The following is a 144,179-nucleotide window of genomic DNA, read 5'->3' as shown; positions in this document are numbered from 1 at the left end:
GTTATTTTGAATTTCGAAAATCTGAATTTAAAACACAGCACATATCTTTAATTTATTATCTCCAGGAAGCCTTTGCATACTTGTAATATCTAGTATCTGCTGAAATCTGAACTAACGGTAATCTGTCATGTCAACTGTGCATTTGGCTGGGCTCGCTGTCCACACCAGGTCCCCACCAGCCAACAAAAGGAGGGAGTTTATGACGTCCCAAAGCGACATCCAGTGAGTGGACCTGTGTGTGTTTATGACTGTCCTTGGCCTCTTTATGGCAAACCTTTCAGCAAATACAAGCATGCCCCCCCTCTCTGTCTTGAAGTTCTGTGTGGGGTCTATTAGCACCCATTCCCTGGCTTTCAGACTGTGTTCTCTTTATTTTTGTTTTTTGTTGTTTGGCTGGTTGTGTATATGTGTGATGTGATTTGTGTTTGTGTCTTTATGGCTGATCATTTACTTTGTGAGAATCTAGTGGGTTGTTCATGGGGTTCCATGATTGGTTGGTTTTGCATGTTGTACGCTCGCCTTCACATCACGATACGGGCAGCTGGAACATTCATGATGACATTGCTTTGTGGATCTCAAGTTAATTCCAAACTATGAATGTGTCCGTTTGAATCATGCATGATCTACAAGAAAAGACAAAGTTATATTGGCAGTTTTTAAAGGCTGAGTCATTTAAATGAGAGATAGCAAACATTCAACATTCAAGGACCACACTACTACATTTTTGAGAACCTGTTGAAGCTGTTCTAGAGGTATTCACTTACATTTGTGTCGATACGATACTTTACCTCTTCGCACAAAATACACAGATATACAGCATATCACTTAAGGAGTAGAACTTACTTAAAATGAGACCAATTTTCCAACAATTTGTGTGACAAAGCTCACACGGTTGCAATTGGTAAATATGATTGTGAATTGTGCTGTCTCTCTTTAAATGGTGAACGCTAACCACTTGTCCTCAACCATTTATGTTCTGATATAAAAATGGCTGATATTTTCATATTAAGGCCGGTGTCTTTGCTGTCTGTACCTCTCTTGTGTTATAGCTGCTCTGTTCATTCAGTTTACCCCACACTCTTAACATCTTAGTGTTTATACTGTCCCTGACACACACAACCGCAATAATGCCCCTCATAGTCTAATACAGTCCTCACTATTTGGTTCTTTAGCCCTCGCCGAACCTGGAAAACAATGTTTCAGCTCGGATGTATTTTCCCGGTCCTCGCATCACCCTGTGCAGCTGTCTGGCATCACCTTCATTCATCATGTTTTCAAACACCTACTCACTCTTTTCTGTCCTCCTTTCTCACGCGCTTTCAGTCTCCCGTTCAATCAAAGTCGTGTGGCCTCTTGATCCAGCCTTTACTTGCTCTTTGATTCCTGTAAAATCTGCAGAGCTGCAACCCATAAAATAACTCCTTTAGCTCTTCTGAATTGGCTTTAGAAAGCACTGCTGTAAATCTGTTTTGTGTTGTGTCTTCTGAAATTCTCTACCAATGCACTACAATTGATCTACACCAGAGAGTAAAAGACAGTAAACAATGCTTACAGCAGACTCAATTGAATTATTGAAACCAGAAATGTGGATAAACAGCATTTGCTTATGCAACAATCTTAAAGGGGTCATATGGCTAGAAAACGTGTTTTTCTGTGTCTTTGGTGTGGTGTTATAAGTTGCCCATGCATGTATTAGACACATAAAATTGCAAAAATTGTAAAAGTGCCGGAACAAAAGATGTATTCTATCTAAAAGCGAACGCTCACCCAGACCTGCCTGAAACTCCTTGTGTAACCACACCCCCACAAATCTACATCAGTTGGTGGTATGATTTGACAAAGACCGCCCAAATGTACACGCTAGTAAGGTGGGCGTACCTGTCAGTACAATTACTTTGGAACCTGATGATCCAAATATGGTAAGATGCGTTACATTTCATTCACACGCTTGCAATATTTGACCAATCACTACGCACTGGTTAACTGGCCAATCATAGCACACCTCGCTTTTCAGAGCGATGAGTTTTGTAAAATATCCGCACGTTTCAGAGAGGCGGGGAAAAGAGATACAAACATGCATGGTATGTGGAAAATACAGCGTTTTTTAACCTTAAATCATGTATAAACATTGCATTACATCAAAAACAAACTGTAATATTCGTTTTAGCCGTGTCATATGACCCCTTTAAACATCTTGAGCGTTGTTCTTTTTCTATTTCATTCCACTGCTTTAAGAGGATAGTTTTAAATTCTGTCATCCTTAACGCGCTGTTTTGTCATTTCAAACCCGTGTGACTTTCTTTCTCCCGTAGAACACAAAATAAGATAAATTGAAGAATGCTGGTAACCGAACAACGGCCATAACTATTCACTTCTATATGGACACAATGCAAGTCAATGGGTACCGCCGTTGTTTGGTCACCAACATTCTTCAAAATACCTTCTTTTGTGTTCTGCATAAGAAAGTCTTACAGGTTTAAAATGACAAGAGGGTGAGTAAATGATGACAGAACTGACATTTTTGGGTGAACTATCCTTTTTAAGATTATCCCTATTTTCCAACATGCTCGTAGATGGGGTTCTCCGCTGGTCTGACGCCTGTGATTATATGATCAGTCAGACGATTAGCCATTCAAACTCAGGCCTTAATGAAATGGGCAGCACTTCAAAAGCTCAAGAAACATTGTGAAGAGACTCATTTTCTCCTAGGGGACTGTTAATTGATAGTCGGTTGCAGTGAAGGCTGATAGATTGTGTGAAAATAAGTGAAAAGCCTTTGAAATGAATACAGCTATACACAAAACCCTAATATTTACCCCCGGCACTGTACTTTATGTTGCCATGGAGACTGTTCGGTGTAAACAGTCAGCGTATGGAATTACATCATGTGAGTCGTAGTTTTTCAGTAAGAGAGGCAGCTTGTTATACAATAATAACAGATAAAGAGGGGGTTATCAGCACTCGTGATAGCGATCAGTAATAAGGTGTCAGTCGCATGCAGGGTGCTTTGACTGACACAGTTCATCACTATGGGACCCAACTGTCATCTTTCCCACTATCCTCAACGGTGATCCCTAAGGGTGTGGAAAGAGATTGATTTGATGGCATCTCTCGGACTGGTAATATTACTGCCATTTAATTCGGCTGCTGGGTCCAGTACGGAGTGGCAGGTTTAGCTCAGTGACCTTCAAAATCAAGCCGAGGTGATGAACACCGTCACCATGGCAACACATGAAAGAAACAAAAAACCTGCCTGTGTTTCATGAATGAGACTGAACAGTCGTCTATAGGCTCATTCATGGAACACAGGCAGTCACATATGCTATGATTCATGTCAAAATCAATTACATTTTTATTTAAAGGGATAGTTTACCCAAAATAAAAATGATGCCATTGTTTATTCACCCTTATGTTGTTTACACACAAACAACATTTACAATTACTTTTTTTGTGGAACACAAAAATAAAATATCTTGAGAAAATCAGTGCCCATACAATGGAACTCAATGTGGGGGCCAGCGCTGTTTGGTTACCAACATTTTCAAAATATCATCTTTTGTGTTCTGCAGAAGAAAGAAAGTCTGACAGGTTTGGAATGACATGACAGTGAGAAAATGTTGAATGTATTTTCATTTTTAAGTGAACTATCCCTTTACATTTCGCATAAAGCAGAAAAACAGAACATATTTCTGTGTGAATTGTTTTTTAAAACATTCTTACACAAAGCTCTTTTCTGATACATTAACAATTGTTTAACTAAACAAATTATACAGAAATCCATTCTGCATCCTGAAATGACACGGTTTGTTCCCTTAGCATCTGCAGCTTTATAAAGATCTATAATATCATAAAAATAAAAAATCATTTATATATATATATATATATACAGGTATATATATATATATACTGTATATATCTACGGATTAAAAATATGATCTAATCGTCTAGATTTGCAAGTGAAGAAAGCTACACAACCCAAACATTGTTGATATTTTTACCTTTCAATCACTTTGTCACCACATCCCTCTTTCTTTCTTACATTCTTTTACGTTTGCTCCTTCATTCATGCACACAGCATTAGCATACATAAAATGTCACTAGCAGCGGCTTGTTCCTGCTTATCTCTCTCAGACGACTTTGTTTAATTGCCTCCGTGTCTGAAACATTCTTTCGTTCTCAAGACTAAGCGCTAATACAGAATGGCAAGCACTAATTTAGAGAGGCGTTCAGACTTCCATCTCAGGTGTCACCTGCTTCTACAACCCAAACCACTGACCTAGAGTCAGTTTTCACTTTTATTATTGCATGTTTGTGTTTCTTCATATTGTTTCAGATGTTTGTGTATCTTGTCAGTGTTAAGTTTAGGTCATTTTCCTCAAACAGGTCTTACTTTGTTAGCTGGATTACTTTTAGAATTTGAGAAGATGGATAATGTACAGTGTTTTCCTAATTTGTTATGAAGAGTGTAATAGTCAATTGAACTTATCCGGCTAACCAAGTAAGGCATGTTTTTGTTTCCATTTTGAGGCCTGTTCTCTTCTCCTTCCCTGTGTTGCTTTTCAGCAGCACAAAAATCAGAGAGGAGCATCTGTTGTTCATGGTCTTTTGCTCTTCCCATGTTATCTCACAGGACTCCCATATGAGCGCATTATTTTCCCATTAAAGCCTGCTGGCAGATGGTTCAAAATCATTTTTGTTTGATTTCATCTTTCACCAATTACAGTCTTAGGGACTATGGGGTGGGATGTGGGTAACGGAAGACAAATACAGTTGGTTATTTTGCTGTGTTCGGCTCCAAATTGTTGCACTCTTGAGAGATGATGTGGTAACATGCAGAGGCCGTGAACGGATATGTGAGGTATTGAGGTAATGCAGGTGTAAACTCCATCCATCCCATATAATCCATCTTCATCTTCCCAAAACAAACCTGTTTGTACCTTCATTTGTCCAATCCCTGCTATGTGTGTGTGTTTAAACCCCATTATCATTTCTCATCTAACACCATATTATCATTGCAGAACAAACATACAGAACAGATTGATCTTATGGATCTAGACACTGACCTGTTGCTGGTCTCCCAGGTAAGGTGAACAATGATTGGCTGAAGATTCTCCAAACCTCCCCTTGGCTTTCCCATGATGCGCCAACATGTTTAAAACTAGGATTTTCAGTGTGTCTTTCTATTTTCATACATCGTTTTATGTAATGTAGTTACTGTAATGTAGTTTTTAGTAAAAGTTAATGAAAAAATCTAGTTTTGTTTTGTCTGTAAAGGTTTAAAACCCATGTCCTAGAATATGTGGGCTAGCTTTAATCTAACTATAAAGTTATGACTGATGCACTGTGGCCCACTCTAGACTTCACTGGAGTCCCCGTACAGGAAAGTAAATGTCACACTACCCGCAATGAACAGTTTATATCCCCCCTAAATCCCCAGTCGCTTGCTTTGTACCTATTCCAGTAGTCTCCACGTGACCTGGAAGTAGTCTACTTACTCACACATGACCTTTCTTTTACACAGTCAAATAGCTTAGCTCTTATATATGACCCCAGTCTGACCCATTGAGTAGGTCTTTGTGTTTCCATGCCAACCGTGCGACGCTTCCGCCTCTATAACCGCTTGCTCAAACTTCTACGTGGTCTCAAAGGTCACTCACATAGTCATGTTATTTTGTGTGCTCTTTATTTTGGTAAATTTGTGGAGACAGTAAATGCCAGCATAACATTAGCGAGGACTTTTGTTTGTTACTCTACATACGTCATTTTAACCCCTTTCAGATGTAGCCTAGGTGATAAATTTGCTGTTATGTTTTTAGGCAAACAGACTTTTCTGTCATTTTAAAAGGCTCAAGAATTGCTTAGCTGCTAGCATTACGCTGTCTGATTCATTTTAACATAAAAACACTCCAAAAAGTGTTAATAGAGTGCCCATAAATGTTACAAAAGTAACCCTGAATATGTAATATGTCAAATGGAAATGCATTGATTGTTTTCATACAGTAGAAAATAGTCTAATGTGATTTCATGCAAATCCATGGGCACATATTAAAAGGCCTGGAGTGTTTTGCGGTAAAAATTGAGCCCCCGAGGAGCTGTGTAAAGATTAGACTAATAGCGTAACAATAGCGAGATGTGGGAACTCGCAAAAGTATTTCATTACTGCAAAAACGTAATTGTTTACAAACACATTAAAGATGGCAATTCAAATGAAGCCACTCTCAAAACACTAATTTGTGTTTTGTTGTTTATTTATTTTTATCCATGTTCTAAAACTTTACCAACTCGTCATTCACAATTACCCATAAGGCTTTTCTAAGAGCCCTAACTACAGGCAAGTATTTTTTCCAAACATGTTATGGAAAAACTTAATACTGGAGTTCTCAATCACTATGCATTTATATATGCATGTTATACATGACTGGTAGGTCCTCAACCATCATCATCATTATCAATTCTCTTATAGCACCCCACTCTCATTCCCATAATTCATCTTGTGTATCGAAACCACTGTTTGCCCAAGGTAGGTGCCACATGTCTGTGGCAAAGATAAGACTTGCATTGCAGTGAATGTTAATGTGGAATTCTTCATCCTCTTCTTCTACAGAATATCAACCAGTTAGAGTTATTTGGAGACATGTCTACCCCTCCTGATATCACCTCCCCTTCGGTGAGTGAACCCACATTACCGTAAACCATTACAGTATGTACTAAGGGTGCATAGCAATGGAATAGTAATTTATATGTGTAGTAAAATTATACTTTTAGTAAAATATGTATAATTGTATAATATGTAGTTTTGGGCAAGTTACTCTGAAAAAGTAATTAATTACTAGTTACTAATTGCACATTCAATAGTGTAATTAGATTACTGTTCAAATTACTCTCTCCAAAAAGTATTTAATTACTTATTACTAATTACTTTCTATATCCTATATCAACCTTGATGAGTTAAATGATTTAAGGATAGACATGAAACGGCTCTTTAATTCATTCAAATAAATAATATAAACCTATATAAAGTAGTGTTATTAATTACAAATGTGAGAATTATACATTAAATCACAGGTTTTAAAGTTATACTTTGAATTTTGATGTCAATTCCACTATTGCACACACATACTGTATATTACACACAGTATTTAGTTTAATTACATCAGAAGTAACTGTAATTAAATGACAGAAAAAATAAGAGTAATCCCTTACTTTACTTTTTCAAAGGAAAAGTAATTAAATTACAGTAACTAATTACTTAGTAACTAGTTACACCCAACACTGATAATATAGAAATATATGACTGTATGCTTTTTGTCTTCTGCAGACCCCAGCATCTCCGGCTAATACACTGGACCCTACACTGGCCCACCAGCCTCCATCCGAACTGTTCACCCCCTTTAACCCTGCCTCTGTACCCTCAGGTAGGCTAAATGTATTTGGCTGTTGTTGTGGTGTGTACAGGAGAGAATAATACCTTGAAAATAGATTAAAGAGACAGAGAGAGGGAGAGAGTGGTGGGTAGCTGGAGGTGGGAGTGAACGGGGCAGAGGTAAATTAAATAATGTGTCTGTCTAGTTCTGGCTAAATAAGGTGTCCCGTCCTCCTGCTGTAGAATATGAATGCTCTCATTACTGGCCGCTGTACTGATCTGCATGATAAATGCCTTTCAGAGGACACAGTTTTTTGTTTGTGTGCGTGTGCGGTTATGTACACATGCAAGTCTATTTTAGGGGAAATATCATACAGTATTTAATTTTGGACATTACACCTTAAACAATTTTTAATGACCATTTTCATCTATGAATCTTTAATTAAAATCTTTTTTTGCTACTGTGCCTTTAAGACCTCTATGTAAATTTTAATGATACGACCCCTTTATTGCAAAGGTTCCACTGTTTCATGTTACATTGTTATTAAAGAATGAGTAATATCTATGTCCACATGTAATTACTTGTAATTGTGCGTTGGTATTGTTATATTGTTGTTAATTATATTTAAATATATTTTATATTATAAGTAACCTATACTATGTAGTGCCAATTTAAATCCTCCGGTAGCACTCATTATGGAATCTTATCCAGTGCGTAAAAACAAATAGCCTTTGTGTAGTGATTTTGTGCCTCTCTCTGGGACATCTGTTCTAGCCAGATTGACTTCCTCTGAAAGAGTAAACAGTACAACATTGATATGTGTGGAATCAAGTATTGTATCATCTGTCCCATCTGTCTTCAATTCTTTCCCTTCCAAACTCCCCTCTGTGTTGTAAATTCATTAACACCAGGCTTGACTTTACCACACCTGTCCTGGAGGGATTCTCACAGTTCAGTTGTGATAACATGAGCAACATTTCTCACCTCAACACAGCGTTCATACAGCGGTCCCAAAATCCCAGTAATATGATGTCATTAAGTGGACGTTTCCTTTTAAATAGCTGCGCTACAACCAGAGTTATGTTTGAAAATATTTTTAAAGGAATAGTTCGCCTTCAAAATGAAAATTCTGTTGTTATTTACCCACCCTCTTTTCATTTCAAACCCGTGTGACTTTCTTTCTTCAACACAAAAGATAGTATGAAGAATGTTGTTACAGAAATCCGCTGGTGCCCATTGACTTGCGTTGGTATTGTGTCCATAAAATGAAAGTCAATGAGGACCAATGGTCTTTGCTTACCAGCACCTTCAAAATATCTTGTTTTGTGTTTTGCAGAAGAAAATCACAAAGGTTTAAAATAATAGGGTGTGTAAATGGTTTAATTTGAAGGTGAACCACTCCTTTAAGATAGGTGTACATTTTAAGTTTAATTTACTTAGTTTGTTAGATTTTTATTAAATAATTTTAATCCGAGTCATGTGTTTCTGAAATAACTAACTGTTTAAGCACTGTTGTCCTTCTGAAACCTTGTATCTCCATATTTCGCGATTTTTATTTTTAGCCACAAATCATTATCAGTCACCCTTCATGTTTGTCACTGGGTTTTGAAAATATCTAACCAATAAAAAGTATTAAAAAGTGCTTGTCAACTTTGACAACGCAGTAGGTAATCGTTTAAAAAGTACAATGTTTATTCCATTTCCTGAAAATGTTATGTAAATGTAATGTTGTATTTTTCTCGGCTTCAGAAAAACCACGTTAGCCCAGATGGTGCCATTTATATAGCCATATATATATATATATATATATATATATATATATTACTTGAATCTTAAAATACAAAATAAGAGTTACTCGTTGCTGCTTATCAGCACAACAATTTCCACCGTCTAAATCTAGAAAATCTGTCCTGCTGTGATGTGTCTCGGTACAGACAGAAGCTGTGTCCCAAATGACATACTATACACGATGCACTTAAACTCTGCACTATAGAATGCACTCAACCATGTAGTGTATGAATTTCAGAAGAGTAGTATCATCCCAAATGGAATACTTAACCGTTTTATACTAACCGGAAGTATATCGGTTTCCCAGACGAGCACAAATGACGTCAATCACAATGCCAGTGGAATACTGCAGACACACATGTTGTAAAGATAAGATATGATTTTGGTATTTATTATTCAAATCAGTGTTTCCCCTTGGGAAAAAAAGAGCAAGATGCATAATGAAATAAGCCTCAATGGGACATCAGTGATACTGCTGTAAATGGCCTCTTTAAAGGGCGTTGCTATTCATTAAGCCCGAGCCTATTGTGAGCAGTAATTACATTAGTTCATCCGAGTCATAAAAGCCTTTTTTATTATGAAAATCTAGGTCATCTTACTCAGTCATCGAGAGATCTATCGTTGCAGCCTGAAAGTCCTTAACAGAGTGTTAAAGGTTACAGCAAAAACCCATAATGAGGTGTATGTTTTTGAGTCATCCTTCTGTGGGTCATTTTATTTGTTAGTTGCAAGAGCTCTCTCGTACCGATCGATTGCTAAAGAAAAGTGTCTGCTTAAGTACAGATGGATTTGTTGGCTGAAATACCACGGATGAGTTCATCTATCATTTGTTTCTCTCTGTTCTGCTATTCATCAGGTTACGTGACGATGGGAGCTGTGCCGCCCGCGTGGGCGCAGCAACAGTTTGCCGCTCAGGCTCCATTAGCATTTGGCGTCCAGTCCCCAGTGCAAGTTGCCCAGGTCTTACCGGGTGCTCAGCCTCTGATTTGGGGCCAGGCCAACCTCTTTCCTGCCACCCAGCAACAGTGGGCCGCAATGGCAGGAGCCCACTTTTCGCCTACCGCTTTCATGCCTGCCCAGACGGTAGGGCCCCTTCCTGCCGCCATGTTTCAGACACTGGCTCCCATGGTGGTGCCCGCGTCCTGCGAGACGCCGACGGCGGCAATGGGTGGAGCCGTGGCGGGAACCTCCGCCTCCACGGCCTCCAGTCCGCAGCACGGAGAGCGCACTTTGCAGAGACAGGCAAAGATGAGCAAGGAGATGTTTAAGGACTTTCAGATGGCAAAGCCGCCAGCCATGCCTGCGAGGAAAAGCGAGCAACCTAGTCTGACCTGCACCACGGACGCTTTTACCAGCTATTTCAGCAGAGTGGGAATGGCACAAGACACAGACGACTGTGATGACTTTGACATCTCGCAGATGAACCTCACACCTGTGACCTCCACCACGCCCTCCACAAACTCACGTGAGTATGAAGTTTCAAATGTAAGGATAAAAGGCACCAGGTTTAGAACAAATGCTTCAAATGCCAGATGTAAAAACACCCTTAGCTGTACATGTTCATATATAAACGGGTAGTAATAAATATATCTATTATAAATAATAATAATATCAAATAATATATTATTAACAGTTTGTTTGTTTGTTTTCTAAATGTTTGCTGTCACACACCATAGGACACATTAATGGTTTATTTGTCAATATATTTTATTTTTCGTGCCACTGCCACTAATCCCATTTTAGCCCTCAAAAAGGTAAAAAAAACTTAGTTGACATTTTCCTACATCTAAATCCTTATTGGTGTAAATCCAATATTCCAGTCAACCACGCAGGTTTTGGGATAGTTTGGGTTTAGTATTAGTGGTTGGGCAACATTCTTATTAACTTGTTCTTTTTCCTATGACTGCAGGGGTTTGTGATGGTTGAGGTCACTGGTAGATATTTGAGTGCATGATTCTGGGTCCAATAACGTGTGACCTCTCTTGTATCCCCCCTTAGTCCTGCAGACTTTAAATACATCAACAAACGAAAAGCATTTAAAGAACTTGGTATCAAACCATATTGCTTTCTTCCTCTCAGCCCTCTCATCTCAAACCCTTAAGAACGCTGACACAGCCGGACAATTTTTATTCGCCACCTTCTGCAGAAATTCAGACTCGCACCTCATCCAGCCTTTCATCAGCACCTCTTATTTCACTCAGAAGTTAGGTGGGCAATGATGCCGTTGCCCAGAAGGCATTGTCTTTAGTCAGCGTGAAAATGACAATTAGTACTGCGGTGGGGAATGACAGCGGTGAGAGAAAGAGTCCGTCACAGGCCCAGCTGTGCTGCTGGTGAGCAGTGTAATTATCACTGATCTCCGGGGAGCCGTGCGCCGTGTGTTGGGCCTGTTTGGATCCTCTTGCTCCTGTAGTGCTAATTATTGCTGCAATGGAACGCAGCGCATTTGCACACAAGTGGTCCCTCTGTGAAAGTGACACTATTTATTAGGTGACAATGAGGACTTTTGATACACAAAGGACACTTTTTGTCAGGATTTGGGTGCAGGTGCAATATCCATGACTTTTGACATCAACGTGACTTTTAATCATGACACAGAATAAAACAAGACAGCCTCTTGGGCGGTCCAAAAGAGCTGCTAGGGGGTCCAGACCTAACTATGCAAGACTACCTTAAATTTACTCCCACCTGCACGAAATATAATTTCAACCCAAAACTTTCTAAAAAAATGTAAGCATTGACTGTGCATTTGAAGGTGCATTTTCCCAGTTTGTTTATCACTGGTTAGGGAGCATCTGCCCTGAAAAAAACGTTATATTTTGAATCTACTGCAAATCTCTAGATTAAAGGGTCTGCCAAAAGCATTACATTTAAATGTTAAAAGTTGATTTTCCACGCAAAATTAAAATGACATGAGATTAAATGGTACATATTTTAATGCAAGGACATTTCTCTGGCTGAATGGAGTAATCTAGTGTACACTGCACCATATGTGTGTCAGCTGTTTTCCGAGGCAATTTAAGGTGGCATGAGCCGAAAAGGGAACATTGTTTTCATGTATTATTGATCACAAATGAGTCTCCTCTTTAATGTAAGTGAACAAATTTCAGCGCACTTACTGTCAGACTGAAACATTTTTACCCAGTGGATGAAAAACATTTGTGTACCTTCTTGTACCATCTTTCTCCGTTTAGCACCCACCCCAGCCCCACGGCAGAGTTCTCCATCAAAGTCCTCGTCCCATGCTAGTGACCCACCCACCGATGACTCTTTTGGTGAAGCAGAGGGCAGCCCTAGTCGGAGCGGGGAAGAGGACGCTGTAAGTAATCCTGAACGGCTTTGTGGGTTTTGTTCACAAGCTCTACATCCAAGATGAACTACATTTTTGCAAGCGCAACAGTAACACTATTATTCATTCCGGTATGGCATTCATGGTATGTGAATGTCTACATGAAATATCAATTTAAAATAGGATAGTCAATGCATAATGTGTCCTTTTTTGCTAAGATTTTACGTTACAATTAATATAAACATATCACTGCCTCCAATAGTTCATTTTAAATTTACCGCAGTGTGAATGATTTTTTAAAAGTATATTTAATATAACCATAAAAAAGTTCATCAAATCTACATGCTTTGTAATAAAAAAGTATTATGATGTATAAGTTATATTTGAAATAGTTTTAGATGGAATATTGCAATATGCTCTGATTTGATCGAGCATGTTGCCTCATTACAGAAAACACTTAAATATTAACACAAATATAAAAAATTGTCTTTGGATTTCAGTGAAGATTCAGCTACAGTCAGTATAAAGTTTTAGTGTGGTTTAACAGAATAGTCCTAGGTCTTTTGTTTACAGCTGTAAGCCTTCATTTTAAGAAGCATTAAATATGAGCTTTAACATTTTTTGAGGTTACAGGGGAAAAATTACGATCTTTTGCTTTATTGAGATATATTGATGTATTGCCTTAGAAAAGAGCTCATCATTGATTGGTTAGCCTCTTTATATATCTTCTTCCACGCCTGACCAACATTAGGGGCCAACAAGGGACCAATAAATTAGCTCAAGGACCATTCAAAATGATCATCAAGACCTTACTAATCGCACCGAGATACTTCTCAAAGATCAGGCACATTGCAGACCTCCATGAATAATTTTCATACATTTTTAATGTCTACTACATAATCTAACGAAAATTAAAGAATTGAAAGTGAGTCTGAATATCCCTTAGTGCTTTTAATATTTATATTTCATCATTTACATCACCACCACCTTATAAAGAATGTAAGGTTCCTCAAAAAAGACCTTAAGTTAACATGAATAAGATATAATTCTGTCACCATCTATTCACTATCTTGTCCAAACCTGCATGATTTTCTTTCTTACATAGAATATTGTAGAATAATATTTTTCAGTATAGTGAGGTTGAAGGCGGTCAGGGTCCAAACATGAAGCACCTAGAACATACAACTACTACACTAATACACTAATACTAAAGCCATAAGATAGCTTTGTGTAAGAAAATGTATATTACGACTCTTCACCAATAATCTTTGTCCCTATAGTGGTTCAGAACACAAGTATATTTATACTTGGCTTTCATATATTTTTTGTGATTTAAAAGCCATTCTCTTGTATATGTGTATGAGAAAGAAAAACATAGTGTTTGATGCAAAAAAGAAAACCTCACACAGGTTTAGATTGTCACAAGGGTGAGTAAATGACAGAATTTTTACTTTAGTGTGATCTGTCTCTTTCATTTTTGTCTGAGAGGCAATGTAACCACATCAATGATGACTTTCACTGTTTTTTATGCTAGCACACTCTCTCTGGATCCTTCTGTCAGATATGACTCATCAAAAACTGCCATGGAAACCCGACTAGTGCTCTTTCAACCCGCTTTTATATTTCAGCCGAACAAAAAGTTTAATTAGTTTGTAAGTGTGTGTGTCTTGCCGGTCTCGCTGAAATGGCATTGGGTTGCACGCTCACTCAGAGACTATACACCCACACGCTCTGATGAGGTGTTAAAAGTGCAGCTCGAGAGGGAATATTCATGAACATCCAAAATGCTTTCGTCCAAACCCTTTATTCACTGCTGTTAATGGGCATGTGTGCGGGAAATTTTGATGAATGTATGCTCGTGTGGGTGGATGAAGGTGGATTAAAATATGTATGAATGAATAGATGGACGTCTGGATACTCTTGCTCCCTCTCTTCCTCTTTACATTTACAGCACTGCCTAATGTGTCCTTACAGTCTCTGTAAAAATATGCAAACCCTTGGATTTACCATAGATTTCTGCATAAAGTGGTTATAAAATTTGACCTGATCTGAAATCTTAAAATCACAACAATACAAACGGGTGTATGTTTCTCGTGAACCCCGGTACAGTTTGCAGTTAAAATGAATGCAATCTGTCGTAAATCGCAGAAGTGAAGCTCTGTTGATGACGTATGATAAGTATTGTGCGCTCCTGCTCGCATTTATTATAGTATAATGCAATTCTCTTGCTACAGTTGCTGCTACAGGTCTGTGTATAGACCGTTTCATTGTACGCGTGCGTCTGGACTGCAGTTAACTTCCGGTCTGTGTTTGTTTATCGGTCTGGCAAGTGTTTAATAATATAACTAAGTATTTATATTTTACTTAATAAATGTTCATATTCATTTATATTATTAGTTTATTGTATAATAATTGTATTAAATAGACGATTTGTTGAATTTTGTTGTATGTTAATTTTATTAAATAAACAATGAGAGCTTGGTATCGCAGTCTAAATTCAAAATATTGGAGAGGCAAGTTTAGCCAAGTAACAGTTCTTCTTGGTTTCTTTTGCTTGTTATCTGAAATAATCCACAGGCACTTTAAGGGCAGTCCACGAGCGCGTGCATGCGCAGCCTAAGGTTTGTTTATGTTGTTGCTTTAAAACCGTCTATAAATTGCTTTCGGAGAGCAGCTCACAATTCTTATCTTGCAATACGAACTCAGGTGTGTTTCTGTGCGAGGAAGGTTTTGGTGGGAAAAATATGAATAAAACTGGCAACTCATCCTGAGTTGTTACTTCGTTACAGTGGGGTTCACATTGTATATAATGGTTTAACCCAAAATGTGTACAATGTGAGACTCAATTTAAATCAGGTGTAAAAAAATGCCTTAATTCTTCATTTAGGAGTCAAAGATTCCGCTTGACATGATTAAGCATTCTGCACTGTGTTTGTGTATTATTTTGTCTTAGGTCAGATCAAATTATGCAGAAATCCATGTAAAAACATTTGCGATCCTGCAAGCTGTCTAAAGTTTTTTTGTGATTTATCAATTTGTTTTCTATATAAAATCCTTTTGCATAATGTGTAGAACAGTCATTAAAATTGACTGCGTAATGCCTTTTTTTTCAAAAAAATAAAATGTATTGTTAATAAAATAGTGAACAATTTGGGCACTTCATCTCCAAATCCACCGTATATCTAAAATTGACAGCAATAAACACACATGTCTACTTTAGTCATTTTTGGGTTTGACTACTTTGATGCTAAAAATCATAATTTGACTGAATTTCACAAACAGGGTAACACTTTCTCTGCAACTATATTTCCTGATCTTGTCCTCTTTTTCTCTCTTTTCACTACCCTCCTGTTTCCTAATACATCACTCACATCTTCTTTTATTTGTTTCTTTTTATAAAACTGTCTGCCAACATTCTGATATTCGTTTATCTCTTCCATTGTTTTCCTTTCTTTCTTCCACCCTCTCCCTCCCTCTGTCTCTCTCTATTTTCAGGCTGGAGACTCTCAGCAGTCTCCGGGGGCGAGCGAGCCTCGAGCAGAGCCCGAGAGCTCAGAGTCGGACAGTCCTCAGGTCGGTAGCTAGATAGCGGCAGGTCAGGGTAGGTATCTGTCCTCTTTTCTTCCTCTCTTGCGCGTTGGCCTGCTCCAAACGACGTCAACACCCCTCACCGTCTTCACCACCATTACATAGACCCACACATCGTGGCCGTGTCTTGTGGTGCTCTTTCACTCTCTTTTTCTTGATCTGCTTCATTTATCTTATGCTACGTTCACACAGTGTTTGGGATTGACAACCATATTTATTAACAGGTGTGATATCGAATCGTAGTATTTATGCAACAGATTACACAAGCAGATATGATCACTATGAATAAAGTCAACCTTCTAACTCACAGTAGTTATCATAAAATACAGATTTTGAAATATTATTGTTTCAACCTTAAAACCGGATAATTAATTTCAATATAATTTTAATTATTACGATGTGTGTATTTTTAGCAGATATAGCTAGGTATTTAATAAATCCAGTAAAACATAAATCTGTTTTGGTTAAAAATAAACATAAATCATTGACATACATAAAAAACTGTTACATTTAAATTATTAAACAAATTTATAATTTAAGCTCTCGGGTGAGACTTTGTGGGAAATTTCAGTTTGACGTCATCTGACTTCAACCCGCATAAAGATAAGTGTAAAGTAACCTGCAATTTTATGTTTCAAACAGAGATGGCGATAGAGAGTCAAAAGTTACAGATTGCAGCTTTAAAGGTGCTGTGTGTAATATTTTGGAGGATCTATTGAGAGAAATGCAATATAATATACACAATAACTATGTCTTCAGAGGTGTATAAAGACATTTCATAATGAAGCGTTATGATTTTATTACCTTAGAATAAGCTATTTCTATACATACACCGCGGGTCCCCTTGCATGGAATTCGCCATGTTTTTTCTACAGTAGCCCTAAACAGACAAACTGCTCTACAGAGTGCATTTCGTAAGTACGTTATCTCCTACAGCAAAAAAAGCGAAAACGTCACAACATCTTTGTCCTGTGGGAGCCGCTGTAGTGCTTCGTAAGGATGGGGTGAGCGGTGGAGTGAGCCGTGGCTTGCAATTCACATAAAATCTCCACGTTTCTACTTTGCTCCAAAAGATTTGTTTTGCTTTACAAACACACAGCACAGCTATTTTTGACATCACTAACAGTGATTGACAGCATAGATTAATTTACGATACGCGCCTAATGCTATTTTTGTCAATGATGCAACAAACATCTAGTCCATGACTGTGGAATTTATTCTCAAAATTCAGCTGTGAGTCCCAGAGTCACAAACTTAGAATGTGTTTGTCACTCTAAAAACGAACCAAACTGTGTATAAAAAGCTCCAAACAGGCCTCGAAACTATGTTTTGCTGCTGTGTGATCGTAGCCTTATATCTCTCACTATCTCTCTTGCTGTTTTTCATCTCAGCCGCCCCTGCCTGCTGCTACGATCACTCTTATGATGGTACAGTATGCGCCTCATGGGAATATGGTTTATATGCGTTTGTAGTGTTGTTTTTGACAGATTGTGAGTGAATGTGTGTGTGTGTGTTTTCGTTTAATCCCAAAAATCTTCCTGAGACGTATGAGTATCTGTGCTTTCAAAGTTTTTATATATTTTTTAAAACAGCAGCGTTGCATGGCATACCATAAACATCATGAACACTCCACATCAAAGTAACCGTGTTGTGCTGTCACTTCATGATATTTAAAATTGGGTCATGAATGTTTTTATATTTTCACTTATCACAGCAATGCACATACTGACCTATAAACTGAAGTAAAACACAAGGTTTGTCAGGCAGATTGCTTAAGACAGATCTTTGTTTATGTTTGATGGCTGTCATTGTGACTAAATTCCTAAAATTGTGCTGGTGCGGATGCACATTTGGATAGAACGTCTGCTCTTTTGTTAGGTGACAAACCAGACACACCCATTGGTTTTGTTTTAACATGAAACTCCCTTTTCGTTCTATTCACATATGGCTGAAGTCATACCAGGGTCTGAAATTAATACTCGGCAAAGTATTGGCATTTGAAAAATGTAAAAGATTTGCTGCAGAGTAAAACAATAAGGCATGTATCAAACAAAATCGATAAAGATTTTATAGATTTATAAAGAATGACAAAATGATGGTTTGAGCCTCACTGATGTGAAAAAAAAACTTGTAACATTTAAACATTTTTTCCCTATAACAGCTGATTACCCAAAAATGAAAATTCTGTCATCATTTATTCACCCTTGAGTTGTTCCAAACCTGTATATTCTGCTAAACACAAAGGAAGATATTTGGAAGAATGTCAGTAACCAACAATATCTCATCCCCCATTGACTCCCATAGTATTTATTTTCCCTACTATATCAGTAAATCAGGGATGAGATCTGTTCGGTTACTGACATTCTTCCAAATATCTTCCTTTGTGTTCAGCAGAACAAAAAAATGTATACAGGTTTGGAACAATCTGAGAGTAAGTAAATGATGACAGGATTTTCATTTTTGGGTGAACTATCTCTTTAATTTTGGATCCTGTATAGAACCTAGTCCCTGCACCCACAGCATGACCCAAAGTCGCACCTCAATCTCTATTCAGGCTTTAGACTTGAATCACAATGGTTTTGGTGTGGTTGAGGGAAAGCGAGTGATCACTCTGTGGTATCTTTCTGGGGGAGACATGAGCTCATCAGGATGAATCATTAATGAAGGGCTCCTGGAGCCGGAGGCCTGTTTCTCCGACTTTAGGAAGACGAATGAATCGGTCTCATCTGTACCAGCCTAATGATAAATGAACCCCTGATCCCCTCTTAAATATTCACACACCTACGTTCACCCCCTGTAAACACAGACTGTACACCAGATGTGTCTCTTTATTATTAGATCAATTAGGTCAACACTATTTTTGGCTACACCACTATGTCATTTGGCCAGAATAATTTAGACAATAACTTGGCTAAGTGGGATTGTTTACGGGTAACCTGGTTTCATAGGGATCATACTGTACAAGAGGCAACCGGGCAATAAAATGACCCAAGATCTATGTGTTTATCTAAAATCATCTGAATTTTAAAGGAGTCATATGACACGGCCAAAACGAATATTATCGATTTAAGGTTAAAAAATGCTGTATTTTCCACATAGATACATGTTTGTATCTCCTCCTGCCTCTCTCAAACGTGTGAATTTTTTACCAAACTCATCACTCTGAAAAGCGAGGTGTGCTATGATTGGCCAGTTAACCAGTGCGTATAGTGATTGGTCGAATACTGCAAGCGTGTGACGGAAATGTAACGCCTCTTACCATATTTGGAACATCAGGTTCCAAAGCAATTGTACTGACAGGTACGCCCACCTTACTTGCGTATACATTTGGGCGGTCTTAGTCAACTCATACCACCAACTGATGTAGATTTGTAGGGGTGTGGTTACACGAGGCGTTTCAGGCAGGTCTGGGTGAGCGTTCGCTTTTAGATAGAATCCATCTTTTGTTCCGCCACTTTAATTTTTGCAGTTTTACGTGTCTAATACATGCATGGGCAACTTATAACACACCAAAGACAGAAAAACAAGATTTCGCGCCATATGACCCCTTTAAATGAAATTGAAATGTGAAATGTTGGTTTGTCCTCTGTATTGCATTGTAGGCAGTGTTCTTTGATGTGGTTTATTGTGCTTGAAGCATTGCGGCAGTGGGCACAGTCTTGCAGTTGTGGGATTATAATACAGAAGGATGTTGCTGTGGTTTCTGCTGTCCGCGTGGCATTGTTCAGGTTCGGTAAGATTGCTTACTGTCAGTGACCGTCTGTTGGCCAAAAGTACACTGCCTTATATTACAGCTGTAGAAAGAAATCACTATCTCTTTACCATTTGTCCATTTATTCTCTCTTTCACTCTCTCATTGAGAGAGACTAAACTGTTTTCGAGACAAAACTGAAACTTAAAGGGATGGTTCACCCAAAAAGGAAAATTCTGTCATCATTTACTCATTCTCATGTTGTTTCAAATCTGTTCGAATCTCTTTGTTCTGTCGAACACAAAAGAAGATATTTAGAATAATGTAGGAAACCAAACCGTTCTGGAGCACCATTGACTACCATAGTAGTTTTGTTTCCTACTATGGAGGTCAATGGTGCCCCAGAACTGTTCTGTTACATTCTTCCAAATATCTTCTCTTGTGGCCAGTGAAACAATAAAATGTATACCGGTTTGAAACAAGAATTGTCATTTTTGGGTGAACTGTCCGTTTAAGAGAAACCCTGAGAACTTTAAGGCTTAAGGCTAGTCCCAGACTAAAATGAATGTGTGACCTGTCTTAACTGAATATAACTTACCCAGAAATATCTTAAAAAATATCAGTGCCATTGTTTTGTCTCGAGATGTACACCAGTAATGTATTCTTCTAAGGCAGTTTTATAAAAGCGACATAAATATCTTAAGTTAACTAAGGCATAGTCCTGGCTTAAGCTAAGCTGTGTCTGTGAAACCGGGCCTAAATCTCTAAAGGATGAGTGAGCAAGCAAAATGTTGTTCATCGCACTGAAGTCATTTACATTTAGTCATTTAGCAGACGCTTTTATCCAAAGCGACTTACAGATGAGGGAAACAATGGAAGCAATTGGAACAACATAAGGACAACAAAAAGCATAAGTGCAAAAAGAAGATTGGTCTTATATAGCCTACCACAGTATACAGAGCTAAGTTTTTTTTTTGTGAAAGAGTAGGAAAGAGATAGAAGTCAGAGCTGATCAGTCAGGTGTTGACGGAAGAGATGTGTTTTCAGACAGTTTTTAAAGATGGCTACAGAATCTGCTGATCTTGTAGCAGTGGGCAGATCATACCATAAATGTGGAACCGATCCCGAGAAGGTACGTGAGAGAGATCTTTTACCTTTTTGGGATGGCACCACAAGACGTCGTTCGTTTGCAGAGCGTAGGGATCTGGGGGGTATATACGTCTATATATACGGTATATACGGGTATAAAGTCATCTTTCTTTATCTGTTACCTCTCTACACTCCAAAAATTTATTTGTTGATTTACTTAAAAAAGCTGCGTCTAGTGGTTCCACGCAACAATATTAAGTAATTTGAACAAATAACACTTTAGTTGTATGAACAAAATAAATTTAAGTAATGCTGACAAAACTTTTTTGAGTAAATCCAAACCATTCCGATTGTACCAGTAATTTTAAGTTAATTAAACTCAATATTTATCCTTCTCAATGGTACTTTTTGTTGTCATACATAAATTATATACAGACTGACTGCATGTAAGTCAAAACACAATGAGCAAATCAGATGAGAGGCATCTCAGTACTGGCATTAGCACACAGTTAAAGCTCATTGAATGATGCAATAGAAAACCCCTCACAGCCTAAGCATATGTACCACTCTTCTAAACAATGGCAACCCTAAAACTAAAAAATACAACAAACTCCTTTAAACCTCAAAGATAAATGAACATTCTTTAACAAATGAACATTTCTTTACTGAAAAACACTTAAAATGACACTGAATTTCGAAATTTACTGCCTAAATGCAGTCTTACGCAAAGCATGCTGGGAACTGAAAATCCCCCTCAACCAGTCATGTTGAATTAACTTGTTTATATTAAGTAAACTCAACAATTGTGCGTTCTACTCAACAATGTTAAGTTGACCAGTCAAACACTTGTTAAGTAAAGCTGACAGATCTAAATGTTTAGTATAAATAACATAGTTAACTTACGTTAATTCAGTTACTTGCATTCTTTATGTACTGTGAACAAGGATGGGTTAAGTAAAACTAACGGCAGCGACAGTTAATTTTTTTGAGTGTATGTGCCCTCTTTTGCCCTATTTTATCCCCTGACTCTTTCTCTCATTCGCCCCGCTGCTCTCTGAAACACTTATCCTGTCATCTGTCAACCATGTGTCCATATGAGCTCCTGCAGTGGGTGGAAAGGTCTGTAAGTGAGTGGTAATTGTTGTGTGCATTCGGAATCGGAGGTTCTGGTTTTAAACGGCAGGATCTGAACAGGCACTGACTGACATCCCTATTGTTTCTTATCTAAGCCTGTCTCTCTGTGTTCCTTATACTTAACCTTTATAAAGGACGTTTATGTAGGACATTCACAGGGCGTTAGCCTGATGAAAGAGGTCTGATGACTCACAGACTGTGAGTAAAACTGATATGAGGTTTGTGGTAGTTCAAAACACATCCATTGGTAGAGTAGGCAGAGAAAGGTGTTGGATTATTTTAGGTGTTTGGTCACTCTTTCCTGCAGTTTTTTATCCCCATTTGAGTTTCTAAACTGTGTTGTTCCTTTCTGGTTTGAGACAGCAGCGTTTCTCTAAAAGATCTCTGTTGCCACCTGGTGTTGTTTGTTGGGAACTATGTGTGTTTGACTGATGCCTATGTTTAAACATTTTTCAAATATTTAACCCGTATACTGTTTGTGTTGTATACGGTATGGATAATGCATTGTAAACCCAGATGACCTACTGTACTACACTTTGAAAAAATATATTTTGAACCCAGTATTGGGTCAAAAAGGGACAACCCAACCTCTATGCTAGATTGTTTAAGCCAAAATGTTGGGCCCATTGTTGGGTTTAACACAAAAATGTGTCCCTTTTTGACCCACCGCGTGGTTGAAATTTTGGATATATCTACATTGGGTATTGTAGCGCACATTTGCTCACCTTTACCTTCTTTTTCCTGTGTGGCAAATATAAACCATGATTTTACCAGCATCTATTCATTATTTTATTAGGCTGACAAACATGCTTGACATGAAAAAAAAGTAAAATGGGTGGTTCAGAAGGTTATATGTCGAACGACACATTACTAAACCGGAAAACGTCTTGGTTACGGATGTAACCTCAGGTCCCTGATGGAGGGAATGAGACGTTGTGTCGAGCCGACATATGGGGTTCGTCCCTGAGAACCAATCGCTTCCGACTTCTTAGAAAAGGCAGATGAAATTGGCGAATGAAATTTGCATGCCGGACTCCGCCCCCGGATATCCGAGTATAAAAGGGAGACGGCGTGCCTCATTCATTCACCTTTGTTCTGAGGAGTCTGAGACCTCTCACGACTGCTGCAGTGGGCAGCACGTGTTGTGGCAAGAAGGACACAACGTCTCGTTCCCTCCATCAGGGAACTGAGGTTACATCCGTAACCAAGACGTTCCCTTTCTGTCGGTCTCTCGACGTTGTGTCGAGCCGTCAGCTGGGGTTCCTATGGAAAACGCCACAACACTGTGCCCTGTCACAATCTACAATGTACTAATGTCATTTGCACTACTGGATTATTACACATACTGTATACCGCATCATCTGCACTCCAGTACTATGTACTGAATACTGCAATAACTCATCTACTGCACTGTTTACTTTAACTTAATAACTGCTGTCCATAATTTATGCACACTTATATTCATTGCACTACTGTTCTGCATAGTCTAATTTATATTGTACATATCCATCAGTAAATTTCTGTTTTCAGTAAATAGCCATCTGTATACTGTATAATGGTCATAGTACATTCCCACTTGTAAATTCTTCATAATTTTGCTTTATCCTGTATTTATGTATTTATGCACAACTGTATATCCTGCACTTGCTTATTGCACTTCTGGTTAGACCTAAACTACATTTCGTTGCCTTGTACTTGTACATGTGTGATGACAATAAAGTTGAATCTAATCTAATCTAATCTCTAGCGAAGCGACGGTGACTGGCCTGGGCGTGTCAGCCATGAGCACTACCGCGAAATTGTAACCTACCAGTAGGTAGGTAGGGGGTCCCAGAGCTGTGAGGTCCCTTCGGCCTCACAGGTGGCGGGCTTGTTTCTCTAACAGCGAGAAGCCGCCAGGTACCGTAAGGCCACTGGGTAAGCGCTACTTCCTCAAATGGGGGATGCGCTACAGAGACCACATCCTACCGCAGGGAGGAGTTTAGTGGAGATACCAACATGGTCTCACCGTTAGGGGAGAACTCATGGGAGGAATGTGCCGACTGAAGGAGTTAACTGCGAGGTGGAGGTCCACCTAGGGAAGGTCATGGGTTACCAAGGTGGGAACCAATCATGAGGATAGATCAGACGGAACCGCCCTGCTGGGGGGTTACAACGTCTGGTAGCACTAGGTCCGGTTAGAGCTATGTTGTGGATAACTCAGTTGGTACCCGGCCTAAGGGGCAGGTCTGCTCTGCCCAGCCCGCCCGCAGGAGGTGCTTGCTTAGTGATGGATGGAGTGCCTGTTCTTCACCCAGTGGGGAAAGAAGGGAGGCTAATTTAGTACGCTGACCCACCTAGAAGAAAGGGGGGGTACTGTCATAAGCGTACATCCTACCGGCCGCCGGTCTTGCCTGATGCCTGCAAGACTCGAGCTGATACCGGTTTACGCGGAGGCTGTAGGACCTCGCGAAGGTGATGGGTGTAGCCCAACCCGCAGCTCTGCAGATGTCTGCCAGAGAGGCGCCTCAAGCCAGTGCCCACGAGGAGGCTATACTCCGTATGGAGAGAGCTCTCAGCCAGTGGGCGTGGGCGATCTTAGGACAGGTACGCCGTAGTGACGGCGTCTATGATCCAGTGCGCCAATCTCTGTTTGAGACAGCCCTCCCTGCTGATCTCCAAACAGACAAAGAGCTGCTCAGAGCTCCTGCGGCTCTGCGTGCGGTCCAAGCAGAGACGCAATGCGCGTACTGGACACAACACGGATGGGGTTGGGTCTTCCCTCGGTGGGGAGAGGCTGTAAGTTCACCACCTGGTGTCTAGGGGGAGTGTTGGGAACTTTGGGCACGTAGCCGGGCCGGGGTCTCAGGATAGCGTGAGAATCACCGGGCCTGAGTTCTAGGCAATCTGTGGACACGGAGAATGCTTGTAGGTCCGCTATCCTCTTGAGCGCCACCCGGAGAGCCGTCTTCATCGTGATGTGAGAAAGAGCGGCATCTCCGAGGGGCTCCAGGACCGCATCAAGGTCGCAAGAGGGTACAAAGCACGAGTGAGGCGGTAGCCTTCCCGCGCCCCTTAGGAACCAAATGATCAGGTTGTGCTGTCCTAGAGACTTACCAGCAACTGGGTCGTGATGAGCGGCAATAGTGGCTACATACACGTTCAGTGTGGAAGGGGAGAGATTACTCTCGAGTCTCTGGAAGGACAGCACGTTCCCGATCGAGCAACTCCGCGGGTCTTCTCTTCGAGAAGAGCACCAGGATGAGAAGAGGCACCACTTACAGGCGTATAGCCTCCTAGTGGCCAGGGCCCTAGCCTGAGTAATGGTCTTAACCGCCGCAGGGGGTAGGCCACTCAGGATCTCCTCATCCCGTCCAGGGGCCAGACATGGGGGTTCCAGAGGTCTGGCCTGGGATGCCATAACGTGCCCTTCCCCTGGGAAAGCAGGTCCTTCGTCAGGGAAATCGGCCAGGGGGAAGCTGTCGTCAAGAGCCTTAGCTCTGAGAACCAAGTCCGGTTGGGCCAGTATGGCGCAACTAGTACACTTGATGCTCCTCTTCCTTGACCTTGCACAGAGTCTGTGCAATGAGGATCACTGGGGGGAAGGCGTACTTCCGCTTGTCCCACGGCCAGCTGTGCGCTAGAGCATACGTGCCGAGGGGGGCCTCGGACGGAAGTACCCTAGCGGGCAATGGGTGATGTCCAGGGAGGCGAACAGGTCTACCTGAGCCCGCCCAAACTGTACCCAATGAGCTGGACTGCGTGGGGGTGGAGTCGCCACTCTCCGCGAGGCGTCAACTGACAAGAGAGCGCATCGGCTGTCTGGTTCTGCTCGCCTGGGATATGTGTGGCTCGAAGGGATCTGCTCACCTGCGGACTCCACAGGAGGAGGCGTCGGGCGAGTCGTGTTAGCTGCCGTGAGCGAACGCCACCCTGGGGGTTGATATACGCTATGGCAGTTGTGCTGTCCGACCAGACCAGCACGTGCTTGTCCTGCATGAGAGGTTGTAGCCCCTTCAGTGCAAGTAGCACATCCAACAACTCTAGGCAGTTGATATGCCTGCGCAGGCGGGAGACGGTCCATCGCCCCAACACTGCGTGCTTGTTGCACACGGCACCCCAACCCTGCAGGGAGGTGTCTGTCGTCACCACGACGCACCTCGTGACCTGCCCGAGAGGGACCCCCGTCCGTAGAAAGGTCATTGAAGACCAGGGGTTAGGGTGCTTCGGCAGAGAGGCATAATCACCATCCGCCTGCTGTCGGTGTGCCACGCTCTCCAGGGAACTCGACTCTGTAGCCAGTGTTGGAGCGGTCTCATGTGCATCAACCCGAGGGGTATCACCACCGCCGAGGATGCCTTGTGCCCAGGAGCCTCTGAATTTGTTTCAGGGGGACCGCTGACTGCTTGAAATATTCCAGGCAGTTCAACACTGACTGAGCGCTTTATGTAGTCAGTCGCGCTGTAATGGAGACAGAGTTGAGTTCCATACCAAGAAAGAGGATGCTCTGCACAGGGGAGAGCTCCCAAACCTGAGGTACCATGTATCCAGCCGCGAGCGTTGGGAGAGGCAGTGCGGGGCACTGCAACCCACTGCCGCAGGCCCGGGAAAGCGTGGCTGACATTTCGACGTCCGCTTCTTCCTGGGCTCGACCCCCAGAGGGAGGGAGATCCGAGGAATCATCGGAGTCCGATGCCAGTAAGTTCTCTTTTAGAGAAAAAACTCGAACACTTCTGGAACCGCCGAGATGCCCAGGGGAAGTCGCCACAGGAAGGGACAGTCTGCTGCACCATGTCGTAGTACCGGCAGTCTTGTAGTTGCTATTTGTAGCGAAGTCTGTTGATCATGAGCGAAGGCTCAGAAGAACAAAAGGTGAATGAATGAGGCACGCCGTCTCCCTTTTATACCCGGATATCCGGGGGCGGAGTCCGGCATGCAAATTTCATTCGCCAATTTCATTGGCCTTTTCTAAGTCAGAAGCGATTGGTTCTCAGGGACGAACCCCATCTGTCGGCTCGACACAACGTCGAGAGACCGACAGAAAGGGAACTTGTCTCATTACATTCGCTTGACAGAGAAAGTGTTACCAGCGGTATAAAGTTACAGCGATATCTATTGATTTACAAAATAATCGGCTAACACATTTTTGGCATTTATAATATTTTTTAAAACTAGTTGAACTCTGGCGGACCTGTCGAAGGGTCCAAAATCCCATCATTAACATGTGGATCAAAAGTGTCCAGAGTGTACAGGGTTAATCTACAAAGTCACATGGAAAATGCAAAACTTCTTAATATCTCAAAACTGCTCGGAATGCAGATAAGACCTTAGACTTCCAAGGCGGAAATATGTTATGGACATCGATTATGCTCAGCTTTGGTATGTATTTCGAAGTCATTTTGAGTAAAAAAAAGTATGTGTATATATGCAAGGCCGGACTTACCATTGGCCTTGACTGGGCTCCAGCCCAGGGGCCCCGCCCTTCAGGGGGCCCGCCTGCTCTCGTTCATTTGATTTGTTTAGTTATATGCCAGTCATTTTATTTTTCATTTAAACTTTGTGCATTGGCCTACCAAGGTTCAATAACACTGCCTTATGTAAGGAATGATGTCGATTAATTGGCTAAACGTTCATTCAGTCATGTTGGTGTTTCCTTGATTGGTCATTTGTGGATTCTATCCGTCACGTTTACCGCAGTTGAAACCTGTCTGCTCATTAAGACGCTTGTTCTAATGGCTGACAAGCGCAATCGCAGTGCCGCGCTTAAAGAAAACCAAAACTGAGAGACAAGAACGCGAAAGAACAGCATTTAGGAAATAATGATTCTTTACACCCATGGCACCACTCCTTGATCTTTAGGCAGAGAATCCACAGCATACCTGGCACCATCTCCCGCCAGGCCGCCACCCTCTGGTTTTATTTCAGGTATTTCTCCTTTGAAACTCGCGGACCGACGTGAGCCGGAACGCGTTCACGGGGTGGCACTGTGGCTTGAGCCGCTGCCCATTTGCCCTCACAGGCTGGCGCCCGTCTTTGGTAGGCGAAGTAGAGTAGAGAGGATTCACATCCCCGCTAAAACATGCTCTTAATACACCGCTATATTATTCCACTCCGCGTTTTCCATTTGACGCTCGCTCCTCACAGTCTGTGTCCGCTCACTGAAGACGACAGATCGGTTCATCGACAGGTAGATGCAGTAGAGTCTACTAGCTGTTGTTGTTGTTGTTGTTGTTACACTTTCTTCACTTTTACAAAAAACGTGTAATGAAAAGTGTTGTGTTCTGCAGACAACTCTGAATAAAAACTGGTAATATAGAGTTTATTTCTAATATCTCCCGTTCTGTGGCCATAAGCGGTTCTTGTAAATAATATGCAAACACTGTTAATATGCAAACACTGTTAAATCCATCCATGTAAATAAAAAATGAAAACTTTCTGCTAACTAATAAACAAAGTTAAAACAACCGAACTACGGGACGCGTGAAGGGACAAACTGCTCGTGCTTTTTCAAACTGCGTTTAGATAGTTATTTCATGTCTGACGTTGAGATCTCTGGCAAAATGTAAATGCTAAATTAAGATGATACCTTGCAGATATACCATTCATGGATTCATGGCCTGTGAGCTGCATTAAACAGTCTCTTAGATTTACATTTAAGAATTTGACATGAAAATGATGTTATGTTAGATATAAAGTAATTAAAACGATTCATAACAGAGGGGTGCCCTATTTGCCCTGCACAACCTCAGTTAACTAGACCTTACAAAACTATGGACCCATCTCATTATTATGAAACTATTTAAGCCATAATAAGACGTTTCGTCTCATTATATGAATACAATTTTAATGTGCATTTCAAACTCATAGATCTGTCATATGCTTTACTGATGGAATTGCAATAGAATACTAATATATTTTTAACACTTTACACCGTTGCATTTGTTAACATTAGTTAAGCATTAGATTACATGTCTGCATTTGTTAATCTTTATTTTCAGTATTTACTAATATTTTTAAAAACATGCACCTGAACTAACATGAACAATTGTATTTGGCATTAACTAACAATAAACAAGATTAATAAATGCTGACAACTGTATTGCTCATTGTTGGTTTCATGTTAATGCAGGTGTTCTCAAATTTTAGATCCAAGACGTATAATCTCTCAACATCCTCGAGAAATACAGGGAGAACACACACATTTGTTCCTTTTTAGTAGTTTTCTTATTATGGATCAATAATTTTAATTTTAAAATACATAATGGTAGGGCTGTATGATTGTCAAAAACTATATTAGTCCCCTTGATATTGTAATGTTGATTGGATTTTACATTTAAGTATGTTTGAAACTTCCTACACGCTATAAATGCACCACTTGTGGCTCCCACTGTCAAAACGAGCATTATAAACGTGTAAACCAATGAACACGTGTCATTGTTAGTCATTGGAGAAAAAAAACATTTACTAATGCTAACAAACACATGATTTTAAATAGTACGGTGGGGCCCCGAAAGCAACTCAAGCCCAGGGGCCCCCATCCTCTTAAGTCCGGCCCTGTATAACAAAAGACCGGATGCAAAGAGAGCCGTTTTCCTGTTTCTGCATGTGACGTTTAGCATAAAGCCTATTTAAAACTTGTTGAATTAAATGCATACTTTAAAACATTTATCGATATATAGATACCAAATAACTCTGGCACGACGATCCTGTGGGCTTTAACTTGTTGGAATCGCTTCCCTTCTCTCCCAGTATTTTTCTCTCTCCAACATCACCAAGTCCTTCTTTTAGCCAGGAGTTGGTACACCCACTTCAGAGTCTGAGTGGGTTTCTCATCTGCAACTGACAGATGAAAACTGAAAGTGTTTTGTTGTTGATGTTAAAGTAACCCTGGCATGTTTATTTATAGGGGAAGGACCCTCTCTACGCCCAGATCAACAAGGGGAAGAAGTGAAGGATCATGGGAACTCTGCACAGAGAGGACCAGCGCTGGGGGAGCAGGAGACCAAAACACTGGAGTTTAACTCTCTGCCCTGTGTGTGCGTGTGTGAATAAATGCATCCGTCTGTGTGCACAAGTGTGAAAGCGTGTGTGTGCTTGTGCGTTTTTGTATGAGCGTGATCTTCAGGGCTCAGCTGTGACCGGTCACTCCAGCCTCACTGGTCATCTTCTCCAAGCAGCCCAATGCAGCGAGGCCTGACCCAGCCTTCACGAAGCCCTGTTCGCCTCTCTGGACGTTCCTCTCTCCAGAGCAACATGACTTCCTCCGTTTCTACCCTCCCGCAAGGAATGAGAAGGGCAGACTTTATCTCTCTATTCGTTTCTCACTGTGTTTCCTGCGCACGGACTGAAAGTGGGGCATCAGCCACAGCTGCATTGTGGGCGATTTTAACTTTTAACTCCTCATAGCCTTATGAATCCTGCTCTCCCGTCCAATCATTCCCTCTTTTGTCCAACTTCCTGTCTCTCTTAAATCCCCACTCCAAGACTCTGTATAGAGACCACACGGTAAAGAACTCATAAGAGGTGACACACACGTGCAAAAGAGAGTTCGAGAAATGTCACTGTCCAACACAGTCACCCCCACACGTAGATCAGACCACAGTAATTGATCACAGAGTAATCCATGCGGATTCCTCTCTGAAATGTACGATTCATCCATCTGGGTTTGTTTGGTTCCCCTTGCTCATGTATTCGAGATTCTGCTGCTAGAAAGCTATGCGGAAATAAACAACACAAACTGTGGACCCTTCCGATGGAGAACAGACACGAGGAACAACTTTTGCCAAATCCGATTCCAAGATTTCGGAACTGCCCGGTGGGGGGATCTGAGGGTCCGAACGTTGCAAAAACAAACTGAATCTGTGATTGAACTATTCCTTCTCAATAGCTTTTGTACAATACTAACAAGAAAACAACACGACATTGAAATGGAATTTTTATTTTATAAGTCAGTGAAGCCCTTGAAGTCAACTTTAGATGTGTTTTAGGGGTAAACGTGGCTTTAAAATCCAATTGTTGGTTTGCCAAACTCATTTTGTAAATAATAATTATTATTATTATTGATAATAATAATGATGATGACAATGACCATGACAAATAATATTGACGATGAAAAACAATGGTTCTGACTATAACAGTGTTCATTCCATCCTGTGGACTTTTGTGCCATAAAATAGGCTGGCCTTATAGTGATGCAAACCCCTCATTAAACCCAAGCAATATTAACGTGTGACCCATATTCCCAAGCTGTTTACATTGCTGTCCCACAGTCAATGCATGTTGTGAGTCTTGATTTTAGCAGGACAGGACACTGGATTTATTGAGAACAAGCCTGAGAGACTGTTATGTTTTTAATGATAGAAAGGGTCCAATCTTACATTGACAGTGTCATGTGTGCCGTCTGGTCCTCGGTCTCCCATCTGATCTGTTGTCAAGAGGAAGCTGATAACTGTGACAAAGTTTAACCGGACCTTCTCAAAACCTTTCTGTTAATCCAGCAATTGCACACATTCACTCAAAGAAACCTTAAAGTCAACATGAGGACAACATTACAACAGTAACCTGCTTTACGTTTTTTTAAACACATACCTGGTTCATGCATATGTTTATTTTTATTTTATATATATTACATAATAGCTGAATGTCACTTAACAATAATGTTATCAAGGTTATGGAAATTTGATGGATTTGAGATAGAAGTGTATTGCAAACATCTAGGGCTGCAACGACGTGCGTGAAATGCGTCGACGCTTCGTATTATTTACGTTTATCTGCTGTAATAGCAGTTTCTGTTTCCGGCCGTGTGCAAGTTAATCAGCAGAACAAGAGAAAGTATAATTCACCCGACAAAAAGCGATCGAGAGCCTTGGACGCAGTAATTTAGTGAATGGACGGAGGAATTCCCCCTAACGTTACCCCCGGAATGCGATCATCACAGCTTGGACACGCAATCACAAACGGACGGAGAGGGGCACGTAGATGTAGACTTTCATAATAAATTACTTTTTTGTAATTTACTTTTTTGTAATGTAAAACTACGCTTTACATTAACGCTATTGTAGTAGTGTAAGTTAGTGAATGTGAACCTTTGCAGATTGTGACCCTGCTTAAACTACTTTTAAGCTTCAAAAAGGATTGACTATCATGAAACCACCAATGCACTTTTTATGTCATTCGTTAGCTTTATGCGAGGAATAAACCAATATAGCATAATTAAGAAACTCTGACCTCCGCTGGTGCTGTCTGTCAATCTCCAGTCAGCATGCGTGTGTACGGTGACGGTCAGGACGCTACTCTTTCCAAGATGTTCCAATGTTTTCATTATTCTTCATAATGACAAGATGATAGTCTATGGTTTTGTTTAAAATGTATTTTGCTAGAGACTGTGAGTTAACGTTACTCACTGAGTAGAGCTTAGCTTATTAGAAGCACTTGAAGCGGTCTGAATATATTGCGTCTTCATACGAAATAACTCTTTTTAAACCTCTGATTTAACTGTATACTGTCGGATTGATGCAACGCTCTATGTGTTAAACATGTAACATATCATCTCTTCTCGTTGTGTTCTAACTTTTATTTACTTTGGGGAGCAAAATGATCCCCGGGACTTCAGAAGGAGTAGGTGCTTTAAGCGCATCATTGTGCGTCCGGGATGCGCATAACTGTAAATAACAAAGCGAATGCATTAAGCTCGTTATTCTGAGTTCCGGGTGCGCGGGCTCGTTTTAACGCCATTCTGCATTACAGTCTTTTATTCGGTGATAGTTTTGTACAATAAACAGAGACAGATAGTAGTATTTTACTTTTACTCAATTACATTATGAGACTGAAAATAGAGTCGGATATTACTTGGAGGAAAAAAATACAGAGCATATATCATGCTCTAGTATTTCATATACACATTTTTTTATGTTTTTACATTTAGTCATTTAGCAGACGCTTTTATCCAAAGCGACCTACAGATGAGGGAAACAATGGAAGCAATTGGAACAACATAAGCACAACAAAAAGCATAAGTGCAATAAAACATTTTTTACCTTTAATACAGTACTTAAGTACATAAAAAATCTGTATTTTTTACTTTTAAAATTAAAACTACTTAATTAAAAGAAGATGGTGATTTTAATGTAAACACGGATTAAAATGTTAAAACAACAATATTTATTTATAAAATGTAGTGGAGTAAAAAGTATGATTTGCTTTATAATGTAAGAAAATACTAGAACGTATTGTTTATTTGCAAAGTTTGCCAAAGGATTAATAAAGTAATCCAAAAAAATTTTTATTAGATTAATAAAAAACAATAATCGTTAGATTAGTCGACTAATCGAAAAAATAATAATCGTTAGATTAGTCGACAATTAAAATAATCGTTAGTTGCAGCCCTACAAACATCACACATTCGTGTCCAGCTCCCTTTTAAAGGAGTAGTTCACTTCAAAATTTGCCCCCATTCACTTCCAAAGTCATTTTTATTCCTACTATGGAAAGTCAATAGGGCAAATTTTGAAGTGAGCTACTACTTTACTATAAAACGCCTACTGGACAAAACCCATACATTTTTCTTTTTTTTAACTTTTCACTCAAAAAGTCACATAACATAAGCAAAATGTGATATAGTCCCAAATTATGTTTTATGCTCATTTTAAGGCCCTTTAATGACAAAGTTAAATGGTTTTACATCAGAACATGAGTCTGAAATGTAACCTTCAAATAGGTAATATCACCAATAATGACATTCATTACATCTGAATACATCAGAGTATTCCATTACTGTGATGACAACTTCTTCCTCCTATTTTATGGCCAAAGTCCTGTTTTAATTTGAAAGCCGTTTGAACCTTCAAAATCGACATTTTGGAAATTAAGAAGACAAAGGTAAAATACGGAATGGGAAACCTTACAATTTGAGTACATTTCTATTTTGACTTTACCTCAGATAATGGTTTGGTAATGTAAAAGGACACCTTATTTTTATCTTGATGATAACGACATTATACAGTGGAATTTTAGATATTTTTCTTTTCTCTTGATTTACGTAACCCACCATGTAATACTGTTACCAATAAACACATCCCAAAATGTGCTGTGCCTCTGTAATTTAGCAACAAAGTACCATTGTACAATGTATTTAAAGTGCACTGTTGAAGATGTTTCATATTATATGTGCCCTTACAGCATCTTTGTATGTGTTTGCATATTGCATATCGATTCTGTCCTTCTGACCTCGTATATCCATATTTCATGATTATTTGTGAATCATTATTATCAGTCACACTTTATATTTGTCACTGGGTTTTGCAAATATCGAACCAATATAAAGTATTAAAAGGTGCTTGTCAACTTTGACAACACAGTGTTTAATTGTTTATAAAGTACAGTGTTTTCCATTTCCTGAAAAACAGAACTTGGATATCCAAGGTTTCAAAAGGACAGCGACGATATCTGATCCTGACATTCAGTCCAAAGTCCCACAACCTATAGATATATGCAACTCAACTCCAAGAGTTACGATGGCACAAGCCATCTTAAAATGTTACAGGCCGTGTGCATGATTTCTTTGCTACAATTTTAAAGAAAATTTCAAAGAAACAAGCAAATGGACTATTCATCTTCTTTCTTTATCCTATGATGAATGTATTACATTTGGAAGAGAGAACATTGTGGAAGTGAGAAATTAGGTTAAATTATGTAGCGCACAATCTAAATATGATTCATAGAAAATGCAATCTCTGAACTGGAACAAGATTAAATAAGCATATTTAGACATAATTGTACATAACACCCTCAAATTCACCCTTGCTTGCTCATGGGGAAAATAAGGTCTGATATGTACGAAGCCCACTGGTCGTAGTTCATCGGGTCTTTTATGAAGTTGTTATGAACTTCAAGTTTATCTATTTTATTTAACTCATCTTAAACACTAAAAAAACACAAAAATGTTAACCCTTTTATGCTTGAATTATGACAACATCATTCAGGATGTTATGTGTTTTTTAAGATTTCAACTTTTCTCACACATATTTTTCACTTGAAAGACGTGACAATGTACAGGATGATGCACTAGTGTCCCCTGTAGCGGTTGATGTGCAACTATGCTGTCAAAAAACATGTACACGTACACTGTAAAAAATATTATTTTTTTAAAAAACTAACTTACTGTAGATTTAAATGTATGTAATTTATTGGCAACAGTTTGTTCAAAGATAAAGTCTTTATGTTTACAGAAACAAAACATTATTGTCACGAAACACAATGTAGGAAAGAACCCAATTGCAGGCAGCAGTGAAGGGGTTAACACAAAAAGACTTTATTCTAAAAACACAAAACAAAACACCCTCGATGGGGGAAAAACGAAACTAAGAATCCATATAAACAAAACAAAGACTTCCCACGTGGGGCAAAAGGTAAAACAAGAACAGCAAAACCCTAACTGAAAAACACTACACAACGTCTTAATAGAAACAAGGCAGGCTAAAACTAAAGCAAACACACAAAACTCACAGATCACGAACTAGGCATGGACAGGAACACAGGGCAACAACATGTGCATGAACACATACACATACGTATACGTAATACAAGAGCACAGGACAAAGAAACAAGAGGGTATATATAGGGAAACACAAACGAGGGATAACGACACAGGGCAGGTGAGGGTAATCAAACACTTAGGGAAAGATAACAAGGAAACGAGAGGAGCGGGTCCAATGACAAGACACTGGAGAGAACGTATATTATTGTCCAAAGGACTACAATAAGTTTCTCTCCACACATAACCAAATACTTTGTCATGGCTCTGCTACAGGACCAAGAAAAACATGACTAAGGAAGCAGAGCCATGACAGAAGCCCCCCCTTTAATGAGCACCTCCAGGTGCTCACCAAGGGGTAGACGGACAGGACAAGGAAGACTGAGACAAAGACAAGACCAGACAAAACATGGAGAACAGAATAAGTGGGAGACAAGACAAAATAACAAAGGGGCTTGGGTGGGACAACAAGAACAACAAACATGGGAGGGGGGGTGGGGCAAAACAAGAGTTCACGGGGGGAAAACCAAAAGGGTTGGGGGGAACAGTCCCAGTCCCCGGCTGCGCTCGAGGGCGCTGAGTCCTGGGGGACTTAGGAGGAGTCCTGGGGGGAACAGTCTTTGGCCCTGGGAGGTAAATTACTGGAAACTAGCTGCATAACTACAGCAAAAAAATTACAGTGTAGAAATGACTTTTTAAATAGCTGTCCACTGTAATGACCTCTATGCATGAATGGGTTCAAATGAAAAACAATAAACGAAAATAGCCTAACCCCTCTGTGCGGTATGTTACGGCTCCGGCGAGGTTTTGTTCCGTCCTCTATGCAGTGCCAATGTACACTAGGAGCGTCTCAAATGCGAAGCGGCTGAATTCACGAGACCATGTGATTTGCCTGTCCGATGTTGTTTTTCATGATTTTTTGCGGTAATACCATAAGAAAGTTGGCTGAATGGTTATGTTTGTCTGGTATATTATTTTGTTCAATGCTATGAGTCATGCTTTGTTCCCTTGCGAAAATTAATGATTTTACTACTCTTAAAACAAGAAAACATGATTATTATAGTTAAACAATATTTTACCACAAAATGTGGTTTTGATCGAGGATGAACCACTTGTCGTCCATTTATGGTCTTATATCAGGGATATGTGACCGTGAAATACGATCGGGAGTCTGCACAGGGTGTTTATTTTGAAAGTGACATCATTTTTTGCCGTTTATTTTGCTGTGCAGTTTGGACGCGGCGTCCGTCAAAAATAGATTAGGCGCCCTTTCTTTAGCGAAGCGGCGCGAAGAGCCATTGACTAGAATGACCACGATCAGTTCCGGTAGCCGCATCGGCGCCGTAATGCGTCGCACACGCGTGCAGTGTAAATTAGGGGTAAGGCCGATTCACATTTCGCATCTTTTCCGTGCGCATATTCGTTATTTTAAATGTAGACGCGCTGCAGGCGTGCGCAAATATTGGGCGACTCGGTCGCGACACGCATGCGGTGCGGCGCGCACATTTTTCTAGGCGCGTGGGTGCCGCATCGAGAAATAGTTACACTTTTCGGAGTGCCGGGCGGGCACTGCTGGTGATTTGAAGAGAGATAGCGGTGCGGCTCCCGTTTTCCGCGCGTTTTTAAACGCGAAATATGAATCAGGCCTAAGTTTACTCCTTAATAAGTTAATGTGGTAAATAAATATGAGTAGCCTATATATTTAAAGTCGTCACATGGAGACAAGGACCCCTTCGTTTCCACTCCTTTTATTCCATACAGATCTTTATCTTTATTTTAGCCTCGACCTAAAGTAACTTGATAAAATAAAAAGAGCTTACTGTAAAATTGTAAATTTAACTAACTTTGTTTGCAGTAAATTTAAAACTTCAAATAGCTGACTTGGCTTAGGTCAACAGTTAGATTCTTTAGGAGGGAGAGACATCTCCCCTTCTGAGTAAATCACATCCTCTCTGAACGTAATCAAAAGAGGTGTGGATTATTTCATTTTTCATCCTCCCTGGTCTGAGACGTAATGAGAGTTGGATTTAGGTTGACAATAGACACCGTGCCTTCATAGATTTATGTGGATCTCGCCTGACTGCATTCTTGGAGAATGAAAACAGTCCTTCGCTGTCGTTCAGTGAAGTGACTCGTTTGACGGGACATTCTTTAAGTTCGTCATTAGCGAGTGAACACGCTCATCCAACCTCATTCCAGTCTGAAGGCCAATGGGCGAGATTTCAGTCTGTGTGCTATTTATCCTCTAACAACTGCGACACAACATTCACACATGCTGGATCCCTTTGAATCGTGAAGGAAGAACTCAATGGATTATTAATTATGAGGAGTTGAGAAGTGGATCTTTTTGAAGAACTGCTGTAAGCCTTCGAGGCAGAATAATGGAACAGGTGAGAAACGTGTTTTTTTTTATCATTTGTTCATGACACAGCTTCCATTTTTTCCCATGGGCTTTTCACACTTCAGATGTGAGTTTTGCCAACAGTAAGTTTTTTATAACCTCATGATACATTAATATTTACATTTATATAGTATAATGGTAATTTTAGTAAATTATTGTGTAACATAATTTGTACCTTGATCTACCACTACCACCCCAGTACTTTGTTAAAAGGGTTACCCACTCCAAAAATCATTTAATTGACATTTTATTAGCTCAAGTTAATATAGATCTAAAATTGTTGATAACATACGCCTTAGCCTATGGATTTCTGCCAGCTTTAGCCAATGTTGTTATAGACTGTGAGATTGACTTTTGTGGTTTTGTCTATTGAACGCATGGTATTTGGTCAATGACTAGTCATCACATAGCTTCCAGCTCCACTCCCAAAACACCCAAGTGTCTAAATATACTGGAGCAAGTGAAACTGCCAATAAAGATATTCCATAGATATAAGCATTGAAAGGTTGTATATTTCTTCCTGTGTGATATGATCCAACACAGTTTATGAGTTAAGTTCTGGGATACTACAAATACAGTCCATCATGTGCATTCTAGAGATGCGACATACATTTACATATTACTTAAACACTGCTTTCCTATGTTTTATATTTCAGAATGAGTCAATAGACTTTAAGTCCCTGAAGGCCCGGTTTCAGGGTGAAAATAATTTGAAGATCCCCACCAAACCTGTCATACCAGAGAAACCCAAAAGTGTCCCTCCTCTGCCGGCGAAAGTCAGCAACCCCCTGATCAGCTCCATTCATAGTGCCGTGAAAAAGGGTACGCTACACGCTCCACGTGTGGTCTTCAGAGATGATAAAAATCTCAACCACCAGCTCTCTCCAACGTGGGGGTCAAAGGGCAATGAGCAACAACCTGCCAGTAATTCAGAACTGCTGGATAACAACCAGAAGAGGGAAGGCGACATTCCCAAGAGGCCTATCAAATATAGGAATCTTCCACTGGTTCTGCCAGTGCCTCCAATAAAAGCTAAAACCCCAGAGCCTGAAACCAGCCCGCTTACACCTGTGTCTGTTTCACCAGCCATAGTGTCCACTCCCAAGAAATTTGTATTTAACCCTACAAAAACTGGCAATGATGTTGTTAACCTGACATCATCTGCTGAACGCAGTCCACTTACACCACAGTCTGTTTCACCAGCCAGAGTGTCCACACCCAAGACATTCATATTTAACACTACAAATGCTGGAACAGATACTGTGGAAAACCCAAAACCAGCTCTTCGTACTTTTGACTATTCTCCTCAAAGTCGCCCGGCTCCTGCTAACCCATCTATAACAGCTACTGCCCCTTCTGAGAATGTACCCATAGTCCCCAAGGCTCTTATGCCTCCTCAGACTTCAGCTGGAGAGTGTCCCGTCCCCAGCATTTCTGTCTCAAGTATTCCAGCACCACACATTCCAACCTCTCCCAGCCTTCAGCCTAAGATTCCTGAGCAAGCCATTCCAAAACCAGCCATTCGTTCTCAAGCTGTTCGTAAGCCAGCGGATACTCTGACAGAAACACCTCCTAAACCGAATATAAATTTGCTCAGTTTATCTGAGGTATTTCCTCCACCACAAGAAAGCCCTCCTCCGGACTTCACTGATATTCCTCCTCCAATTTTCCCTGATGAGGATTTTCCAGATGAAGTCTTTTCTGATCAAGCCATTCCTAGATTCCCTGCATCTATTAGTCCGACTATCTCCAGGACATCCTCCCCTGCCCCACCCACTCGTTCAACCATATCTCCAGAGCTTTTGCTGAAGCCCTATACATCTCGTCAAGGCTCCGTTGCCACTCCAAGCCCCCCTCCAACAGTCCTACTGGATAGTGCAAAATCCCTTATGGATAAAACGGAAGTCAACAAGGAGAACCAGACCTCACCAAAGTCACCACTTTCATTCTTGGCGAGAGCCGAGGAGATGTCTCCAGTTAAACGTACCGCACCACTTGACAACCGTGTGTTTAACCTACTAGAAAGGGCCAAGAAGATGTCCACCATGAGCCAGCTGGCTAGCACACCTGAAAATACATCCCCATATAAGATGGATGCACCTACGGTAGCTCTGTCTGATGCTTTGACCCCTGACATGGCCCAACCTGATCTAAGGCCAACTGAAAAAGCCTTACCACAGATACCCACAGCCATGCCTGAGGAAGCCTCGACTATGCCAGATATTTTTGAATTCCCTCCTGTTGACTATGCGGATCATGCTCATGTGCCACCCGAATCCCATCTACCTGAAACTCCACAGGTTAATGGATTTGATCACAGTAAGTACTTGTTCAAGTATCTGTCTAGGCAACTATTAAGGACTGAAAGAAAACATTATGTTTCCTGATATATTAAAATGTAGTTTAATCTATAGTTGACATGACGTGTCAACATTTACGTTTACAAATATCCACAACCTTTTAGCTGTGGAAAGACAGCGTTTGTCGATTGAGAAAAGGTGGGTGGATTCCATACTTCAGGGAGGGTTGGCATGCAAGATATGTCTATTTTGTTAGTTATGTTTGGCAACATTTCTTACATAGTCAGAATGACAAAGAGGTGGGGAAGTATTTTGTCTTAAGGAAATACTTGTACAAGTTAAACAATTTTGATAATTTTCCTCGGTCTTTGAGAATGTCATTTTGGATTTATATACAGTATTCCTATCACAAGATTTACCTGATAGCTGTTGTAAACAGAGCAGTCATTGCTGCTTTCCTTTAGTTTTTAAAACATGGTTGGACATGAGGAAGATTTCATTTTGTTTTGAAGTGATAGTTCACCCAAAAATGAAAATTCGGTCATCATTTACTCTCCCTCTTGTATTTTTAAACGTGTGGGACTTTCTTTCTTCTGCGGAACACAAAATAATTTATTCTGAAGAATGTTTTTAACATTAAAAATGACATTGAATGTCAATTATGTTGCCGGAGTATATCGTTTAAAATTGAGAAACATTTCACATACTTTTTGCAATTGTTTAGTCACATGATCACACTGTACTTGTTGGAAACACAAAACTTCCTTCACTTTCATTCCATATTCCTGCTCTTCCTGCTAAGTCTGCTTGACCTTGCTATTGTATTTGGTTATGCAAGGCATGTTAATTGTAACTTTACTACATTTAAAATGATAGTTCACCCCAAAATAAATATTCTGTCATCAATGATTCATCAGTATCTTATTCAAAACCTCTTACAGATCCAAAGTCTCTTCCTCCTATGTTATATTTTGAGAAATGTCTCAGTGGTTTTGTGTCCATACAATGGAAGTCAATAGGGGCCAATGCTTTTTGTTGAATGAGAGTAAATAAATGATGAAATCATAACTTTGCGTGAACTTTCTTTTTAAAATGGCTTTATAAATTATAGTTTCAAGACCTTTTTGTTGAAACGTGTGGTCGACCATTCTAGAATAAATTTTCATGTTGCTGCAGGGCAACTTTCACCAGGGTTTGTGACAGTGGTAAAGCCAGTGAATCCACCAACCCCACCAATCCGGAAGCCTCTGCCGGCCACACCTGTCGGAGAGACCCCACCTGAGAAACCAAAGCCTCCTTCTGAACACCTTCAGATTCCTACCACTCCAACTCAACATCTTGAGGCATATGGTAAGAATCAATCCCCAAATATCAGAAACTATTTACTTCACTTGTATAGGAACTACAGAGAAACTATTTTTGGTTTCTCAAAGAACCAGTCAAAGACTCCCAAGAGACGTTTGTTTAACCTTTTAATAGTCTACAACCGTTGTCCAATACAAAAAAAAACCTTTGTGAAACAAACCAAAAATGGTTCATCTATAATATTGCATATATTTTGACGAGTATGTAAAATGAAATATTCATGAAGTTTTTCCAGAGAAGTTATTCTTGCTTCTGTTTTTTTTCAGACGAGCAGCCATATGACAACTCTTTTGATGAATCTTTTGAAGATACTGAAGAATTCAAAACTCCACCCCTTCCGAACTTTAGGCCAATACCTCCAGTAGTCTCAGGTTTTGGAAGACCAACATCTGTTCATGAAAAAGCCTTCCTGGAAAAGTGGGATCCAAACCATCAGGCTGCAGGGGAGATGCTTCCAAACACGGATTACAGAGACAATGGAGAAGTAGATTTCGGATCTGTGAACTCTAGCTCTCCACAGCCAGGCACACACGCCTCTTTACTTCAAGATCATGTGCGAAGCTCCCCTGTCAGTCAAGGATTCTTATCTCCATCAGGGTAAGCCATAAGGCCCATAATGATTTTGTAAGGACCACGTGGAAAAAATCGTTCCAGATGTTTGTGTCTGTTTTTGATATTAAGCATTATTGTCATTTTTTCTTGAATACAGTGACAATGTCTATGAAGACCTATCAGTTGATAAAAAGGCGAAGAATAAGAAACAGAAAGGACCTCCAAAAAGTAAGACGAAGAAGTACTTAAGTACTGCTGTTGAAAGTGTGTAGTTTCAGGAAATCAAACTGTAGTTTTTCACATTGTCATCTCATCTCTGATAAACTTTTGACCCACAGACATGATAAACACACGTCATGTGATTTAGTTGATTCTAGATTCTCGTTTATCTGCAAAAGAATTCTTGCCACTGACTGTTTTCATTTTGTTGTCCCTCAGATCCATATGCTGATGCAGCTACCGCCGTAAGTACCTTTTTACTTGTTTACAGATTCTTTTATTATGACTGTTTATGCTTTTAAAGTTAATAGAAAACGTCTTATTTTCTTGTATGATATGATCAATGTTGAAATTGCAGTCTTTGTACATTATCATCTTTTTGCATATATGATGATCTGTTCCAACATGTTGTCTTTCATTTACTGTCCACTAATCACCCAAACGTTTTCAGGTGGAGGAGACTCCCAAGAAAGGCTTGTTCTCCAGGTTTGTAGCGATTTTCTTTTTAAGTTTTTTAGGTTCTCGCTATTGATTTAAACTATAGTAGCTGGAGCAGTTCTTTTAAAAGTCTCTCTGTCTCCACAGAAAAGACTCGGCAAAGGTGGCTCATGAAAAAGAACTAAAGAAGGAGAAACAGCGGGAGAAGGAAAAGGAGAGAGAGAAGGAAAGAGAGAGAAAGGAGCAGAAGGAAAAGGAAAAGAAAGAAAATGAAATAAAGAAAAAATTTAAGGTAATTTAAAAAAGAATCATGTATTTTTTATGCTATCCCAGATTAAAATTGACGGAAAAGTGTAACAATGGCAAAACATCGCTCACGGGAATTCTACCTAACTATTCTACCTGTATAAAAATTGTGTAAACTTATTTGTATATTTTATTACGAATTACTTAAGCGCCACTGATGTTAAATTTAGGGGAGGGGCATCAGTATTCCTTTTTTTTTTTTTTAAATAATCATGCATTTTTATATAATTCACATCATACAAATTCAAACAAATTACCCACCTCGTAAAATAGGTGCGAATTCCAGTGAGATCAGGTTAGTTTGTTCGACCAGTCTGACCAAGTAACATTAAATAAACCTATCTGATCTGACAGAAAAACAACTTTTTAAAACATTTATTGAGATGGCAATATGTATGATGTGAATATTCGAGAAAAAAATCAAGATAGAAGCCCCACCCCTAAATCTAACATCATTCTTATGAGATTGCGTAGGCTCAACTAGTGGTTTGTCGATGGGTTTTATCTGACCAATAACACCGGGAAATGTTATAAAACCATTCTTTTCACAATTTTGTTAACAGCAAAGAAAGTACTCATTTTATCTATAAAGTGTTTAACCATTATTTAGTTTCATTTATCAATAAAGACATTCAATTCAGAAAAAGAACAAATATTTTTATATGTATTTATAATATGTGTATATATTTCATATGCATTTGGGCACTGCAGTAATGCTTTCAGCATTACTGAGAAAGCTAATCATCTGTAAGAGACACTGCAGGTTTTGCATCGATAATTTGGCAAGATTACTGCTTATAAAGCACTCACAATCCATTCTGTTACTTATTACAATCCACATCCCACTCCTTCAGCAAACCAAAAACTGCAATTACTATGACTAAAGCTGTGCTTTCCAATCAATCGGCAAATGAGCCGTACTTTTCTATTTCTCGCTAACAGTAAAAGTCCTGTTTTTAATGCACGTGGCAAGGTCAGCCAAGTGATGCGCACATTCATTTAACTGTCTGCGTGTGTTGCTTTCTGATGTAGATCACGGGACAGGAGGAGCCCATTTATAACGTTAAAGTGATGGAGGACTGTAAGGGCCGTAAAAATGACCTGCCGGTAAAAGTTGGAGAAACTGTGAGCATCATTCGTACCACCAGCTGCCCTAAAGGGAAATGGCTTGCCAAGGACAGCAGCAACAGATGTAAGCTAACCACAACAAATCACATCAATCTACACACATACATTAATTCTCCGCTACCGTAATTCACAAATGATTAGCATTACTGTTAAATTATAATTACAGATGAACAGGCAGAGAAAATAAACATTGTTATGCATTTTCCCTGATAAGGACGAAATGCCTGAATAGATCTACCGCTAACCAAGGACTTAAATTAGTCCTTGAGCTCTGGCTTATCTGTTGCACTGTGTATGTAAGAGCTTATCTCATTTTTCAGATGGTTGTACTGGAATGTGGAGTGGCAATGTGCTGTATGTTTTTTTCAGACGGTTATGTCCCAGTGGAGAGCATGGATTTGAACATCGCTGGAATTAAGGAACTGGGGAAGATGACAACAGTGACCAATAGACCCATTGGCAATGGTCTCAGGGATGCGGAACACACCAGTACAGGCAGCAGGTAGCCATGGAAACGTCTACAGGCGTAACACCATAGTAATACTGTAATATTATGTGCCAAGTGTTACACAGTTCATCCATCATTTTTCTGTCCATATGTGTGTTTAGAACCTCGGATCATAACGCCATGAACAATGAAAGCTGTAAGAATCTTTTTTACTTACTTGGAATAGCAGTGGGGTTCATTTGTATCATGAGGTGCAACAGATTTACATTAAACCCAGACCCGGTACTAGGCTGGCTCGACTGGGGGGCAATCATATATTCTGGTTGGGTAGATATATATAATCATAGTTCATTGCTAGCACAATTTTTTCTGTGATTAAATTTACAGATCATTATTTAATAAATTGCGTATTTGATTTTTTAATTATTTTTTTTTTTTTTTTTTTTTTTGTGGAGAGGTTCAAGAAAATTGTCCCCGCTCTCCCCCCTAGACCCGGCCCTGAGTAAGCCCCCTACAAAATATTATAGTGTTGTCAAGTTCTTTTGGACCTTGGAATACCATGTAAAAACAATCGCAGTAACTATTTTATCTATGCCTAATTCGTATGAATTCATACAAGCTCATTTATACATTTTAGTAACATCTGTTCCACTCCAGTGATGGTTAGGTGTAGGGGTGAGGTTTTGGGTGGAGCTTCATTTTTGCTTTTTTTAATCATACGTTTTACAATTCACATTGTACAAATTCCTATGAAACCACCATAGTTACGTTTTCCTGAGAGATCATAAAGCAACATGGTCAAAGTTGCCGTCTGACACCATCAATGTACCCTGGCATCTGTTATGCTCATTTTACACCGATATTGACAATAATCGTTATATTAATAATTGTGATTATTGATATAGTGTTAATGCTACACATAGTAATAACATAAATAATTCAGCACCAGTATCCGCTTGACACTTCAAAATAGTGGAGGGCAGTTTTGCACCTGTTTAACATTTTGCCTTAAGAGCCACAATGAGTACAAACTATCTCTCTGCCTCCCCATACTTTTTTTGGGTTTTTTTGTGTGATTCATTGGTCAAATCAGAGAAAACACAACATACTTAAAATTAAACGTAATTTTGATTCATAGCATTATATATTCCGTTTCAATAGATACTGCAGCAATGTCATTATCACAAATTCTTTTGGCCAGGATAATCGTGCATTGAAACTATGATACTCTAAGAGTCCTAATATGTGCTGTTTTAATAGATGCCGTGTAATGCAATTACACATCACATTATTTGCCATACAAAAATGAATTTTTAAATTGTATTGATGCAATCTTATCAGTTGTTGGATCGTGAAGCCTTCAACTTTAGGCTTTTTAGATCACATGCTGTATTTAAACTGTGATTTAATGTAGTAATTTCAGATTGCTGTTTATTTTCTCAGTCTCAGATGACAGCGAGGAATGGACATGCGATGATGATGACCCCACGTTCAGCTCACCCAGTGAAGCGGCACACATGTAAGTATCATACCTTTTGTAACTTGGCAAATGAGACGGTTCGGCTATTGTGTTCTTTACAAGTAATGTATGTTAATGTTTCAGAGGGCTGAATCAGACACCAGCCACACCAATGAGAGGTGAGTTATGATTCAGGATGAGACATGATCGAAACCTTTTCACAGGGAGAGCCATGACAGATATAAAAACACTGAACTAGTTTCATTCTAGCATTCACCTGCTCATAGCTGTATTATTTTTACGATATTACTTTTTATATGGACATCTATTATTGAATCGTTCATTTTCTCTATATTATGCTCTCTCTATTATGCACCCAAAATTCTGTTATGATTTACTCTCATATTATTCCAAACCCATATGACGTTTTTTTTTCCTGTGTGGAAGACAAAAGGTTATATGTAGTTAGCAAAATGACACGAATAAAGAATGTAATATAATGACTAAATTACACCATCATTTTGTGAACGGTCTCTTTAATCCTTAATAACTTGACTCATGTAGAAATGCATTGAATAATGTATGTATTTGCTTGTCTTAGTGAGTGAACAAGGTCCTGTCCAACAAACACAGACGGATGGAAATTACACAAATGCGCAGTAAGGGCCATTCTGTTGTACTTTATGTATTAAAATAACACATATCATACTTATGTATGAGAGCTCCACCTTTGAACTGTCTAAAACAAAATGTTTCATATCAAAAACAGAGGAATGAATAATTGTGTTTTGTGCATTGCAGCGCAAAACATGAAGCCCTTCAGAAACTATCCACATTCTTCACACAACCCAACACGCCCTCTCAGCCTCCGCCGATAAACAAGGCACCAATGTAGGACATTACTGTCAACGCTTTGCTATTCTGTGTTTTTATTGATTCACTGTAGGTTACTTTACATGTTAAAGTTGCACTATGAGATTTTAAGACTTCCATCATTCTTCGTGTCTGTAAACAAAGAGAAGATGCTGCAGATGTACATACTGCAGATGTACATACTCAGTCAGATGCCATATGTTTTAGTTTTGAGATCTACATCTTGTAAAGACTTTCATTATTTCTATTTACTGATTACATGCAAAACAATTTGCAATTCTGTATTTCAGTCACAAATGTTGATAGAGTCCACAGCTTTCGTAGTGCAGCTTTAAGGTTATTGGACTGCAAATAATCATGTTTTCTTTTTTCATAATGGGTTGTTTGTCCATCAAGACTGGAAATGCCTAAAGCAGGTATGTTTCGCATCTGTCGTCCCTTCATTTTACAAAGAATTACATTTACCCACACTCACTTTTGTTTTCTTTTTCTTTACCTCACTTCTGGTTTCGTCTGTTTGCACACAAAGACTATACTGGCCATTTGTAAGTATTCACAAAAAATGTATTATTTACATGCTTATGTGCAAGTTCTCACACGTAACACACAGTAATTCATGAGATGACTTTCCTCTGCTGTAGTATGTGGTCAGACTGGTTTTTCATGAATATCTGAGATGGTTCTCTAAAAGCCTGTCTCATTCCCTTTGGCCTGTAGTGCTCTCTACGTGAACTCTTGATAACTTAGTATCTGTTATTTTGTTTTTATCATTTCTTTCCAGAAATCAAGAGGAAGAAGATCTAGACATCCCTTACTTCAAGGTACTTCCTCCTCCAGATCTGTATGCTGACATCATCGCTGGCGATTCTGTACCAATTTACAGCAAGTACGTATGAGATGAGTTAACCCAGAGTAAACGCTTGTTTATAAAACAGATAGTTCCGGTCCTTGATGCTGATTGCTGTAATATGTTAAATAAGCATAGATATTGACCAATGATTTCCTCACTGAACTTGTATCACTGTGCTCCACCCACAGCTGATACGTTCTTTGTTGGACAGCAATGTTCTGTAACCGTTTACATATGAGGAACTATCTTACAGCAGAAGTATTGCATCTACTGGTTCACTTAACATATTTTTAACAACTTTTTTTCTTTTTTAAGGCTGCAACTAAAGATTATTTTTCTTGATTAAATTACTGATTGCCATTTCGATTAATCAATTAATCTAACAATTTTTTTCTATCTATCGATTATTTTCTGATTAGTCAATTCTTTTTTTAGTCAACTTACCAATAAATACCAATATGGTAACTTCTTCCGTTAATTAAACATATAGTTAATATTAAATAATTAAACATTTTCTCCTAAAAATATATGTGATGACACTTTGATGTCATCCATAGTAGATTTGTATTGCTGTTATTGTTGTTACTGTTTCATTTCATGTTTTGTCTTCAGCTTTTAGCCATCACTATGATCACAATCTGGGATTGTTAAAAAAACAAATAATAATAATAATAATAGAAGAGTTCATTTGCAAAAACAAATAACTCTGTTTTAAAAACATAATAATAATCATGTTTTTATTGTGCATTCCAATTAATATCAATCAAACTGCAGTTGGGTTGTTTTGAATAAGCAATACTACATTTAATAATACAATAATAATAATAATAAATACAGCTAAATAACACAAAAAATATGATCAAATAATAAAAACATGTTTTTTTTATTTTTAGAGAGAGTTTTTTCTTGCAGTGTAATGCAACAAAGTTTGCACTGGTCATACTAACATTTTACCATGTTTGTCTATTCTAGGCCCATCAAAACCTCCACAAAATAAAGCAACAGGTCCCTTGTGAGGTGTGTGGTTCGATAAAACCACAGGAAATGACCGTATCACATGCTAAGATGATGTGTCTGTCAAGTGTGAAAAATGATGTTTGTGACTGTGTGTAAATCTGTAAATGTATCTAAGTGAGCTAGCGGCTCCAGGGAAGATCTGTTTCCTCATGTTGTTCATTCTATTTAAAAAATGCTCGGTGTGGTAATACGATATCTTGTTTTTTTTATCTACAGTAAGTATTATTTCATTCGCTTTTTTTACATTCAACTACATATCCTGGATCTGTTCCTTGTGTGCTGTACATAATCGATTCTGTGACAGACATTAAGCAATTAATGTCTGGGCTGAAAGTCATAATGGAACACATGAATTAAGTTGGTAAACGAAAACAATTGAATGTTTAAGATCTTATGCCCGTTAAAGCAAATTACAGCTTGTTAAAGCAAAGTGCTTGGTAAGGTTTTAAAACTATATAGCCTCGTAGACTCATTGTACACACATACAGGTGCAATTCCTTACAGATTTAGGATTGCAACTTAAAGGTCTATAATACCATAGTCTATGTTTGCATGAGATTACTTAGTATTATATTTTTGCTAGGCTTTGCAGACAATACTTTGTGTTTAAGTATTCCCAGTCTTGGAATTAGGGAAATGCATTAGGGAAATACGTTCATGCTTGTTGTGTTTGTGTTTTGCATTTGTGTTTTGTATTTCTATTGTATGTAAAGTCATACTAAAATACCACAGCTGCTTATTGCATTTTTTGTTGTTTTTAAAAAACTTCTAGTCGCACCTTCTGTTGATTTGTCCCGTTGTTAATGCATATAACCAAAAATAATTGAGCAAACTACAAAATGCATATACCTCTTTATTTTCCCTTTATTTTTTAACAATACAAATGAAAGTGCAAATCAGAACAACAACACCATGCAGTGCATAACTTTGTAAAAACACCAACAGCACACTGACAGGAAGTGACACGTACACAGTATAACAGAGATATGTAGACAAACAGTGACAGACAGAGGTCATTTCTCCCAGTGGCGCTCAAAAAACAGGCAGAAAACAGATTATTCACTGCCGGGAAGCTGTTCACATTTATATAACACTACACTGGAGAGAGAGAGAGAGAGAGGGTATAATATCCAGCACAAATGCCTGTACATAGACAAAACACTAAACATGAGCTGAAGCAGGGACAATCACATTAATTCCCCCAATAAACTTGTAGGGGTCATAAACTCTCTTGACCAAAAATGAATGCTTACAACAAAACAAACTTCAACCATTAAGCTAACATAAACAAAAGTGACCTGTGGACCACCTGGCCTCTAAATGACACATTCAGACACATCAGTGATTGGGAGTGATTCTATGGGCCTACATGTGCAGAAAATATGGGCCCTGCAAGAGTGTCAAGCATGAGCACTTCCGCAACTCCAACCTTCTATGCAATGCAATGGCAAATGTCCAGCAGCAGGGGGCAGAAAATCGCCTAGACTGGGATTAAAAGGAAAATTCTAGGAGTGTGTATCAAAGGCTTTTAATCTTGAAGAAATTCTGACAAACAAACCGATTCTAACGAACTCAGTCTAACTTCTTCGGCAATAACAACAAATTTCAACTGAAAGCAATAGAATCTACAATCTGACTTTCTGGAGGCATCAAATCTGCACGAGAACCTTTTCGTCAAACATTCGATCGGTACATTGAAACTGCAGGTGCGTATCATAAAAATACACTGCTACATAATGCTAAGCACTATACTCCATGCACACAACAGCAGCCATTCAACCATTCTGTACAGTACAAGACAAGTGGAGTAGATTCAGGAAGACAGAAAACATCATTTACAACGTTTTGAGTTGGGAGCCAGCTAGATTGCTGTATGAAAATAAAGCGATCTGACTGTGTACATGTTCAAAATAAAGAAATAGATTCGGTTTGGGTTAAGGGATAGTTCAACCAAAAAAGAAAAATTTCTGTCGTGATTGACTTAATGAACTTAATTATGAAGTTGTTCCAAATCTGTATACATTTCTTAGTTCTGTTTTCATACAAAGAAAGATATTTGGAAAAATGTTAGCAACTGACAGTTCTGGGACATCATTGACTACCATAGTGTAACAAAATATAAACGGTAGTCAAAGATGCCTCAGAACTATTTGTTTTCCTAAATTGCTCACAATATCTTAAAAATGATATATTTTTTCTACTATGGTAGTCAATGGTGCCTCAGAACTGTCAGTTGCTAACATTCTTCCAAATGTCTTTATTTGTGTTCAACCAACCAAAGAAACGTATGCAGGTTTGGAACAACTTGAGGTTGAGTAAATGATGACAGAATTTTCATTTTTGGGTGGAGTATCACTTAGATGTGATTCGTCAAATCTGCTATACCTCATTTCATTAAATTATGTCTTTACCGTCTCCATTAAACATTAGTGTTATTTACTCTCTCTTTTGAATAATCTTCCATTGATTTTGTGTTCTATGTTAAAATTGTACAAAAATACACGTTGGCACAAATACAGCAGCAACAAATGTCTTTCCTGAAACCCCACTGAACCATTTGTCGTTTGTTCACAAAACACTAAAGAGGTTAGTTTAAATAAAGAATAAATACATGCAACTAATAAATAAATGGGATCTACTCCATAAACAACTGCACACAGAAAAAAAATCAAATTTTTGATTAAAACAAAGTATACAAATTTAAGGCATCCCACGGGAAGCTAACGTGGCTTTCTCTTCTAAAGGCTCTTGGCTTGAGTCACCGCTTGTTACACACCACCTCCTTTGTTTGATATATAAGTTTATATAAATTGAATATGAATACTATGACATATTTGACGTACGTGCCAATTTACCTGCAGATTCAACCATAACCTGGTAGAAGCTTGCCAAAATTGACAAACAGTAAACTAACCATGAACAAAACTATACGATGTAAAAAAAGATATATCAAAATATGGGTAATCTTGGGTTTATGCAGTTCTTGGTAAGAGTTTCGATGTTCATTTTTGAGGATATTTTTGTACGATAAACATTAGTAGTAGCTTTGTTTATTCATTTTCAGTTCAAATCTAGGTCCTGACGGGAAACCAGTTAAAAAGCGCTGACAGAAATAATGTGAACTTGCAACTTGAGGGCAACGTTCTAAAAATCTCTCTCTGGCTGTACTATGAAAAATTGAAGGTGCATTCATATCAACTGACTGTCGCACAACCAAGGATTTTTTCCGCATTCATCTCTTCTCTTGGATTTTAGCCATGTCAAGGCACAAAGTCTATGCTTTGGCTGATCTGTCTGCCCTTGACCAGCATATTTGTTTTTGTCTGGCAGCAGTAGAGTCCATGATGTAAGCAAGGCCTCTGAGGCGGAGACAAAACTTTAAAGTCACGGTCAGGTCTGCATACTTTACATCTGCGGATAGAAGCGATGGTGTGTATCCGTTTCGATTCACTGTGATACATTCACCAACAGTATTTACACTGCTACTTCGTAAATATTCTCAATGGACACTGGTTCTCAATATAAGTTCTTCGCTCTATAAATGAATGCCTACACAAAATAATGCACATAGGTACTATGTCTTTGAAAAATAAACAAGTATCTCTAAAATCATTAAATAAAGATCCTCTTTGCTCTTTATATATAAATCTTTTTTTTTGGTATGTCATTGCAGATCAATAGTTATTAACTCAACTATACAACTCAAGTGATCGATATGAGAATATAAATATATTGTATTATACATATGAATAACCAGCATTACCAAAAGAAATATGTATATAAAACCAGAAATGTTTTGGTTTCAACCCAATGAAGATGGGAATAACTTGTAGTGTGGCCCAAAAAAGTATTTGGACACCTACTCAAAAAATTAAAAAGGTTTCAAATAATAAAACAATATTTTCTTGTGTGCGTAATTGAAATATTATTATTAATGTGTGTAAAACAAAGTGTTTGAATTCTTTGTACTTTGTTCGAATGTTCTTAAAATAACCTTGAGACTACTTAGTGTGCAAAAATGGCTTATAAAGATCAAGTTAGTTTTAAAAACTCCTTTTTTGTTTGCAGGTGACACTTGGTTTGATGTGTTGTTATCCATCACAATGACAGTCATGCATTTCTAATTGGGTCTTAGGTGTTCAAACACTATTTAGGGCTTCTGTGTGAGATAGTGCCATTATTGAAAACTGTACGATTGTACATCCGGCTCTAGAAATCCTAACCCCTTAACCCTTCACCTTTGGACTGGTTTATAAGAGGTAAACACCACCAGGCAATGGTGTTTGCTTGATGTGTACATTGCGTATGGGTGTGAAGCGGCAAAAAACCTAGCGAGCCAATGTTGTGATGAGGCTGGCGCACATTTCGAAGAAGTCCATGGTTTGGCTGCCCTGTCGCGGTGCCAGCATGGGTGTGCTCCCAGTGAGTGATCCCGGCAAAGAGCTGCTGAGCAGGGGTATTTCAACCGCCACAGTTGCAGAATCGATGCTGAGACGTGGGCGATGGAGACCGGCAGTAGATCCACAGCGTTGCGGTGTGGATGAGCCCGACTTGTGCTCGATTACATCATCTAAAATGCCGATATACATGCCGATATTCAATAACACGTCACAACATGATAATGAACATGCAAACGGTTTTGTTATTGAGAACACTTTAAAACACTGTAAATAACTTGTAAGTAGCTTATTTTTAGAACTGCTTAGATGTTTGATAGATTAAAATTTACCATCGATGCTCTTGAAGTCGAGCAGGTAACTTCGATTGTCCACCTGGTATAGCTGCAGGCTCATCTTCACAAAATTTCCTGTGACCGGGTTCTTCCTACGTACCCTCAGGTGATAGGGGTTCACTACCTACAACAGCCAAGAGATTGAAAAATGTATATTCTTACTAAACGCCATTCAGTTTGAATATTTCTGTTTGGTTCTTTTGAGGATGTAAACAGCCTCTAACCTTCCACTCGTACTCCAGCTGTTTCATGGCACGATAAACCTCAGCCATGATGTCATACGGTTTGCTCTGGCTCCGTATGCCCAAGTGCCATTTCGCTTTCTTCACCGCCAGTGGTTTGGGTCGGGTGGTGTTAAGGGCATCCAGGGGGCACCGAGCCTTGGGGCTGTCGGCCATGAGCGGGGGCATCCTCTCGGGGTGAGGTTTGACCCCTGGTGGCAGGGGCATGCCCTCCTCCATAAAGGATCCGGTCGGGGGACTGGAGGCTAGGTAGAACTCACTGGCCTGGTTCATGATTCGCCGGTTGTCGATGATGAGGTGGTACGCCACGGCCAGCTGGTCTTGAGGGTCGCCACTGTAGAGGCTGCTTAGAACTTCAGCTTCAGTGCATTCAAACTTCTCACACACCTCCCGCACTGCTTCTTCGTCTATGACGGTGGCGTCATATGAGGGGTCCTCGGGGAAGAGGTAGCCTGTTAGGTCCTGTTTAAACCACTCATGCTCTCTGTGCAAATGAAAGTAGAGTCCATGACACGAGTTGAAATATATGCAGAAATTAGGTCATAATATCATCAAACGATTGTTTTATTGATCATTTGCTCACCCTCTTGTCATTTCAAACCCGTATGACTTTCTTCCGCAGGACAAAAAAAGAAGATATTTTGAAGTAACTTGGTAACCGAACAGTGCCAGCACCCATTCAGTTCTATTGTATGGACACAAAACCAATGCAAGTAAATGGGTGCCAGTTAACAACATTCTTCAAAATATCTTTGGTGTTCTGCGGAAGAAAGAACAGAGGTTGCGCTAGGCTTTTTTATAAAAATCTGTCATAATCTATTTTTACCCGTCATTATGGTGCAAGGTGATGTTACGTGCTAATTAGCATGTCTGTGATGTCATCGCGACGTACATGCGTTTACTCTCTGAACTTACTGTATTTTAATACAACTGAATACCCAATAGAGCCAAAGTCGTTTACATATTTAATGTTTCTGTTGTCAGACTTGTCAGACATATATGTCCAGTCAGTAACACTGACAGGTGCTTGTAAACGCTGTTTTGTAATCGTTCATTCATTTACTTACAAGTAACTTTAAGCTGCTGTTTGGTCATGAACGGAGAAGACGCAGAGAGACATTTTTCCACATTTATCCAAAATGATTGAGTGACAGATGCATGCTTTGCAGAATCAGATCCAAACAATGCCACAAACAACGTTAGAGATCGCTGTGTTGTTATAAAAAGTGTAAAAAGATTAGAAACTATGGCGAAACAAATTAGTCTCCGCTGATCCCGCGTGGGTTTTCCTGAATGGACGAGGTGTTTATGAGTAATGAACAGTGGTGTAAAGTATTGGAGTAAATGTTATTAGTTACTGTACTTAAGTATCTTTTTGGCTACTTTCTAGTTGTACTGAGTATTAAAGATATTAGCAACCTTTACTCTCTACTTAACTACATTTTTGAACAAGTATATGTACTCTTTACTCCACTACATTTGTAATGACTAATGCAATTACACATTACATTTTGCATGGAACCTATCTTTTTTTGCAGCAGTTTATTTTTGCTACAGAAGAATTAATATTGCCATTTAAAGGGCATTGAAGGTACTTCTTGTGAATTTTGCCCTTACTTCTTTATGTGAATACGAGTGCATTATCAGGTAGTTGACAATCGCTGGCTTTGACTTTTTAATTTTACTTAACATTATTTTATTTATCCGTCATATTGAAGAGACCTTTTTGAAGGAGTTTGGTTTACTTATGAGCAGTTGAGCTTAAATGAGACTTGGGTGTTTGTAATAGACGTACAGTAACTTATGGTGTCGGCCATGATTTGATGCAATTATGAGGTGTTCAGTCTTATTATGATTTAAGAAAATAAATGCGATTGCTCTCCTCACGAATCGACTGTTTCTTGTTTTTCACTGACGTGTCTCTTAAGTGTTGAGGACTAGTGCTTCTTTGAGCCTACATTCAGTATGAGTAAAATACTCAAGTACTGTTAAAATCAGATACTCGAAGACTTTTACTGAAGTCGTTTTGGAATTGGTGACTTGTAACTTGTAATGGAGTAATTTTCACTGCAAGGTATCTGTACTTTTACTTAATTATGGTTTTCAGGTACTCTTTACACCTCAGGTAATGAATGGGAAACATACACGTCCCTTTGCGATCGCGCTCAGGGCAGGGGTACTTCTGGTCGCTTGCGATCACGTTCTGGTGAAAGGAAATGATTTGGATGCTACTGACTCGACAAAAAGGGGAATTACAAACTGCCCTCATTGTAATCCGTCAAAATGACAGAGACGGCCTTCAGATTTTCCCGTCACTGGTATAAAGTCAATGACAGAGCTTTGGGTGAACTATCACTTTATCTACTACTGAGCACAGACAAATAAAACTTGATGTTGGAATTTTAATTTTAGTGGTTTTTAGTCTTAGCTTAAATGTTTGCTTGCAGGTCATCTATATGCTCCTCTCTTAAACTGACTCTTTCGCATTGAAAATGTGTGCGTAATGGCTGGAATACACTATAAGACTTTTAAACTTTTTTTCAAATCTGCAGACTGGTACAGACTTTCTGCAACAAGTCAAGACTGAAAATCTGGGCAAAATCTGTGCAAAAGTCTTGTAGTGTATTTCAGCCTTAAGTTGTAATGACTAATAACAACCTGATGTCTTTGATGGTAGCTCTCTTCAGTGGGTCCACCTGTAACATGAGCATAAGCAGATTGGCCACTGAACGGTTGAGGTATTCTGGCATGTAGAAGACCCCTCCACGGATCTTTTTGAAGAGGGTGGGCACGTGCTCATCGTCGAATGGCAGAGTTCCACACAGCAGTGCATAGAGAATGACGCCACAGCTCCATATGTCCACCTCTGGACCAGCATACAGTCTGAGACACAACATACATGTTATTGTGCATGTGCACTATTGTGTTTGGATGCCAGGCAGTCTCTCATGTAGCTAAAGTGTCCAGCAATATCGAGGATAAAGAAGATAATCTGTATAACATCAAAATTTAATGCAGGCCTGATATAATATTTATGTGTAGTGTATTCATGCAGTCCACAATGCAAAGGAATCAGCTAGCCAGGGTTTGTTGAACTGGTGTTTCTGCAAGCCACACTTGGGTTTATTGGCATGAAGTGTAGTACATGTTGTTTCCTTTAATGGACAAGAATTTAACATGATGTAACGTGTTCAATGGGTTGTTGGGTCGACCTCATGACTTCTCACCTTCCTGAGATGACCTCTGGTGCAGCATAGTTTGGTGATCCGCAGCTCGTTCTCAGGAATTCTCCATCTGACATCATGTTTGACAGACCTGACATCAGCACCAGACAACTACAATTAGTACGATCATTTGATTGGCCATAGGGATGGACATTTTTGATCATTTACATTTAGTCATTTAGCAGACGCTTTTATCCAAAGCGACTTACAGAGAGTTCAGGGAGCAATAATCAATATGTCATACAGGAGCAATACTACAATAGGTGCTAATACAAGTTACTAGTTTCAACAAAAGCTAGACCACTTCCTGTTGAGAGAAAGAGAGAGGGTTAGTGTTTTTTTTTCACTTCCAGTACTGGACAGGTTTGAAAAACGAGTACTCGATTAATTGGGGGCGGGGCATTAGAGGGGGTGGGGCGTGTCCCTCATGGTGACAATGAAAAGATTTTAATTACAACACTGATACGAAAATTTATGTTGATAAAAACTATGACAAGATTGAGAAAATAATTAAATCAACATTGTAAGATTATTAAAAATTCACTATCAATGTTTTTGAAAATACAGTAAAGAAATATATCAGCGTGAGGTGAAAGCGTCATCTCTGCCCTGTCGCATTTCTGTCTGTCAGTGTCCGACCATAAAGTCTCTTATGCTCGTCTCAGTGTTGTAGTCGAGACCAGCTCATTCGAGTCTGAGTCAAGACCGAGTCCAGAGTAGGTCGAGTTCTAGACAAGTCCGAGTCCAGAGTAGGTTGAGTTCTAGTCAAGTCCGAGTCCAGAGTAGGTCGAGTCCGAGTCCTAGGACAAGAGGTTGGAGACAAGACCTATAGAAATCTTCAAGAATATGTTAAATGTTTGGTGGAAACAATAAAACTGGCACCGAGCTCATAGAGTGTATTAAATATACCATGGCATGTACACTGTGTTTTATTTACTTAGACTGATATTAGTTTAAAAATATTAGTTGAGGGTAAAAAAGGCCACATAGTAAGTGTTGTAAAGATAATTTTATTACAATTATGACTTCCCCCTGACCAAAATATGTCCAAAAGACGTCTTTTCAGCATTTTTCGATGTTGAAAAGACGTTCCTATATTGGCCCTTTATGATGTTTTCTGAACGTCTGATATTGACGTACAGGGGACCTATGTACAATGTAAAAACTGGTTCAAATCTTGAGTTTATCAGACTACTTTCAGTTTTCACATGGAAATAAATGAAATGAGACTCTTTGAAATAAATTGAGTTGAATGATATGAAGGGAGTAAGATAGCAAAGCAACCATTAAAATAATGATAATTGCATTAAATCAATATCAGTTTTGTACCCACAATAATTACCATTATTGTGATCAGTGTTTGCTTTAGTTGGGCTCTTGATCCTTGACTTTTGTTCAATTAATTTGTTTGGGTCGCGTAATAGTGTTTTAAAAACACTTGTACACTGAGAAAGACAGAGATGCTTTTACAAAAGTTGGGGTTGTTCTCATGGAAATTGTCAGGCTGTAATAAAATGTATTAGTTTTAAACATTATTGATCAATTGATGACTGGACTGAGTGCTCTGGCTAGTCAATGCACAAGTATTGAGAGAAAATAAACAAACATGTTTCACTGACACACACACTGACATCAACACTCATCATACAACCCTCAACAATGGTGACAATCGTCAAAATAACTCAGATAAACAGATCAACTGCAATGCATGCTGGGAGTCATGAATGAGTTTTGTACTATGTTGATACCCAGCATGCATTGCAGCATGAATCATATGCAGATTCTTGATGTCTTTGTGTGTTAAAGTGGTTTAGCAGATTGTGAATATGTAAATTCCTAAAGAAATCACAGTATATCAAACTACAGATCCACAGAGCTGACACATTAATAAACCAAACCCAATTATTAACAGTGATCCAAACAACTTCAAAATGTAAACATTACCATTCAGAAGTAATCATCTCTTTGCCACAACTAATGTATTTTAACACACAGTTATGGCTGAAGGAAACCTAATTTAACATTAAAATAGAAGAGCCAAGAGCTCAACTAAAGCTAAAAAAGATCACAATAATGGTGATTTTTGCAGGTACAAAAGTGATACTGATTCACTGCGATGAACATTGACAAATCATCAATTTTTAACCTTGATTCAATGGTTGCTTGCTATCTTACTGCATTCAACTCAGTTTATTTCAAAGAGTCTCACTTAATTTATTTCCACGTGTAAATTGAAACTTTGATAAACTCAACATTTCAAACAGTTTTTTCTTGGTACAGACTGGACATCAATATTATACAATCAGGAGACGCCATGAAAAGCTATAGAAACAACTTTCATTTTTGGCCCATTCAGGGACGTCTTTTCAATGTACTGTATTTAATATTTTTGATGGGACTCGGGCATAAGTCCAATTCCGAACATGTTCGAGTACGAGTCGAGACTGAATCAAAATTCACACAAGTCCATGACAAGACCAAGACCAAGGTCTCTGGACCGAGTTCAAGACTGAGCCTCGAGACTTCAACACTGGCTCGTCTGAGTTGTCTGTCTGATAGTAGTGGTCTCACCTGACATTTTGTGTCCAAATATACTGGTGCGGAGCATTTTTAATCCATTTTTATGAATTTGAGCGCATGTTCACGTGGCGCTCGTGGAGAACAAGAATGCTCGCTTTGCTCCGCGAGCGCCACGCGAGTTCAGCTTCCACGGGAATGGATTGAAAACGATCGGCGTGCTCCGCGTGCGGTGTAGACAGAGTTTAAGATGATAACGAATCGAACTTGTAGTAGATTTGTATGTTTTGTATGAAGCTTGCTTGAAATAACCTAGATTTTGGAATTTCAAACATGTATAAAGATTATGACTGTGTGTACCAAAGTCAGCGATCTTGGTATTCATGTTGCCATCCAGCAGTACATTTTCAGGCTTTAGGTCTCTGTGCACCACCATGTGTCTGTGGCAGTAATCTACCGCTGAGATGATCTGCTGGAAAAGACGTCTGGCCTCTGTGTCCTCCACCTACACGTGATAGAAATACTGTAACATCAACAAGTCAAGTATGTACTTAAACAACACATACAGATAGTATTACATGCAATTCTAATGCCTTTATAAAAATAATTGTAACAAGAGTTCATTCATATTACACATACTGATATATATTTATGGTTTTAACTAAATACACAACATATTATTATTATTATTACTATTTATGCAGAGTATAAAGTTATGCAGAGAGTTAGTTATAATGCTTTAATACTATGGACCCAAAACATATTTTGGACAATTTTGCACACTTAAATCCAGATGAAAAATACACAAATTTCATTCGAGTAACATTTGATCTATAAATGACTTAATTATCAACATCTCATTTTGTGGACGTATGAACTTTCTAAAGTTTACACAGGTGTCCTAGCTAAGTAACCACAGATGTGCACATTAACTATGGCTATATTCCACTGGTCTGACAACCCAAAAGTGTTAAAATATGTTCTATTAGCTTTATGTTTAACAGTACTTGAATACTGTCATTCTATCATTTAAATTTTTAATTATTTTAAAATTTAAAACATTTTCTAAAATAAAAGCTTGTAATATTTAAATTATTACAACCTTTTCTTAGAAAAGGATTTTCAAATGTGCTGTATTTTTATAAAATAATAATAATAAATGCTACTTGGTTAAAAATGGAGTAAATTCAAACATATTTAAAAACATTAGTTCATATAAAATATGGCCCATTTCAAATACTTTTTGGGCAACTGCATTGTGATGTCTTATGATGCTTTATACTTTGTTCTTAACATTGTTATTCTATTGTAATGATATAAATAGATAAATAGGTAAATTCAGGTAAATTGGCTCATTCTCAGACATTAAGGTGACGATCAAAAAACTGGCCAAATGACCTAAATTCACTAAACATCTAACCTCTAACTAGAGGTTCGAGATAATACATCTCACCACAGTCCATCTGCGACCATTGCGACACTAGTTGTATTGTGTATTCAAAGTAACAACACCCGGCAACATGAACCATCACACAGTTCTGTTGTAGGCAATCCGGTACCACACAAACCTTCTGCATGAACTCCCTGACCCTGCCTATAAATGCTTCACTAGATCAGTCGCTGTTTGGATAAGCTGGATCCCCATAAGCCCAACAGGTTTGGAGAACTCAAAGGTTAGTCCATGCTCAAATCCTGACTAGTGTCACAAAACCATGTTAAACGTCCTGAGGCTCATAAAACAACTTTAAGGTAAATGACTAATATAAAACACTAAGCCATATTTTTATTAATAAGAAATACATATTGCTAAAATTTTATATGACTGTTTATTTTGCAGAACACTGCCTTTGGAATTAATCATTTGTTCATTATTCAATCAGAACCGAAATGTCTATCAACTGCTGTTCGATTTACAGACACAAAGAATTTGCGACATGCAACTTTAGACACAAACCGAGAAGGTCAATGGCCCTTCCCATTATTCTAAGAGCCTGTTGGCCTTCTGATGACATTTTTAGCGAGAGCTCGACAGATTATTCTTACCCTTCCATGCTTACAAATATAGTCAAAGAGTTCCCCGCCAGACACGTACTCCATCACCATGAAGAAATCTGTAGGAGTGCTGATAACCTGATACCTGAAACACCACAAAAACACAACAAGAGGCGTTAATACTGATCACAGGCATTTTGATGCTTTCAATAAATACAATAATGTAGGTCTCAATGATTCTATACAATGTGAAGCTATTATTGCAAAACCTTTAATACCTTTGATTGTGGTAAGACCAGTGAAAATAGTGGCAGGCGATTACAAATCTGACATACTGGCCTGACCAAGCCAGGGGGATAAATCATTACTGTTTTCTGCACAAGTTTTGTTCATATACAGTAAGTAAAACCATGAATCAAATTATTGTGCACTGACAGGAGCCTTAATGCAGCAGACATATTTATTGCATTGAAAAAGGCCTTAAAGACAATACAAAATAAATTCTTTATGCAGTTTCTTTGTAATGTATCTGGTCTTACTGTAAATAATTCATCGGTGTATGTTATTCCAAACAAAAAAGCCTTTGTTTTGGCAATCTTTCATCGACATTTAATGACTCTTTCTGTTCCTTTTTTGCTGATGCAATCTAGACCAGGGGTTTTCAAACTTTATGATGCCAAGCACCCCCAAATAAGAACCTTTTGTGAGGATCCCTTTCTAAACTTTATTTTTTTATATTTTTTATGTATAAAGAAACATTTATAGATAAATAGTAAATGTGGTATTATAAAGACATATGAACAGTTCATTTGCAAAACAGATAACTGCATTTAAAGAAATTCAACTTTTCTTGTGCATTCCAAGTAATGTTAATCAAACTGCAGCTGGGTTATTTTAATTAAGTAATACGCAAAATAAATAATAGCTAACTAACACGATAAAACACAATACAAACATGATAACATAATAATAAATAAATAAAATTGAACAAAGTTACGTGTTTTTGCAAATAAACTCTTCATATTGTTTCCAAAGTCAAATAGTTTGCTATACTTGTTAGATGTACTGTATATAACCTCGAAGAGACATTTTCAATTCAAATTTATTTGTACTGTAGCAACTTTCACTCTGAGTGCGAAAAAGAAACAACTAGTATAATGAGAAAAGATAAACTAGATAGGTACAAATAATAAACAATTCCGGAAACTATGCATATAGCAAAAAACACTTACAATATTAAAGTTCAAAGTGTAAACATTTTTTCAAAATTATAATTTTCCCATGAAATTTCTGGGGACCCCCTTCAACCTTCTGGAGGCCCCCTGGGGGTCTAGACATCAGGGGTGGAAAAAAGAACATTTAGCAAGATGACTCATAAAAGGATAAAATTTAAATCAAGCCTGACATATCAAGCTATGACATATTGCTAATGCAAATGCATTACAAGTTGTGGTTCATTTTTCCCTAATAATAATAAAAACAACTAAGAAAGGAGAAATTATTGTTGAAAAACTCATTTAAAACCGACTGAACATTTTCTTTGGATCTTTTCTTGGTAAAACAGAGCAGATAGACACTGAAACACACACACATGCTGGTCCAGAGGTGGAAATCTGGAGCTCTGGCGTCATTCTCTATGCACTGCTGTGTGGGACTCTTCCGTTCAACGATGAGCACGTGCCCACCCTCTTCAAAAAGATCCGTGGAGGGGTCTACATCTCAGAATACCTCAACCGTTCAGTGGCCAATCCGATAAGGCTCATGTTACAGGTGGACCCACTGAAGAGAGCTGCCATCAAAGACATCAGGTCTCTTTAACCTCTGCTCTGCATGATCCTTTAATGACACATATGTGGCCCTGGATCACAAAACCAGTCTTAAGTAGCATGAGAACATATGTACAAATAGCCAAAAATACATTCTATGGTGGGTCAAAATTATCGATTTTTCTTTTATGCTAAAAATCATTAGGATATTAAGTAAAGACCATGTTCCATGAAGATATTTTGTGAATTTCCCACTGTAAATATATAAAAACTTCAAAGGCAATTTTCTATTTTTTTTTGCACCCTCAGATTCCAGAGTTTCTCGGCCAAATATTGTCCTATCCTAACAAACAATACATCAATAGAAAGCTTATTTATTCAGCCTTACATTAATGTATAAATCTGAAAAAATGTCAGTATCGAAAAAATTGACAAAAATTGTGTTTGTTGTCCAAGGTCACATATTATCATCAAGACATACAGTATACTCAATAAAAACAGCATCAAAGCAAGCAGTGAGCTATTATATAAGAGCTCTGAGTCAAACAGGGATACATGTCTTCCTCGGGGTCGTAACATGGTGGGTATAACAGTATGGTGTCTGCTAACCCGCATGTCGCAACTTATTTTTGGACCTGTATGGTAATTGCAATACCACTGTCATTTCTTATTCATGTTTAGTCTTTTCTTATTCAGTCTTCTCCAAATGTTCTGTTAAAAAAAATGTTCCGGTAAAAAAAAATGTATGCTTTCATGACAAGCTTTACACAAATATTCTAGACTTTGAAGGGGTAATATTGTACATATATACAGTTTCAAATAAAACATTAGTACAGTATTTTCTGCAAGCCGCAGGTTTGCTGTCAGCTCCTATGCATCTCATTCAGGGTAAATGCCTTAAATAATTTCACACAAATTAAAATAAGGTTGAGCGATATACAGTATGTACGGTGTGTTTAACAGATTGTAAAAGTCCTAGGTCACATCCGATTTTCATAACCTGTTTTTTATCCACAGTAATAAGATTTTTTTTTGTTTGGCATTGGTTGGTGTTTGTTGGCTTGTTCTGTGTACTTTACTTTGCACAGAGGGAATATAGTATGTCTCTCAGCAAATTTATTAGAAGTTATTCATGTCATTCTGGTTTTACTGGAGAACAGAATAGTTGTCATTGTCCCACCAATCTTAACCAGTAGTAATCACCATGAACCTGGTCTCTGTTTGTCTTTGTAGTTGGGCTGCTCAAACCAATTACTTTTAAATGCCCAAGCACAGAAAACAAAATGAGTGTAATTAAACTGTCATCTTTAATCAAATCAACTATAGTTTAAGTATATATGTAGCCACAAGAGGTTTATTAAACAAGCTGGAATCTAAACTAAAAGCCTTACACACATCAAACACATAGTATTAGGTTGTTTAATGGTCCATGAAATGCTTTATGGTCTATAAACAGGCCTGTACAAAATCTGCCTCCACAGAATTCTACAGAAAAGCCATCAAAATTGAACACCCATCTATTAAATACTACACATATGCTTCTTTTGTTGAGTTTATTAATGCAATGTAAACCTTAAAGGATTAGTCCACCTAAACTAAAATGACTTTCTTCTTATGTAGAGCACAAAAGCAGATATTTTGAATAATGGTTTGTAACCAAACAATACAGGACAGCATTGACCCCACGGACACAAAAGCAATGAGACATTTCTCAAAATATCTTATTTTGTGTTCCACAAAAGAAAGAGTCAATGTACAGGTTTTAAATGATAAAGGGATGAATAAATGACGAAAGGAATCTTTATTTTTGGGTGAACTAAGAGTCTTGAGAAGTCAATTAACACTATATAAAGCTATATGATTTTGCTTCCAAATATGGCTTTTTCAATACATAATCCAAATGTATTCATATCAGCAGATTGTGTTGGTTTTTTTTTCCTTTTTGTATGTTTGTTAAGGACTCACAGCTTGATAATGTGTGGATGTCTGAAGAGTTTCAGGTTCTGAATTTCTCGTTTGATTTTCCCCACAACATCGAGACTGCGGATCTTCTGTCGATTTAGGATCTTCACAGCAACTTTATGTCCAGTTAACTGGTGCTCCCCAACTGTTGGCCAAACACACACACACATCAATAAAAACTCAGCTGAAATACCATCACCAGCAGATTGGTACCGTAAACACAGCTGATGAAAGATACGTTTTATTCCAAAGAAAGCAAGCATCAGCGCTGCGGGGCAGTGACCCTCTTCAAAACAAACCTTTTAAGAAAACAAAGACAAGAGAAGACTTTCATTTCCCCATTCAACCAAACAAAACCTGATATACTCTGAGTTTGGACTTTCACATACTAGCCTGACTATGACTATTGCTTATTTTGTATTAAATTTTTTATTTTGAGCAAAATGTGTAAATAAAGTGGTCAGATTGGTTTGGTTTGATGTATTATCAGTTCTGTGTTTCGTTGTAACAAGCAAAATACAGATTTCTACAATACCTCAATAGAGACGGGGAATGTGGGATAATCCTATAGATTTAGACTTTATTGTTGTTAAATGAATTATAATAACCAAAACACCATTAGGGTCGCTTGTAAGCACTATTAGATTAAGACATTATTTGGTCCATTTATTAACTGTTTTTCACTAAATCGATTTTTATGAGATTCAACTTTTTTGTGAGAATATTTTAATAGTATTTGTATGTTTTTTAAGAAAGAGCATATTCAAATATTTTACATATTGCTGCAGTTCTTATGAAACCTCGTATCTCCATATTTTGGGTTTTTTATTTTCTTTTGCCATAAATCTGTCATGATTCTGCCTCATCATGTCATGTCTTTCTTGGTCTTGTGGCAGAATCATGGCAGAGCCTCTTGTTCTGTGTGGAGAGATACATATTATTGTCGGCCACGACCTAATGTGCGTTCTCTCCGGTCTCGTCTTTGGCCCTGCCCCTCTCGTTTCCTCATTTAGCTTCCCGCCTGTGTCTCATTACCCACACCTGCCCATTGTTATCTTTGTTAGTCCCCTTATTTAATACCCTTGTGTCTTCTGTCCTGTGCTTCGTTTTGTACCATTGGCTCGTTTGCTCCACGTTTCTGATGACATTGCGTCTTGTTCCTGCCTGTGATATTATCCAAGTCTAGTCAAGTGTAAGTTTTGTCGAGTGTTGTTTTAGTTAGTTACGTTCCTGAGTTGTCTGTCCTTGTCATTGTTTTACCCCCTCGTGGGTCTTTGTTTTGTGTTTTGTTTAATAAATCCTTGTTTTTGTTAACCCTTTACCCGCTGCCTGCATCTGGGTTCTCTTCCTGTCCACCCATTGTGACAAATTCATTATTAGTCACCCTTTATGACGTTCTTTAGCTTAAATAATTAGTAATTTGTAAACAAAAAATGTTGACCTGAAAACTTTATTTACTGCCCGTCTACAAAAGAGCTGTACCCGTGTGAAGTAACATGCATCTATAAATGTCTCGCAACAGTTGGGTCACTTGCAAACAAATGTGCTTTCCCTGTGGATATTTAAGTCCAATGACACCCCAAGTATGTGAAATGGATGAAGTCAGTGGAACTATATTCATACAATGCATCTCTCAGCTACCTACAGCATGAACATTAAGAGATTAGATAAAACTATGCATTTATAAATAAACTATGCATCATAAAAAGAGTTTCTGTGAACGTTTGCGTCACTTGAGTGCGTTTAAATCCCAGTCAAGAGATCTCACGTGGAGCCTAATATGGCTGTTATATTTCCTGTCTTGATAAAATGATTTTCTTCAAGGTCATCTGCTCTGCTGGCCATTGTCGATGTCAAACAGCTGACCTCATCATAATGCTTTGCAGTTTGTCAGAATAATGTCAGCTAGCCTATTGGCTGTGTCGCAAAACCTAGTAAGCTCCCTACTTAGAAAGCATTTTGGGGAATCATAGGCGCGTTCAGAGTAATACAAATGTTTCACACTGCTGCACGCGCTTGTGATAAACAAATGCTGTCTACGTTATGCAGTTTTTACAATTTTTCTTAAGGCGAGAACAGCAAATACCTTTAAGGCCACACGGATGATGATAATAAGAGGAATCAACTCACGTGTTAAAGAGTTTATTACGGTGTTATAGCACACGAGCACAGACCGGGGCACAGTAATAACGACAGCATATTGCAAGTCTGTTTCGGTCAGATTCGAATTCAGCAAAGCTTAAACACGCACAAATTGTTACACGCCCGTGTGAAAGGTCGTTCCTAAAACGAACGGCATTTCCACTCACGCTTAGAATAGAAAATGACTGCAAGGTCAAAGCAACGCTGCAGGTTAAACATGCAAATACAAACATTGTCGCTACAGTTGCAGCAATTTTGCACACATAAGGTTGACATAACTTACACGGTGCAACTAATGGTGAAATAGTCTGAGGGAATACATTTAATGCGAATAACCGGCTGAGCGCGCATGCTATTTTGTGAATAACATCAGAACGACTGATCAAACGTGATGGATGACAATGCAATTATAAACAGTTGAGAGTCAAACATTCCCAAAATGTCACACAGTTCCCCAGATGTTCTGAAGGTAAACGTTTACAAATACGATTGCAAGTGCACTGTAGGCACAGTGGTGCTGAAAGAATACCCAGCTCTGCGTTGTATTCTCTAGCAACATACGCACTCTCTACGCCTAGGGGACGCGGACGGTGGCTCCTGCTGCGCAGTTCTTGCTACGTAGAATACGTACACCGTCCGCCGGCAAGTTCAGCGCTAACAATCCCGAAAACACATGACAATACTTTAATTCCACGCAACGTTCGCACACTCATAGAAAACGGATAGACTTAACTCTTCACTTTTCCAAATGTTCCGACTCCAAGTGTGTCTCCGAGGATGTAGTGTCCTATTTTTACCCTGCCTTCGTGTTTCTGCTTTTCAGCCATTTTACTATGTGAGATCCTTGGGCTGCCTTTACAGTTACAGGAGGCGGGTTTGAGCACATTTAGATAGCACTTTGCTAAACCCCCTGGGTTACTGCTGATCTGAATTCAGCTTCAGGAAAAAACATGTAAACCGTACACAAACAAGCAGCTCCTGGATCAGTGATAAGGCGGTGATGGAAAATGGGGGCGGGGTCGTTTGTGTTTTACGTTCTACGTATGAAGTATGAAATGCACTTTAAGTGCAGACTGAACATACTAGCGATTTATTGTTGCCTCTGGGAATGATTGCAACTTTTATGACATTGCAAAATATCCGAATAGCCACATTTCATTTTATTAGTTTTGTATATTGGGTATTACTTTGGCACCATTATTTCTTACATAAAATAATAACAGTGTATAAATAGCAAAAACACTTTGTTGCTTTCAGCATATACGACAATTACCAACTGCGTTACTTAACTTGTTTAACAATTAATTGCAGCAAAAATGTAAAAAAAAGAATGTTGCTGGATCATCATAATGCGAGTGTGTTACTCGTTTTTACCACTAGAGGGCAGTAATGTACTATATATTTTGTAGTTGGAATTTGTGAAAAGTAAAATGCGTTGCAGAAGATGCAGCCAAAACACACAGGGGCACCTGACAATACAATAAAACTGTTACTACGGCAAATAATACTAATCATGTGTCAAGGCACGGGTGATACAATCAATATCTTAATGCATTCAAAATATATGTTTTTTCTTACTTTCTTTATTTTTCTTTTTTTGTACTTTAATGTAGATTTACTGTTTTAACATTAGTACAGTACAGTTCTCGCTGCACTGTACAGTTCTCACTGCCTCAAGTAAGCAAGAAACATTTGACAAGACTCATATCACTGGTTCTCTGTTTGAACTACTGCCTTCTGGCAGGAGATAAGCTACAGAACAATTAAGACAAGGACAAATAGGTTAAAAACAGTTTTTATCCAAAAGCTGTCATCGCTTTAAATGCTGCTATATAAACTGACTTCAAGTGCACTATTCGTATATTTTTCTTCATGTGCAATCTTAAGGTGCCGTGCAATTGCGGATATGTAACAAATGTACGTGTGTTTTCTTAACTTAATTACTAGCCTACCTTTAGCTCTTTTTGGTAATTTCTTTCTTTTTCACCGAAGGATTTCCGATTCTTTGACAGAATAGATTCTATTCTATTATAGAATAACCATTTGCACACAGATGTCACAAAAAGCACATTTTCGCGCAGACACAGTACGGTATTATTCAACATAGAAAAATCATAGAAAAATCACATTCATCAATTCACACAAATACAATGCCAAGAATGTAGGCAACAGGTTCAACTGGTGGTCTTCACTGTAGTGAAATACAAGCTGACCTTTCAGTGGCGGCCGCTTGGGGCGCCACAGATCGCTGTGTTGTGGCCGCTCGAGAGTGTGATGATGCTGGAGCGTGGGCTTCAATCAGCGCGTGTCTGAAGAGGAGAAGGGGGCTGAGAGCTCAGGGAAGCGAAGGAGGTGGAGACCAAACTGAGCATTCATAAAGACAGGAGTTGATCTCCTAGTTTTAAAACGCCGCTCTCAGTTCAAGCCTTAAAGTAGCGTAGAACTAGCCCGCAAGCCACTAACTTACACACGACAACTCGTCAGACAGAGAAGGTACATTGTAACACTGCGGTTCCATTGTAGAAAGTTGAATGGACTTGATTATTGCACGGACATCTCATTGTTTTTATTGACTTTTGAGGACGTCTTTTCAATTTACTGGGAGCTTTAACTTCCACACACTTTAAACGACACGTTCTTATTGACAAGACCACTATAACGAACTGCCATCGTGAATATCTGATCTCCGTGTTTGTCCGGACTCGGATTTTAAAGACAAAGAAATAAGGAGGATCTTTCAAATGCAAAACTATATGTATGAGAAGGCGATGGCACCTGAAACAAGAAACGGGGGAACATCTACGTTAAATAACAACGGCGTAGACAACAACAAGAGGAAACTTTTAATAGTGCTAGATATCGTCTGCCTTATCCTGGGTAAGTCCTTCACAGAGAAAAATTGAAACAATGGGAAAACATCAATGCATTTAGTAGCCTATATCAACTGCACAGTTGCAGATTGCGGAGGAGATGGAGTTTGCAACTGAACAGTTACACACTCTATGCATTCCTATTGTTGTTTATTTGTTAAAGTCAAGTCAAAGTTTTATTTATTTTTAAGACAAACAAATTGAGCTACAACTTGGCTTAACATGACCGGTAATGCATCATTATAGTGACTGCAGTTACAAATTGCTTAGTTCTACACTCTGTAAATTATATTTGTTTGTTTTTCAAAGTAAAGTCAAAAGGATATGCACAAAATAAAATGCAGTTAAAATGATATACAGCATATAGTGCACACATGTCATGTTCAAGGTGCATCAGATGGAAAAATGTAGTCCAGATGATGTTATTCTGGTGATGTACTGTATTTTGAAAATAACATAATGGTGCAAAAACAGTGGGCTATTTTTTGTAATGGCATTGTTATCTTGGTAGACAGAACAATAGCTGTTAAAACAGTCTTATCTCAGACAATAGTATGAGCAAAGTTGGCATTTTCCCTGATGTAGACCAGTTTGAAGTTTTTCCTTGTTTATAATCCATCAACTTTGCAAGAAACAACATTTTAAGAAGTTTTAATGAATGCTTTCTCACTCTTCAGATGAACATTGGGTCCTTTGCGCCTATTTGACATCTTTTGAAGTGGCATATGAACATGCTTATTATGGTTAACCAATCACTTGCACGTAACAGAATAATCTGTAGTCAAAACAAGTTCTGTAAACATGACTTCGTGTTCACAGCTTTTTATAGTCGTGATGTTACTGATTTCAGGGCTGTTTTTTCTTTTTAACCCTTACAGCTATGAGGTTTATTCTGACTGGGATATATGTAAATTGCTCCCATGTGCATGTTCTTGGCACAAAAGCGAAGTCATTTTAATAGAATCAGACACATGCTGTAATCTTGTCAAGTGTTTATTGTGCTCCCCTTTAAGATTTAGGTTTATCATCTCAGCACTTCTCAGCATTGAGAATTTGGAAAATTAGGGGTACATTGGGGGCACAGTGTTATGTTATGATGTCTAGTGGTTACAGTTCTAGGCTGGAAACCAAAGGTTGTAGGTTCAAACCTGCAGAAGTTGATCCTCTGAGCTCTTGAGCAAGACACTTAACCCCAGATCGCTCCAGAGGGAATCTTTTTTTTAAATAAAGTTAAATTAACATTAATAATTTGTTTCTTGGTGAACTGCGGCAGGCGGCTTTTCGTTCAGATGCCTGGAAACAATCACAGCATCGGGTTCTCATCTGTGACCCTGGACATCAAAACCGGTCTCATGGGTCAATTTTTCGAAATTGAGATTTTTACATAATCTGAAAGCTGAATAAATAAACTTTCTATAGATATATGAGTTGTTAGAATAGGACAATATAAACTCTGAAATCTGAGAGCGCAAAAAAATCAAAATATTGAGAAAATTGCCTTTGAAGTTGATAATCAGGGGCACTGTGGCAGACCATCCACTCACAAAAATAAAGTTTTTATATATTTAAGGTAGGAAATTTACAAAATATCTTCATGGAACTTGATCTTTACTTAATATCCTAATGATTTTTGGCATAAAAGTAAAATCGATAATTTTGACCCACACAATGTATTTTTGTCTTTTACTAAAAATGTTCCCGTGCTACTTAAGACTGGTTTTGTGATCCAGGGTCACATCTTTCCTCAAAGCCTGTTAGTTCAAACCCTCCTTCAGAATGATGTGATTAACAAACTTCAGCCCTCAACTTTACACATTCTCTCAGAGAGACCCTCAAACCAAACCCCCCCGCCAGCTGGCATATGCCCCATTTAACTCTGGCCACGGCATCATATCAACTTTCTCTCTCGATTTTAGAGGCAGAACAAGTCCCGTTCCTTTTGTTCCCAGGAATGCGGGTTCGAATGGCTTAAACATGCCGCTTTAGGGAAACAGGCTAAAGCTTTTGTAAGCAATTAGAGTCTTCGGCTTAAAACGCCCGCGAACCTTTGACGGCAACTGAACAACGGTTGTCCTGCTTTTAGAAAAAGATGACGCGTTGCAGCAGGTGGGAATAGAAGCGGGGAAACATCGCTGAGCGATGTCAGACGATACGGTTGCAACCAAGGGTGTTTAAAAGCATTTCTTTGAACTCCCAAATTAGACGTTTATTGCAAGTTCTCTGCTAATAACTTCCTTTTTTGCTGTACAATAAAGCTGCTTCTTAATGAAAACGAACACCCAGGGCTTCCTGTGCGTGTTTTGCTGCCCTTTTTAAAGCGCAACCAAAATGAGACGTGCAGTCATATGTGGCTTACATGTAGACACATAAACATACACTCCATATGGAACGAATAACCTAAGAACAAAATATCTCCTGTTAGATCAAGTTATTTGCATGTCATGTTTAAGACAAGAGGGCTTGGTCTGTTTTGTGTTGTTTGGGGTGGGGTGGGGGGTGCATGTGAAAGAGTGGAGTCGCATTTGGAGTGATTTGAAAAGGATGGATGAAGAATGTCTATTACTGAATGGGCTTTGTTAGCGCTGTCGGCCCATCCAGAGATCAGCCACTTCAGGTTCCATCTGTTGAGGAGATCTGCGTGTTATCAAAGTCTGTCTCTCTGATGTGTGATAACCACCTCCGGGCAGGCTCTCAGTTACCGCTTTATTGCAGGAATTTACTACAAACGTTAGTGTTTACACATGCGATACATTCTCACCGAGACCGGCGATGCTTTGTTCCTTCTCATTAGTAGTTTATCACTATGGGCATTGTATCTGCAGTGTGTCTAATGCATTATGAATGTTAATGAACCCTAAGAGAGCAGCCAGACGGATCGTAGTATGTTTAGCGTTGCCTCCTGTTGAGATTAAGCAGAGAAGCTGCAGCCCAGCTCATTTGCATACAGTAGTTATAGTAACGTAAAGGAGGCGTGTCCCCTTATGTCACTCCCCCCTGAGGGTGTATGGGGTTGCGAGTCGCCCGCATTCCTGCCCATGCCACTGATAGCTGAAATACTTAACATACAGATACAAACACCCACCCAGGCTTTTCTCTCACCCTCTCCTTTATTCTTTGTGGGTGGCTGAGAAGCTGTTTTTACTTTAGTTTGCTTTCGGGATGTCAGTGGTTTGCTTGTGTAAATAGTTGTGATTCAAATTGACTTTTTATTCATGTGTGAAACTCAGGAAAACATTTTGAGGCATGTTTTACCAAATGTGGTAGAACAGATACTTTTATGATCTATTGATACTTTCCAATTGTATATATACTGTATATGTATATGAAGAGTTTGGTTCCAAAATGAGATAACTCAGTTTTTAAATATTTTGTATTATGTTATCATGTTTTTATTGTGTTAGTTAGCTGTATTTTTTTAGTTATTATGGCATAAATCAAAACAAACCAACTGCAGTTTGATTGATATTGGAATGCACAATAAAAAAAACTAGATTTTTTAAATTTGTAAAATTAAAGTCGTCTCATTTTGGAACTCTTCACATACACATAAACATACTGTGTTGTCAAAGTAATACAAAGTAATTTTAATACTTTTTATTGATTAGACATTTGCGAATTCCAATGACAGAGGAATAATAATAATGATTTTTGACAAAAAAATAAAAATGAAGAAAATGGAGATACAAGGTTTCGGAAGGATATATATTTTGGATTACAGTAATGCACATGAGATTTTGCGTCAATGAGAATAGTGGTTTAATTGGCATTCAAATAATGTAAAAATGGTAATGATCCTGAAACAGGCTTTTTTGTGTAAAATGTATGAAAAATACGTTTTTGTAATTAAATTATAACTGGACATGTTTCTGACATGAATTGTGAGAATCACCCTAATGCGCATCATATAAGTTTAGGATGTTTGTAATGGAATTAGATGCCTGTTCATTAGCTCATTGCTTAAACTCCACAGATGCAGAGCATACATCACGACTTGCTCATGACATTTAATACAGTTTCAGCTGGTCTGAAAGATTCGGCCAGGCTGCTTCCTGGAGCCTCTCCTGGGAGGCATCAGTTTCTAAAAGAGTTTTCTTGTTTACATGCTGGGATGGAAAAGAGAACTTCACGCTATAAGATATCGCCACTATCTAAACTCACCTCAGCGAGAACTACCTGGCCCTTAGTCTCTCAATATTAGTCATCTAACCTCGTGAGAAGATCAAAGCTGAGGAAAAGGTTCGGCTCGCGTGATTTCTGGCTGTTTTTAGCCGCTTTTAACTTCTCCTTCATCCGTGGCATTCCAAGAGGGCGATGGTAGAGTTATGGAGTGCCAGAAAACCCTTTGGGAATCTCTCTCGTTTGGGTCGGACTGCATTAACCTCCACCTCTGAAGCTGAGAAGGTCTGGTCCACCTCTATAAATATTTTCCAGAATTTCTCGAATTCTTCATCGCCAACCAAGGGCGGCCTCCACTGAAGTGACATCTGGCATAATTTGCAGTCGGTATGTATGCGGAGCAAGCTCAGGAAAGGGAGGGAAGAGGAAAAGGTAGTAGACCCCTCTCCCGTTTTCCTCGCTCCGACTCTTTCGTCTAGGTGTGGCCAGCTGTGCTGTGAAATGTGATCCCCCTCTTTTTCTAGGCCATTTCCCAGAGTCCCGAACCCTCCCTTTTTCTCTCATTCACAGGGTGTAATTGAAGTCGACCGTCTAAAGCTGCCACATGGTGTTCAGGAAAGACTTTGACTGGCTGTAGCTGTCAGTCAGACAGGCTGATAAAGTCTTTTTGAAGTAATAGTACATTATCTTCTTCTGTTGTGACGCCCTGATGTTTACACAGCTGTACTTTCTTGAAGCACCTATTTTGTACACTAGAAACTCAACTGGATGAACTTTTTCTCAAGATGCTTCAGTTGACAGACATTTTGTCAAAATATTTGAACTTGTGTTGTGTATCTTACATCCCGTATTTTCTAGAGAAGATCTTCAAAGTAGCGTAACCTGAGTTTTGACCATAACAGCCAATGTGTCGGAGCATGTTCGCTACCCACGGGTCCAATGGCAACTTGATGGTAAAGTGTCATTTCCTGTCCCATCAAATGGAAAGTTGTTTGTTAGTAAGGATAATTCCCCTTAAAAGTCTAAATGCTGGGCTTATGTGGCTTTGACCAAACATTGCTTGGTTCCTTTGAGCATATTGACCTTCCCAAAGTTTAGCGCAGGCCTTTAGGGCAGATGTAGCAAGTGTTTGAGAATCATTTCAACAGTAACATTTTTTGTAAATTTTCATGCCCATTACATAATGATTTGCCACATAAGATGATGCAAAAAACCTACATTGCCTCTAACGTAAAGTCAAGCTGTGTTCTTTGAAATCTGACACGTTTCCAAAGTTCCTCAGAAGCTGCTAATGGCTGCCGCGCCTCCGCAAATCTCTGGAAAGTGATGTAAAGAGTCGCTCAGACCCGGAGGGAGCTGTATTTTCTAATAGTCAGCATTAGGGCTGGAGGGGTTACAGTATGACGTAGGAATGAGTTCCATATGAGTGCTCTCAGTGTACAGTAGAGTCGTCTGGGGCTCAGACGCAGTTGTAGACTACACCGTCTCGACCTCACCACTAGTAATGACGACGCTGTCAAAACATAGTGCCCACGCTGTGTGTTTGTGTTGGTATAAGGGCACATGTGTGAGTGCAGCATGTGTCTGAATATTTGTACAAGAACCTGTCAGGGTGTTTGTGTATGTCTAAGTGTGTGTGTATGTAAGAGAGGCTGGTTTCTGAGGTTGCATGCCATATGGTTAAATTATATGCTTGAAGAGTTTATATGACAAAGTGGCCTGCTTTAGGTAGCAATTACACAGGCAGACATGAGCATGGGTGACCATCATTTGGCTGTTTAGACTGTGTGCGTGTGGGGGTGGGGGGGGGGTGGTTGGGGCTGGGGGTTGTAGGTTTGTCCATAATTTAACCTAATACTTTGAAAACGTCCACACAAATGTAGCAAAACATGATTTGTAAGGAGGTTTTTAGTTTGTAGTCAACCCTGTTTGAAAAACTCAAAAGTGAGCTAGATCATCCTTAATTGCCAATAATGGAAACATGTACTATGCAGGTTAGGGTTAGGGATAGTCCCCCCCCAAAAAAATTCTGTCATTGTTTAATCACCCTCATGCCATTCAAAACCTGTATACAACTTTTTTTCAGTGGAACACAAAAGAAGATATTTTGAGAAATGTCTGGTTTTGTCCATACAATGGAAGTCAATGGGCTTGTTTGGTTACCGACATTCTTCAAAATATCTTGGAATGACATGTGGTTAAACAAACCATGAAATATTTTGTTACTTTGGGTGAAATTTGCCTTTAAGTGCAGGGTGTAGTAAATGTCCTTATCTTCATGTGAAAACAATTGAGTTTGTGAGAGGTATTCGCTTCAATGTGTGCTATTTATCAGGAGAACATCACCATGATAACACTTTCCGGTCACTACAATTATGGTTTAACTCTAGTCACCATCGTTTTTGGTTTTGTTTGTAACCACAAACTTACTCATTTTTATTTACTTAATTGTAATCAAAACACCAAAAACCATGGTAACTAAACTTAATATTGTGATTGGTATAGTCTTATATGTGGTGGCAAGCTCTCCGTTTGCAAGCTCAAGATCTCCGCAAGCATGGAACGAAGTTTGAAGGCCCCCTACTGTTTTTGTATGCTTTTCTACGAGGTAAACGCACAAATGATGTGTTTGTTTATTCTCTGTGTAATTGTAGTCGATTTCCTCTCGCTGGTCTGTATTGTATCCTGTCAGCCATTGTTTCGGCAAATGAGGCATTGTGTGTGTACGAGTATCAGCTAGTCAACGGCAGAAGCTGTTAGCGCCGTAGCTCGTCTAATCCACACCACAGAACATTCATCCTCGGCACACACAACTTGATTGTAATTCCAGGGTGTTCACAGGAATGTGACTTTTTCTGGAATGTGTGTGTGTTCAAAAGCATGCATGTTTCTGAAATGGGATTTATTAAAATCCTGTGTGGGCATGTGTTAAACCTTATCTAGAACCAAAAGCCCAATTACCAAGGATGACCTTGCCACCCTCACACACCAACCTCTCTCTCTCTCTTTCTCTCTCTCTCCCTCTTTTAAATTTTTCTGGGTCATATGGATTAAGTCCAGGGTGCTCGGCATTCCTCATTGTAAGCCTAGCTGGCCCCTGAAGGGCAATCACCTACTGGTCATTCATATGCTAATAAGACCTGTGTCACTAAAGCTAATATTCTAATGTACTGGATAATACCCAGATGAAACACTATTCAATGGACCTTAAATATAGCCAAGTTAAAAAAATGTTGGTGATCCCCTTAGGAATTTGTCCCTTTAGGAATAGTTACCTAAAGTCTGTCACCCTCATGTCATTCAAAACCTGTATGACATTTTCTTCTGTGGAACAAAAAAATATATTTTGAGAAATGTCACAGTGGTTTTGTTATCTATACAATGACAGGCCAATGTTGTGTGGTTATTAACATTCTTCAAAATATTTTCTTTTGTGTTCAATTACATTTTTTACATTACATTACATTCATCGACAACTGCTTCTTCAAATTAATTTTATTTTTAAAATTGCATGGATATGCAGGGCTGTACAGTGCATATATGTCGCACATGCTATGAAAAAATCGGTCTGTGCTACGAGTAAATGTAGTAGTGTAGCACTCGTGCGATACAGTTTGGCAGGTGCATTCGACAGAGCCTCTCGTTTTTTGTGGAGTGTGTTTGTGTTTGTTCGTTGTTCTTGTCCGTGTGTGAGGTTAACTAATTGTGTGAGGTTAACCACTATTTATTTAAGTTTTTATTTAATTTTTGTAACAAGCGTGACACTCATGGATTTGTATCGAGGACATGAACACATGAACTTCATCCACAGAGTTGTTCTAAGTTTATTTTACGAGCATTTCACTGTTTGAGTGAAGCTACTGTCAAACAAACTGAAACTCAAGCATCTTCGCCAAAATAAAAGTCCGCTTAATTTGAACCATATGATAAAATAATTACGTTGTTGTAAATTTATAAACTGTAGTAAACACTAGTATACTTTAAAATGTACTATAGCAAGGTTCAAATATGCTATAATACACAAGAATTTGACTGCAGTTTACTGTAGTAAACACTATAGGATACAGTATTTTTATGGACATGTATTTACTACTGTATAGTAAAACATTGAAAATACAGAACTCAGAAAATTAAATAGGAAAAAACGAATTTGGTAAAAACTAAAAATGATATGGCCCTAATTTATCAATTTGTATAACGTTAATGTCCTTTTTCAGTTACCTGTCTATTTATGCGATGACCTGCACTTTTTCAAGATGATAACAGATGAATACTTGTGATACAACTTTTGGCCCGTGCAACAAAACTTTAAACCTCTGTAGCACCGGTGCTTTGTGCAAAAAAAAGTTAACGTACAGCCCTGAGGTAATGAAATGTACAGGTTTCTCTCTTTATCGATTGTGCTTTGGTTCTCATAGAAGCACTGTGAATTAGAATCCAACTCTTGCATCTCCTAATTCCATTCTCAGTTTTTTTTCCACTTAATTTTAAACAAACTTATATATAGATGTATAAAAATATACCTATATTATATATACGTCTAGTCGTCTATAAAGTAAATTTTTTTCTCACACCTGGTGATGTTACCTGGTGGGTGGAGTAGTGCAGGAGCACAATGCAGTGATCATTTACACATTGCTGTTATTGTTGCTCTTTTATGCAAAAGTACACACCCATAATAACAGCTACAGTCAACACAAACATATTTATATACTTTATATGTACACACTTGGAAAAAAATCACAAATTAGAATGCTGTAATGGACACACAGAATCTGGAACACATCCATTTCCATGAAATCCTGGTATATGCTCTCACACACACACACACACACACCACAGAAAAAGACTAATCTAAATGCAGCTCTCTGGTGAAGTGTTGATTGCTACGTGAAGAAAAGTTAGTTATAGTGTTAACTCCATGACCGTCTGCTTCTCATGAGCTTCAGGGCAGGGTAGGAGAAAGGAGCAGTCTTTACCCCACTGAAGATGCTCAAAGGCAGGTTGCTGTGGCCCTGGTTAACCCCTAAACTCATGCACCTCCAGGGTTTGACTGACTTTTAGGGTCTAGGAAGTGGGCGGAGGGACGAAAAGATTGATGGAGAGCAAAGGAACAATCTTCTGTCCAAAAAGGCATCTCCTCCTAGCTACAGGGCTTTATTGCGATTTATTGGCTTTGTTGACGAAATACTAAAAAGAGGCTGAGAGGAGAAGTTTTTCATTTGTTTAATTGCACTGTTCCGTGGGAAGAAAAAAGACTGAGTTTGACCTTTGAACCTGGAGAACTGGGTAGTAGTTGTACAGTACGACCAACATTTCCTCACCTAAAGGCAAAACAAGCAGACCCAGCAATGAACGTGACAGACTTGACGCATTACAACTCTTTGCTGCTTGATTTATTGAAGTCTCCAGACTTTTATTTTGACATGTTGAGCCCATTTACTGCATGATTTAAATAAATGCCGAAACCCTTGTTTTCTTAAAATTTTTCATTTATGTGCTCTCAGATCTTCTTTTAGTGTAATGTATAATTTACTAGGCTGTGTGGAGTGGGTGGGGATGCGATCTAAAAGGTAAAAAAATAACAGAACAGCTTTGACACGTTTCCATTATGCAATGATATGTGTATCTTTATAATACAAATTTTAGTGGGGAATGTTTGTTAAACTCTAAGAGGACCGTATGAACAGATGCTTTGTTAATAATTCTCCTTTAGTAAACACTTTTGACATGTTTGGGACATGTGAGGTTCACAGTTACTATCTATTCCAAATAATATTTTCATAGTAAGTCCATAAAGCTTTTTTTAATTTCATTGGTCAAAGAAAAGAGCAGACGAATGGCAGGAAGAACCTGCCGCAACAGGCGTTACATGCAGTACACTGAAAGTAAAGTAATAATGAATTTTAATAAGGTCATTTCTTTAGCAAGATGCTGACGTTTGTGGTATCAAGACCACAGGCTGCCCGCTCAGATGCCTGTGTAAAAGGGCACGGCTCTGGCGAGTAAAAATTGCTGTGCGTAAGCACATGTTTTGAGCTGGGGCCCGGTCCCAGAGCCTATCTGATGTATTGAGAGAGTGAGAAAGGTAGGATTGCCAATGTGCACAGCTATGCTGACTTCAGCAGCTTGCACAGACAATAATGGAACGATGCAGAGAGAGAAACAGATGTGCATGGTGACAGCAGGGGTCTTTCTGCCATACAGTACTAAAAAACAATCAAATCTCTAGGTCATGAACTAAACAAACATTTGTGTGTTTAGTTTTTCTTTTTCAATTTTACAGTTCCTCTCACACCGTGTCCAAACCAGGCCTGGTAAACCACAAATTGTTTGATATCTCGCACCTTTTTCTGAGTTTTAAAAGCTCACTTTTTGTTTGTTGTTTGCTTGATATTTCACATTGTGATTGGTGGCCCCGCCCATAGGGGAATGTCATTGGCTCACATTTCTGCATACATCAAACCTGTTCTGACTGACTGCAGTTGTGTCACTTTGCAGCGGCATCTGGCCATGGCTGACATCAAATAAATTACTTGATGCTCAAAAAGTTGCTGTGTTGTTGAACATGTGCCCTAGTTGGCAGTGCAGAAAGAGAGTATTGATTGGATCAAACTGAGTAGGTCAGACCAGAAAAGGGTTAGTAGGTTTGGGTTGACCCACATTGGTCTGTATTGGATTGTGCCATTGTGTTCATCAGTATTAGTCTATTTCTAATATGAATAGCTGTAAATGATCGATCATGAGTCAGGGTTTAGCATGTGGGTCAGTGCCTCTGTGCCCAATGTGGGCAGTAGATGTGCAGAGTGCCACAGAGACCACACATTCCAGAGGTCACAGTTCATAGGTCAGCGGTCACGGAGAACGTTAATCTTCTTTGTGTGTGTGTGTGTGTGNTGAGAGGAGAAGTTTTTCATTTGTTTAATTGCACTGTTCCGTGGGAAGAAAAAAGACTGAGTTTGACCTTTGAACCTGGAGAACTGGGTAGTAGTTGTACAGTACGACCAACATTTCCTCACCTAAAGGCAAAACAAGCAGACCCAGCAATGAACGTGACAGACTTGACGCATTACAACTCTTTGCTGCTTGATTTATTGAAGTCTCCAGACTTTTATTTTGACATGTTGAGCCCATTTACTGCATGATTTAAATAAATGCCGAAACCCTTGTTTTCTTAAAATTTTTCATTTATGTGCTCTCAGATCTTCTTTTAGTGTAATGTATAATTTACTAGGCTGTGTGGAGTGGGTGGGGATGCGATCTAAAAGGTAAAAAAATAACAGAACAGCTTTGACACGTTTCCATTATGCAATGATATGTGTATCTTTATAATACAAATTTTAGTGGGGAATGTTTGTTAAACTCTAAGAGGACCGTATGAACAGATGCTTTGTTAATAATTCTCCTTTAGTAAACACTTTTGACATGTTTGGGACATGTGAGGTTCACAGTTACTATCTATTCCAAATAATATTTTCATAGTAAGTCCATAAAGCTTTTTTTAATTTCATTGGTCAAAGAAAAGAGCAGACGAATGGCAGGAAGAACCTGCCGCAACAGGCGTTACATGCAGTACACTGAAAGTAAAGTAATAATGAATTTTAATAAGGTCATTTCTTTAGCAAGATGCTGACGTTTGTGGTATCAAGACCACAGGCTGCCCGCTCAGATGCCTGTGTAAAAGGGCACGGCTCTGGCGAGTAAAAATTGCTGTGCGTAAGCACATGTTTTGAGCTGGGGCCCGGTCCCAGAGCCTATCTGATGTATTGAGAGAGTGAGAAAGGTAGGATTGCCAATGTGCACAGCTATGCTGACTTCAGCAGCTTGCACAGACAATAATGGAACGATGCAGAGAGAGAAACAGATGTGCATGGTGACAGCAGGGGTCTTTCTGCCATACAGTACTAAAAAACAATCAAATCTCTAGGTCATGAACTAAACAAACATTTGTGTGTTTAGTTTTTCTTTTTCAATTTTACAGTTCCTCTCACACCGTGTCCAAACCAGGCCTGGTAAACCACAAATTGTTTGATATCTCGCACCTTTTTCTGAGTTTTAAAAGCTCACTTTTTGTTTGTTGTTTGCTTGATATTTCACATTGTGATTGGTGGCCCCACCCATAGGGGAATGGCTCACATTTCTGCATACATCAAACCTGTTCTGACTGACTGCAGTTGTGTCACTTTGCAGCGGCATCTGGCCATGGCTGACATCAAATAAATTACTTGATGCTCAAAAAGTTGCTGTGTTGTTGAACATGTGCCCTAGTTGGCAGTGCAGAAAGAGAGTATTGATTGGATCAAACTGAGTAGGTCAGACCAGAAAAGGGTTAGTAGGTTTGGGTTGACCCACATTGGTCTGTATTGGATTGTGCCTTTGTGTTCATCAGTATTAGTCTATTTCTAATATGAATAGCTGTAAATGATCGATCATGAGTCAGGGTTTAGCATGTGGGTCAGTGCCTCTGTGCCCAATGTGGGCAGTAGATGTGCAGAGTGCCACAGAGACCACACATTCCAGAGGTCACAGTTCATAGGTCAGCGGTCACGGAGAACGTTAATCTTCTTTGTGTGTGTGTGTGTGTGTGCGCGCGTGCGTGTGTGTGTGTGTGTGTGTGTGTGTGCATGTGCATGTGTGTGTTTTACTGTTTAGTCTGTGTGAGTTTTGTAGATTATGTGTCTGGCTGACAGAATGGATCTGTGTGCGTTTTGTAAATGTCAATCAAGTTTGAAATACACCTCTGACTTGGGAGGAATCCCAAACAGGGCGGTCTCATTCCAGTCAGCAAGTGCATAAACTTATAAATGGCACACACGCAAACACAAGAGGTGTGCCATAATACAGGTTTCCAACATTTATTAGGCAACAGTTGGTTGTAAATGTAACCAATTGACTTGAAGGGATAGTTCACCCCAAAACTATAATTATTTTATTATTTACTGACCCTCACGTCATTTGTATGTATGTGTTTCTCCTACAGAACACAAAAGAAAGAATATTGATAGCCAAACAACACTGACCCTCATTGACTTCCATTGTATAGACAAAAAACCACTGGGAAATTTCTCAAAATATCTTCCTTTGTGTTCCACAGAAGCAAGAGTCATATGCAGGTTTTGAACGATATGAGGGTGAATGAATAACAACAGAATTGATTGATTTGATGAATTGATTCAGAATTGGTGACACTGTTTACCAGTTTACTTACCAATGCCTCCTGTATCTTAAAAGCGTTTCAGTAGTTTAATTGCTAAAACATGGCGTTAGTGACACCAAAATCACAGGATCGATTCCCGGGTAAACACTTCACCGATTTACAACAAACACGCACACACCCATAAACACACACTGTTCTAAATATAAAGCTTCCTAATGTGACGCTCCATTGCATTTCAAGAGGCACACACTCTCTCCTCCAGTCCCCATCTCCCTTCCTCCATTTACCTTTCTCCCAGTGATTAATGAAGCCCTCTACTAACGGTTCCCTTGTTCACAGCAGGGGGGGGCTCTCTCTTTTGTTTTGGCCTTCAGTGTTTCAGCCAATGAGAGTCTCATGAGAGCTGGCCATGAGCCACTCATTCTCAACAGAGCGATTCCCACAGGGGCTGCATGCCCATTCTCTCTCACTCGGCATCCTCCACAGGCTCTCACATTGTGTGAAGGTCTTGGCCACAAGCCCTCGGCAGATCACCAGTGATAAAGCCATCAATGGAGCTGAGAGCTAAACAACTAACCCCCAATGGCCTCCGAGGACATAATTGTATCCCTGACCGCCAACATGCTACACTAAATTGATTCTATTCTTGGGTACTGTCATGCGTGCATTGTTACCTGACGGTGTTGTCCTGACTGCTGCCATTGTGGATTAAGAACAGCTGGAAAGGTCTTGCCTCGTATCAGGTGTTATGAACCGAGTTTACCCCAGACTCATTGTGTCCTGTCGGGACTCAGGTTGCACTTTGAGGTTGTTGAAGGGTGTGTGACCAACATGTTCTCTAGCCAAGAGTTACAAAACGTCCTGCAGTTAGAAACGAGAGAACAAAGGCATGATGTGGCACCTATACTGTACAAGTGAAATGAATCGGCAGGACTTGAGTCATTCACTGATCACTTCCTGTAAACCCTATCTGAAATCATTTCCTTCCATTTTATTATTAAATTCATTTAGGATGTTGTGTAAAAGGTGCCCGGTGAGGTGCAAGCCCCTCATATAGAGGGGCTTATCTTACACTATATGAATAGTTTCTATTTACATTCATGCATTTGGCAGATACTCTTATGCAAAGTGACATACAGTGCATTTAAAGTGACACTTTACCCACAAATGAAAATTCTGTCATCATTTACTCACCTCCGAGTTGTTCCAAATGTGTATACATTTCTTTGTTCTGATGGACACAGACAAAGATATTTGGAAGAATGCCTATAACCAAACAGATCTCAACCCCCATTGACTCCCATAGTAGGAAAAATTACTTTATAATTTTTTTATTAAAAGATGACATTTTGAAGAATATAGGACAGCAAACAGTTCTGGGGCACTTTTGACTACCATTGTTTTTTTCCTACTATGGGAGTCAGTGAGGGTTGAGATCTGTTTGGTTATAAGCATTCTTCCAAATATCTTTCTCTGTGTTCATCAGAACAAAGAAATGTATACACATTTGGAACAACTCGAAAGTGAGTAAATGAGTAAATTAAATTTTGGGTGAAGTATCCCTTTAAGGTATTAGCATTTGTGTTCTGTGGGAATAAAACGCATAACCTTTGCGCTGCTATAATAATGCTTTACCAGTCAAGCTACAAGAATAGTTTTCACTGTCATTTTATTATGTCTGTAAGAGCCATGATGCCTAAATTGTGGTACCCACTGCAAGACCCTCTGAGCAACTTGCTTCTGAGCAAGATGCTAGCTGTCACTTTATAATAGACACAACCACCATGCGTTTTATGTGGCATGTGGGTTATGTACAATTGTGGTTTCTAGTTCAGAGAATTTACCTTGGCATGCGTGTGTGCATTTGCTGATTGGGGGAAATGAAAGACATTCTGACACATTTCTGTGTTCGTACTCGGCTCTTGCTTACCTCAGACCTCCACTGCACTGACACAGTCACGCTATAACCTTTAGATGAGTTGTCATCTGTACCAGTGGTAGCTGCAGTGTCAGTACCTAATATTTAAAGGTCCAGTGTGTAATTTTTAGGAGGATCTATTGACAGAAATGCAATATAATATGCATAACTATGTCTTCAGAGCACATAATGAAGCATTATGCTTTTATTACCTTAGAATGAGCATTTAATGTCTACATACAGCGCGGGTCCCCTTGCATGGAATTCACCATGTTTTTTCTACAGTAGCCCAACACAGACAAACTGCTCTACAGAGCGCGTTTCGTGAATACGGTATCTGTACAAAGAAGCGAACACATGATGACGTCTTAGTCCTGTCTCAGCTGCCGTAGTGCTTCGAAAGGGAGGGGTGGAGTGAGCCATTCACCGCTAGAGTCTGCTAATTTTCATACACTGGACTTTTAAGTAAATCTATATTTTTATATGAAAAGCTTTGTGTCTTTAAGAGGTTCTCTAGTATGCTGTCTGTGTTTATTTTATTGTGCGTAAGCACTATTCATTCAGAAGGAGAGTTTGACCTGTATCATCCTCTCAGTGCATTCAATGTTCGCAGGGCCATGGCCCCTGACAGGAAGACCTTTCCTCCATACACATCTTTTAACAAGGCTTTGACTTCTTCGGTCGTGTCTTTGTCCAACATTGACAGATCAGTATTTAATTCTCAATGAGAGCTTCTGCTTTCAATGCAATTTACTTTCACTCCGTCAAACAGTCAATACCACAACTTCCTTAAGAGCTTTTACGTCTAGGAGCTTTGAAAGAAAGGTCAAATGTTTAGGTTATTGTGTTGTCGCTGAAGAGCAAATGATTAAATATCAACAACTTTTTTAGCTTAAATATAAGTATAAACAGATGTGTATTTCTTTGTGTTGTTATAGTCGATTACTCACTTTATCGTTTTGCCGAAGGTGATGACTTCTTTGATCTTGAAATGTGCTTTCATCAGACTGCACAAAAAGAGCATCATTGGCTTTAACTGGGTGCCATGACCCAGTTGAACGAAACTAACCCACAGAAACTACATTTTACACATATTCACAGAAGCACATGGAAGATCTATGACTGTGATAATGAAACCTTCAGGCTACATGCCTGCATAACCCAGTAGATTGTAGATTGGGCCCAATAACAACTGTCCCAATTTTTAGAACAGATTTCCGTTCGCCCCATCGGCATCTGGTTGCCCGTAGCAACTAACTGGCATCTGGCCGTTCGCCATGCGAGACCAAAAAGGCTGCATGCCCACATCTGATAAGGCAAATAGAAAGATTTTCCCCACAATGCAGCACACCGCTACCCAGTTTTGACAGTTTTTCTGTATGTGTGCGCTGCTCCATTTTGGCCCCTGGTTGTTTTTCATTATGCTTCTATTGAGCGTTAAGTCAGGGGCCAAATAGAGAGTTCATGCACATTGAACCCAGCTCCCCTCGACACTGACACCTTTCTGACTATGAAAGGCTTTTGTTCATTGTATTACAAACTTGTTTTTGCGAAAAATATTAATATTCATGCTGTTGTTTTACACACAGTGATAGGATTTTACACCTGGCTTCCTTGCCACAAGGATATTGAGCTGTTTAACTTGGACTACTCTCTCTTTGTGTTTGTAAGTCATTACTCTGTAGCTGAGTCTTTAGGTATGGCCATGGGTCCATCGTAAATAAGAATTTATTTCTATTTAATTAACTTTGCACAGACAACAGACTAGTGTTTTTCTCCAATTTCCTCTCTCTCTCTCTGTTTGTTTTTTTTCTGTCACAGTTACTGAAACAGTTAGTTACCTTGTAATAGTGTATGAATAAGATAGTTATCTATAGTTATTATGAATTTGGATCATGAGGGTCAGTAAATAATTATTGAACTTATATGTTTGGGTATAATTTATTTGTTCTAGAGGGAGAGAGAAATGCATGACATATGACTCAAACCTGAGTCTACCACACGAGCATCACATCTTAAAATGTCTGAAGCAAGAGCGCTAAGTTCTAGAATCCAGTGAATTCTCAGCAAAAACTGAGAAGTGTTCTAAGTAAAACTGTGCTTCAGATTCTTTGTAGTAGTTGACACAAAGATGCCCATTATGATGGATCGAAAAAGCTTAAGAATGCGAAAGAGAGGGTGACCGAAGAATGGGCAGAGGCCGGCATACCAGACCACTCTCATGGTGATGACATGGGCAGTAGAAACAACGGCGTACTGGCGTGATGAGGGCTCTCAGCCAACATCATTGGGCACAGACAGACGTCCTTTCACAAACAGATGGAAGCAATGTGTAGATCCACACATGCGCGTGAAAATTTCAGACTTGTTTAGGTTTCAGGAGTTTATATTATGGTGACCACCAAAACTGTGGCAATTTTGCTCCAGTACACACCCCATGATTAAGGCTTGTTTACAATTCGGCTTTATACATATGGCACATATACGCACACCTTAACAGAAATGAATCCGCACATCTGCTGTCTAATCACAAACATGCATGCACATGTGATGAAATTTGATCGCTAGGTTTTCGTTTTTTCCAGACCCGCTAAGTGTATTTGACCTTGTGGTCAAAGTGGGTCTTAAAAGATCACAAGCAGCGCCGTGGAGGAATGTGCGTCCACGTCTGTGTGCGTTTCCAGACGGTGTAACCTAGGTTCATGGGTTCCCTCCACCCATTCTCATAACGTGGGTTTGAATTGGCTAAGCCTCCTTAATGTTTCATCTAGCGTTTGATTATAACATCCGCCGCTCAAGCATCTGTGAGAAAACTCGTACAGCCCGAAGCCTTGTGTCTTTATTTGTGCAGGTGTAGAAAGTGTCTAATGTCTTTAATTCTGGAAATGCCATTTGCTATATTGCATTCAGGATACATTTATCAGTTCATGTGTTTCCCTGGGAATCGAACCCACGACCTTGCAGTTGTTTGCACTGTGCTTTGCCAGTTGGGGTACAGCTGTAGAGAACGTTTTGATCCTGTGAGGTGTAGCACTTGACATTGTACACCACTTTGTGTTTTAAAACCACAACATTTTCTTTTCAGCATGTTTGAATGTTATTTTGCACTCTACCTAGAGCATTGTCATGTAGTTTTTGAGGTTACAGGTTTAGATTTTTGTTGCTGAAGAAAAGCCAAGAGGCCCTGAGGGTAGCCCAAGGAATGTTGTTTTACACATTGTGCTGGCTCCCAAAGCTGGTCTGATCTCACATCTTAAAGGTTTGGTTTACTGCATGCATTTATGCGTTTTAAAAAGGCACCAGTTACCGAGACTGCTGTCGTCTCGCTCTCTCTAACCACAAAAACCAAATGCCCCCTCCTTCTTTTTTGCTCCAAACAACGTTCCAGAAATTTGGGTGGTCAGCGTAAAGCGAAGCTTTGTTTTTCTAGCGATTCGCACATTTTACAATCCTTCAAGGGGAACTTTTCAAAGTCCCACCACAAGTTTGAGTCTGATGTTTAGTTTGCTTTGATTTAGAAATATGTATTTATTTTTCCTGCTGTTGGCTGGACGTTGACAGTTGACGTGTGTTTTGCAGGAGGTGTGACATTTTAATGAGTCGGCCATTTTGGGCTGAGCTCCGAGCCTGGCATTTACCCATTTATTACACAAAAATACACTGGTTTCGATATATACCCAACTGGTGTATGGTTGTGGATAATTTCTACACAGGGATACCTTCACAGTATTCGTGTGTGGGGTTTTTGTCTTTGAACCATGGAGTGTCTCCATCGTGTTACTTAAAACAGAAAGGCACAAACTAAAGTATTGTGAAAATGTTTTGGTAAAAGCACAATTTTACCAAAAAGCACAAAAAAGCCACATTCTGTAGCTCCATTCCAACACACAGTAAGCTATCTACCAAGACAACATTTTAGGTGCACTTCCAATTGGGCAATTTGATGCTGTGTTGCCTGTGTCACTAAAAACTACACTGAACCTATTGATATGTTTGATGTTCAATACAAGGTCTCTTCTTTGTTAAATAAGTTATCTGAGATATACAGTGTTGTTTGCAAAAAAGCTTTGCTTAGTGGCATTAGGCTGCATTGTCTTTAGCTGTAAGCTACTTTGCACTGACAATAGCCCTAAACCAAGGCTGAAGGGAAAGGGAAGCTTCTCTTGCTACTTCGTTGCTTTGCACAAATTGCTTAAGTGGCAAACGCGCAAACTGTTATTTGAAGGCTATGTGTATTGGATACACAATACATTTTGTGCGCTGTGTGAGGGTTTTGTGTACACGGCTCTTGTAGTAGCAGCAGCACTTTGAGGTAGTGTTTTGTTTAAAACATTAGATAAAGAACAGATAACTTTATGTTTAGCCTGTTTGCGGGATAAGTGAACAATAAAATGTATTTTAACAATGTTTTCAATTGTCATTGCGCAATTCCTTCCATTTCCTTTAAAGACCCTATGAAATTAAAATTTGAGATAACACAACTGTTTGCTTTGATGTATATACTTGCATACTTCTGAACATTGAATAAGAACTACTTTTAACAGTTTTTAGCATTTCAATTTTAGCATTTATTTTTAGAGGGAAACAATTGATGACTCATCTTGCACTACACAGATTTTTGTCCAATCATTTGCTCTCTAGAACTAATTGATTTCACAGGGTCTTTAATGCTTTTTTTCTTTTTTGCAACCTCAAGTAATGTTAAACAGTCCTACCCTCTCAGGTGAGTGTGTATCCTGAGACCCATTGGCCGTATGTGTGTGTTTTTTGCGTAGTCATGCTGCCCTCGATGGTGTTGCATAAATCGACAGTGCAGCCATACCAGCGTGGGTTCTACTGCTCGGATGACACTATCCGCTACACCTATAAAAACAGCACTGTGCCGTCTTCTGTGCTGACAGCTGTGGGCCTCCTCCTGCCCATTGCCAGCGTAAGTGCCCCACAGTGGGGCCTCAGACAGGGGACATGGGGCCAGGCGAGCAGGGCCATTGCATGGGAAATTAAGTCTTCTGAGAGAGTTTTTATAGGGTTACGCAGAGACATTTCATACACGACACGTTTATAGCCGTGATATAACGGAGACTGCATTTAAATTATAGTGCCTTATGCCAGTCATTGGCAGACGTTAGCTAAGTGTGGTAGTACACTCTCTCCGAAACCAAAGTACCATGTCACACCCCCTCCCGTGCCTGGTATTTCCCATAATCCTCGGCTGCCGTGTGCTGTGCTGTGCTATGCTGCTACCTGCGTGTGTCTTTCTGTGACTGACCTAAACACTCTCTCTCTTTTTCTCTCTCGCCCCCCCCCCTCTCTCTCTCTCTCTCCGTACCCTCTCTCTCTCTTCTCTCTCTCTCTCTCTCCTCTCTCTCTCCTCTCTCTCTCTCTCTTTGTGACTGTGTCGCTGTAGCTGCCTCCTTTCCTATAATTGAAACTACACAATCAAGCCATACCATCGCGGTTTTACTGCACAGACCAGTCATCCATACCCGTATAAAAACGGACACCATAAGATGCCGTGCTCTGTGCTGCTGCATTCTAATTCCATCCTGTCTTATAAGTTACTCTCGTATATACTGGTATAAGTTTAGGCTATACTTATATAATATACCTCCAGTCCATACCCTTCATCCCCCATTAAAGCATAGAGATTAGTAAAATATGGAATAACTGTAGAAATAAATAATGACAAAATCATACTCATGATCCCTTAAATCCATTAACCAGCTCTCCCCATCTCATCTCTCCATTTAAAATATCTAAAGTAACTCAGTCAACTCACAATAAGGGGTTTATCGTGGTCAGGGCTAATTCTCTCTTTTTCTCTCTCTTTCTTCTGTATTTCTTTTTGCTGTGGTGTCTTATGTTTGCATGTGTTTTGATAAATTGCTGGTTTTGTGTGTCGTGTTGTTTTTCGCGCTTTAAGTAATTCTTATGAACAGCTTTTCCTCTTATACTGAAAATCAGTTTGATAATAGCATAATAATAATAAAAAAAATAGTTCGACAACAGTTTTCAAAAAGAAAAAATGCATTTTGCATAATGAAAACAAAAAGTAATAACAAAATGCTATTTTTATTGTTTAAGTATTGGGGAATATTTTATTTCTTATGTTTTAAGGGGATAGTTCACCCCGAAATAATTCTGTCATCATTGAATCACCCTATTGACATTTCAAACCTGTAACTTTCTTCTGAAGAACACAAATGGAAGATATTTTGAAGAATGTTGGTAACCGAACAACGTCCGTACCCGTTAGTTTTATGTTTTTATAATAGAAGAAAATGGCTACTGCTATTGTTCGGTTACCAACATTCTTCTAAATATCTTCTGTTATGTTCTGCAGAAATGACAAGAGGGTGAGTAAAAGACTATCACTTTTTAACATCCTTTACAGAAAAGCCACATGGATTTCACATGTGCAGAAACACGCATGGAATATGTTCATGTAAAACCCATGTGTTCACGTGAAATTAAAAAAAAAATCAATACGTTAAGGAATTATTTAAGGATAATTAGACATATTTCCCCCCACAAATTTTCATTGCAATAATGAAATAATAGGGCTGGGGTAATATGAGTGAATCAGTCAAATATAACTAAATATCACAGTTCTTTGAACTTCTGCGAATGCAAAACCTTTTTAAAAACCCTCAACAAAATTGAATCGAATTCTAAAAAGATCTGAATGGGAGGTCAAACATAACCCCACTGCCGAATGTTGAATAAGAGGTGTTGAATTCAGCCTCCGTGACAGCTGCCCTACGATTAGTCCTCGCCAGTCGTCAACAGGACAACCAAACAAGATCAAAACTTTTAGCTGTTGTGGAACACTGCCTCCAAGCAAAAATTTGACATGACAAACCAAACCCCTTGTGGAATAAAGTTGTGGAGATGAGGGAAGTGGTCTTAAAGCACAAGCCCCTAAACGCTGGCATAGAACCAAACCATGACTCCATGGAGATCCCGTATGGAGACATGCTTGCCTCACTGTCTGGGATAGACATGTTCCCATGCTCAGCAAATCTCCTGATTAAAACAAGGACTGTGTGCGCATATATATGTGTGTGTGTTGGCAATCACATTTAATTAGCAGTGTCTCCGGTCTCAGTTTGGTTAGGCCTCGGGGAACACGAACTGCCTCCACAACGGCCCTCATCAACAGTTTAAACAGAGACAAAAAACAGAGTGCAAGAGATAGCGAGTATCTCATTTGGCATGGTTTATGAACTCCATGACCCACGCCTCTCTGATCTAATTTACGTCCTGGTGGTTTCAAATGATGCAGACCTCCGTTTAAAGTCGAACTGCTCACATGAAAGCCATATAACCTTCAAGAACATCATATGTTCCATATCACTAAAATCTCATTCAACAATGGGCAGGCCATGCTCAGTCTTGTTCTTTCTCTTCATCTTGTTTACTCTTTCCATCGTTTCTGTCTTGCGTTGTGCTTTTTTAACTTAAATCATTGGCATGTGTAACTAATCTCACCCTGCATGTTTCTGACCTGACCACACCAAATATGTGATGATACTTAACACATTCATGTTTGAGATTTGATTTAGCATCACAATATGTTGTTATTGACTTTAAAACTCTGTTTCAGAATCTAGTTAGCTGCCTGTTGCTTACTTAGCTGTTTTTTAAAAAGCATCCTGTCATGAAATTGTAGAAGTCATTTTAGGCAGCAAATCTGTACATCTGACAATTGATTTCAATAGTATTATGTTAGCATGTCTCTAAGCTAGCAGTGTAATACTGCCATAAGCAAAAACGAACATAGCACACTCAAATATTGGGAGAAAGAATTCATTTTAAGCATCACTGGTTTTATAATATTGAATATTTATAATATTGAATTAACTTTTATTTTTTAAGCAATCCATAGGCAGCTCACTACTTTGAAACAGAGCACATGGCGTTTTATTTAAAACTATCAGTCATTATTTTACAAATTAACTGTTCTCTAGATCGTGATTGGCGAATGCTACAGGATCCATTACCTGAACCAGGGCTCCAAGTCATTTGTGGGAAACCCATATGTCTCCACCCTCTATAGACAAGTGGGCGTGTTCATCTTCGGATGTGCCGTCAGCCAATCGTTTACTGACATCGCCAAGGTTTCGGTTGGGCGCATGAGGCCACACTTCATAGATGTGTGCAATCCTGACTTCTCCACCATCAGCTGCTCTCTGGGATATATTACTAACTACACATGCCGTGGAGATGACAGCAAAGTTCAGGAGGCCAGGTGAGATGATCTTAAAAGCACATTTAATGCTTGCCTTTCCTTATGTGTTTTGGATTCAAATGTCTGGAAAACAAAACAAATGTGTGTGAATAAAATGTAAAATATAGTTGTGTTTAGCAATACTCTAATACTTGTAGCATTCGTATACACTGTAAAAAACGTACAACTTAAAGATGAGGTAACACACGCAGCTAACAAATGCTTAGTCTGAATCCACCGTTTATATAACATTCATCACCGAAATGCCTTGAGCAAACAAAAACATGTAAACTACTGTCAGCCGAGTGAAGCGGCATTGATGGGCGTGCTTTTTCCCACGCTGGCTGGTTGACGCATGGGTGTGCTCTTTCTCTCACGCTCGCGCTTGGGCCTGCTCTTTCGCTCGCTGGATGACGCGTGGGCTTTTTTTTCCGGGAGAATTGTCCAATAAGGGACTAAGAACCCTTGTTATGAAACTGGAATCCATTTTTGAAAATAACTTTCCGAACCCTGGCAGAGTGAATCGAGCACAGAAATACTACGTCATATGTTCAACTTGTCTTTTGAGAGACAAGCACGTTCAGTGTAAAGTCAGAATGCATGAAATTAAACAGCTTCCTTAAATTTTTAAGTTTAACCAAATTAGCTTTATGAGTCAATTAAACTTAAATTATATTGAGCTGACTTAAAAAATCTTGTTGCATTTTACAACTAATTTTTTTAAGTCAGTTCAATATAATTAAGCTCAATTGACTCATCAAGCTAATTTTATTTCACTTAAAAATTTAAGGCATCTGAAATTTGTGAATTTTTTACAGTGTAATAATGCTTTATTATTTGAGATGTCAGGTACGATTTTGCGGTAAATGTCAGTTATCAATGTAGTTATTTGATCTCATCCCGTCTAAAGATATCTAAGGTAGCCTGCAATTTTATGTTATAAACTGAGGTGGCGATAGAGAGGCAAAAGTTACGGAATACAGCTATAAAACTAATTTAATTGACATAAAATGTTGCCTTGAGGTAGAAATTATTATCTGATGTCATATGTAGGGAATCAGTTGTCTAGGTCAACAGTCAGTTATACAGTTTAGCATCATAGTCTACATACTTGACTGCAGAATGCAATAATTGACCAATCAGAATCAAGAATTCCAAAGAGCTGTGTGATAAATCTAATTAGAAGCAAGTTGTCATGCCAAGCAAACAGAAGTGACCTACATGGCTGGGAAAAACTAGTCACTTCGTGCTGACTGAACATTCTGAGTGAATAGACTTTTAGGTAGAAAACAGAATCATCTTAAATCTCACACCTATAATTCAGATTATTAAAAAAAAAAAAGAAATGTAATCAAATTTTCTGTTTCCCTCTGCAGAAAATCCTTCTTTTCTGGACATGCTTCGTTCTCAATGTACACCATGCTGTACCTGGCGGTAAGTACTTTGTCAGCTACACACATACGCTGGGGCTCTCAGGCTGTTGAAGTTTTATTAATGTTCGTCTTTTAACTTTTTGACTGTTGTTTTTGGTAATTTGGAGACAGGGACATTATCACCCCTCACCCTTCTCTATCCGAAAATATGTGGGTCACTGTTATTTTCCCTGTCCATCTCCCGGATGGACACACTCGACCTGTTTTTATTTGTGCAGCTGTATAGACTTCCCTTCTTTCTGAATTTTTCCCCCTCATTTCTCGCTCATGCTTTATTTTTCTTCTCTGTTTGAAAGGGCCTCACTCTTCTTGCACTAATTATGCAGAATCTCCATTATAGCCACACACACAAAGACAGGTTCTGCATAGCGTCCTGTAGCTTCACTGTATGTAAAGCCTCTTTGAAAGGCTTCAAACTTTCTCCTTTTCATGCGCAAGGCCCTCGACTCCTCCCTCCCGTCTCCTTTCTTTCTAATCCCTTCTTCCCGAATCTCAATCATCAACATCTCCAGGGGCCCCTCCACCTCAGACTTTCTCAGGGGGCCGGTGGTATGGCCGCTTTACTAATGGAGGGGGCCAGATGTTCTCGCTCGGTGTTTTGAGAGATTTTTTTGAGAGAGGATAAAGATAGAAGGATGATTTGAAAGTAAAAAGTAAAAAGATGCAAAGTGTGCGTGTGCACATATGTTCCCTTACTGACAGACAGGTTAGCCTCTTAAAGAAAGGGTGTTGAAATTTGTTTATTACATGCATTTTTTTATTTTATTTTATTATTTTTTTTTATTTTATTTTGTTTTTTAAATAATTAGATTTGGGTTTAGGTTTAGCATACTATAATAACACCAGTTTGTGCGTGACCAGAGAAACCCAATTCTAAATTCTCAAAACAGCAATAAAATTAATGTGTGACTTTGACGGCTGGGTCTAAAGCCCAAAAAACTGACCTAACACTTCCTTCACAAGAGGAAACGGTATGTTAAGAACCAGACCCCTGGCCAGTCTTGCTGAGTGTTTTGTGACCAAAGCGATTAGTTTTTACACTTAGAATAGACCCGCTGTATTTTAACCACTGTGATTAGCCACAAGGCAAAATAGATGTCATCCAGTGTTAGACGGTGTTACTCATGCTGAAACTACTGTCCAGAAAAACAGGTCCCTAATAGCTAAATTCCCCAAGTTGTTCCAAAGGTCCCTTATTCAATTTAAAAACAGACTTTTAAATATGTCTTGTAGTCACTTGGTGTTTGGGGATTTTTAGGTTTGAATAACCGTCCTAATTTTAGAGCCTGGCTTGGTCTCTGGCTGTCTCTCTCAAATGCTGACGGGCAAATTGTTCATCTTCTCCCTCAGATGTTATCAGAAACCCTGGCCAGACTGCTCTTAGACTGTGCTGCCTGCACTCTCCAACGCCATTGAAACCGCATTATAAAATTATGTCACGTTTTTAGACTGGTTTCTTCTGAAAAAACTGGCGAAAAGACTATTATGTTAAGAGACAGGGTGTTTGTCTGTGTGATTCTTTCTGTCTGCTTTGACCTTCAGAAAAAAACAAGAGACTAAGAGAACACACTGAGATATTGAAGCACAGAGAATATACAGAATTAACAAACTGAATGAATCTTTGCCAGAGAAAAGAGAAATGATTAAGAGAGTTGTCTGGGTAGACTCATAATCACACCAGCGTTGGTTTTTAGGTTCCGTTTTAAACGCATTTTATCATAGTTCATGTTAGGGTTGCCAGGTTTGTTTGGTTTCCAGAAGTAAATTTAAAGGTGGAAGGATTTTGTTCATTAGCTGTCATTGTTAACGTTAGACAAAGTTATTTATGAATATGAACGGTGTTTATGACTGCTACTATACAGATATTTTCAAGAAGAAATTGTATGTAATGCGTAACAGTGACTGCAAATATGTATTTTAGGTGGTCATTGGGCTAGTTTTAATTGGCCGGTGATATTGTTTACACAGACCTGGCTACCCTGGTTCATGAAGGGCGGTTTGTCCAAGATTTTCTGTTGCTAATTTAATAGCAACAGTTAATTAAATTTGATCTGTGCAAAGGCCAGTTAACTTATATACGTTAACTTTAGGTCAAGTTTTTTTTTTTACAGTTTATGCCAAATTAACAACCGACTAAGCACATTCAATCATTCAGTTGTGTTTAGAAATAACCTAGGTATTTGAATACGTGATTTTTGGGGGCGGGTCCATATGGCCTGCTTCCTGTCTATTTACAATTGGTAATTTTCTCTATGGCTGTATATGAGCACAATATTAAATCTCAGGCATTGGGGTCATATACATATAAGATCCAAGAAAAATAGTGGAGGATCAAGGTCAAAGCTGGGCCGCAACCCATTACACAGACTTTTCTTTCTCATAGAATTATTTCTGCCAGCTGCATCCTGCAGAGAAGCCAGCAAATGAGACTGTCAAGATGACGCAAGCACAGTTTACTTATTGCCCAGTGACCTTTTGCTAGTACCACACTTTATGTTACTGTAGTCAAATTGACTGGTACATTGAAGAACAATAGGGTATACATTCTGAACTGTCGCACTTGACACAAAAAGGCGCCTAGATGTGGTGTAAAAGTCCATCCATATACCAGCAGTTAGAGAACAGGGTCCATGCAAGAATATGTCTTGTTTAAGAGGCCTCTTAGTGACTCATCGTCCATGCAGCTCAACAGTATGTTGGTAGGACACACATTTCTCAATGAGTTGGAATGGTGTAAGTGTTTGTTTTGGAGGTCAAGTGAATGTGAGTTTTTGTGGGTAGCAATTTGGGTATTTCCTAGCCTCTTTCTGACCTCCACACTCGGATTTGGCCTTGAGACATTACCGCGCCTCTCAGACCGCACGCTAACACTAGAGGGTGCTCCTCCGAGTTTTCCATAGTGACCAGAGAACAGGCGCAGAAATTATACAAGGCCACAGACGTAGTGAAAGCCAGCGGAACTATTTAAAGAGCGCAAAAATTATTACGATGAGAGAGGTTTAGTGATGGTGGTTGATTTTTGACGGGATAAGCTTCTTCTTTCTTACTTATTTCACAGCATGTTGTGGCCATTAACATGTGGCGGCACTGCAATGACTTGGGTGTTTTTTTGGATCTGATGTCAGGGAATGAAAGGCTTTTGTGGTAAATCTGTTTGCTGCCAAATTTGGCAAGATTGTAGCGTAAATACACTTTAGAAATACGCACAAAACCACGAAGAGTGATATGAAAGGGAGGTACCTCTCTCATCAAAATGTTGGAGAGACGTAGCTTTATGCATTTCGGGCAGGTAGGGTTGCGTTTAAACTTTGTGGGGTTTGTGCAAATCATTCTTAAAGGAATAGTTCACCCAAAAACAAACATTTTGTCATGATTTATTCTCACTCATGTCATACAAAATCTGTATATTACTCTTTTCTCTGTGGAACACAAATGAAGATATTTTGAGATATGTCTCAGTGGTTTTATGACCATACAGCGGAAGTCAGTGGGGGCCAGTGTTTTATGGTTACCAACATTCTTTTAAATATCTTATTTTGTGTTCTGCAGAAGAAAGCCTTACATGTTGCATATGACAAGGGTAAGTAAATCATGAATTTCCGTTTTTTTATGTTTTGTTTCCCCTGATTTTAACAGATTTGAAATTTGGTTTTAGGACCAACAAAAAGTTTCTGATCCAGGTTCACATCCTGTTTGTCAAAACAGATAATACAGATGTGTTCCAGGTCATTATGTGGCCGACCATATGCCATTAAGATCCCAATGGCATAATACTCTGTCAAGACCTTTGCCATTTTCCAATCTGATACCTCTCTCTCACATTTGCTGGGACAACCCAGGTTGCCTGCAGGGAGGGAATGGATGGAGACACTCAGCAGGACAGAGCCTGTTATCTGCACAGGGGTGTATTGCTTCTCATGTGGGCATATAGAGGGTGTTTATGTGTTTTGGGTTCGGAAGACACTGGAATATCTAAGAACACAGCGTCTGCCACTCACACACCACCTCACAGAGCACAGAGATGAGAGAGACACATACACACCACTGTGATGGTAACGTCTGCGTCACGTTTGGCTTATCTAACCCCTGATAGCGAGATGCTGAGAGGCATCTATCTGAGCTCTGAGTGTCCTTGGGCTCTGCTGTTTTTATCAGCTCTTGGATGTCTACGTGTGGAGAGCCCATGAGGAATAAAGCCACTTTAAGAGTCTGGAGAATCTCCACATCTCCAGCCACAGACTTGCTGGCTTGCAGCTTAAGAGCTCTCAGCATCAGAAAGGCTTCTTATGTGTCAGACGTCACCCTTCAGTGACCCCTCGCAGTCCAACATACACCACAACTCCCTTTGTCTCCTTTTAGTCTTTAGCCCCTCTAGTCCAGTCGTAATTCACTTTGCATTTTTAGGTTTGAGGATTCCAGAGATTTCAGTGTTATGTGTATAAAATGTAAACATTAATTTTGACATTTTATTAGCAATTGCAGCATATTTTGGGTTTTTCGATATATTTAGTGTTGTTTGCCTATTTGATTAAATTACAGTTATTTTACCTCAATAAGCAGCTCAAAACTCCCAAGTTATTATTAGTATTTATTGATTTATTGTATGAGTTTTCATAACATGAGAAAAATGTAAACATCATGCTTTTGGAGCTGTTAAAAGAAGATGAGGATTAAACGTGACAGTTTAGTTCACAAAACACATCATTGCAGGTTGAGAGGGGGGTGCGTCAGTTGTTTTGTTTTGTTTTCTTTGAAAGTGTAAATGTCACCCAGAGGCCCTGGTCGTGCCGTCTGTGTTGTGGTCACTTGCTCAAAGTAAAACAACAATAGCATTCCTCGCATTGTGTGGCATCGTGTAGTGGTCATTGTTGAAAAAAGAGTGGGAATATTACTTCAGTTTAGACACTTAATTTTCTCGTTTCAGTTAAATTGGACTCTCTTTATTACATTAACGGAAATTAAAATTCTCTCTTCATTTAGTCAGCCCCAAGTTGTTCATAATCTGTATGCATTTCTTGGTTCTGATGAACGCAGAGAAAGATATTTGGAAGAATGCTTGTAACCAAACAGTTCTCGGCCAGCGTTGATTACCATAGTAGGAAAAATTGCTTTATAAATGTCTTTGTTCTGTTGAACACAAAAGAAGATCATTTGAAAAATGTACAGTAGGAAAGCAAACAGTTCTGGGGCACTTTTGACTACCATTGTCATTTTTCAACTATAAAAATGGTGGTTTGGTTACAAACATCAATAAATATCAATTGCAATTGCAATTTATTTTTATATCGCTTTTACAATGTTACATTGTTTCAAAGCAGCTTTACAGGAAGAAAACAAAACAAAAAAAAACTCCAATAAAGCAACGTTAATGGAATTTACAGAACCCTGAGCTAATATCAGCTCCCGCTGAGCAAGCCAACATGGGCCAGTGGTGAGGAACCACAACTCCAATTATGAATAAATGGAGAGAAAAAAACTCAGGAGAGCCAGGTCTCCTCTGACGTGTTACAGCTGCATTCAGTAACTTTGGTTGTTACTGAGTAAATGTATTAGATTAGTGAGGAGAGCTTATTAGTTGAGAGTAAATGATGACAGAATTTTCAATTTTGGATGAACTGTTCCTTTAATCAGTATCAAGAAACCTGCTGCATTGGTCATTCTGACAGAAACCTGCTGTGAGAAGATATATCGCAAGGCTTCGGAAACGATGAGAACTATAACAAATATTGTTCACCATTTGTCATGTGTGACAACATTGTGAATCAAAAGGCAATAAAAATGAGCAAGCACATTCAGAACAAGACTGAACAGAAAAAACATCCCTTGATGAAAATCTGATTTTGTTTACCGAGAATCTGTTAAATTACTGGTATGCTGTATGTCATTTCAATATAATCATAATTGAGATGCGCTTTTGCAGTTCTGTTTACAGTCAAGCGAGTGAGAGTCAGACAGATATACTCAGCCAGACCTCTGACTCCATAAGCTCATGCTGTGGGTAAAGAACATCTCATTCCATTTACTAGGCGTAATCCAAGACATTATTGACATGTTTGTTTGTAATTTGTCCGCAGGAACGTTTTATGCACAGGAATGCCACATTTATAGAATTCTGTGGTTGAAATTGCCACAGTTTTTTCAGGTTAGCAATTTTCTCGCTGCTGTCTTGTTGCCAAAACTAAGGCCAAGCTGAAGCATATCATATATTTGATATTTTTGACCTCAAATGACCTTAAGCAAAAGTCTTTATTTCAGCAGCTCATATGCAATAGCCTCACAGTGAGAAATCATTGCAGAATTATGCGAAAGTTTTGTTTTGGCAGATCTTCACAGGTTTCCTGCTTTCATGCAACAATGTAAATAGAAATAATGAGACAGCAGGTCGTGTATGTGATTCTGATCGGATTGAGGCACAAACACATGCAATGATACTTATCAGCTTTCCGTTCTGGGGGGGTTGCCAGGGAAAATCAGCTGAAATTGTGAAGAGGGCAGACAGACATAGTGTGAACATATCTAGCGATTGTTTTAGGGACGGGAAGCATCAATGTCATATAGAAAAATGGGAAAGAACTCCAAAATATAATGTAATAAAACATTGCTTATTGTATTTTATCCTCATGGAATATGAAGCAATATTTATATAAGGAATACGAAATTTATATAAGATATGATCTAATGAATATTTTGCTTGCAGACAAATGTAATGTGAATACAAATGAATTTAATTCCAGTTATTCGTCAAACGTGACACATGTACTTCCTTGTTAAGACTTGAAGAGAGCTGTCAATCCACTTAAGAAAGGCACGCCCAACCTCACATCATTTGAAAACTTTGTCCAGTAAGGAAACTCCAACTCCCAAACATCCTCAGGGAGGGATTCCTTCCTCTGTACGCACGCAATGCCCTCGGAGTGCTGAGAGAGCTGTTCAGGAAAGCAGTCAATGACCTTGTATGCACCTTCACTGGGAAGCTCAAAGCTCAAGATGGCTATTGCTTGTCGTTTCGGGCCTCGTCTGAGTGTGTGGACGTGTGTTTATCAGAATAAGTGCGTAAGGGTGTATTCAGAGTTCGCTGTTGTCTGCTGCGGTTTTGAGCAGGAAGTTTTCTTCCTCGTCTGGTGATGGATGATTGTGGGTGGGTGATGAACGGCCGGTCCTTGACTGACCCGCTTTGAGAGATTTCAGGACTTGATGTGTCGTCGGACTGTCGTCGACAGTCTGTCCTCGTGACCCCCATCCTCCGCTCATCTCTCTAACCGTCACTTCGCTTGTTTTCTTTCCCTAATGAGTCTTCCTGTTCCCAGAAAGCAACTACACAAGAGCCTCTGGTGTCTAAGAGGGGATTTTTTTTAATTTATTTATAGCGTGAATATCAATTAAAGAAAATGTCCCAGTCATATTTCACTCAAAAGTCAAGAGAAGATATTCATTTAATTATTTTGAGTTAAAGTAATGAATCATGTTTGAGGACGATTTTACAGTTTATCTGAAAAAGCGTAAACGTTTTTTCCTTTGTTCAAATTGCTTTTCTTCTCTCTTCCTGTAGTTCTACCTGCAGTCTCGGTTCACGTGGCGAGGAGCTCGTCTTCTGAGGCCTCTCCTCCAGTTCACCTTGCTGATGATGGCCTTCTACACTGGCCTATCACGCGTCTCCGATCACAAGCACCACCCCACTGATGTCTTGGCTGGTTTCGCCCAGGGAGCATTGGTGGCATACTGCATAGTAAGTACTCAGCCCTCTTAATTCATTCATCTGATCTATTCCAGGATGTTTTACATAAGATTTACCTGTCATTTCAAAGCATAGACATAAACAGAACCTGCACAACATATAACAGTATACTTTGGGGGCTGTTATTTAAAGGAATAGAACATCTTTAAAATGAAAATTCTGTCATTATTTACATGCCTGATATTTCAAACCGGTATGACTTTCTTTCTTTCAGAACACAAAAGAAGATATTTTGAAAAATGTTGGTAACAGAAAACCATTGGTCCCCATTGACTTGCATTGTTTTTGAATGGAGACCAACGTTTTTTTGTTACCAAAATTTTTTGTAATTTCTTCTTTTGCATTTTGCAGAAGAAAGAAAATCACACAGGTTTAAGATGACAATAATTTTCATTTTGAAGCTGAACTATCCCTTTAAGCCTCTTAAATACAGAACATTCTGATTATGCTATACTATAAATGATGTTGACCTTGTTGTCATGACAACATTGTATTTTTCTAATATTGGTGAACAAACTTTTAACACGTTGTTAAGACATTAGCAGAACTGAACGTTCCTCTCGTAAATGTGTTGGTAATTAAGTTTTTGTTTTCTCTGTAGAATTACAAAATGTTTAAAACATGAGATGTTCTTTTACTGTTTTCAGTATGGTTTAGCGGTAGTCCTGTATAATTGAGCTTGTTTGGAGCCAGATTTTGTTTAGATTACTTTCCCGTTGGAACCAGTAGAAACAGAGTTAAGGTCTTTGGAATGAAGTAAAGATAGAGGAATTCTCAGAACCCCACCCTCTCTCTCATTTTCACCCTCATCCCCAAAATTATCCACAATCGTTTTCTTGCTAATGAGGAGCATATTGCCTGAATTGCACCATTATCCACCCTCAAATGAAAATCGAAGGGGATGGTTGCGGAAAAAGGAATTTTACACTTCATAATTGTGACACATGTCACTCCAGTTGGTGCCAGATTTTCCCTGCAGTAAGCAAAGCTTTGGTATACTGGATCATGCCTGGGAAAACTTAGTCTTAGTGACCTAAAAATAGAGAGAGAGAGAGAGAGAGAGAGAGAGAGAGAGAGAGAGAGAGAGAGAAAACTATTTTGTATGGAAGAAGTAACTAATTTAATTATTTATTTGAGGTGTATCTGTTTTATCTGCATAAGCAGGGTTGGGTTTACGGACCATGAAATTGGAGAAAAGAGATTCCATTCCTCCATTCTTCCAATATGGGGGAACATTTTTTTGTTTGCTTTGGGATTATGATGTGTCCTATTTGTCGTACACCACAATTCCCAGAATGCCCTAGAAATGAGATCTGCTGATGTCTTTCTTCGGTCTAATTGGTTGTGACCGGGCCATACGTTTGATGGTACGCAGATGTTGGCCAAACATCTTTCTCCACTCATATCGTAATCCTCTTTAACATTTAATTTCAGTTCTAAAACATGTAGACCCAACAGTACTATTTTAAAAACGGACATGGATCAGTTTTCAGTGCTCTCTTGCTGTAATTTATTGGCTTTTCGTTTCTTTCAAGAGTAATTTAGGCATGCGCCAATCTTTTTATGACCTCATTAAGATCAACTTCTTTAGTCATTTTATCTTATTTCTGTTTATTATATATCCAATCTTAATCTCATCCTCTTGATCATCTTTGACCCCTTTGTATAGGTTACTGTCTCCAAAACACAGTTTCTCTCTACTAGTCTGTTGCAGATAAGTACAATAAGAGAGAACAGAAACGAGAGCGAATCAAAGCGCACATGTACTTGTCTTTAACAAGCCCACATTTGGAGTCTGCCCCCCCTGTGTCGTAACACGCACATCTGTGAACGCTTTAGAGGCCCAATTAGAGTATCTCTAATAACCAAAGCTCACATGAAGCCCACAGAGGTAATGTAAGGTACATAACTTCAACTCATGGTGAGATGCCAAAGTTATGTCCCCATACATCACACATTGGGCTGGCACCAAAGCCTTCAGAACTCACTTCACTCCTCTCAGCAAGCCGTCTCCGGAAATTCGCGATGTAGAGAAGTAGCGTTTCTTCTAAGCTTGGCTTAAGGTGCTGATTACTGCCTGAAGGGGTTGTGTTTAAAGACGTTTTAAGATTGTAAGCGCTCCGGGGTGGTGTCCAACTGGCTGGGTTTAAAGAGATGTGGAAAGTTATACAGGTCTCTGTGAGTTTTGGCCGTCTTTCAAAATCTGATTACTGACATAATGCATGTTCCATATTAAAGAACATCAGCGTGTATGCTGCTCTTGAACTATGATGTCTAGAAAGCGCCGATCTCTGCAATTCGTGTCCGCACGCCAATGAGAATCGAAAAACGGGAGCGCGAGCTTAACTAGGCCATCAGTTTGTTGGAACCTCGAAAATGAGACTTCTGAAGTCTGTGATGCTATACACGGTTTCTTACATGCGGGTCTGGTTTATATCCAAACCTTTGTAGAGATTCACTATCACTGATACGATTGCTGAAGCCAAGCAGCCTGGCATGTGTTGAAATGCCAGATACAGAACCAGAATAACCCCCGAGATTCAAGTTTCAACAAAACTCTCCTTCGGCTGCTGCCACGGCGTTTCCTCCAGTACTTCCTGCTGGAGAGTGGCATGGGATGTTTGTTCATGTAATCAAACACGGCCCACTCTCTAAGCCGCTGACTTGGATGGAGAGCGTGTGAGAGATCGGCTCCTGGTTGCTGCTTGGTTGCGGAGGTGTTTCCGGCAGAAAGCAGCGCTGTGGTGGGAACAGCTGGAAGCTGCTTAAACAGCTTTTCCAAAACAGTTCCTGGCTAGCAGTATCCCACCATTCCTTGGGAGCACTCGGGGTCATGTTCAGTGTTACAGTCTCCGGTTCCTTCTGAGATAACGGCCCAAAGTGCTTCTGGTCTGGATTGGGTGGCAAGATGGTGTCCTGATAGCCTATCACGTCTTCCCATATATCAGGCCTGGGCTAGGTTCTTTTTCTCCATTGGCTGCCGTGGTCCTCTGCGTGTCGCCGTGGTAATGGAGGCCGTCTCTAACCAGAAATAGTGTGCATTTAAGAAAAAAGAAAATTTTAACAGTGTTATTAAAACGTTACTAATGTTACGCAGGAGTGACAGCAGCCAAAACATAACCGGGTCTCCACGATTATTTTGCAGATGTGGCAGAATGCCTGGAGCTGCAGTTTAAGACACACGTATAACGTAAACAAAACACTCTGGCACATAATCATGTGCTGTGTTTGGCACTTTGAGGATTGGGCACACCCAGGCCAGTGGAAGACCACACACATGTGAATACACGCAGATGGATTTTGTATGAACCTGCTCACAGTTGAGCTGTATCTAATGCTGCCGTCAGTGAAAGAACTGAGGTTCAGTGAAGTTCGTATAGAATTGGTGTAGTCTATGTTGTAATCAGCGATTTTCACACAGGCACAATGAATGGATGGTGACAATTTATTGATGTCATTTCCTGTCTGATAAACTGTGTGGGAGGAGGGTTGCTGGGGTGGTGAAGTTAGCTTGCCATGTAGATGATGTCAACCCATTATAATAAAAAATAATGTTGAGATGGAGACTGCAAAAGCACATTTTCCCGTCCACACAGATCGTTTATTGAAACCAAATTACAATAATAATAAAAATGAAATACAATATCACACAGATTTCTTAAAGGTACCGCAGTAAAATCAGAAAGTTTTCTGTCTTGTTACGATTTTTAGGGGGCAAGGGGTGGGAAATGGTCACTTAAAATTAAATTAATGTTTTGGAGAAAACATTATAAAACATTACCACATTGTAAAAGAGAGGAATGTAAATAAAATATTTACATTATAAAAATATACTGTACCGTTCAAAAGTTTTAAAACATGTATTCTTTATTTATATTGTTTTCCACATTTTTAAATAAAACTACACTCATGACATATAAAGACTAACACAACTGTATCTATAAATAAAAAATAGGAGGAATAGGAATAGGAATTAAAATATAAAAGCACTAAAAGCATCCAAAAGAAACCCAAAAACAAAATAAGAATTTGCAAAAAAAGGTTCTTGAGGTCACACCTACCTTTAAACAGTATTTAAGGAATTTTCATCTTTATGGGCTCCTATTGGCTGCTTTTCCTCCACTGTTCGGTCCAAATCATCAGTTAAAAAACATATGTTGGCACACTTATATTTTTGTCTACAAAAGTAATTTCAATCATTTAAACATACACCTTCCCATTAAAAGATCATGAGAAAAAATTGAGTCAAGTGTTTCAAAACTTGAATGGTAATGCATCCCCTTTATGTCTCTGAATAAATCCATGTGACATAGGGGCAGCTACAGACCCTTAAGATGCATCTTAGCTGTTCCTTAATACACTGTTAACAGAACGGCAATAAGGTCAGAACGCACACATGCTTAGACGTAAAACAGCTTCCTGGTGCTGACTGAGCATTTAAACACAATGGACCGAGTTTGTTGTAGAAGAGCACTTTCAGACGTGGGGCGACGACACAGGAAGTGCTCACCCCATGACAGAGGACCATTAGCAGCCTGTGATTATAGGTCAAAGGTTATAGTGCATCAAGTAGCCTATTGTGAGAAAAGTTTCAATTCATCGGACTGAGTCACGTTTGACCATATAGCCGAATGCCGGCCTGATGCCACATTGCGATAGCAGATGTTAGCAGGCTCATGATCACATTCCCAAATATCCCCTTGACACGGATTCTCGCAAGCTATGCTGGAAGTTCCTGATCCTATATTCACTGACACACTTGGAATTACCGTAAATGTCTTTATAATTATCAACAAGCATGAGTTAGGGGGGTTCTTGGTCCTTGATGTCATTGCCGTGTAATGTAAAGGTCAGTCTGGAAATGTCATGATCTTCTCTGGCGCACTTCCACTCGTGGACAGAAGATACTCGCTAGGGGCCCTATGGAATGAACTCATCTGCTGTAACCTTCGGATAAAGCGCTCTTTGTATTTAAGCGTAACTTCTTTCACTAAGTAGATGTTGAAGAAACAGCTGCAGGACAGATATTTCCAGAAAGTTATGGATTACCAAAGGGCAGATCACCTTTCTCTCTCTATACACACACACATAGCACTTATAAACATGTTAATAGTAGTATTAAATAGTACTGTTAAAATATGTCAAATTAAATATTAGTATTGTATAAAGAATATTAACATTTTGGGAATCAAAAGACTGTCTTAGACTAATTTTGTGATCTGTTAGGACAGAAATGTTTTAATAGACTTCAACTTTTATTAGCACAAGCAGTTGGTAAGTTTCAGTGAATTAGTTTAAATTGTCCGTTCCGACGCAATTCATTAGTCAAATATTTCTGTTGCATTTTTTTTATATGTGACCCAGGACAACAAATGTCTTATGGTTTTTTCCAAATTTTTTGAAATCGAGATTTTTTCATCCCTTGAACGCTGAATAATTAAGCTTTCTATTGATGTACAGTATGTGTTGTTAGGATGTGATCATATCTGGCGGAGATATAACTGTATAAAACTCTGGAATCTGAGGGTGCAAAATATTGAGAAAATTGCTTTTGAAGTTGTTAATAAGAGGGACTGTTACTGGGCATCCACTCACAAAAATAAAGTTTTGATATATTTAGCATAGGAAATTTACAAAATATCTTCATGGAACATGATCTTTACTTAATATCCTAATGATTTTTGGCATAAAAGAAAAATCTATCATTTTGACCCATACAATGTATTTTTGGCTTTAACTAAAATGTTCCCCTGCTACGTAAGACTGGTTTTGTGATCCAGGGTCACATATTATAATGTATTTTATCAACTGTATGCAAGTAAATATAACTATTTACTATTATAACTATTAGTATAACTATTTATTTAAATGTCATTATTTGTTTTTAATCAACAGAACTATTGTACTTTCTTACATTTTGAATCTTTCCTAAAACAGACTGTATGTTCGAAATAACGGTTCCTGTGAATAAAAATATTTTCAATATCATTTTAAGCCTTTTCAAAGATTTTTTCCCATCATTTTTAGTCCAATTAGACCCATCTTACAGCTTGCTTACGTCACGCTTGTCACTCACGGAACCAAATAGGAAAGATACATATACAGTATGTTTTTTTGCTCTGTAGGTAAATCCGTGTGCGCCTACATGCAGGGCTATTTTCCCCTTGGCATCGCACAAGGGCAGCACCTCAGCTCCAGGGTGCCACGGCTGACAGCAGCGTCGGAAACGTGTCAGGACAATTTAGCGGTTAGCTACCCCGAACACTGACCTCTTTTCCTGTCACACACTGGCCTCATACTCGTCACACACGCATAAATAGAGAGTGTGTGAGTATGTGTTTACGCATTGGCAGGCTTTCTGGAATCTGTGATACCACACTGCAGTAATACAGCTGAGCTGTTCTGCATGCCTCAGATGTATTCATAGCATGTAGACGGCTCACCTGTGCCCGTATTACCGTAAAACCATGCAGACCTTCTTTCTGTGACTCAGACTTATTTTCGGCTTTTGCAAACCATTGGATAGAAGCCTAGCCTGATGCCATGGGCGCACTTCCTGTCTTCCCTCCCTGGTTTCCTGTTTTGCCGGTGATGTCATCAGGACGTAGAGAGAGGGTTGCCAGGCGTCTTTGCCTCCTACAGAGTTCTTCCCACGCCATGAGAGACCATTCAAACTGACCTCACGCCCTTAAGAAAGACAAAAGCTGATGAATTAAAGGGCTTTCTTCTTATCTTTTCTGCTGACTCACTGTTTTTAAAGGCGTGTGTTGGATGTTGACTTTTCTTATCAATATATGACACAAGTGTTAAGCCACATTACAAAGGCTGGTGAACGGTACCATTTCAAATGATTTTGAAATAGTCACATGCTTTTTTCTGTTTTGGTTTATTGTAATCGTATTTGCTTCTCAAATGAATCATCTAACGTCCACGTTCTTTTTCCTCTCCTAGGTCTTCTATTTATCGGACCTCTTCAAACCCAAAGCCAAGACTGCCACTCCACCACCCTCACCAATCAAGAAAGAGCTCCTCCCCTCTTCTGACATCATAGAGAGGAACAACCACCACAACATTGTGTAGATGAACCGGGTAGATCCGTTTGTAATCTCACCTCCCTCACCTCCCCATCCCCTGAAGAACCAGAACAGCCACCTGTGACAGAGAAGCTCCAGTTTAGCTGATACCTTCTCTCTCTCATCTGACAGTAGAATGTAGGAACAGAGACAATCCCGATGACTCTTTATTATGACCTCACAATCCTTGAGCCCAATGAAATGGACACACAAAACTAAACGAACAAACAAAAAAAAGTATTCGATTTTTTCCTTTTTTAAAGCAACGTGGATCATGTTTGTGAATTTCGGGGGATTTTCGAGCTCGGGTAAACCACCCCAACTGATAGAACTTGGGGGACAGAAAGTTATGAATTTATATACAACAGCGTAGATGAACGACAACGAATGGAAGGAGAGGGCGAATGCGAGGCTGGTCACGTGACCAGGACTGCTCTCTTTCTGGTCCTGTTATCCTCTGGTCCTTTGTCTCTGTGGCCTTTCAACAATATAGGACAACAAATTCCTTATAAATAGGAATGATTCTTTTTTTACCTGCGATGTAATTAGCACAGATATATTAACAATATAAAGAATAACTTATAGCACTATATCCAAGTTCATTGTTTAATGTCACCACTATATGAGAAGTGGAGCTAGGAGTAGCTTGATGAAGGGTTGCAGACGTGATGGGCATTTGCGTGCCACTAAGCTCCTACAATATGGTGTTGTGCATCCCCTTTAAGAATGGGAAGCAAAATGACATCCCTTAGTATATACCCCTGAAGTTAGTTTGATACACATGACCCGTCAAAGCTGATCCTGGCCAAACTATATGGGAAGAAGCATAGTTTCAGGGTTTAGGGGGTGATTAAGCTGATTTGAAAATGTATTTTGATTTTAAAGGACGATTTCACGATGGGCACCACCAGTCTCCACCTAAATTCTGGAGGCATGGCTGAGCCATGCATCCTCGCTGTCTTCTGATTGGTCAGCGCTAAAGCGGGGGCGGAGTTAGAGATTGGGGAGCGTAAGGTGACCACGGTCGTTAGGGTTGACTCCCATTGGCACATTTTTTTTCATTTTGAAATGGGGAATGAGCATCTTCTGCTGGCTGGTAAGATCTCTTTCTCTTGTTACTGCATGATTTACCCATAATGCCACCTGTGCCCTCTGCCTATCCTGGCATGAGTCAAGCTGCCCATACCCCAGCGTTTTTTGGTGGGGGACGGGATGTGGGGTCCCTCCACAGGTGTATTCTATCCCATGTGTTTGTCTGTGTCTGTGCGAGCCTGTGAGCGTGTTTGTGTCGCTGTTTCCGCACCTGGTCCAGGTGCAGCGGACAGTTTCCATGTGAAGAAATATTGAACTTAAGAAAACTGTGGACTTTTTCGAAATGCCTATTCTTAGCCTTTGTGTTCTTGTCTTGATAATGTCTACTGTTCCCACTAACAGCTGTACAGTACTGCCTGATTATTCCAGAAAACACATCCATACAACACAACTAAAGCTCCAAATGTATTGCACATCCCTCCCAATGTATAGTCCGTCCTATCATTTCAACAGACAGTTTTATTTCTCTCTCAGAAATATATAAATAATGTATAAATCACTAAAATTAACTATGTAAAATATTATTTCTCAACATTTTTAGATATATCCACTATGAATCTAAAAAGCAATGTGTCATGACCTGTGTTATTTACAAAGTGCTGCTTTTACGAGCATTGATTGACAGATTTTTTGTATTCAGGTAACTAAAATATTGTAGATTTGTGATAGTAAGTTTTTAATAACTGTTGAATAAACGCATACAATTGTATCAAAATTCATTTAGTATTTTTGTATTGTCTCATTTTGTACAAAGAAATAGTAGCAAAAATTTTTCCTGCTAAATGTACTTAGCTCTAATACATGTGCTTTTAAATAAAAGCTCATTATAAACAAAAATTGTTTGGTTTCTTATTTCAAGTTTGTTGTGGTTCTGTATTGCTATCTATGTGCCACTCTCCAAATGTTCTGTGAGGATAGCACATAAAAGTTTCAAAAGGAACGTTTATATGAGGCATTTTATGTTACTTTAATACAAAAGATAAAAGGGAGAGAAAGATGAGAAGAAAGTTTTGGAATGGAATAATTCATTTTTAGTACTGTCAGAATGTTTCAATCATGGGTGGGTGTCCATGTTGTTTTCCTAGGAGCAAAACTATGACTTCATACTCTGGCCGCGTGCAGTCGCCATGATCATTGTTTTTAGTTTTGGCCTATAACGGTGGTCACGTTCTCCACTGAAAATGTCTTTTAAGCCTTAAAGGGATAGTTCGCCCAAAAATGAACTTTTTGTCATTGTTTACTCGCCCTCAATGTCATTCCAAAGTTGAACGCTACAATAGAACACAAGGATATTTGAAGGATATTTGTAACGCCGTTTTTTTAATGACAATGACTGTTAAAGCTCCTTCACTTACCCTGATTAAGCTTATTGTGATGGTTTACAAATTGTACTGTCGGGTCATGAGGTTGAGTAAATATTCTTTTTAATTTTTTGCGTAAACTATTAGTAAAACATTACATTCCAGGTAAAACTCACACTGAGATTTCTTAGCCATCTCTACAAATCGTTCTTAAAGTGATAGTTCACCCAAAAATGAAAATTCTGTCATCGTTTGTTCACCCTCATGTCATTTCATACCTGTATAAATTACTTTGTTCTGATGAACACAGAGAAAGATATTTGGAGGAATGTTAGCAATTTTCAATTCTATGACATCATTGACTGCCATAGTAGGAACAATGAAATGGTAGTCAAAGGTGCCCTAAACTGTTTGTGTTCCTAAATTCTTCAAAATATCTTACTTTGTGTTCAACAGAACAACCAAATATACAATTTTTTTTCCTACTATGGTAGTGGATGATGGCACAGAACTGAAAATTGCTGACATTCTTACAAATATCTTTCTTTGTGTTTAACAGAACAAAGAAATGTATACAGGTTTGAAACAACCTGAGGGTGAGAAAATGTTTATTTCAAAAATATATATTTTTGGGTGAACTATCCCTTTAAATTTACAGAAAGAGGTAAAATGACTTCACAGGCTGGTTTGTTGAATTGTGGCTATAGGTTCAGGCCAGCGTTGTTGAGCTCTTTGTTGAAGGATTGCAGTGGTGCCACCGAGAGTAATTCTAGAAGAAGCTGATGTTTCTGTGGTCATGTTTGGCTCTGGGATGACAGTTGGGCAACCTCTAGCATGTCTTACACAACAACTTGAGTAAGGTTGGGTTTCTCTTGCCACAGGCACAAGGAGTTCTCTTACCACCCCATGTATGACTTTTACAGTATGTTGGCATCCACACTATGTTTCACTGCCATCCAAACCACCAAAATAAGTCCTGATTCTTAAATGGACCATCACTTTAGAACATCTCGGACAGAAATGTTGCCTACGTTACTTTTACTTGTATGTACATCTGTAAGTAGATTATATTGTAGTCAGCTGCTACAAACACATTTTTTATCATAAATGGAAATATTTACACTAGTGTGCAAAACTACAGCCACTCCAAAATGATTGATCTAAGATCAACATATTGTCAAAAGTTATACTTTGGAAAATCCTAAAACTGACGTCTTTGCTCTTCGTTGAAATATATTATTAAAGATCTATTATTTTTTCTGTGCATGTTGTGTAGTTGTGCTTGAAGCGTAAAGTATAGCTCAGCTTTGAGAAAAAAATCAGAAGACTTGGCAACCACACAAAATCTAAGCAAAGCTTTTTAAGGTAAGACCCAGTATGGCTATAAAAGAGATTACCAACAAATACTAATAACTGTACAATTGCAGTAAATATATGTTTTGTTTCCTGTGAGCTTTTTGTTTTTAATCTTTTTATCTTTGAATACAACCCATATTCCCTTTATGCAAAATAATTGTGTCCGTTAGACACCTTAAAAGGTCAGTGTTTTGTCCATTCTGAAACACGCACATTATATTTTAGGCTTGAGTCAAACCTGAGGGGCATTAAAAGTAAATATTGTACATAATATGCCCTCATTGGCATCACTTTTAACTCCTGCTGTTCATCCTGGTAAAGTCATTGGTGCGAATACATGGATTTATTTTTCTGCAGTGAATTCTATCTTGGATATTATCAACCATTCTTTAAGCACTTAACTCAGTCATACATGAGTACACCGCCCTGCAAAAATGAAGAAACCAGTCTAGTTTTGCCTTTAATCAGCATTTCTGCATGTATTGTTGCGATTCCAGTCCAGTGTCTGTTGAATTCCAACAGAAAAAAAGTCACCAAACTGCAATTTGAAAGACTGAAAAAATGCAAAGATGCATGGAAGTTAAGAAAAAAAAACTGGTTTATTCCATCATATATAAATCCTAAAATACATGCAAAAATATTGGTATTAATTTGTTTAAACATATGAACTTGAATATGTTCTTTTCACCAGTTTTTCCTGTTTCAATGTTCGGCAGGTAAATGCAAATAGTAAACAAGTTTTATTTTGTTTTGTTTTCATTTTGTAGAAGTTGGGAGAAATGCTTTCCTGTAGCTCAGTGGTTAGAGCATGGCGCTGGCAACACCAAGGTCATGGGTTCGATCCCAGGGATTGCACATACTTGGTAACAAATGTATAGTAAAATGCAATGTAAGTCGCTTTGGATAAAAGCGTGTGCCAAATTCATAATAATAAAAAATATTGTCACTAGTTCACAAAATGAAACAAAAACACAGCATTCTCCGTCACTGAAAATATATGAAACCTACAGTCATCAAAAAATGAGGACTGGACATTTAATAAGCTTGAAATATAATACCCAAATGGGTTTTCCCTTTAGGCTGTGTACTTATGCCAGCCATTAGAGTTCACTGCTGACTTTGAAAATCAGGTCTAGTGTTTTATTGTCAGGTTCTATAGAGAGACCAAGAGCAGAATAACGCAAAACAGCTTTATTTAACAGAGTCATTGACACAGCGGGTTGTCAAGCCTCGGGCCGAACCCTGACCAAATGAAGATAGAGAGTGGTGGCAAGGCAAAGTTAAAATTGGGAGGTCGGTCCACACAGCAAACAGAAACAGATTGCAGGCCGCCTAGAAGTTGTGCAGGCAAACCCGAGTCCTGACATTTATACTCACTTTTATTAATTGATTTAGTAGCAAGTGTGTTTCATTCAATTTCACTGCTGTCTAATATTACATTCAGCTTTCAATTAAATAATCTGTATTTTGGGTTTATGAGTATTCGGCAAATACTCGTGCAGACCTGATATTTGTATAAAATCAACCTCAGTGTTGAACAAATAGAATCTGGGATACTGAACAGAATTACATCCACTGTTTACTTGTATTTAATGGATTTATAGGTTTGTATGTGGAGGGCTTTATGAGACCCTTGGCACACGGTAAAACCACACTGTATACCAAAATATTACTTATAGGCACAAGAGGAGCACTGTACCTGTACTGTAAATTATGGAGCTGCTGTCCAATCACGAGCTGCTGTGGTGTGGATGGGAATCGAAGGGCGGACCCTTAAGGAAGGATGTCCAGGGGCTCAGAGGCTCTTTTCACTCCACGGCCCACCGTGAGGAGGGGCGGCAGGGCTGGGCTCCGCTTTCCGCTTCCTAGGGAAATGGAGCACATTCCTGAAACTAACCTTAGAAATGCACTGGAATAATCACAGGGAGAAAAAAGAGGTAGGGGTCATTTTTATCTGCACAACTAACAAAGACGTCTAAGTTGAATCCATAAGGGAACGATGATGGTATACATGCAATGTGTCAACTTTTAGTGTCTTCTTAAACCATTGCTTAATACAGGAGAGAATAGGGTTGTCACGGGGCCAAATACCGGTAACTGTCAGGATTAAGTTATACTTGTGTACATTACTGTACCGTGCATTCATTTATTCATTGTAATGTAATATGATTAGAGATAGTTAACTCAAAAATAAAATTCTGTCATCATTTATTGATGGTCAAAGAGCGTACGGGTCACATGACCATAAAACATGGCGGACGCAGTATGTCTGAAATGTATTCATACTACACCCACTCATACTATATAGAACGTACTGTTTTCACGACCGATAGGTAGGTTCTTATTTTAATTCAGTACTTACTGTCACAGTATGCGATTTCGGACGCAGCGATGGATGTAGACAGAAATAGCTCATTCTAAGGTTAAAACATAACGCTTCATTATGTACAGTCTTTATACACCTCTGAAGACATAGTTATGTATATTATATTGCATTTCTGTCAATAGATTCTCAAAAGAATTACACACGGCACCTTTGAAATTTTGTGCATTTTTTTTTTTACATTTTTGCTGTCACCTGAATTATTTAGTGTTTCATAATTGTTCAAATGGTGGAAAGGTCCTTTAGTCAAGAGATTCAGAAACAGAACAGGTTTATTTCAACATTCAGTGGATTAAAATCGTGACAACCAGCCTTGATCTTTCCATTTAAGATCTAAGGGTTGTGTGTGTGGATGGGAGGGTGTAAAGGCACAGCAAAATTTTTGTGGTAAATCCATTATGTACAGTGGCAATAATTTCAGACACTAATCCATGCACAGCAGCATTTATAACCACTGTTACCTTCTCACATAGGCACATCTGTAGGTGGGTCTTACAGGAATTAATCAAACTCTGATTTCTAAGAGATTATCCTACAGCTCAATTTGAATTTTCTCAGATTTACAGCATTAAAACAATATCCCAGAATTTCCGGTTGGCTTTAGATATAATACGGAAGCAATCCAAAGAACATCCTTTTAATTTCAAAAGACAGGACTGGCCCACTTTAGGCTGTTCTCATTTTTTGTCATATAGGGTTATGTTGGGATTTTGCTGGGAAATTATATTTTGTTATCAGATATAAAAAATAAATGTCTGCTGAATCTGATTTAATGTTGCTCATTTATTGTGAATGTTAAAGTAAACATCTTTATTTACTTTTTATTTTAACTTAATCTGATTTAATATTGTTTGCCCTAAGACAGCATTTAAGATGTTTTTGTCATTTTCTGTCTGCTTGACTTTTACAAACGTATCCTGTTTGAACCGGTGAGGATGGGCCTGGGGTAATAAGTCAAATGTAATGGTTCATATCCACAAAGATGTTCACTATAAACATACAGTAGACAAATGATCAGCTTTTGAGTGGTTTACGTACCCAGACTTTGAACACTTTGCCACACAAGCTGGTATTAAACAAGCATGACTACTTTTTACGGTTCATATTAATCATAAAATCATAAACAGTCAGTAAGAAATGGGTACAAGTTTGCGTTTGCTGTGAACAATGACCAATGTGTACACTGAGTTGTCATGTTATTTGTCTTGTTTTCATTTTGCCCCCTCGTGGGAAGTCTTTTGTTTTATATTTATTCCTTAGTTCTGTTTTCCCCCATTGTGGGTGTTTTTTGTTCTGTTTTGTTGTTAATAAATATATCTGTTAACCCCTTCACTGCCGTTGCCTGCATTTGGGTTCTTCCACCACGAAAGTCGTGACAGAATACAAGAGCCATCACTGAACCCAGCAGGCAGCATGAGCACCGGCGGTCCCACTAGCTCGCCTCCTCTGCGGACTTCGCCAGGGGAACGAGAGCGTGGATGAGTACGTGGACAGTTCCTGGACGTCGCTCGAGAATGGCGTCTTCGGGGAGGAGGAGCTCGCGGTGCTATTAACTCCGGTCTCAGGGACCCACTTTCGCGGGCGGAGATGAGGGCGTTGAGACCGTTGGACTTCGACGCCGTGTGGCTGCCGCCGCGGAACGATCGGAGTCCACGGCCTCAGCAATTACCAGCTACCCATCTCCGCTGGTCACGATTCCTGAGCATGGTTCCCTGCAGATCGGGGTTGTGGGCACCCCACTCCATCCTTCCCACTCTCGGCAGCCTCTCCACCATCCACCAGCCTCGTTGGCAAGCGGGGGAGGCGAGCATCCTGGGAGTCCACCTCCGAGGAGTCCCAGCCGGAACCAGCCATGCCTTCTACATCCTTCCTTCAGCCGACCTCCAGGCGGGTGGCTCGGCTGAAGAAGAAGAGGCAGCGGCGGGCAGCGCGGGCTCCTTCCAGTCACGGCCGTCCAGTCTCTGTGTCCAGTCCGGTGCAGCCGGTATCCAGTCCGGTGCAGCCGGGTCCAGTCCGTGCACCGGATGGTCAGTCTGTGTGTCCGTCCGGTGCAGCCGGCGTCCAGTCCGGTGTCAGCCGCGTCCAGTCCAGTGCAGCCGTGTGTCCAGTCCGGTGTCCAGTCCTGTGTCCAGTCTTGTGTCCAGTCTTTTGTCCAGTCATGTGTCCAGGCTGTGTCCAGTCTTGTGTCCAGCCCTGTTCCAGTCCGGTGCAGCCGGCATCCAGTCCGGTGATCCAGCCGGCGTCCAGTCCGGTGATCCAGCCGGCGTCCAGTCCGGTGATCCAGCCGGCGCCCAGTCCGGTGGTCCAGCCGGCGTCCAGTCCGGTGTCCAGCCGGCGTCCAGTCCGGTGTCCAGCGGCGTCCAGTCCGGTCCGGTCAGCCGGTGATCCAGCCGGCGTCCAGTCCGGTGTCCAGCCGGCGTCCAGCCGGTGATCCAGCCGGGCATCCGGTGTCCAGCCGGCTCCAGCCGGGTCCAGCCGGCTGTCCAGCCGGCCTTCCAGCCGGCGTCAGCCCTGTCCAGCCGGTCCCTGGGAGACTCCCAGGGCCAAGACTGTTCCCCCCGGGACTCCTCCTAAGTCCCCCAGGACTCAGCGCCCTCGAGCGCAGCCGGGGACTGGGACTGTTCCCCCCAACCCTTTGGCTGCCCCTGAACTCTTGTTTTGCCCCCCCCCCTCCCATGTTTGTTATTTTTGTTATGCCACCCCAGTCCTGTAGTCTTGTTGTCCTGTCTACCCCTTGTCATGTTCACCATGTTTGTCTGGTTTTTGTCTTTGTCTCGGTCTGCCTTGTCTTGTCCGTCTACCCCTTGGTGAGCAGCTGGAGGTGCTCATTAAAGGGGGGGCTTCTGTCATGGCTCTGCTTCCTTAGTCATGTTTTTCTTGGTCCTGTAGCAGAGCCATGACAAAGTCTTTGGTTATGTGTGGAGAGAAACATATTATTGTCCGTTTGACAATAATATACGTTCTCTCCAGTGTCTTGTCATTGACCCCATTCCTCTCGTTTCCTCGTTATCTTTCCCTGAGTGTTTAATGTCCCACACCTGCCCCATGTCGTTATCCCTCGTTTGTCTTCCCTATATATACCCTCTTGTTTCTTTGTCCTGTGCTCTTGTATTGCGTGAACTGCGTTGTGTTGGATGGTGTTGTATTCATGTTCGTGCGTTTACCCATGTTCCTGATCATGTTTTGAGTTTTGTGCCTGATATTATTTAAGACGTTTGGTCATGTCCTTGAGTTTAGTTATTTGTCTTGTTTTCATTTTGCCCCCTCGTGGGAAGTCTTTTGTTTTATATTTATTCCTTAGTTCTGTTTTCCCCCATTGTGGGTGTTTTTTGTTCTGTTTTGTTGTTAATAAATATATTTGTTAACCCCTTCACTGCCGTTGCCTGCATTTGGGTTCTTCCTGCCACACCCGTGACACTGAGTTATGTGTGTATGGTTTAGGACAGATGGTGGTGGGGGGATGATAAACTTAACATATGTACACTGTGTTCTTAGTAACACATTTACCTGTCATCAATTGCTAAATAGGCTCTGTGTCTATACTTCCTGCTGTATGCCTGGATTTAATTAGAATGTTGTGTTGTGTAAATCCTTTTAAAAGAAATGTATTTATTTTAATGTTGCATTTTAAAACATGTTCTGCACTATATGGCTCAGTGGAAGTGCATACTCATTGAGCTGTGGTGCTCATCTGGATAGCATTAGTTTGATACTGCCACCCTATTTTATCATATTCATCTTTTCTTTTTGGTCTTGTCAAGAAAGTAACACAAAATATGGTTTAGCACATACCTGTCACCTTAACACCTAAATACAACATTTCTTTGTAAAGAAACACACGGGATGTCAAGCGCTGATGGTGAGCATTTGAAATGTGTGTGTGTGAAATGCAACTTCGTGTTAAAGAATCTTCAGCTGGCTTCAGAAGATCAACACAGCAGGTTCATGACTGCACACACAAATATTTTACTGACAAAAGCCTGTTTTTTCATTTTTAATAAGTCTTACAAAGCCATTTCAGAACTTAAACCATTTGGCCCGGTTTCACAAAACAATGGCACTGACATATTTTAAGATAGTTATTACAAGTTCAGTTAAGATAGCTCAAACATTCATTTTAATTTGGGACCAGCCTTAAGCTTTATCTGTGAAGTTGGGCATTTATGTTTTTAAAAATGTGAATTCTTAGAGATGTGAAAGTTTCTGATGATTTCTAAGAAAAGTAAAAATGCTCTGACTTTGTTGGTTTAAATGTCTTGTCAGCATTTCTTAAACCAATGAATTTTGTCCGAATTGTCCGACCAATCAGAGATAGGGGAAACCTGTTTAAAAAACAATTATGCTAGCTGCTCAGAAATGAAAGATTTTAGCTAAAATCTCTAGAAATGAATAAATAAATACAAATGTCCTCATTTAAAAAAAACTGTATTGCAAAATAAAGTACCTAGTTTTCAAATGTCAGTAGTGAAATATTTAATTCACAATATTCTGATTATGTTTTTAGAAATTAATACTGTTCACTGGGACACTTTAACAGCAACGTTCAGGAAAACATGCATTTTCTTTTTAAAATGCATGTACTCTCATAATCTTCAGTTAAAATCTGAAAATGCACTTCCGCCCTGAAATGACTATCCATCTTAAATGACTTAACCTAGACAGCTTGGCCGGAGCATCCGTTAACTCCTCCCCTTCAACAGTCAGTCAGCTGCCAGTTTCATTTCAAAATGCAACGGCTGTTTTTACACATCCAATCAATTCGCGGTGAAAAACGTAAGCCACGCCCACTAATTTTACCCTTTGCAATTCCTTGGGTGCTTCTCAATATGCTTCCTCGTTTCCTCGCTCCTCCGTCCTCCATCCTATGACCCGGAAACCGATCGAGCACAGCCATCTTTAAGGACATCTCAATTCTCTAATTGCACTGGGAGGAGGAGAGGATCGAGGAGAGATGGGCTTTCTGAGGTGTCACGAGCGAGGATACACAGGTGTTTCCCTTGCGGAAGTGTTTTAGCCACTAAACCTGACGCGCGTATTATTCTCCTCCCCCTGCAAATCATCACATATTTAGATTATATTCAAACACGCATAAATGTGATAATTAAGCATTATATTATTGTAAATGTAGACCTATTTCAGACAGTATAGTTCATATTCATATAGTTAATTTATTAATATAGTTAACATTTATGTATAAGACGTATTTGACATACGTTACTGACCAATTTTAAGCATGTTTTTAACTTACTTTAGGCAGGGTTAGGGTATGTCATAATCTCCACTACAATAAAATATGTATTTAACTTTATCTTTTATATTTTCAATGTGTAAAGTCATCATTAATTGACGACGCTTTGAGATGACCAAGGATATGCCATTTCACTTGATTTAATTCCTCTGTCCTCGTTTCCTTTCCTTGCTCCCTTCCCTCGCATCCTGAAGGGGTGGAGCTAAGATGCGAGGAAAGGAAGCGAGGAAAGGAAATGAGGATGCACAAATAAGATGTGAGAAGCACCCCTTTTCACTCGGAAATGTGTCAGAATACGGAAGTAAAAACTATCACAACTTCCGGTTCACAGGGACTTTAAATAGCCTAGTTAAAAGTTTCTACCTGGCCCAACCCAAAAGCAGAGCCTGAAATCTGATTGGTTGAACATTGTTCCAGAACCAACAAGGATGTTCTACAACTTGAAAAATCAAGCTAAGCATTATAATATCTTATATTATACATTTATTCGTTTAGCACATGCTTTTATTTAAAGCATTCAATACGCTGCCTTCAGAAAGAGCTAACAATAGGCATAGTAGGCTACACAAAGCTACAATCTTGACACACGCTATCACAAACAACAACAATGCTAATGCTAACAATGATGCATGTTTTTAATTCAATCGTTTAATGTCTCATAACATTGTTAAACCTGTTTTTAAAAACGACCATGAGTTTAGAAAAACATTAGCATAAAAGAGGCAAAACTGAGGCAGGCTATATGAGCATATGGTTTGTTTTAGCTTTCATTTGATATCTTTTTGTTTATGTTGTACTAGAAATTTGGTGGTGCTCAGCTTTGCGATGTTTCCCTCAAGCTGGTTTGCTGTTGTTTGTTGCAAAATCTCAGTCAGGAGATATTGCTTCCTCGTGAGGAATGGAATGGCCTTCATCCATCTGGTCAGAGTTCTCATTCATGGTGCATTAGCGATAATTGTGAGGTGATCCAAATCCATCTCTGTACTGTGTCTCATACCCTTATAGACAGAACATTATTCAGTTTCAAGTAATGAGATGAAGCATGTTTGGAATCTGTGACTAATGTTGTTGTAAGCATGATTCTTTGCGTGATGTGTACGAATGAACACACACTCACATACACATACATACTGGTGGACACCTGCTTCCTATCTCACACAGTCAGAATGACGTACTGTAGAGTCAATCTGGAACACATCAATACCAGACAGTTAGGCAGATTCCTATAAATGAGACAAATGGGTTTTTCTGTATCTAGCTGTTTCTAGTGAATTACATCAATGTGAGGTCATACGAAGTCATGTTTTGTGCGCGTATGTGTACGAGAGTAAATGATAAACTCTTGTAGGTATGCGTAGTTGGAAAAACTTGCGAAAATACTTCTGTTTTGCAGTTTTCTTCAACTGCATTTAAGTTTATCTGCCTAATTTGAGTGTAAAGTTGACCTGAGTGTTCGGTTGAGTAGAAGAGTATTCAGCATGTCACCATTTAGATTTAATGCACATCACGCATTTGAGCTGACATGTCCTCAAGTTTTGTGTTACACCAGCGAGATTTCAGAATGTTGATGTTATCATGCGTTCTTCAGCTTTATTCTTTGTATTACACTTATTTTAAAACTTTATTTTACAGGTGACATATTAGATTTCAAATCCCAAATGTGTGGTCTCAGACTTTCAGATTGGTAACCGCTGTAAAAGACCTCAGCATTAGCATGATAAATAGAGTGCTGGATGTATTTGTGGATGGAACACATGTTGACTGCATCATAGGTCAGATGCCATCAGAGTAGCTCCACTCCTCCATGTTAACAATATACACACTCATCCATCCTTCTTCATCTGGTGATGTTCTCTGTCACTCCTCATTTGCTTTTCCTCTCACCCTGTGAGGCCTGCACCATTTCCCTCCTGCCCTCTGTCTTACACATGCTCACGTTCTTATTTTTTTTTTAAATCTTCTCCCCCAATTTATGTCAGTCACCCTTTCAATCATAGTGTTTACTGTAGAAAGAATTGTTGAGAAAAGTTGAAAAGTCATAGCAGTGTTATAATAAAAAAATTTGAGCTCTCTCAACCACTCTTAACAAATGTCCTCAGCAATTTTATTAGCCAGTCTGTGTTTTATTGTTCAATTCTGTCAATGTGAAATGTATCGTTGAGCCAATAGTTCCTGTCACAACTTAGTGATAACAATAATGGTCATAAAACAGCAAAATAACAGCATATTAAATTATTTCTATCACAGTCAACATCATTTAATGCATATGATGACTAGAATCCTGTGCATGTGAATTGGCAGTTGAGTGTAAACACAACAGAGGGAGATGATAAAGTTAAAGGGGTCATATGGCGCGAATACGTGTTTTTTGGTGTGCTATAAGTTGCCCATGCATGTATTAGGCACGTAAAATTGCAAAAAGTTAAGTGTTGGAACAAAAGATGCATTCTATCTAAAAGCGAATGCTCACCCAAACCTGCCTGAAACGCCTCGTGTAACCACACCCCCACAAATGTACGCCCAAATGTACACGCAAGTAAAGTGGGCGTTCCTGTCAATACAATTGCTTTGGAACCTGATGTTCCAAATATGGTAAGAGGCGTTACATTTCCGTCACACGCTTGCAGTATTCAACCAATCACCATACGCACTGGTTAACTGGCCAATCATAGCACACCTCGCTTTTCAGAGCTGAGAGTAAATGATAAACTCTTGTAGGTATGCGTAGTTGGAAAAACTTGCGAAAATACTTCTGTTTTGCAGTTTTCTTCAACTGCATTTAAGTTTATCTGCCTAATTTGAGTGTAAAGTTGACCTGAGTGTTCGGTTGAGTAGAAGAGTATTCAGCATGTCACCATTTAGATTTAATGCACATCACGCATTTGAGCTGACATGTCCTCAAGTTTTGTGTTACACCAGCGAGATTTCAGAATGTTGATGTTATCATGCGTTCTTCAGCTTTATTCTTTGTATTACACTTATTTTAAAACTTTATTTTACAGGTGACATATTAGATTTCAAATCCCAAATGTGTGGTCTCAGACTTTCAGATTGGTAACCGCTGTAAAAGACCTCAGCATTAGCATGATAAATAGAGTGCTGGATGTATTTGTGGATGGAACACATGTTGACTGCATCATAGGTCAGATGCCATCAGAGTAGCTCCACTCCTCCATGTTAACAATATACACACTCATCCATCCTTCTTCATCTGGTGATGTTCTCTGTCACTCCTCATTTGCTTTTCCTCTCACCCTGTGAGGCCTGCACCATTTCCCTCCTGCCCTCTGTCTTACACATGCTCACGTTCTTATTTTTTTTTTAAATCTTCTCCCCCAATTTATGTCAGTCACCCTTTCAATCATAGTGTTTACTGTAGAAAGAATTGTTGAGAAAAGTTGAAAAGTCATAGCAGTGTTATAATAAAAAAATTTGAGCTCTCTCAACCACTCTTAACAAATGTCCTCAGCAATTTTATTAGCCAGTCTGTGTTTTATTGTTCAATTCTGTCAATGTGAAATGTATCGTTGAGCCAATAGTTCCTGTCACAACTTAGTGATAACAATAATGGTCATAAAACAGCAAAATAACAGCATATTAAATTATTTCTATCACAGTCAACATCATTTAATGCATATGATGACTAGAATCCTGTGCATGTGAATTGGCAGTTGAGTGTAAACACAACAGAGGGAGATGATAAAGTTAAAGGGGTCATATGGCGCGAATACGTGTTTTTTGGTGTGCTATAAGTTGCCCATGCATGTATTAGGCACGTAAAATTGCAAAAAGTTAAGTGTTGGAACAAAAGATGCATTCTATCTAAAAGCGAATGCTCACCCAAACCTGCCTGAAACGCCTCGTGTAACCACACCCCCACAAATGTACGCCCAAATGTACACGCAAGTAAAGTGGGCGTTCCTGTCAATACAATTGCTTTGGAACCTGATGTTCCAAATATGGTAAGAGGCGTTACATTTCCGTCACACGCTTGCAGTATTCAACCAATCACCATACGCACTGGTTAACTGGCCAATCATAGCACACCTCGCTTTTCAGAGCTATGAGCTTTGTAAAAAATTTTCACGTTTCAGAGAGGCGGGGCAAAGAGGAGATACAAACATGCACGGTATGTGGAAAATACAGCGGTTTTGAACCTTAAATCATGTATAAACATTGCATTACATCTAAAACAAATGATAATATTCCTTTTAGCCGTGTCATATGACCCTGTTAAGTAGACATTGGTGTTTGGCGTCTTTCACACCACAGACCAAGCAACACATTTAGTTGGTACTCATGTTAATATTAAACTGCTTTGCTGCATAGTAGGTAATGCAAATAGAGTCAGTTTTAGGGGTGAGCTACACTATAAACCTGTGTCAACATGGTCTGTTGCAATATGGCCTTTTATAAAGCAACATAAAGTAAACTACTGAACCATTGTTTAAAAAATATGTCTGTCTGACCTTTTGCAAGTTATACACACAGAGACAGGCAAACAAACAACACTTTGACTGAATCCAGGGTTTATGACAGCACTTTGAGGTTTGGATTCCATTCAGTGTACATTCAAAATCATTCGGATGCAAATGTCATGTCCCTTCTTATCTTAATAATGTGAAAGATTTGGAACTGCTGGTGAACTTACTTTACGATGCTGTCCTAAATCACTGTTTCTTTAAAAATGATGAAGTACTGAATTATTAGCATTTTTGGTTCCACAAAGAACCATTCAGTTAAAGGTTCTTTAAAGAAGCATCTCTTTCTTGCCTTTTATTTAACCTTTTTTTTTCGCCACAAAGAACCTTTTGTGAAACAGAAAGGTTTTTCAGATGTTAAAGGTTCTTTATGGTACCCTTTAGACAAAAAAATACTATGACGTCATAAAGCACCTTTATTTTAAAGAGTGTACATGACACTTTTAAAAAATGTTCTACTCCATGATTGTCATGGGAACTTACTGTTAAAGTCAGAGCTCATTTATTGCTCGCGTATCTTTGTTGTGTTGTAAGGTGAGCTCTATGATGCCCTCCAACTAAGGTAATTATTTACAGAGGAGTCAACGATCTAAAAGTCACTGAGTCACTGGAGTTTACTGATGCCAGTTCTCTCTCTTCCCCTCTCTGGTTTGAGCCAGCCAAAGCTGATCTCATTGTTCTGGCTGGATTTAGACACAGATAAATCAAAACATGCGAGCTGTAGAATGGCTTAATGTTCTGTGAATATATATCTCCAGTAAGTAAGATTTCTTACGTGCGGTGGTCTGGATACAATAGTACTGATTCTGATGTTCATTTTGTTGAGTAAGACGATGGATGAAACAGATCAGTTACGGCAAATCCGTTTACAGGAACGCCAGTCCCGCTTGACCATAAGCATCCCACCATTTCTAAACGTTTGTGTGTGCGTGTGCTCACAGGCAGAGCTTATCCATGCAAATGCTACTTTCCAAGGCAGGCCACAAAGTGTTAAAAAAGACTAGTGATTACTAGTATTTCAACAAGTTAGTGGGTGCAGACAAAACACAACAAGTAGAAAATAGCATGTCAAATGTGTGTAGGTGGTACATTTCAGATGTACCAAAACTATCGTTGGAATTTGTTGGAGGTTCTCTTTCAACCTCTTTAATTCCACAGAAGTGCAAGTCAGAGCAATTTTTTAAGTTTTGCCCTAAAAGTATTAATCAGACCATTATGTGTGTTGAATTGTGACGGTCATGATTAACTGTGGTTCCATAAGAGATGACTGTGGAGGGTGGCTTATACTTTTCACACCAAATTTCACGCATGCTTTGGGGTGGCCTGGAACAAAACACACTTTCTGTCTGCAAATTTTCCCAGCAGTCCCCTGCCTCAGCCCACCGCCACAGAACAGGGCAAAATGTTAACCAAGCCCCATTTTCTCATCTTCCCACACACAATCTCACGCACAATGGCTGGCTGACACTTGGGCTTTATGCCTCTTTTTTTCATACAAATAAGATTTCCACTAAAAGAGCAAATGATATGAAATGGTGGTTGTTGTTTTTTGGGTTCATGTTTGGATAAGCATGATAAAGAACGTTCTCATGAACTTTGAAATTCCTAGTGACTGCTCAGTCTCATTTGTGCTTAAAGTACTGTATCACCTTGTTAAACCTCAGGATGCCAGATTTCGGGATATATTTAAATAAAGAGAAAAACGAAACACCACACAAGTGACACATTTGCTTCATTTGGAGAACACAATCATCTTCAGTAAACAAGGAACTTTTACTTGCATTCAACTCCCTGAATGGTTGTACTCATTGTTGGAAGTGGAAGCCACCACTCATGCACTGCTTTCTCTGCCGTCTTGGCTGTCTGAGACTAATTTTGTGATCAAACTTTCCCTTCAGTAAAATTCTGCCAGTTTCAGATGTTTTGACCCACAGTAATGAAATGTTGCTTCTCCAATGACGACAGTCAAATCAAGACCTGGGCAAGCCATGATCATAAATCACGCTAGAGATTGTTTTTGTTTGCTAGCTACCACTTCAAACTTGCATGTGACTGTGGCTCACCAAAATCAGGGATTTATCGAGACTTTATTGAAGTTTGAGTGTCTGTTATTCTGGCCTGGTATTTCAGTTTTGAAGGCATGATACTTGTCGATGATGTGAACCAGCACCAAACAAGCACTAACCTGCATCAACCAGTCTTTACCAGCATGTAAACTCATGCCAAGCTTTTGAGCAGGATGTTGCTGAGAAATAGCTTACAAATACCAATTGCAAGGTGATTTTAACCTTGGGTTTTTCCCAATTTCTGCATCACACAACTGAAGAAGTGATGCACGTCTAACTTTACGATGTTGTCTGCAGGGCATTCCCGCACGTCATTGTGCGATTGGGAAGTCTTGTCTAATGGACGTCATGTTTCTCCAGCTCACGTTCGCTAACATCTGCTTCTCATCTCACTCACGCAAACAACAAGAGTCATGTCCTTCTCATACCCTCGCTGCTCCCATATCCAGCAAAACATTTGTTTTATTCTCTTCATTCATCTTTTACTGTGAGTCATAAGAATGTCATGCCACGTTTTTCTCCTTTTGCTTTTTCTCTTCAATTTACTTTTAACTGACTCTTCATCCAGAAAAGTAGAAAATAGGTAAGTAAATAAATGTTAATAATTCATATTAACACTGAATTTGAATCTACACATGGTTTGCCTTAAAGGATATACAGTAAAGGGATAGTTCACCCAAAATTATAAATTGTCATAAATCACCCATCCTCTTGCCATTTCAAACCCGTATGACTTTCTTTCTTCTGCAGAACATAAAATGTCATGGCTCTGCTTCATTTAGTCATGTTTTTCTTGGTCCTGTAGCAGAGCCATGGCAAAGCCTTTGGTTATGTGTGGAGGGAAACATATTATTGTCCTTTTGACAATAATGTGCGTTCTCTCCAGTGTCTCGTCATTGGCCCCGCCCCTCTCGTTTCCTGTATTGTCTCCCTCTAGTGTCTTATGTTCCACACCTGCCCTCGCTCGTTATCCCTCGTTTGTCTTTACTATATATACCCTCTTGTTTCTTTGTCCTGTTCTCGTGGATTGTTCTATGGATGTACTATGTTTGATGTGTTTCGTTTGACCCCGGGTCTCAGCCTTGCCTTGTCCTGTCCGTGAACCTGTTTAGTTTAGTGAGTTGTTTTAGTGTTCTTTGGTTTTTGTTTTGCCCCATTGTGGGAAGTTGTTTCTTTGTCTTTTTTCAAGCATTTTTGGTAATTGTGTTTGTCCCCCTCGTGGGTGTTTTGTTTCTGTTTTTGTTATTAATTAAAGTCTTGCTTGTTAACCCCTTCATTGCCTGCCTGCAATTGGGTTCTTTACTCGCCAGACATGGCAGAATCCACGAGCCCAACTAAGAATCCAGTAGGCAGCATGGACACTGGATGGTTCCACCTAGCTCTCCTCCTCTGCGGACTTCGCCAGGGAAGTGAGAGTGTGGACGAGTATGTGGAGAGGTTCCTGGATGTCTCTGAGAATGGCATTTTTGGGGAGGAGGAGCTGGCGGTGCTGTTCAACTTCGGTCTCAGGAATCCACTCTCAAGGGCGGAGATGAGGGCTTTGAGGCCGTTGGACTTCGACGCCGTGTGGCTGTCCACCACGGAGCAGTCGGAGTCCACGGTCTCAACAAGTGCCCGTTACCCATCTCCGTTGGTCACGATCCCTGAGGGTGGTTCCCTGCAGATCGGGGTTGTGGGCATCGCCACGCCATCCCCCTCACTCTCGGCAGCCTCTCCACCGTCCACCAGCCTCGTTGGCAAGCGGGGGAGACGAGCGTCCTGGGGATCCACCTCCGAGGAGTCCCAGCCGGAGCCAGCCATGCCTTATACCTCCTTCCATCACCCGACCACCAGCCGGGTGGCTCGGCGGAAGAAGAAGAGGCAGCGGCGGGCAGCGTGCACTCCAAACCAGCCGGTGCAGCCGACGTCCAGTCCGGTGCAGCCGGCGTCCAGTCTTCTGTCCAGTCTTGTGTCCAGTCTTGTGTCCAGTCATGTGTCCAGTCCGGTGATCCAGCCGGCGTCCAGTCCGGTGATCCAGCCGGCGTCCAGTCCGGTGATCCAGCCGGCGTCCTGTCCGGTGATCCAGCCGGCGTCCTGTCCGGTGACCCAGCCGGCATCCGGTCTGGTGATCCAGCCGGCGTCCGGTCCGGTGATCCAGCCGGCGTCCGGTCCGGTCCAGTGGTCCAGCCGGCGTCAAGCCCTGTCCAGCCGGCGATCCAGCCGGCGTCAAGCCCTGTCCAGCCGGCCTTCCAGCCGGCTTCAAGCCCTGTCCAGCCGGCCTTCCAGCCGGCGTCAAGCCCTGTGCAGCCGGCCTTCCAGCCGGCGTCAAGACCTGTGCAGCTGGCCTTCCAGCCGGCGTCAAGCCCTGTCCAGCCGGCCTTCCAGCCGGCATCAAGCCCTGTCCAGCCGGCGTCAAGCCCTGTCCAGCCGGCCTTCCAGCCGGCGTCAAGCCCTGTCCAGCCGGTCTTCCAGCCGGCCTTCCATCCAGTCCCCAGTCCGGCAGCCAAGCCGGTCCCTGGGAAACTCCCAGGGTCAAAGACTGTTCCCCCCAGGAATTGTCCTAAGTCCCCCAGGACTCCGCACCCTCGAGCGCAGCCGGGGACCTGGACTATTCCCCCCATCCATTTTGGACTGCCCCCTATGGGCCCTTGTTTGGCCCCACCCCCCTCCCATGTTTGTTATTTTTATTGTCTTACCCCAATCCTATTGTTATTTTGTCTTGTCTGCCACTGATTTTGTTCTCCATGTTTTGTCTGTTCTTGTCTCTGTCTCAGTCTTCCTTGTCTCGTCTGTCTACCCCTTGGTGAGCACCTGGAGGTGCTCATTAAAGGGGGGGCTTCTGTCATGGCTCTGCTTCATTTAGTCATGTTTTTCTTGGTCCTGTAGCAGAGCCATGGCAAAGCCTTTGGTTATGTGTGGAGGGAAACATATTATTGTCCTTTTGACAATAATGTGCGTTCTCTCCAGTGTCTCGTCATTGGCCCCGCCCCTCTCATTTCCTGTATTGTCTCCCTCTCGTGTCTTATGTTCCACACCTGCCCTCGCTAGTTATCCCTCATTTGTCTTTACTATATATACCCTCTTGTTTCTTTGTCCTGTGCTCGTGGATTGTTCTATGGATGTACTATGTTTGATGTGTTTCGTTTGACCCCTTGTCTCAGCCTTGCCTTGTCCTGTCCGTGAACCTGTTTAGTTTAGTGAGTTGTTTTAGTGTTCTTTGGTTTTTGTTTTGCCCCATTGTGGGAAGTTGTTTCTTTGTCTTTTTTCAAGCGTTTTTGGTTATTGTATTTGTCCCCCTCATGGGTGTTTTGTTTCTGTTTTTGTTATTAATTAAAGCCTTGCTTGTTAACCCCTTCATTGCCTGCCTGCAATTGGGTTCTTTACACGCCAGACGTGACAATAAAAGATATTTTGAATAACCAAACAACAGCGGTACCCATTCACTTAAAGGCAGTACTCGAGTTGTAAAAAAAAATCAGGGGGGATGGTGTGGATTGTATTTAACATTTAGGGACAGATCATTTGTGCTGATGACAGCGCATATGGTGGGAGACCAACGCTGTACCCTTTTGATTATTGTTTAAGCACAAAGATAATTATTATATTATATTACTCTAAAACAACATGCATGCTATTGATATATTATGTATCAGATACTCCTGTCATTGATCTTGACCAAGGCACCTCAGAATTGGAGTTGGTCCCCAGGCTGGCATGGCTACCACTGCTCCTACATAGTTAGGGTAAATACAGAGGACCAATTTTCCCACTGGGTGCAGGTGCAACTTCATACTCATGATACCTATAAATCTATTGGGAATTCATCTATTAAATGTTGAAACAAAACCTCACAAAACATTGTAAATGAACATGAATGCTCTCAAGTCAAGTCCATTTGAATTGAAGTGCAAGAACAAATGGATTAAACAAATGTGCCATTTACAAAATCTTTAAAATAATACATATAATACAAATACATAGCATCACCTGACATTTCTTAAACTTGAGGTGGCCAAACAAAAGACAAAAAAGGGGAAGCAAAATTAATAACTGATCAGTTCAATGCTGCAATGCTGCCTACCCCATTCTCTCCTAAAGTATCTCATAGAAGCTTCCAAATAGTTTCATAATCATGTAAGGAAAAGTAATGGCTCGTAATGGTTTTCCTTGCACTTGCCATTTATATGTTGTAGAATGTTTTGCGATCGATGATAGATAGAGCGATGACATTCCACCAGATGCCTCTGATCGGACAGGACATAGTAACTGCGGATAACGCTCATAAAAAATAATGAGGCAGGTGTGCGTTGGTTAGTTAATGAGGCAGGCGTGCGTTGCTTAGACGACCACTGTAAAGTGCTGTGGGAAACCCTGCAGTAAGATATTCCAGGTGAAACAGAAACCAAATCTAACATTAACTTTGTGAATGTAAAGTCTAACCTGACAGTCTAACCTGCCTTTGGTGACATATCAAAAGTATTCCTGACTCTTGACTTACCTTCAGTGCTACTTCTTGCCCTCTTAAAGCCGAAGTCCCTCAGGTCAAGCTGTCCATGTTGCTTGGGCTTGGCCATGATGCTGAAATCACCAGTACCTGTGCTGCTATGTCGCTGACTGATGTGACGTCAATTTAAAATAAATCGTCGTGTCATTAGGCTTGTTCGACTTGATGCGGCGCCGCAAGATCCGACAGGCGGATGACATCAAAGTACCGCGAGAGCCATTCGAAAAACCATAAAATGTTTGGTTTCGAATCGCTCTCGCGGTACTTTGATGTCATCTTCCTGTCGGATCTTGCGTTGCCGCATGAAGTCGAACAAGCCTATTATGTGCACGTTCCCTTTGTCCGCAGTATTTTAGTCTATTCAATATTCGCATAAATAATAGTAGTAAATTACCACTGGTAATATTTACACATTCATTGATAAAATATCAGGGGATGGGAAGGGGGGATGGCCGTTTTAGAAGGGGGATGATTTTGATCATCTTTAATTCAAAGGGGGATGCCATCCCCCCTCAACTCGAGTACTGCTTAAAGGAACAATACAGGGTTTTTAGGAGGATCTATTGACAGAAATGCAATATAATATACAAAACTATTTCTTCCGAGGTGTATAAAGACCTTACTTAATGAACCGTTATGTTTCTAATACCTTAGAATAAGCTGTTTATATCTACATACATACATGGCATTGGGCCTACATACATTGAATTCGCCAGCATGTTTTGTACAGCAGCCCTAAACGGACAAACAACTCTACAACGCGCATTTCCCCTCCCTCTCCCCTGCGGTATAGTGGTGAAACGGTTCGTGGATGATCCGTGATCTGTACGGATCGTACTCTACGGTTCGGAAGGCATGTGACCCGCGGATTAAATGTAAATTGAGTAAGAGAGTAAAATACGCTCTCTCTACAGTTTTAGCCCCAATGTGCTCTCGTTCTCTCTCTCCAGTATCTGGACGAGTACAATATTAAAGTGGTTCCAGATAAACAATGATGCTCAAAACTGCTCTGTCAGCTAATATTAAAACAAAAACTACAACATATCTTGGTTCTAACAAACAGAAAAAACAATGTTACTCACATACTGATCTAAATCAAAGCAACCTCCTCGGGGGTGATTTTAAGACGATCTTTCTCTCCAACGACTCTCTGCTGGAAAGTATCTCCATAGATATCTATGAGTATCTCTGCTAAAAGCCTTAATACCGTGGGTCCTAACGCTTCTCTGCTGGAAGGTCTTTATAATATTAACGCAGGTCATAGCTCCTGCCTGACTTTTATCCTTCTTTTTATACTTAAAACCCACAAACCTTTTATTTTATGTAATACATAAGTCATAGCTCTTTCTACAGTCTTTCTAATGCCCGCAAAATCTCTTCCCTGCGTCAACATGAGAACGACATCTTTTTGTACTGTGGTGTCCACCGTCGTGTTTGGACTGAGCGATTCATTGCAAATCTATAATACAACACTAGTGGCTGCTGTAAATCTGCCTTTAAATTGTAGACACAAAACCAATAAAGTCAATGAGGGCCGCTTATGTTTTGATACCAACATTCTTAAAAATATCTTATTTTATGTTCTGCAGAAGAAAGTCAACACCACATAGACATGCAAACAACATTAAAAACTTGATTTTCACCACAAGTGGACATTAAGACAGTCCCAGCTGGCATTGAGATGGTGTAGCTGGTCTTCAAAACGTCTTGAAAACAGTTATCCACACCAACCTGACCAGCAATCCAGCCTAAACTGGTTTAGGTTCTTTTTTTGAAGGAGGACTGAGAGCACACTGCCAGATGCTCCATACGGTTACCTTCAAAGTTTAGACATGGTTGTGCAACACCAGAAGTCAAGGGTCGGAGTGGAGGTTAAAAGTTTCCAGGTTACAGAGGGATACAGAGGATGAAAGACAGACAATGGTTTACAGTCGTCTCCACGGCTGTCATATATCTATGTAGAAATGAACTCACTCTTATGCTTCATCTCTGTCTTTGTAGAAGCAAGTGGTTGCCATATGTTCATCGGTAGCTCTGTGTTTGGGAAACTTAATTGAGATCGTAAGAGTTGTGTTAACATTATAGTTTATTAAATGATCTGAATCATGTCAGTACGTCTCAAGCGTACCAGTGATATTATCCATTTCTGCCAGTCTCAACGGTGTGATGTCAGTTTTATTTTAGGCGTTATGCAATATTGCATGTTTTCAGTGACTGAGGGAACGTGAGCTTTATGTGCTGGCATTGCAGCCATAGCAACATCTGCAGTCTCACATGTTTGGGGACGCAGGGCTTATGGACACAAGCAGCTTCCAGATGTGAAAACGTCACCCTGCATATTTCCTTAAGAACAATTTTACTGTGCTGTTTACTACAAAGTGTGAGCTATCTTCCCATGTATCTACAGTACATAGACGAAATGTTGGTTTCTCAGTGGCTCCTCTTCTATTGCTCTAAAATGAGACATTTCATTCCGGATATGCTGGCAAATCTGAGCACGGTTAGAGACGTTGAGTTTTCTTTCTACATGAGATTATTAGGTTCTCGGTTGCAGTAGCAAACTATGACAAGCAGGAGGTCTAAGCAAACATTTCCACTTAGCATCATTGTTGGCTAGAAGAAACAATTGATATATTAAAGAGAACTCTTATTTGACTTTCCTTTCCTATGGGTAAACTCTTCAGTAATTTCCAGCTTTGGGACTTTGAACGAATGTAGTCACTGCTTCCAAGCCTGCTTTGTGTTCAACCATCAAACAGTGATCAAACCTCTGGCCATATGTGCTGTTTCCCTTATTTTCACGCCCTGGCTGAGCTCCATTGGATCCAAACAGTAAGCAGAGCCTGAGCTTAGCCAACACTGCATTGCTGAGATCTCTGTTTTCTTTCCATGATGTTCATGCAGTGATGAGGCCCTTCCATGGTTCATATGCTGTAAATACGGGTTAGAAGCTTTCTCTTGTCATGCTTGTCTGTTTAAATGTTGAGGCTCTAAGTACCATCATATCTTGGTTCACATCTTGGACTTGGCCCCACAGTAACATCACGTGCCTGGGGCTCATTCAACCTTACTATGTACATTGAGCCAGTGGGTCAGGTCCTGAAGCATCCTACAGATCTGTCCTGAGAGGAGTGATTTAGTATGAAGGTTAAGCAGATGGGTCACAGAAAGAAATGGCATGAAGGAGCTGGAAGAGGGAAGTTTAAAGGGTAGATGACAAAGGTGGAGGGTAAGTTTGAATGCTTTACATGAATTGTTGAGACTTCTAAGAATTATTCAGTTATGGTATCCCATAGTAGGGCCTCCCTTAACAGGGGTTGAATTGGGATTTGTTGTGTGGCGGGGCTCTGTGGGGGATTTTGAGGGGTGCGTATGCAAAGCTTCTGATCTTATTAATTGACAAACTGTAAAATATAAGTTGAGAGAGCCCTCTGCTATGAACAATACAATTCTGATCAAAATCACATATGCCAGCAGTGTAGCTACAGCTACATGTGATAAGAATAAAATCTTTCTGTATAGGCCTGTTGTTAACATTTCGCTATTATTTATTAACGTCCACAGACTTTTATGTATGACCTGTGTATTTCCAGTACTTCTTGTAAAACTTCATACAACACTCACAATGATTGTGATGACCCATTAATGTGTGCATCGTCGCTGCCGCATACACCATGAACAAAACCGCCTTGCGGTTTTACTTAATGCTGGAATTTGATTAACATGACATCATTTGGAAGTCGAGCCTTTCTTCAGGAACTCAATTCAGAGAACTCGGTAATCTAATGTACAGATACAATATATAAATCAACAAGTTATCTTTTGTCCTATAATATATTATTGAAAATATTAGGTAGGTGTGATGAACCATTTAAATTTGAGTAGTTTATCATTTATTAAACGTTTGTTGTGTTGATATAAGCCCACACATTAAATCCTTTCTTAAAAAATTGCATTTAACAGGAAGGTAAAGGACAATGTCCATTTACTGGCAAATTACATAAAAAATGTAATACATTTGAGTTTCGCAGGAAGATGATCATTATGCATGACCCAATACTTCTTCATTAAATCTAAGTTAATAAATTTGTCTAAACTACAGTATTTGGCTGTCGCATACTATGGCTGAAGTTGACTTTTTAGTAACACTGTACCTTCATTATATAGTGAGTGAATGAGAGTATCTTGTGTTGTTTTGTGTGTTCACCTGTTTACCATTAAGCTATAGCCAAAATACAGTTTAATATTTCTCATTACTACTCTCTTAAATTACTACCAATTTTTCTAAAGCTTTGTCAGCTATGTTGTATATAAACATTTCCTCATACTGTACTGTATTCATGTTATATGTGACCCTGGACCACAAAACCATTCATAAGAAGCACGGGTATACAGCATTTTTTAGCAATGGCGAACAATACATTTTATGGGTCAAAATTTTATTTTTTTATTTTATTCCAAAAACGATTAGGATATTAAGTAAAGATCATGTTCCATGAAGATATTTTGTCAATTTCCTACCATAAATTTACAATTAAATAAAATAAATTTAAAATTGCCTACAAACTTTGCTCGCTGCAACGACCTGCTACAGCTCATCTGATGGACAACTTTAAAGGCGATTTTCACAATAATTAGATTTTTTGCACCCTCAGATTCCATATTTTCAAATAGTTGTATCTTGGCCAAATATTGTCCTATCCAACTAAACATACATCAATGAAACCTGTACTTATTCAGAAAAAATGTACCCATATGACCAATTTTAGACAATAGTTTGGCAGAAGTACACAAACACACATTGTACTTCAGGGTATGTAATGTGTGTCTGTGTGTATTACTGAAAGATCTTTGGTGCCTGTTGAAAAGTTATGGAATAACAGTCTGTTCTGAGTGAAACATTCCTATCTCAGTTTTTCTACATCGTCATTTTGTTAGAGGTTAACATTGACATTTACTCACTGCCAAAATGAATTGCTGTTTGTGATCTAGGTTGATTGTGTGTATGTGTGTGCACTGGGTTAAAAACGCACATACAAAGAATCCATAACAACGACTGCAATAATTTTGCCGGATATTCCAAATAAATATTGGGTGGGCTTGTGTACGGATGTTTTTTTTCTGTAGTTTCAACATCTACATATTTCCGGTTAACTGCCTTAATTGTGGTAGAACCACTCTGATTTTTTTCTTAGCTGGAGCAATTGTTTATAATCAAAATACTTTGGCCTCCATAAACTATGGTGGTGAAAGCTTTGGACTTTCTTTGGTTTTAGTAATTCTTGTGAGATGTTTGAAGTGTGGCTTGCATTTATGTGAAAATAAATTCTACTCTTAATTGAGTTGTGCAAGTGTGTGCGCATGTGTGATTGTTGGGGTCACAATGTGGGGTTGAATATTCTTAGGGCCAAGTGGTTTTACAGCACACACAGTTTCTTCTAAATGGGCCCATTTCCTCTCAACTCTTACTCAGACACTAACCTCCAACTGCATACATCTCCACCACATTAGTTCTATTGGCTCTTAGGCTCTTAAACCACATCAACACTGGAGCCAAAGAATGCTAATTGCCTCTGTCTGGAGCCAAGAGCTACTCTAACCTAGGTGATTTGCCTTGTATGTTAAAGGAGTCATTATAACTTTATGATTTAAATAGATTTTATAGTACTATTCTATTTTATTCTTGAAATTAAAAGCATTGCATTTTGTTTTAGTTTCATTTAATCAGTTGGTTGTATTTGTATTAGTATTATTATACAGTATTTTAATGGTCCAGTGTGTCATTTTTTGAAAGATCTATTGACTGAAATGCAATATAATATTCCTGTTCATAACTATGTCTTCAGAGGTGTATAAACACCTTTCAGAAATGAGCAGAAATTATTTCTATCTGGAATTGTTGTTTCTATGGTAGCCGTAAACGGACAAACTCTACAGAGCGCTTTTTGTAAATATGTTACCTTCTGCAAAAAAGTGAAAACGTGACAACATCTTAGTCCTGTGTCAGACACTGTAGTGCTTCGAAAGGGAGGGGGTTGATGTGGAGTGAGCCATTGGTTGCAATTCGCAACCTTACCACTAGATACCACTAAATTTCTTACACTGGACCTTTATGTCATATGGACCATTTATGTTTGTGGCATTATAAATATTTTGTTTTTGCATGTTCATTTTAAGAAGAATTTATCCATACCTAGATTGCTATGTTATGTCAGATGTTATTAATGTACAGTACAGTATTAATTGTAGAGAAAGTGACAGGTCAGCTGTGTGTTTTACCAATGTGTAGTCTTGGGTCAATGAGCCTCTTTACTTTTTTGGAGTTTGGAGTGAACTTAAAGCGACTACCTCATTTCCTAAGCACATCAGTCAGTAATATCCCTGTTCATAATCATAACAGCTCTTCAGAGTTCAACAAAGATCAATATCATTCAGAAGCTTTAAAGGAAAATTGCAGTCAAGTAGGAGAGCAGATACTAAATGGAAAGGGATGGGTGGAGTGAGTGATGGAGAGATATTAAAAATGTCAGTGGATGAGAAAGAGACAAATGGGGATCAGAGAGAGATGGTAGGCATGGGAGTATGAACAGGTCCTGGGTTCAACCTCCTATCTGTTTCAATTTGCTTCTGCTTAGTGCCAAGCATGATCTACAGGCTGGATGTACCACAGCTCTGGTACTCCAGAAACATTCTTTTGTGATAGAGTTTGGATCCATCAGGAGATTCACTATGAAATTCTTTATGCCCTCTGAGTATCTTCATCCACACATTTGTTGACCTAATGTGGATTCTTTTTAAATGTAATAAAGATGCATTATTCTGTGATTTACCACAAACAACAGTTTATTTTGGAAAAAAAGTGATGTGATGCCAAAGAATAATGAACTCGAAATGCCAAAGATTCTCAGTTTCCATGTTTGTGAGCTGTTTTCTTTCTATAATTAGACAGTTAAACAATTGAGCTGATTCAGAATTTTAAAGGCACCATATTACAGTTTAACAAGTGGGAGAAAGGTAGATCCTTAAAATGTTTCCTGCTGAGGTACATTTCAATTAAATGTCAGAATTGTTGCGCTAAATAAAAACGTTTAGTAAAGTTAGAATTAAATAAACCTTTGTGTTAATGGTGTGATTAGCCAAACTAGAAATAGGAAACAAACCACCTTGTCTGCATGTATGTGGTGGCAAATCCTCTATTCTTTTTATTTGCCAGACAGAAACAGTTGTAGGACTTAAATATAATTTTCAATTGTAGTCCTATAAATAATGCTTTTCTAGACATCATTTGTCTTGTGTCCCGGTGTTTTGCTTGTATTTGCTTAATATTTTGCCACAGTTTGTCATTCAGTGAATTGACTTCAGCCATGATGTTGACAGTTGACTAACGAAAAATGTGTGACCTCAACTCAGCAGCTTTATTTTTGTAGATAGAAACGTTGTCTCCCACATCTAAATCCCCCCGTGTCTTCACACGCAAGTCATTTTAGTTTGCCTCTCTCCTGTCTTGTGGCCCCTCGGTTCTCCAGGTGTCTGTGCAATTTTGCTTGTCTTGAGCCACGTACCACGGGTTTGTAGTTGAGGTCACGTCAGAGAATTTACCGTGCGTGAGAACAGTGGGGGCTCATGCTAATCGTGGCTTACAGTAAATTCCAACCTGAACATTTAAAAGCAGTGGTCATGTTTATATCTAACCAAAAGAACACAGGGTATCATTTGTCATCCTTAGTCCGTGTATCACTATATTGTGTGAGTAATTGCCTGAAAACATGCAGCCTAATCAAAACTTATTTTTTCATGTAGTTTGAATGGCATTAGGCCATTCTGCACCCAAACAACCTATATAGAAAGTTCAGACTTAATGGTCTTATCTAATATAGTATGTACTAATACAGTTTATATTTTCCAGTGCATTTCCATTTGTGTACCCCCACAAACTCAAGAAATGTGTTTCTTAATAATCCATGTATCATATATTCAGTATCATTTATCATTAGTACTAGCATCATTGTTTTTTTTTTGTTATTTCCTTCTAAAAAAGTATTACCACAGAAATATGTAGTGAAGAATTTATTTACTAATGAAGCTCAAATACGATAAGGTAATTAGTTCTGTTAGTTAATTTGAACTTTTATTCACGCTGAAATAAATATATTGACAATACAGTCAAAACAGCAAAAAAGGTTAACTAAAGAAAAGCTTCGCAAGAATCATCAAAACCTTGGTTACATCAAAGATATGAATGTTAACAAGATGCGCCACTGCCATTACAATGAATGGGGAGGAATGCAATATGGCCGCTCTAGCGAAGGAAATCCCGCCTTCCAGTTATACGAGCCAATCGTCAGTCAACATTGCGCCTGTGCACATGCGCAGTAGATGAAGCGACCTTGAAAAAGGTGATTTTTAAATTTAAGCGTAGCAAACCAAAGTTATGGTACAGTTCATGTCAGGTTTAAAATATGCTGTTTAATTGTGCTGTCAAAATATCTGCCTTCCCCATTCAAATAAATAGGACTGTGGACTTGCTATGATGTAAATACCTGCCCAGAGGCGTAGCAAACATGGCGGCCGAGTGGCACGACTTCCGTTAACAGACTTTGCATTTGAGACACAGAGGAAAACTGTGCTGGCCTGAAACCCAGCTGAAATACCACGTCTACTTTCACAATCACTCAATTGCTTATCACTCACTTTCGTTCTCTCTTATCCCCCCTTCATTCATTTCCATTCTTTTTTTTCATTCACTGTCACTCGTCTGTTATTTCTTGCTGTACTTTTCCCCTCTGTACTCTGTCACTCCCCTCACTGTGTGACCCATGAGAATGGTCAGTAATTATAGTGCGCAGTGAAAGAAGTGGTTAAATGCTGCTTACACCATTACCACAGTCATAACTCAGTGTTCACAGTCTTAATGGGAGGTCAATTCAACTTAATGTTAAGGGCACTGAGGAGAGACACCTCACTGACTGAGAACAGGCACTGTGTGATGTGACTACATGTGTCGCCTTAGATGTGTTTGTGGGATGTGTGCAAACCCTCTTTAAATACTATGTTTTTTACTATTTAAATCTGGAAATTAAACAAACTTTTATGATGGTGTTATGGATGTTTGACTGCTCAAACAAATAAACTAAATTTTGTTGTGTGTCACTAATGGCATAAAACTTGCATAATGCACCTAAATATCTATACTAAGTAAGTAATACCAAAATCTAACATATAATCATTTAAGGCAAAAAAACTTGGCCATGACTACTTTGATTCTCCTAGTATCAATATTAGATTAGATAACAAATTAAGGTGCTTAAAAGGTTCTTCACAGCGATGCCATAGAACCATTTTTGGTTCCACAAAGAACCATTCAGTCAAAGGTTCTTTAAAGAACCATCTCTTTCTTACTTTTTATAATCTTTAGAACCTTTTTTCACCACAAAGAACCTTTTTGGAAACAGAAAGGTTCTTCAGATGTTAAAGGTTCTTTATGGAACCAAAAGGTTCTTTTATGGCATCATGTATCCAGTGTATCCTGGATTTCACCAATAGGGTAACAAATAGCCAAGTTTGTGACATTGACCCTGGTCACTTTTTTTCATTTTTTACCTCACTGTTTTTACTTATGACTGCATTTTAATACATTTATTTTACATTTTGCAAAAATGCTAAGTTGTGAAAAGTGCAATGGAAATTTAATGACATGCTGTAAACAAAAGGGGCAAATATCAAACAGTAAGAAATTCTTATTTCATGGGTTTTTTTTATTAAACTTTTGAATTGTTTACTATTGTTATACTACAAATGTAATGCTATTTTAAATAAAAAAGAATGGAAAATACAAGCAATTTCAAGCATCAGACTTCTGGACCCCGCTGTGTGTAAAAACCCCTTAGGATGTGTAAGTATCAAAACACAGAGTTCCTGGAAAAAAGTTGAAATTGACTGGAAAGTGACCTAAGTGTGTGCCTGCGTTGTGCCAGTAGTGGTCTGTCTGGTGTGTCTGTGTGTTTGTGTTCACACCACTCAACCATGTAATTTGCAGAAAGGGATAGAGATTGCTGAGTGACAGGCTTAGAGTCCCAAACTACATTTCTGTTACCATGATGCTTCCACACACACACGCGCACAGGCACACGCACACACACACACACACACACACACGCACACGCACACACACACACGCACTCACGCACACACACGCACACACAAATTTATACATATATCACTGATCTTGATATTCCCCAAAAAACTAAATGACCCTCCATTGAAGCCATGGGTGGTGGTCAGCACGATGGGGTTGTGTTAGGAGCCCACTGCGATTGCTCAGCTGTACCAGGCAAGTGCTGCTTTCATGGGTCTTGTTTCGGATTTGGCAGCATAACGTCAGAGAAGAAGAGATAGCGGTGACTTGTTGGTTAGCACGTTTTTTTGCAGTTAACCATTTAATCGTCTATCAGGGATTCGGGATCCTTAGGAATATGATAAAAAATGCCCTTTGCTTTCCCCCGCCTCTTCTGGCATCCTGGCGCACAGCAGCTGTTCACCATGTTAAAATAGTACGATTTTTAAAGTCTAAACAGCCTGGTTTTAAATTATTGTTTGACCGCTGTCAATACCAATGATACAGCCGATCTAGCGTTCCACTGATAGCTTGCCAAAATGTGGGAGTTCAAATTGTGTGACGTCAACCTCCAAAGCTCTGTATGCTTGTTCAATCCAAAGCAGCTTCAAGGTAAATATATTACATACATTAGCAGAGTCAGTAAAGACAAATGACAACAAAATGCACCAAGGCATTTAAATGTATTATAATGCACTAATATCAATATTGCAAGAGTTCGAATAAACTTCAACTGCTTTTTTAAACCAGATTTATATGTTGATATGCTGCTAGTTAGGCTGTGTTGAAAAGCAGATCACATTAGCAATTCTAGAAACATAAATAAAACTCCAGAAAATCTTCAAGTACTTTCTCTCTGAACCTGTAATAAATCATTGAACAGAAGGAGGTAGATGCTGATTCCATCTGCTTTGTTGTGGGAGAGCTGAGTGCTTATGGGTAATATGAGATTTCTGACACACTGTCATAGAGTCACAGAATGTTAGAGTTTCTCTGTCATTTGTGTCTCTGAGTCCATCTGTATTTTGAGTGTTGGTCGAACCTAGAGTTCTCCCATCTCGGATTTCCTTTTTGGATGTTCGTCCCAAGAATTTCACTCGGTAAATGTGTGTTGTCTTTCCAGTGTGGGTGTGAGATATTCAGTCTAACTGGCACGGCCTGACAGCCTTATGTGGGTCATCTCGGGCAGTGGTGAATCAGCAATTTCAGTGTACAAAAATTCAGTAGTCGATGACAGACTCTATAGGAAAAATAATATTTATTTCTTTAATTGTAGTTTGTGTGGTTGAAGACAGCATTTTCATGTGTTCTTTATTCGCTTTCAGTGCATAAAGAGAAGTACAGTACATTCCCGAAGACGGAAAAATGGGTGAAACTGAAAATGTCTTGTAGATCAAAAGACAGTCGTATCTAAAATGTTAACTTGTGATCTATCTGGCTATGCATTAAGAATGACCAATGCATTTCTCTAATTGTGATTTTAAGTCCCATCCTAATCCTCTTCTTACTGGTTTGACCTTTCACCTCAATGGAACAAGTCAAAGGTTAAAGGTGAAACACAATCTGGCCTTGCTTCTTCAAGAATGCCTCCAGGAGTGTCACAAAGATGTAGTCTGGTGCCTGAGTAAAGCAACGTCTGCAATGAGTCGTGTGTCTTTATAGAGGGGTTTGACCAGTAGATGGTCACTTTCCAATTTGACCACAACATATGATGTATTTAATTGTTCCAGCAGTTAA

The 144,179-nt window shown here is 39.4% G+C and overlaps 4 protein-coding genes across 7 annotated transcripts in view; 3 read left to right on the top strand and 1 right to left on the bottom strand.

Annotated features, from left to right (window-relative positions):
- Positions 1-34,522, top strand: part of dab1a (DAB adaptor protein 1a) — a 177,877-nt gene extending 143,355 nt beyond the window's left edge. Inside the window, exons 9-15 of one of the 4 annotated variants that reach the window (XM_057352391.1) lie at positions 169-222; positions 6,605-6,667; positions 7,319-7,415; positions 10,009-10,617; positions 12,347-12,471; positions 15,937-16,014; positions 29,829-34,522. In XM_057352391.1, coding sequence (XP_057208374.1) covers positions 169-222; positions 6,605-6,667; positions 7,319-7,415; positions 10,009-10,617; positions 12,347-12,471; positions 15,937-16,014; positions 29,829-29,873 — 1,071 coding nt within the window. In that variant the 3' untranslated portion in view covers positions 29,874-34,522. Of the gene's footprint in view, positions 1-168; positions 223-6,604; positions 6,668-7,318; positions 7,416-10,008; positions 10,618-12,346; positions 12,472-15,936; positions 16,043-29,828 lie in introns of all 4 variants that reach the window. The other 3 variants (XM_057352393.1, XM_057352395.1, XM_057352394.1) reach the window with 3 other exon arrangements.
- A 3,039-nt stretch (positions 34,523-37,561) lies between these two features.
- On the top strand, positions 37,562-49,644 carry LOC130565659 (proteoglycan 4). The gene is made up of 19 exons (XM_057352609.1): positions 37,562-37,843; positions 38,511-40,173; positions 41,331-41,504; positions 41,786-42,116; positions 42,229-42,299; positions 42,510-42,535; positions 42,742-42,776; positions 42,876-43,020; positions 44,067-44,226; positions 44,532-44,664; positions 44,772-44,806; positions 46,054-46,129; positions 46,214-46,248; positions 46,671-46,728; positions 46,871-46,960; positions 47,339-47,358; positions 47,472-47,487; positions 47,724-47,828; positions 48,765-49,644. Exons 1-19 carry the CDS (start codon positions 37,835-37,837, stop codon positions 48,787-48,789), a joined length of 3,207 nt encoding a protein of 1,068 aa, XP_057208592.1. The 5' UTR covers positions 37,562-37,834; the 3' UTR covers positions 48,790-49,644.
- Positions 49,645-49,655: 11 nt separating this feature from the next.
- prkaa2 (protein kinase, AMP-activated, alpha 2 catalytic subunit) lies at positions 49,656-68,371 on the bottom strand. The gene is made up of 9 exons (XM_057352610.1): positions 68,120-68,371; positions 65,248-65,389; positions 61,568-61,661; positions 59,885-60,029; positions 57,011-57,098; positions 56,442-56,666; positions 53,766-54,267; positions 53,539-53,665; positions 49,656-53,379 (listed from the first exon to the last, which is right to left on the bottom strand). Exons 1-9 carry the CDS (start codon positions 68,211-68,213, stop codon positions 53,138-53,140), a joined length of 1,659 nt encoding a protein of 552 aa, XP_057208593.1. The 5' UTR covers positions 68,214-68,371; the 3' UTR covers positions 49,656-53,137.
- A 1,349-nt stretch (positions 68,372-69,720) lies between these two features.
- On the top strand, positions 69,721-111,831 carry plpp3 (phospholipid phosphatase 3). The gene is made up of 6 exons (XM_057352499.1): positions 69,721-70,263; positions 90,223-90,377; positions 93,418-93,698; positions 95,054-95,111; positions 102,660-102,836; positions 109,797-111,831. Exons 1-6 carry the CDS (start codon positions 70,128-70,130, stop codon positions 109,923-109,925), a joined length of 936 nt encoding a protein of 311 aa, XP_057208482.1. The 5' UTR covers positions 69,721-70,127; the 3' UTR covers positions 109,926-111,831.
- Positions 111,832-144,179: the final 32,348 nt, after the last annotated feature.

The sequence above is a fragment of the Triplophysa rosa genome, linkage group LG15 (assembly GCF_024868665.1).
Source record: "Triplophysa rosa linkage group LG15, Trosa_1v2, whole genome shotgun sequence".
Classification (NCBI taxonomy): domain Eukaryota; kingdom Metazoa; phylum Chordata; class Actinopteri; order Cypriniformes; family Nemacheilidae; genus Triplophysa; species Triplophysa rosa.
The sequence above is the reverse complement of the archived record's forward strand: the minus strand, read 5'-3'. Positions and strand labels throughout refer to the sequence as shown.

Excerpts from the sequence above, each read along its gene's own strand:
- prkaa2 (XM_057352610.1), bottom strand. The coding sequence starts at position 68,213 with ATGGCTGAAAAGCAGAAACACGAAGGCAGGGTAAAAATAGGACACTAC. Across the intron at positions 60,030-61,567 it reads ATATTTGTAAGCATGGAAGG|GTGGAGGACACAGAGGCCAG; the intron begins GTAAGAATAATC and ends TATCACGTGTAG. Across the intron at positions 53,666-53,765 it reads AGCTGGAGTACGAGTGGAAG|GTAGTGAACCCCTATCACCT; the intron begins GTTAGAGGCTGT and ends TGGCTGTTGTAG.
- LOC130565659 (XM_057352609.1), top strand. Across the intron at positions 42,777-42,875 it reads AAGAAAGGCTTGTTCTCCAG|AAAAGACTCGGCAAAGGTGG; the intron begins GTTTGTAGCGAT and ends CTGTCTCCACAG. Across the intron at positions 44,227-44,531 it reads CAAGGACAGCAGCAACAGAT|ACGGTTATGTCCCAGTGGAG; the intron begins GTAAGCTAACCA and ends TGTTTTTTTCAG.
- plpp3 (XM_057352499.1), top strand. The coding sequence starts at position 70,128 with ATGCAAAACTATATGTATGAGAAGGCGATGGCACCTGAAACAAGAAAC. Across the intron at positions 95,112-102,659 it reads ACACCATGCTGTACCTGGCG|TTCTACCTGCAGTCTCGGTT; the intron begins GTAAGTACTTTG and ends CTCTTCCTGTAG. Across the intron at positions 102,837-109,796 it reads CATTGGTGGCATACTGCATA|GTCTTCTATTTATCGGACCT; the intron begins GTAAGTACTCAG and ends TTCCTCTCCTAG.